Source organism: Vulpes vulpes, chromosome X (assembly GCF_048418805.1).
Source record: "Vulpes vulpes isolate BD-2025 chromosome X, VulVul3, whole genome shotgun sequence".
Lineage (NCBI taxonomy): Eukaryota > Metazoa > Chordata > Mammalia > Carnivora > Canidae > Vulpes > Vulpes vulpes.
Genome location: NC_132796.1, coordinates 119,168,928 through 119,312,499, shown reverse-complemented (window position 1 = coordinate 119,312,499; position 143,572 = coordinate 119,168,928). Strand labels below are relative to the sequence as shown.

The 143,572-nt window shown below is 46.1% G+C and overlaps 3 protein-coding genes and 2 long non-coding RNA genes across 13 annotated transcripts in view; 1 reads left to right on the top strand and 4 right to left on the bottom strand.

The window, feature by feature from the left end:
• Positions 1–2,216, bottom strand: part of LOC112912367 (paraneoplastic antigen-like protein 6B) — a 3,515-nt gene extending 1,299 nt beyond the window's left edge. The window contains exons 1-2 of the mRNA XM_025989071.2: positions 1,916–2,216; positions 1–1,659 (exon numbers count right to left, since the gene is read on the bottom strand). The exon at positions 1–1,659 is cut by the window's left edge and continues 1,299 nt beyond it. Coding sequence (XP_025844856.1) covers positions 109–1,515 — 1,407 coding nt within the window. The 5' untranslated portion in view covers positions 1,516–1,659; positions 1,916–2,216 and the 3' untranslated portion in view covers positions 1–108. The remainder of the gene's footprint in view (positions 1,660–1,915) is intronic.
• Positions 2,217–16,134: 13,918 nt separating this feature from the next.
• On the bottom strand, positions 16,135–33,278 carry LOC140596222 (uncharacterized). 2 transcript variants are annotated; one of them, XR_011998258.1, is made up of 2 exons: positions 33,132–33,278; positions 16,135–17,721 (listed from the first exon to the last, which is right to left on the bottom strand). It is a non-coding gene; the product is annotated as an uncharacterized lncRNA (long non-coding RNA). The 2 variants fall into 2 exon arrangements; XR_011998259.1 differs by having other exon boundaries at positions 33,156–33,278.
• Positions 32,439–36,166, top strand: LOC112912369 (uncharacterized). Its single transcript, XR_011998257.1, has 2 exons — positions 32,439–32,619; positions 33,273–36,166. It is a non-coding gene; the product is annotated as an uncharacterized lncRNA (long non-coding RNA).
• A 6,838-nt stretch (positions 36,167–43,004) lies between these two features.
• LOC140596138 (paraneoplastic antigen Ma6E-like) lies at positions 43,005–45,092 on the bottom strand. Its single transcript, XM_072743531.1, has 2 exons — positions 44,970–45,092; positions 43,005–44,730 (listed from the first exon to the last, which is right to left on the bottom strand). Exons 1-2 carry the CDS (start codon positions 45,090–45,092, stop codon positions 43,096–43,098), a joined length of 1,758 nt encoding a protein of 585 aa, XP_072599632.1. The 3' UTR covers positions 43,005–43,095.
• Positions 45,093–60,580: 15,488 nt separating this feature from the next.
• Positions 60,581–137,409, bottom strand: ZNF185 (zinc finger protein 185 with LIM domain). Of its 8 annotated transcripts, none has more exons than XM_072744465.1 (23): positions 124,776–124,958; positions 110,844–110,922; positions 110,556–110,679; positions 110,124–110,189; positions 108,010–108,048; positions 107,827–107,904; positions 107,395–107,484; positions 106,414–106,500; positions 105,282–105,365; positions 104,929–104,970; positions 103,188–103,271; positions 97,235–97,327; positions 94,684–94,788; positions 93,583–93,681; positions 90,628–90,717; positions 85,319–85,516; positions 75,514–75,711; positions 72,761–72,871; positions 71,594–71,674; positions 66,763–66,834; positions 64,694–64,796; positions 63,857–63,955; positions 60,581–62,898 (listed from the first exon to the last, which is right to left on the bottom strand). In XM_072744465.1, exons 2-22 carry the CDS (start codon positions 110,875–110,877, stop codon positions 63,857–63,859), a joined length of 1,977 nt encoding a protein of 658 aa, XP_072600566.1. In that variant the 5' UTR covers positions 110,878–110,922; positions 124,776–124,958; the 3' UTR covers positions 60,581–62,898. The 8 variants fall into 8 exon arrangements, with proteins under 8 accessions (XP_072600566.1, XP_072600567.1, XP_072600571.1 ...); XM_072744466.1 differs by having other exon boundaries at positions 104,929–104,967; positions 124,776–124,907; XM_072744470.1 differs by lacking the exons at positions 97,235–97,327; positions 124,776–124,958 and adding an exon at positions 137,315–137,409.
• Positions 137,410–143,572: the final 6,163 nt, after the last annotated feature.

The window sequence follows — 143,572 nt, the reverse complement described above, 5'->3', positions numbered from 1 at the left end:
CCTTGGCCCTGCTCCTCATGCGGGGTGAGGTTGCGCCCTGGCATGGCCTCCCCCTGCCTCCAGAACTTGGCTGCCTGAGAGGAGAGGGGGCCCCTGGGCCTTCCGAGCCTATTTGCCTGAGGAGGACTTGGGGAGGCCCAGCCCCCCAGGCCCATCCTCGTTTCCTGACTCGTCTGGGATGGGCTTGAGCCCCTCCTCGAGGGGCTCCCCAGCCTCCCGGTCTCCTGACTGGGTGAGGCCCTCTGGCTCATAGCCAGGACCTCCTGGGCCCGCCCTGGAAGCAGTGCCCATCTGGGCAGGGGTGGGGCCCCCAGGGGCCTCTGAGGGTCGTGCCTGACCTAGGCCTGCAGGGACAGCATCAAGGTCATCAGTGTCCTCCTCCTCCCGCTCCCGTTCCTGCTCCTGCTGCTCCTGCTCCTTCTCGTCCACTTTATCATCCTCTGCCTTAGCGTCGGCTCTGGCATCAGCCTGGGCATGGGCCTGGGCGCCAGCCCCTTCCTCCGCCTGGGCTCTCTCACTCCTGGCTAGACTGGCCTCCCATGCCTCAGACTCCCGAACAAGCCCCAGCATCTCTAGGAAACTTGGAGACCTCCCAACCATTCTCAGCTTCCTCAGAGCTTCATCCAGTGGCTCGGTGAGGTTGGCCCTGGTGAGCACCTGCCTCAGGCGCACGTGGTCAGCTGAGGCTCTGGCCAGGGCCCCCTTCTCAATGGCTTTCTGCAGCAGGACTTCCAGCCTCAACACGAAAGCAGAGAGCCGCTCTCCTGAGTGCTGCTGAGCAGTTAAACACTTCACCCGGAGTGTGGCCTGGGACTCATTGTCTCCAAACACCTGGATCAGGGCCGCCAGGCAGTCCTGCGCGGTTCTGGCAGGGTTCTCGGCCAGGAGTCCGTGCACGAGCTGCAGGGCCGTCCCTCGAAGGCCTTCCATCAGCCGCCTCCTCTTCTCCCTTTCCGAGACCCCCTGCCACACATGTAGCATGTCGGCAGTGTGGTGTAGCCAAGCCTCAAAGGACTCCTCCCCCAGAGCGGGCTGATCCCTCCCGGAAAACACGCCCAGGCGCTGGTACCGCATGGCCTCCACCCAGGGCTGGACTGCCTGACTGACCGATCGGAGCCAGCACACCCTGCGCAGTCCCAGCCCCAGGGCCCCAGCCACACTCTCCACCGTCTGCCCCTGTTGCTCCATGAAGTGGAACACGCGACTGAGGAACTCCTCGCCTGAGCAACGGGGCACAAAAACCACGTTCCAGGGACCCCCAGTGCCCGGGATTTCCCTGGGGACCAACGCATAGTTGACTTCCCGGTCAAGCTCGACTAGGGCCGCGGTGGCATTATCCTCCTCCCGGAACACTTTGCCGAGCACAGTAAAGTGGCCCATGGGCCACAGGGCGGCCTCCAGGGACTCTTGGAGTTCGGCTTCATCGCAGTCCTCTGGGATGCCCAGAATGAGCAGACCCCTTCGAGCGCTGACGCCCATCCACCTGCACCAGTCCTGCAGCATCGTCACCGCCATCCCGCGCAATTTCCGCCTGCGCGGGGCTAAAACCAGGGGCAGGAAACGGTTCCGTAGCAGACCAGGATGGTACTGGGCGGGTGGGGGAGAATGAATTGGGGCGGGAGCCTAGGACTCAGAGAGAACTGCCCAGGTCTCCACAGCCTGTGAATACGAACGGGGCGAGAGCGAGGTTAATGCCGACACCCCCCCTCACACCCCCAGGTGACCCTCCTCCCCCGGGCGGCGCCTCTGCAGCCCAGGCTCCAGCCCCGCCCCGCCTTCCACCGGCCCGCAGGGGCCACGGCCCCCTCCCCAGCCCGTCCCCCTGCCCCCGCGGGCTGCCGCAGTCCCGCTGGGGCGGGCGGAGGGCGGCGGGGTTTCCCGGGGGCCAAGCCCGCACCCTCCCCGGGTCTGGTACCTTCCTCGGGTGGGGGTCCTTCCTGGTGGAGGTCCCCGCGGGAGGCGCGCAGGGGCTGCGCGGAGCGGCGGCCGGGTCGTGCGCGCCTCTTGCCCGGGGCGCTCTCTCACTCCCTCTCTTCCTTCCTCTGCCCGTCCCTCTCTCTGCGCGGCACGTGGGCCGGCGCGCCGGCGCCTGCTCGCCACCACTCTCTGCAGTGCGGACTCGGGGTGGGGGCGCAGTGGCGGCAGAGCGCGGACCCTCCGCGTCGCCCCGGAGATCGCCCGGCCATTGGCGCGCGGGGGTCACGCGGCCGGCCTGTGGCCACCGCCGCGGGCACCCCGGGACCGCGCGTGACGTCACCTGCGGTGACGCCCCCGCCCCCGAGGGGCCGCTGGCACAGGTGGGGACCCTGGGGGTCCGCGACTCGGAGTCCCCGTCCTAGACCCAAAGCCCGTCCACCGCCGCCGGTCCCTCTCGCCCCTCGCAGGACGTGACCTCAGGGCATCAGCCTGGCGAGGGTTCCGCATCCCCGGGTGCCCACGGGAGAGCGGCTGGACAGGCCCGAGACGCGCCTGCCCGCGTTGTGCTCTGGCATGGGTGGGGAACAGGGTGTGTGCGTGCGGGGGGTGCGTTATGGGGGCTTCTTCGCTTGTTTTCCTCCTCCCCCACCTCCAGAACTGGTCCTGTCCCAGCTAGGCGAGAAGCACCTCGTCCACGTGCGGTCACGTGCGGTAAATGCCACATGCGCACAGGCTCATTCACACACTCCACCCCAATGGAGGGTCGGCAGTCCCCACGCTTGCGCAGGGGCCGAGGCCGCGGTGGGTGCACGAAGGGCCAAGGCGCTACCCCAGCGCCAGTGGCCTGTGCTAAACAGGGTGACCCAGAGTCCTGGTTTGCCTGGACTTTTTCCATTTTGACTGTTTCAAGTCCACTGTCTGCAAAAGCTGCTTTCTCTATGTGGAACCCAATACCTTGGGCCTGCCTTTTCCTGATGGTAGTAGGCAGTGTACTGTTCTGCATCCCAAGGGTCCCAGGGGCATCAGAAGGAAGGAAGGAGGGACTGCCCTTCTGACAAAGGATCCAGTGGTCCTGCTTGCTCTGCCAACTACATCCTGGCTGGCCTCCAGTGGGCAGGGCTCTCCCAAGCCACACAAGGAGGAGAGTGTGGTTGATTACCTGATGAGGTTCATTCACCCAACCAGGTCTGAAAATTCACCTTATACTGAGTGTGGCATAGAACTGCCCACTTATATTCCCACTCCACATTGTGACGATGCATTCTGTTAAGGGATATGTTCAAGGGCATGCACCTTATTGTGTATAGGTAGAGTTGAAATTGGATCCTGAATTGGTCCCCATAATTCTGAGTAGGGACGCCTGGGTGGCTCAGCAGTTGAGTGTCTGCCTTTGGCTTGGAACATGATCCCGGGGTCACTTGATGGAGTCCTGCATCGGGCTCCCTGTGTGGAGCCTGCTTCTCCCTCTGCCTATTTCTCCTCCTCTCTCTGTGTGTGTCTCTCATGAATAAATATTTTTTAAAAATCCTTTGAGTAGACTTGGGACTATTTTTCTTCTGGTTGTTTCATTCACATTAGAATTTACTTGTCTTGTTTCTGTCTACTCAAGTCCTTGTGAGGAGGAAAAATCCTCATATTTACTAGACAGAAAATTGGCTCAACCTCAGACTTGTAGGTTTCCTTCTGCTCAATCAATTAGGAAATGGCAAAATTGTCTAAGATTATTTTCTCTAATACTCATGAATTATTTTCCATGGTATATGGAATGAGACTGAGTCAGGGGTGCTTTGAAAGTCTACCATGTGTGTCTTTTTTGCTATTTTGCTTTTTTGCTGTTTTTGCTTAAAAACATTTCATAGGTTACTTAGACTCCATGTCTCTGATAAAACATTTGGTTGCCAAAAGCCAACACCTTTCCTGGAAAGGCAATGAAATAGCATGGTGTTCTGCAAGACTACACACTGGTCCCAGTTTTGCTACTCTGAGGACTTACTCATCTACTCAACTTAGAGAGGCAGAAAGGGAGTCTCAGAGAAGGGATTCAGTAGCCCAAAGTCACACAATGAGTAAATGGCAAAGTTATGAGGCATCATGGGGAGATGCAAAGTACAGCCAAGGCCAAGAGGGTTATCCAGAATTTATCTGGGAAGAGGCAAGTAGAGTCCCAGTCAGGTGCAATGAAGCAGATCTATGGATGTCCTGGATGTCAATAAAGAAGTATTTGGGGACACAAAGGTCGAAGTGATAGATTTCAATATGTTCATTTCGAAAGCTTTTGAACATTTTTTGTGATTGGTGTTAACCTTCACTCTGGTTTTAGGGCCTCCTCAACTCTCTGCTCAAAGGACAATAAAGAATAATATCTCCTCCATTCAAATAGAAGATCTTTGTTTTTTTTTGTTTTTATTTTTATTTATTCCTGAGAGATGCAGAGAGAGAGAGAGAGAGAGAGAGAGAGGCACAGACACAGGCAGAGGGAGAAGCAGGCTCCATGCAGGGCGCCCAACATGGGACTCAATCCTGGGACTCAATCCTGGGACTCCAGGACCACGCCCTGGGCCGAAGGCAGGCGCCAAACCACTGAGCCACCCAGGGATCCCCAAATAGAAGATCTTTGAAGCCAGTAAAAAGATCTTATTTGTTTTTATGTCCCCATTGTCTTGCACAGTAGCTAGCACAAAATCACTAAAATTGAGGAACTGATAAATAAATGTTACTTATAAAAAAAAATAAAAAAAAATAAAAAAAATAAATGTTACTTATAAAGTAGAAGTGTAATAGAGCATAAAGTAGGCCACCTCCACAGCGGGGGGGCCTTCTCCTGGCTTAGGCCCATAGCATCAGGGTTACCTAGATGGCAAACTCCTGAGCCCCACCTCTGGAGAGTCTGTTCTACTGGGTCTGAGACAGACCTGGAAATTTTTTTTTACAAGAACTTCTGGTAAGTAAATACTATAAAAAATTACATTCTGCAATATTTAACATACAAAAAGGCATAAAAAGTACAACCAATACTTCTATACCTAGTACCTAAGACAGAAAACACTGGCAATGAAGTTAACCTCTTGGCATATTCCTTCCCAATAGCCTCCAGCTCTCTGCCCCATAGAGGGAAGCACTGTTCTTCATGTACATTTCTTTGCATTTCCACTGCAAAAAAGGGGGAAAAAAGATATTTAAACAACTGCTACTATTGTGTTCTCATGTTTTAAACTTTATTTTTTTTTATTTTTTTTTTTTAATTTTTTTTTTTTATTTATTTATGAGAGTCACAGAGAGAGAGAGAGAGAGAGAGAGAGAGGCAGAGACACAGGCAGAGGGAGAAGCAGGCTCCATGCACCGGGAGCCCGACGTGGGATTCGATCCCGGGTCTCCAGGATCGCGCCCTGGGCCAAAGGCAGGCGCCAAACCGCTGCACCACCCAGGGATCCCTAAACTTTATAAAAATGGTATCATATTCTCTATATTCATCCATTTAGTTAACTAATCTTTATGTTTGTGAGAATCACCATTTTAATACATCCAAGTTTGGTTCATCAATTTTCAATTCTGTATGATATTTCATTGTGGGAGTGTGTGTGTGTGTACAGAAATGTATTTATTAATTTTCCCATTGACAGATATTTATTTCTCATTTGTAGCTATCACAAATAATGCTGCTCTAAATATTCTTAGAGAGTTCCACTAGGGTATGTACCTAGCAGTGGCATTGCTGGGTCAAAGACTATTTTCAGTTTTAAGATACATTGTCAGTGTTCTCCAGGTTGCTATACCAATTTAAACCTCCATCAATCTCCAAATCATCATCAAAATTTAATATTTTTTAAAGATTTATTTATTTGAGAGACAGAGAAAGAAAAAAAAAATGGCTCAAGTGGGAGGAGGGGCAGAGGGAGAATCCTTGAGCAAATTCCCCGCTCAGTGGGGAGCCTGACACAGGGCTCAATCACAGGACCCTGAGGTCATGACCTGAGCTGAAATCAAGACTTGGCTGCTTAATTGACTGAGCCACCCAGGTGCCCCCACCAACATTTAATATTATGTGGCTTAAATGTTGCCAATTCACAGGGATGTCAATTGTTATTTCGTTGTGCTTTTATTTTGAATCTCTCTGATTATAAATGAGGTTTAATACCTTAGTTAGGGGCCCATTTCTAATTCTTTTTGTTTGAAATTCTTTTTTTAAGATTTTATTTATTATTCATGAGAGACACACAAAGAGAGAGACAGGCAGAGACACAGGCAGAGGGAGAAGCAGGCTCCATGCAGGGAGCCGGATGTGGGACTTGATCCCAGGAATCCAGGATCACGCCCCAGGTCTAAGGCAAGCACTAAATCGCTGAGCCACCCAGGGATCCCTTTGTTTGAAATTCTTAACTAATTTTTCCTATTTCTTTATTGGGAAGTTTTTCCTCTTTTATACTTCATAGAATTTCTTTATTAATCTGGAAACTTTTTCCATTTAAGTTATTTTGGCTGTGTAACCAATTACTCAAAACATACTGGCTTACAACAACCATTTTATTCTGTCTCTTCAGTCTCTTCAAAAAATGGTGCTGGGAAAATGGGACAGCCACGTGCAGAAGACTGAAACTAGACCATTCTCGTACACCATACACAAAGATAAACTCAAAATGGATGAAAGATCTAAATGTGAGACAAGATTCCATCAGAATCCTAGAGGAGAACACAGGCAACACCCTTTTTGAACTTGGCCATAGTAACTTCTTACAACATACATCCATGAAGGCAAGAGAAACGAGCAAAAATGAATTATTGGGACTTCATCAAGATAAAAAGGTTTTGCACAGCAAAAGAAAAATTCAACAAAACTAAAAGACAACCTACAGAATGGGAGAAGATATTTGCAAATGACGTATCAGATAAAGGGCTAGTATACAAGATCTATAAAGAACATATTAAACTCAACAGCAAAGAAACAAACAATCCAATCATGAAACAGGCAAAAGACATGAAAAGAAATTTCAGAGGAAGATATAGACATGGCCAACAAGCACATGAGAAAATGATCTGCAGGGATCCCTGGGTGGTGCAGCGGATTGGCGCCTGCCTTTGGCCCAGGGCGCGATCCTGGAGACCCGGGATCGAATCCCACGTCGGGCTCCCGGTGCATGGAGCCTGCTTCTCTCTCTGCCTATGTCTCTGCCTCTCTCTCTCTCTCTGTGTGTGTGACTATAATAAATAAATTTTTAAAAAAATGATCTGCATTTTCCCTGGCCATCAGGGAAATACAAATCAAAACCACAATGAGATACCACCTCACCCCAGTGAGAATGATGAAAATTAAGATGAATGGATAAAGAAGATGTGGTATATGTATAAAATGGAATATTCCTCAGCCATTAGAAACGAAAAATATCCACCATTTGCTTCAATGTGGATGGAACTGGAGGGTATTATGCTGAGTGGAATAAGTCAATCAGAGGACAAACTTTATATGGTCTCATTCATTTAGTGAATATAAAACATAGTGAAAGGGAATAAAGGGGAAAGGAGAAAAAATGAGTGGGAAATATCAGAAAGGGAGACAGAACATGAGAGACTCCTAACTTTGGGAAACGAACAAGGGGAGGGGGAAAAGGAGGTGGACGGGGGGTGGGGGTGACTGGGTGGTAGACACTGAGGGGGGCACTTGATGGGATGAGCACTGGGTGTTATGCTATATGTTGGCAAACTGAACTCCAATAAAAAAAATAAGACAGGAAACAACAAATGTTTGAGAGGATGTGGAGAAAGGGGAACAAATGTTAAGATGATTTGTTCCAACTCTCTGAATAAAGTCCATGGTTTTTTGATAGGGATTGTATTAAATGTGTACATTGCCCTGGGTAGCATTGACATTTTCACAATATTGGTTCTTTCCGTCCATTAGCATGGAATATTTTTCCATCTCTTTGTGTCTTCCTCAATTTCTTTCAGAAGTGTTCTATAGTTTTTAGGGTATAGATCCTTTACCTCTTTGGTTAGGTTTATTCCTAGGTATCTTACGCATTTCCGTGCAATTGTAAATGGGATTGACTCCTTAATTTCTCTTTCTTCAGTCTCATTGTTAGTGTATAGAAATGATTTCTGGGCATTGATTTTGTATCCTGCCACACTGCCAAATTGCTGTATGAGTTCTAGTAATCTTGGGGTGGAGTCTTTTGGGTTTTTTACATACAGTATCATGTCATCTGCGAAGAGGGAGAGTTTGACTTCTTCTTTGCCAATTTGAATGCCTTTTATTTCTTTTTGTTGTATGATTGCTGAGGCTAGCATTTCTAGTACTCTGTTGAATAGCATTGGTGAGACTGGACATCCCTGTCATGTTCCTGATCTTAGGGGAAAGGCTCCCAGTGTTTCCCCATTGAGAACGATATTTGCTGTGGGCTTTTTGTAGATGGCTTTTAAGACTCTGAGGAATGTTCCCTCGATCCCTAGACTCTGAAGAGTTTAGATCAGGAATGGATGCCGTATTTTGATAAATGCTTACTCTGCATCTATTGAGAGGATCATATGGTTCTTGTTTTTCTCTTGTTGATATGATCAATCACATTGATTGCTTTACCAGTGTTGAACCAGCCTTGCATCCCGGGGATACATCCCACTTGGTCATGGTGAATAATCTTCCTAATGTATTGTTGGATCCAAATGGCTAGTATCTTGTTGAGAATTTTTGCATCTGTGTTCATCAGGGATATTGGTCTAGAAGTCTCCTTTTTGGTGGGATCTTTGTCTGGTTTTGTAATTATGGTGATGCTGGCCTCATAGAATGAGATTGGAAGTATTCCATCACTTTCTGTCCTTCGGAACAGCTTCAGTAGAATAGATATGGTTTCTTCTTTAAACGTTTAATAGAATTCCCCTGGGAAGCCATCTGGACCTGGGCTTCTGTGCCTTGGGAGGTTTTTGATGACTGCTTCAATTTCCTCCCTGGTTATTGGCCTGTTCAGGTTTTCTATTTCTTCCTGTTCCAGTTTTGGTAGTTTGTGGATTTCCAGAAATGCATAAATTTCTTCTAGATTGCCTAATTTATTGGCATAAGCTGCTCGTAATAGGTTTTTAAAATCGTTTGTATTTGCTTGGTATTGGTGGTGATCTCTCCTTTTTCATTCGTGGTTTTATTAATTTGAGTCTTTTCTCTCTTCTTTTTAATAAGGCTGGCTAATGGTTTATCTATATTATTAATTCTTTCAAAGAATCAACTCCTGGTTTTGTTGATCTGTTCCACAGTTCTTCTGGTCTCTATTTCAGGAGTTCTGCTTGAACCTTTATTAACTCTCTTCTTCTGCTGGGTGAAGGTTTTATTTGCTGTTCCGTATCCAGCTCCTTTACATGCAAGGTTAGCTTTTGTATTTGAGTTCTTTCCAGTTTTTAGATACATGCTTGTATGGCATTGTATTTTCCCCTCAGGACTGCTTTTGCTGTATCACTAAGATGTTAAAGGGTTGTGTCTTCATTCTCATTACTGTCCATGAATCTTTTTAATTCTTCTCTAATTTCCTGGTTGACCCTTTCATCTTTTAGCAAGTGGTCCTTAACCTCCACGTGTTTGAGGTCTTTCCAAACTTCTTGTTGTGATTTAGTTCTAATTTCAAGGCATTATGGTCTGGGAATATGCAGGGGACGATCCCAATCTTTTGGTATCAGTTAAGACCTGATTTGTGACCCAGGATGTGGTCTATTCTGGAAAAAGTTCCATGTGCACTTAAGAAGAATGTGTATTCAGTTGCATTTGGATGTAAAGTTCTGTAAATATCTGTGAAATCCATCTGGTCCTGTGTATCATTTAAACCTCTTGTTTCTTTGGAGATGTTGTGCTTGAATATCTATCAATTGCAGGAAGCGCCGTATTCAAGTCTCCAAGTATAAGTGTATTATTATCTAAGTATGTCTTAACTTTGGTTATTAATTGTTTTATAAACTTGGCTGCTCCCACATTTGGGCATGTTAGGTCCTCTTGTTGGATAGACCCTATCATATAGTGTCCCTCTTCATCTCTTACTACAGTCGTTGGGATAAACTTCAATTTATCTGATATGAGGATGGCTATCCCTGCTTTCTTTGGAGGACCATTGAAATGGGAAATGGTAAATTGAACACCAATAAAAAAATAAATTTATTATTAAAAAATAAAATAAAATAAAATAAAATAAAATAAAATAAAATAAAATAAAATAAAATAATAAAATAAATGGGAAATGATTCTCCAACCTTTTTTTTTTCAGGCTGTAAGTGTCCTTACATCTAAAATGAGTCTCTTGTAGACAGCAAATAGATGAGTCTTGCTTTTTTATCCAATCTGAAACCCTGTGCCTTTGATGGGATCAGGAAGCCCATTCACGTTCAGAGTTACTATTGAAAGATATGAATTTAGTGTCATCATGATACCTATTCAGTCCCTGTTTTTGTGGATTGTTTCCTTGGACTTCGTCTATCTTTTACAGAGTCCCCCTTAATATTTCTTGCAGAGCTGGTTTGGTGGTCACATATTCTTCCAGTTTCTGCCTATCTTGGAAGCTCTTTATCTCTCCTTCTATTCTGAATGAGAGTCTTGCTGGATAGAGTATTCTTGGCTGCATGTTCTTCTCATTTAGGACCCTGACTATATCCTTCCAGCCCTTTCTGGCCTGCCAGGTCTCTGTGGAGAGGTCTGCTGTTAACCTAATCCTTCTTCCCATAAAGGTTAGGGATTTCTTGTCTCTTGCTGCTTTAAGGATCTTCTCATTATCTTTGGAATTTGCAAGTTTCACTGTGAAATGTCAGGGTGTCGAACGGTTTTTATTGATTTTAGCGGGATCTATCTCCTGGATCTGAATGCCTGTTTCCCTCCCCAAGTTGGAAGTTCTCAGCTATAATTTGTTCAAATACACTTTCTGGTCCTCTGTCCCTTTCGGTGCCCTCTGGAACCCCAATTAAACATATGTTTTTTTCCTTCTGAGGCTGTCATTTATTTCCCTTAACCTTTCCTTGTGATCTTTTCATTGTTTTTCTATTTTTTCCTCAGTTTACTTCCTTGCCATCAATTTGTCTTCTATGTCACTCACTCATTCTTCTACCCCATTAACCCTCGTTAGGACCTCCAGTTTGGATTGCATCTCATTTAACTGATTTTTAATTTCGGCCTGATTAGATCTAAATTTTGCAGTCAGGAAGTCTCTTGAGTCCTTTATGCTTTTTTCCACAGCCACCAGTAGCTTTATAATTGTGCTTCCTAATTGGCTTTCTGACATCGAATTGTAATCCAAATTCTGTAACTGTGGGAGAGAGTATTGTTTCTCATTCTTTCTTTTGTGATTAGCTCTTCCTTCTAGTCATATTGCCTCATGCAGAGTGGCTAAAAACAAGTTGTACTGGAAAAAGGAAGGAAAAAAGGGAAGAAAAGAAAAGTGGGGGAAACAAACCAAAAACAAAAAAACAAGGAGGGGTATCCTGATTCTATATACTATAAGTCCTTCAACGTCCCCTGGAGCTTTTGAGTGCTTCTCGGTTAAGAACTTGCTCTTGCACCCAAAAGCATAAGATACCTAGGAATAAACCTTACCAAGGAGGTGAAGGATCTATACCCTAAAAACTATAGAACACTTCTGAAAGAAATTGAGGAAGACACAAAGAGATGGAAAAATATTCCATGCTCATGGATTGGCAGAATTAATATTGTGAAAATGTCAGTGTTACCCAGGGCAATTTACACGTTTAATGCAATCCCTATCAAAATACCATGGACTTTCTTCAGAGAGTTAGAACAAATTATTTTAAGATTTGTGTGGAATCAGAAAAGACCCCGAATAGCCAGGGGAATTTTAAAAAAGAAAACCATAGCTGGGGGCATCACAATGCCAGATTTCCGGTTGTACTACAAAGCTGTGGTCATCAAGACAGTGTGGTACTGGCACAAAAATAGACACATAGATCAATGGAACAGAATAAAGAACCCAGAAGTGGACCCTGAAATGTATGGTCATCTAATATTCGATAAAGGAGGAAAGACTATCCATTGGAAGAAAGACAGTCTCTTCAATAAATGGTGTTGGGAAAATTGGTCATCCACATGCAGAAGAATGAAACTGGACCACTCTCTTTCACCATACACAAAGATAAACTCAAAATGGATGAGAGATCTAAATGTGAGACAAGAGTCCATCAAAATCCTAGAGGAGAACACAGGCAACACCCTTTTTGAACTCGGCCACAGTAACTTCTTGCAAGATACATCCACAAAGGCAAAAGAAACAAAAGCAAAAATGAACTATTGGGACTTCATCAAGATAAGAAGCTTTTGCACAGCAAAGGATACAGTCAAAAAAACTAAAAGACAACCTACAGAATGGGAGAGGATATTTGCAAACGACATATCAGATAAAGGGCTAGTTTCCAAAATCTATAAAGAACTTATTAAACTCAACACCAAAGAAACAAACAATCCAATCATGAAATGGGCAAAAGACATGAAGAGAAATCTCACAGAGGAAGACATGGACATGGCCAACATGCACATGAGAAAATGCTCTGCATCACTTGCCATCAGGGAAATACAAATCAAAACCACAATGAGATACCACCTCACACCAGTGAGAATGGGGAAAATTAACAAGGCAGGAAACAACAAATGTTGGAGAGGATGCGGAGAAAAGGGAACCTTCTTACACTGTTGGTGGGAATGTGAACTGGTGCAGCCACTCTGGAAAACTGTGTGGAGGTTCCTCAAAGAGTTAAAAATAGACCTGCCCTACGACCCAGCAATTGCACTGTTGGGGATTTACCCCAAAGATTCAGATGCAACGAAACGTCGGGACACCTGCACCCCGATGTTTCTATCAGCAATGGCCACAATAGCCAAACTGTGGAAGGAGCCTCGGTGTCCATCGAAAGATGAATGGATAAAGAAGATGTGGTTTATGTATACAATGGAATATTACTCAGCGATTAGAAACGACAAATACCCACCATTTGCTTCAACGTGGATGGAACTGGAGGGTATTATGCTGAGTGAAATAAGTCAATCGGAGAAGGACAAGCAGTGTATGTTCTCATTCATTTGGGGAATATAAATAATAGTGAAAGGGAATATAAAGGAAGGGAGAAGAAATGTTGGGAAATATCAGGAAGGGAGACAGAACATAAAGACTCCAAACTCGGGGAAACGAACTAGGGGTGGTGGAAGGGGGGAGGAGGGCGGGTGTTGGAGGGGAATGGGTGACGGGCACTGAGGTGGACACTTGACGGGATGAGCACTGGGTGTTTTTCTGTATGTTGGTAAATTGAACACCAATAAAAATTAATTAAAAAAAAAAAAAAAAGAACTTGCTCTTCCCCTGTCCTTCCAGCTGGTCTTCTGGGGAGGGGCCTGCTGTGCTGATTCTCAGGTGTGTGCACCTGGGGGTGCTGCCCCACCCCCTCCTAGGTGCACAGCTCAGTGGGAGCTGTCTACTCTGAGGCCTCGGCACTCTGACGACCCCGCTCAGTCCCAGGCACAAGGTGACACCAAGAGGAACAACAACACCGGCAGCGGCCAGCTCCCCAGCCCTGGAGTCAGCTCCAGCAGTAACTTCCACAGTCTCCCGTTCCACACTGCCCTGGATGCTCCGGGCTTGGGGGGCACTGATCTGCACAGCTCTGCGCCGCCTAGCAGCAGGAATGTCCTCACTGTCCTGTGTCCTCCCGGCCTCTACCTGTCCCAAGAGGAGTGCCAGATCCTGGGCTGTGTCCCCCAGCGCCTTGGGCTTTGGGGCCTGCACCACTGGAATCATGCTCCCAGGACCTCCCAGCCTCCTTTGCACAGGGCCACCGCCTCAGCTGCTCCTGGGGCTGCGCAGCCCACTCCGTGCAGAGCCACCACCTGAGCCGCCACCTGAGTTGCTCCTGGGGCCCTGCTGGGCGTGCGCTCCAACCCTTTAGGGAGCTCTGCTGAGGTATGTGACACATTCTCCCCAGGGGTGCACTTCCTCTGTTAGCAACCCCGAGAATCTGGGGGCTCCACGGCCCCTCCTGGGATCCTGCCTATGCTCCCTGTGAGCGCCTTTCCGTCGGGGAAGATTGGTAAAGTTACTGCTTTTCTGGGACTGGGCTTTCTTGTCCTGGAGGCTCTTGCCACCCGGCCTTAACCCGGCTCCTCGCAGGGGCCCCTCCCCCTTGGATGCTTTTTTTTTCCCCATCTTCCTACCTTGATAGATGCCCGAACTCCTCTCACTGTAGCATTCCAGCTGTTCTCTCTTTAAATCTCAGGCCGAATTTTTAGGTTTTCAGGATGATTTGAAAGTTATCTAGGTAAGTTGGTGGGGACAGGTGACTTGGATCCTATTCTTCTGCAATCGTGCCCCACCTTCCTGAAAACTTCCTTAAACTGGAGAAGGCAATAGACATCCAACTCCAATTCAAACAAGATGAACCCAAGGGAGGTCCACATCACCGCACATAATATTTAAAATGCCAAAGGTTAAGGATAAAAAGAGAATCTAAAATCAGTAAGAGAAAAACAAAAAGTTACCTATGAGGGAAAACCTATAAGGTATCAGAAGAAACTTTGCAGGCCAGAAGAGAATGGCCTAATAATTTCAAAGTGCTAAAAGGAAAAAGTCTACAATCAAGAATATTCTACCTAGCAAGTTTATCATTCAGATTTGAAAAAAGAGATAAGAAGTTTCCCAGACAAATGAAAAATAAAGGAGTTTATCACCACCTAGCCAGTCTTATGAGAAATGTTAAAGGGACTTAAGTGGAGAAAAAATGGCCATAATTAAGCATAAGAAAATCATTAATAAAAGGATGTAAAATATGACAATATATATGTAAAGCATGGAGGAGGGAGTAAAAGATGGAAAAAGAGAAAGGAAAAATAAAAATAAAGGTTTTTTCTTTCTTAGAAAATGTATTTGAACTTGAATGACCATGAAGCTAATACAGACTGCTACATAGGATATTATATATGAACCTTATGGTAACCACAAACCCAAAACCTATGATAGATATACAATAAAATAAAGAGAAAGAAAGCCAAACATAGCACTATAGAAATTCATCAATCACAAAGAAAAAGAGCAAAAGAAGAAGAAAGGAAGAACTATATAAATAACCAGAAAACAAATAACAAAATGGCGATAAGTATATACCTGTCAGTAATTACTGTAAATGTAAATGGCCTAAACGCTCCAATCAGAAGACACAAAATGATTGAATGGATAAAAAAAACATGACCTATCCATATGCTGCCTACAAGAGGATCACCTTAGACCTACAGACATATACAGAATGAAAGCGAAAGGATGGAAAAACATTCACCATGCAAATGAAACTGAAAAAAAAAAGCCAGGGTAGCAATACTTATATCAAAGAAAATCAACTTTAAAACAGACTATAACAAGACAAAGAAGGACGCTACCCAATGATAAACGGATAAATCTAACAAGTGGATGGAACAATTGTAATTATCAACGCATCCAACACTGGAGCACCTAAATACATAAAGCAAATATTAACAGATATAAAGAGAGAAATTGATGGTAATACAATAGTAGAAGACATTAACACTCAATTTTAATCACTACATAGGTCATCAAAGTGGAAAATCTATAAGGAAAGAATATATTTGAATAACACATTGAAACAGATGGACATAACACATATGTAAAGAACATTTCATCCCAAAACAATAGAACACACTTTCTTTCAAGTGCACAGGGACTATGTTACAGAATAGATCACATATTAGGTCACAAAACTGTCACCAACAAATTTAGGAAGACTGAAATCATACTATGCAACTTTTCTTATCACAACAATATGAAACCAGAAATAAATCACAAGACAAAACTGGAAAAAAAATGCAAACACTTGGGAGACTAAACAACATGATACTAAACAACCAAAGAGTCAACAAAACAATCAAAAAGAAATTTAAAAAATACCAAGACACAAGTGAAAATAAAGTACCAATGGTCCAAAGTCTTTTTTATTTTTTCAAAATCTATTGGACACAGTAAAAGCAGTTCTTTTTTTAAATTTATTTTTTATTGGTGTTCAATTTGCCAACATATAAAATAACACCCAGTCCTCATCCCATCACGTGCCCTCCTCACTGCCCGCCACCCAGTCACCCCAACCCCCGCCCACCTCCCTTTCTACCACCCCCAGTTCGTTTCCCAGAGATAGAAGTCTCTCATGTTCTGTCTCCCTTTCTGATATTTCACGCAAGTTTTTTCTCCTTCCCCCTTTATTCCCTTTCACTATTTTTTATATTCCCCAAATGAATGAGATGATATAATGTTTGTCCTACTCTGATTGACTTGTTTCACTCAGCATAACACCATCCAGTTCCATCCATGTCAAAGCAAATGGTGGGTATTTGTCGTTTCTAATGGCTGAGTAATATTCCATTGTATACATAAACCACATCTTCTTTATCCATTCATCTTTCGATGGACACCGAGGCTCCTTCCACAGTTGGACTATTGTGGACATTGCTGCTAGAAACATCGGGATGCAGGTGTCCCGGCGTTTCACTGCATCTGTATCTTTGGGGTAAATCCCCAGCAGTGCAATTGCTGGGTCATAGGGCAGACCTATTTTTAACTCTTTGAGGAACCTCCCCACAGTTTTCCAGAGTGGCTGCACCAGTTCACATTCCCACCAACAGTGCAAGAGGGTTCCCCTTTCTCCACATCCTCTCCAACATTTGCTGTTTCCTGCCTTGTTAATTTCCCCCATTCTCACTGGTGTGAGGTGGTATCTCATTGTGGTTTTGATTTGTATTTCCCTGATGGCCAGTGATGCAGAGCATTTTCTCATGTGCTTGTTGGCCATGTCTATGTCTTCCTCTGTGAGATTTCTCTTCATGTCTTTTGCCCACTTCATAATTGGATTGTTGGTTTCTTTGCTGTTGAGTTTAATAACTTCTTTATAGATTTTGGATACTAGCCCTTTATCTGATGGGTCATTTGCAAATATCTTCTCCCATTCTGTAGGTTGTCTTTTAGTTTCGTTGACTGTTTCTTTTGCTGTGCAGAAGCTTCTTATTTTGAGGAAGTCCCAATAGTTCATTTTTGCTTTTTTTTCTCTCGCCTTCATGGATGTATCTTGCAAGAAGTTACTGTGGTCAAGTTCAAAAAGGGAGTTGCCTGTGTTCTCCTCTGGGATTTTGATGGAATTTTGTCTCACATTAAGATCTTTCATCCATTTTGAGTTTATCTTTGTGTCTGGTGCAAGAGAGACGTCTAGTTTCATTCTTCTGCATGTGGATGTCCAATTTTCCCAGAACCCTTTATTGAAGAGACTGTCTTTTTTCCAGTGCAGAGTCTTTCCTCCTTTGTTGAATATTAGTAGACCATAAAGTTGAGGGTCCACTTCTGGATTCTCTATTCTGTTCCATTGATCTATGTGTCTGTTTTTGTGCCAGTACCACATTGTCTTGATGACCACAGCTTTGTAGTACAACCTGAAATCTGGCATTGTGATGCCCCTAGCTATGGTTTTCTTTTTTAATAATCCCCTGGCTATTCGAGGTCTTTTCTGATTCCACACAAATCTTAAAATAATTTGTTCCAACTCTCTGAAGAAAGTCCATGGTATTTTGATAGGGATTGCATTAAATGTGTAAATTGCCCTGGTAACATTGACATTTTCTCAATATTAATTCATCCAATCCATGAACATGGAATATTTTTCCATGTCTTTGTGTCTTCCTCAATTTCTTTCAGAAGTGTTCTGTAGTTTTCAGGGTATAGATCCTTTACTTCTTTGGTTAGGGTTATTCCTAGGTATCTTATGAGTAAAAGCAGTTCTTAAAGAGAAGTATATAGGAATACAGACCTAAAAAGAAGGAAAAGCTCAAATAAACAAGCTAGCCATATATCTAAAGGAACTAGAAAAAGAAAAACAATCCCAAGATGAGTACAAGAAAGTAAATAATCTGGATCAGAGCAAAACTAAATGACACAGAGACTAAGAACAATAGAAAAAAATCAATGATTCTTTGTGGAAGGGGAGGTGGGTGGGAGGATGGGGTAGCTGTGTGACAGGCACTGAGGAGGGCACTTGATGGGATGAGCACTGGGTGTTATACTATATGTCGGCAAATTGAATTTAAATTAATAATAATATGTATACAATGGAATATTGCTCAGCCATTAGAAACAACAAATACCCACCATTTGCTTCAACGTGGATAGAACTGGAGGGTATTATGCTGAGTGAAATAAGTCAATTGGAGAAGGACAAACATTATATTGTCTCATTCATTTGGGGAATATAAAAAATAGTGAAAGGGAAAAAAAGAGTGGGAAATATCAGAAAGGGAGACAGAACATGAGAGACTCCTAACTTTGGGAAACAAACTAGGGGTGGTGAAAGGGGAGGTGGGCGAGGGGTGGGGGTGACTGGGTAGCATGCACTCAGGGGGGCACTTGATGGGATGAGCACTGGGTGTTATTTTATATGTTGGCAAATTGAACACCAATACAAAATACATTTATAAAAAATTAATTAATAATTATTTTATAATAAATTATCCATAAAAACTGAAAAGCTAAATAAAATTGACAAACTAGACTCATGATGCAAAAAGGAGAAAGGGTCCAAATAAATACATTCAGAAAAAAGAGAGAAGTAACAACTGACACCAGAGAAAGACAAAGTATTATAAGAGAATACTATGAAAAATTATCTACCGAGAAATTGGACAACTTTGAAGAGATGAATAAATTCTAGAAACACACAATCTCCCAAAACTTGAACCAGGAAAAAATAGAAAATCTAAACAGACTGATTACAAGTAACATAATTTAATCAGTACTCAAAAAACCACCAAAAAAAAAAAAAAAGTCCAGGGTGAGAGAGATTCACAGATGAATTCTACCAAACATTTAAAGAAGAGTTAATACCTATTCTCCTCAAACTATTCCAAAAAATAGAAGAGGAAGGAATCATCCTAGGAGGCCAGCATTACCATGATACCAAAACCAAAGACACCACAAAAAAAGAGAACTACAGGCCAATATCTTGATGAACATAGATGCAAAAATCCTCAATAAAATATCAGCAAACCACATACAATACATTAAAAAGATCATTCACCACAATCAGATGGGATTTATTTCAGGGATGCAAGAGTGGTTCAAAATTTGAAAATCAATGTGATACACATAACAACAAAACCAAGGATAAAAATCACATGATCATCTCAATAGATGCAGAAAAAGCATTTGACAAAATATAGCATCTTTTCATGATAAAAACTCTAAACAAAGTGAAATCAGAAGGAATATATCTCAACATAATAAAGGCCACATATAAAATACCCACAGCTAACATCCTATTCAACAGTGTAAAACTGTGAGCTTCCCTATAAGAACAGAAATAAGACAAGGATGTCCACTCTTACCATTTTTATTCAACATAGTACTAGAAGTCCTAGTCACAGCAATCAGACAAGAAAAAGATATGAGAGGCATCCACATTGGTAAAGAAAAAGCTAATCTATCACTATTTATAGACCACATGATACTATATAGAGAAAATCCTACAGAGTCCACCAAAAATACTATTAGAACTGATAAATGAATTCACTAAAGTTGTAGTATACAAAATTAATACCCAGAAATTGGTAGCATTTCTATATGCTAATAACAAAGTAGCAGAAAGGGAAATTAAGAAAACGATCCCATTTACAACAGCACAGTAAAAAATAAAATACCTAGGAATAAGTCTAACTAAAGAGGTGAAAGACCTGTACTCCAAAAACTATAAAACAGTGATGAAAGAAATTGAAGATGATATAACAAATGGAAAGATATTCCATGTTTATGGATTAGAAGAATTAATATTGTTAAAATGTCTATGTTATCTAAAGCAATCTACAGATTCAGTGCAATTCCTGTCAAAAATATCAACAGCAGGGATGCCTGGGTTGCTCAGTGGTTAAGCACCTGCCTTCAGCTCAGGACGTGATCCTGGAGTCCCGAGATTGAGTCCCACATCAGGCTCCCTGTATGGAGTCTGATTCTCTCTCTGCCTATGTCATTGCCTCTGTGTGTGTGTATGTCTCTCCTGAATAAATAAACAAAATCTTTAAAATATATACATCAACAGCATTTTTCACAAAACCAAAACAAATAATACTAAAATTTGTATGGAACCACAGAAGACTCTGAATAACCGAAGCAATCCTGAGAAAGAACAAAGCCGGAGGTATCACAATCCCTGATTTCAAGATGTACTACAAAGGTATAGTAATCAAAAGAGTATAATACAGGCATAAAAATGAGACATAGATCACTGGAACAGGACAGAAAGCCCAGAAATAAACCCATACTTATATGGTCAATTAATCTATGACAAAATAAGCAAGAATATGCAATGGGGAAAAGAGTCTCTTCAATAAATGGTACTGGGAAAACTGGACAGCTACACATAAAAGAATGAAATTGGACTACTTTTTAACACCATATGCAAAAACAAAATCAAAATGGATTAAAGACCTAAATGTGAAACCTGCAACCATACAACTCCTAGAAGATTATAGATATGTCTCCTAAGGCAAGGGAAAGAAAAACAAAATTAAACTATTGGGACTTCATCAAAACAAAAAGCTTGCACAGCACAACAAGATAATGTACTAAGTGGGGTTAATATCCAAAATACATAAAAAATATAAGGAACTTATACAACTCAATATTCCCTCAAAATAATGCAATTAAAAAACGGCCAGAAGACCCAAGTAGAAATTTTCCAAGGAAGACATACAGATGACCAACAGATGCATGACAAGGTGCTTAACATGAGTATTCATCAGGGAAATGCAAATCAAAACCATAATCACCTTACCACCATATCACCTTACACCTGTCAGAGACAAAAAATGACAAATGTTGGCAAAAATGTGGTAAAAAGGGAACCCTCATGTATTGTTGGTGGAAATGTAAATTGGTGCAATCTCTGTGGAAAACAGTATAGAGGTTCCTTAAATAAAAATACTAAAAATAGAAATACCACAGGATTCAAAAATTCCACTATTGGGTATTTGACCAAAGAAAACAAAAACACTAATTCAAAGAGATATATGCTCCCTTATGTTTACTGCAGAATTATTTACAATAGCCGAGATATAGAACTAACCTGTGTGTGTGTGTGTGTGTGTGTGTGTCCATTAAAAAGGATGAGATTGTGCCATTTGAGACAGGATGGATGGACTTAGGAAGTAGTCTGCTAAGCGAAAGCCAGCTTGAAAAAGACAAATACCAAATGATTCCATGCATAATTGGAATCTTAAAAAAAAATGAATGGATCAAGAAGCTGTGGTCTGTGTATACACTGGGATATTCCTCAGCCATTAGAAACGACAAATACCCACCATTTGCTTCGACATGGATGGAATTGGAGGGTATTATGCTGAGTGAAATAAGTCAATCAGAGAAGGACAAAAATTATATGGTCTCATTCATTTGGGGAATATAAATAATAGTGAAAGGGAATAGAGGGGAAGGGAGAAGAAATGGGTAGGAAATATCAGAAAGGGAGACAGAACATGGAAGACTCCTAAATCTGGGAAACGAACTAGGGGTAGTGGAAGGGGAGGAGGGCAGGGGGTAGGGGTGACTGGGTGGGGAGCACTGAGGGGGGCACTTGACAGGATGAGCACTGGGTGTTATTCTGTATGTTGGCAAATTGAACACCAATAAAAAATAAATTTATTATTGAAAAATAAATAATAAATAAATAAGTTAAAAAGAAAAGAGAAAAAGAAAACAAATGAATAAACCAACAAAAAGGAGAATCAGACCTCTAAATACAGAGGACAACTGGTCACTAGAGGACAGGGGGTGGGAGAATGGGCAAAATGGGTGAAGGGGAGTGGGAGATACAGGTTTCGTTATGGAATGAATATGTCATGGGACATCTCACACCTGTCAAAATGATGGCTGAGTAATATTTCATTATGTATATATAATGGCTAAAATCAACAACACAAGAAGCAGAGCATACTGGCAAGGATATGGAGGAAAAGGAACCCTTGTGCACTGTTGTTGGGAGTGCAAACTAGTGCAGTCACTCTGGAAAACAATATGAAGGGTCCTCAAGAAGTTAAAAATAGAGCTACCTTACAGTCCAGAAATCCCACTGCTGGGTATTTACCCAAAGAATACAAAAACACTAATTCAAAGGGATACATACACCCCTATGTGTATAGCACCATTATTTACAATTGCCAAATTATAAATGCCAAATTATGGAAGCAGTCCCAGTGTCCATCAGTTAATGCGTGGATAAAGAAAGTGTGATATATATACATAATAAAATATTACTCAGCCATCAAAAATAATGAAAAATTGCCATTTGCAAGGACATGGGTGGAACTAGACCATATAACGCTAAGCAAAATAAATAAGAGAAAGACAAATAGTCTATGATTTCGCTCATATGTGAAATTTAAGGAACAAAACAAACGAGCATAGGGGAAAAAGAGAGAGAGAGAAACCAAGAAACAGCCTCTTAACTACAGAGAACAAACTGATGTTACCAGAGGGAAGGTGGTGGGGGGAATGGGTGAGATAGGTGATGGAGATTAAGGAGTACACTTGTGATGAGCACTGGGTGATGTATGGAAGTTTCAATCACTCTGCTGTACACCTGAAACTAATATAACACTCTATAACTGGAATTTAAATAAAAACTTAAGAAAAATAAAAATCCCAAAACCAAAAAAAAAAATGTTATGGAAATAAAAGGCACAGTGTAAGGAATATATTCAATGATACTATAATAATGATGCAACGGGACAGATGGTAGCTACTCTTGTGGTGAGCATAGCATAATGTATAAACTTGTCAGATCACTAGGTTGTACACCCGAAATTTACCTTACATGTGTGTCAACTATGCTCAAAAAATGCTTAAAATTATCATTACTAATTGGTTGCTTTCAAATTCATAAAATTGATAAAAAAAGAGCACTAAACAAAGTACAAATAGAAGTAAATATTAGTCTCTATGCCTTTCCCACTTCCCTTGAGCCTTACACATAGCCATGGGCTATCTAAGTCACCCTGACCTCCAGGCAGTCTCTGTGTCCATTTATATAGGATCCTGCCATGCACAACCATTTCATGTTCCCTGGAATTGTTGTGTATCACTGTGATGATAGACACCTTCCAGCTCCAAGACTCAGCTAAAGTGCCATTAATTAAGACTTTAATAATATGGTCCCTAGAGCAAGACTTTTCCCTGGAGTGCTTCCTAAAAGAGTGAGGACCCTGTAACTCTATTTACTGCTGTCTTCCTTTGTGTATCTCACAAAATACTCACAGAGGAGTAAAGACTGATCTGACACCTCACCTTCCCCTTCACTCTCTCTTGCAATTCCTCAGTCACAGGGAGATCCCCCAAATGAAAATCTTAGATCTGTGGATTGAAGCATGTTGTTGGTTGCCTCTCCAAGATTCCTGAGTCTTCTATGACCATCTAATCTTTAACACTAGCTTATTATGTGTATATGGAAGTTGTGGCTGACACTTGAAAAGTTAGACTTGGTACTGTATGGGCCTTGTATATCTGCTTTAACAAATTACCACAAACTGGGTTGTATAAAACAAATTTATTCTACCACAGTTCTGGTGGACAGAAGTCTAAAATTAGTATTACTGGGATGAGTCAACATTGGCAAGTCTAAGCTCTGGAGGCTCTAGAGGAGGATCCTTCCTTGTCTCTTTCAGCATATGTTGGCTGCCAGCATTCATTGGCTTCTGTTTACAATACTCCAATCTTGAAGGTATTTTCTAATCTCTCTCTATTCCTTTTTTAAAAATATCGTATTTATTTATTCATGAGAGACACAGAAAGAGGCAGAGACACAGGGAGAGGGAGAAGCAGGCTCCCTGTGGGGATCCCGATGCAGAACTGGATCCTGGGACCCAAGGATCATGACCTGAGCCAAAGACAGACGCTCAACCACTGAGCCACCCAGGTGATCCTCTCTCTACTCCTTCACATCACTTTCTCCCTCCCCTCTCCGGTGTGTGTGTGTGTGTGTGTGTGTGTGTGTGTAAAAGAGAGAGAGAGAGAAAGAGAGAGAGAGAGAGAGAGAGAGAGAGAGAGAGATATGCCTCTCTCTTATAAGGACAGCTGTGATTGGATTTAAGGCCCCCCTGGATAACCCACGATAATCTTTCCATCTCAAAATACTTAATCATACCTGCAAAATCCTTTTTTCAAAAAAAAGGTGATATATACAAGTTCCAGGAATTTGAACCTGCTATCTTTTGAGGTCTTTATTCAGCCTGCTACAGGTTCCAAATTCATGCACTTGCTCGGGTCCAACCCACTAGGCCCACCACTCTTCTCCTGATATTTTTCTTGGAAAGTTCCCACAGATAATTGTCTAATAAATCCACACAATCAAAGTCTTGTGTTTCTGGTTGAAAAATTACTGTTGACTTTTATATACCTCTCTAATCTGGGAGCTTACAATATTTGACTCCAGCTTGGTAGGGAAATGATGATTTCTACAGATGTCAGAGAGTCCTGCATAGGAGTGGGCTCAGGTTTTTCACATGCTTATTAGTGGCACACTTGCAAGTCAAAAAAGCTTCTCTCTTATTCACGTAGATCATGTCACATAACATCATCTCAATGTCATTCTTGATATAATTTATGCAGGAGTGAAAATGGAGAGGAGGAAAGCACATAAAGGAGACAAAGCCAAACCCTGCCATCTTCACCTCTGTATATATTCTGTCTACAGTTTTCATAGTTACATACCAAGCAATAACAACTTTTGAGGAGAATACTGAAGTTCAGGAAAGGATCAAATAGATTCTTTTGCTTTTTATTCAACTGTACCATTCGATGTCTACAACACTGAATAAATGTTTTGTTTGTCCAAGTTACAAAAAAGATAAATATATATGACTTACCATTCAAGAGGGAAAACAAGACACCAAATAGTACTTAATAGAATGATCCCACTTAAATAAAATAAAACCAAATTGTATTATGTATACGTTTATATGTATAAATGTTAAGGGATTCTGGAAGGATTCTCACTGAGAGATTGATGGTGCACACCTTTTCTGGAGGGAAGGGAATGGGAGTGGGAGTGTATATATATCTTCAATATGCCTCTTGTTTTAATTCCTTACCATTAAAATATAGTCAGGGAACATGGTGGTTGATTTTATGTGTCAAATTGACTTAGAAATACTGCCCAGCTGCACGGCTCTGGGAGCAGCTCGGAGGCGCTCACGTAGCGGCTCCGCAGAGAGGGGGCTGCGTGGCCGGGAACGCGAATCCAACAGCGCAGACCGGGAGCACTGGGCGCCGGGGACACAGCCCAGGATCCAGCCTCCCCCCAGGACAGGCAGAGGCCAGGATGGGCCAGGACAGCAAGGACGCTCCTGCCCCGAGCTGAGCAGATCAGCGGACCCGCCCCGGAGCCTCCAGGCCCTGCAGACGGAGAGCACCGGAGCTACTGGGGGGGCTGAATCCAGGTTTCCAGAGCTGCCGCCCCTGCCACTGTGGCTGTTCATCCTGGGGCCTCACGGGGTAAACAACCCCCACTGAGCCCTGCACCAGGCAGGGGCAGAGTAGCTCCCCCAAGTGCTAACACCTGAAAATCAGCACAGCAGGCCCCTCCCCCAGAAGACCAGCGACAGGGACCAGTTCCAGGGGAAGTCAAGGGACTTAAAGTATACAGAATCAGAAGATACTCCCACGTGGTTTTTTTTCTCTTTTTGATTTCTGATTGCTTCCCCCACCCCCTTTTTTTCACCTTTCTCTTTTTTTCTTTTTCTTTTTTCCTTTTTTTCTTCCTTTTTTTCTTTTGTCTTTTTCTCTTTTCTTTCCTTCTCTCTCTCTCTTTTTCTCCGTTTCCCAATACAACTTGTTTTTGGCCACTCTGCACTGAGCAAAATGACTAGAAGGAAAACCTCACCTCAAAAGAAAGAATCAGAAACACTCCTCTCTCCCACAGAGTTACAAAATCTGGACTACAATTCAATGTCAGAAAGCCAATTCAGAAGCACTATTATAAAGCGACTGGTGGCTCTAGAAAAAAGCATAAAGGACTCAAGAGACTTCATGACTGCAGAATTTAGAGCCAAGCAGGCAGAAATTAAAAATCAATTGAATGAGATGCAATCCAAACTAGACGTCCTAACAATGAGGGTTAACAAGGTGGAAGAACGAGTGAGTGACATAGAAGACAAGTTGATGGCAAAGAGGGAAACTGAGGAAAAAAGAGACAGACAATTAAAAGACCATGAAGACAGATGAAGGGAAATAAACAACAGCCTGAGGAAGAAGAACTTACGTTTAATTGGGGCTCCTGAGGGCGCAGAAAGGGCCAGAGGGCTAGAATATATATTTGAACAAATCCTAGCTGAAAACTTTCCTAAAATGGGAAGGGAAACAGGCATTCAGATCCAGGAAATAGAGAGATCCCCCCCTAAAATCAATAAAAACCGTTCAACACCTTGACATTTAATAGTGAAGCTTGCAAATTCCAAAGATAAGAAGATCCTTAAAGCAGCAAGAGAAAAAAAGTCCCTGACTTTTATGGGGAGGAATATCAGGGTAACAGCAGACCTCTCCACAGAGACCTGGCAGGCCAGAAAGGGCTGGCAGGATATATTCAGGGTCCTAAATGAGAAGAACATGCAACCAAGAATACTTTATCCAGCAAGGCTCTCATTCAAAATGGAAGGAGAGATAAAGAGCTTCCAAGACAGGCAGGAACTGAGAGAATATGTGACCTCCAAACCAGTTCTGCAAGAAATTTTAAGGGGGACTCTTCAAATTCCCCTTTAAGAAGAAGTTCAGCAGAACAATCCACAAAAACAAGGACTGAATAGATATCATGATGACACTAAACTCATATCTGTCAATAGTAACTCTGAACGTGAACGGGCTTAATGACCCCATCAAAAGGCGCAGGGTTTCAGACTGGATAGAAAAGCAGGACCCATCTATTTGCTGTCTACAAGAGACTCATTTTAGACAGAACGACACCGACTACAACCTGAAAATAAAAGGTTGGAGAACCATTTACCATTCAAATGGTCCTCAAAAGAAAGCAGGGGTAGCCATCCTTATATCAGATAAACTAAAATTTACCCCGAAGACTGTAGTGAGAGATGAAGAGGGACACTATCTCATACTCAAAGGATCTATCCAACAAGAGGACTTAACAATCCTCAATATATATGCCCCGAATGTGGGAGCTGCCAAATATTTAAACCAATTAATAACCAAAGTGAATAAATACTTAGATAATAACACACTTACACTTGGTGACTTCAATCTAGCTCTTTCTACCCTCGATAGGTTTTCTAAGCACAACATCTCCAAAGAAACGAGAGCTTTAAATGATACACTGGACCAGATGGATTTCACAGATATCTACAGAACTTTACATCCAAACTCAACTGAATACACATTCTTCTCAAGTGCACATGGAACTGTCTCCAGAATAGACCACATACTGGGTCACAAATCGGGTCGGAACCGATACCAAAAGATCGGGATAGTCCCCTGTATATTCTCAGACCACAATGCCTTGAAATTAGAACTAAATCACAACAAGAAGTTTGGAAGGACCTCAAACACGTGGAGGTTAAGGACCATCCTGCTAAAAGATGAAAGGGTCAACCAGGAAATTAAGGAAGAATTAAAGGATTCATGGAAACTAATTAGAATGAAGATACAACCGTTCAAAATCTTTGGGATGCAGCAAAAGCAGTCCTGAGGGGGAAATACATCGCAATACAAGCATCCATTCAAAAACTGGAAAGAACTCAAATACAAAAGCTCACCTTACACATAAAGGAGCTAGAGAAAAAACAGCAAATGGACCCCACACCCAGCAGAAGAAGAGAGTTAATTAAAATTCGAGCAGAACTCAATGAAATCGAGACCAAAAGAACTGTGGAACAGATCAAAAGAACCAGGAGTTGGTTCTTTGAAAGAATTAGTAAGATAGATAAACCATTAGCCAACCTTATTAAAAAGAAGAGAGAGAAGACTCAAATTAATAAAATCAAGAATGAGAAAGGAGAGATCACTACCAACACCAAGGAAATACAAACGATTTTAAAAACATGTTATGAACAGCTATATGCCAATAAATTAGGCAATCTAGAAGAAATGGACGCATTCCTGGAAAGCCACAGACTACCAAAACTGGAGCAGGAAGAAATAGAAAACCTGAACAGGCCAATAACCAGGGAGGAAATTGAAGCAGTCATCAAAAACCTCCCAAGACACAAGAATCCAGGGCCAGATGGCTTCCCAGGGGAATTCTATCAAACGTTTAAAGAAGAAACCATACCTATTCTACTAAAGCTGTTTGGAAAGATAGAAAGAGATGGAGTACTTCAAAACTCGTCCTATGAGGCCAGCATCACCTTAATTCTGAAACTAGACAAAGACCCCACCAAAAAGGAGAATTACAGACCAATATCCCTGATGAACATGGATGCAAAAATTCTCAACAAGATACTAGCCATAGGATCCAACAACACATTAAGAAAATCATTCACCATGACCAAGTAGGATTTATCCCCGGGACACAAGGCTGGTTCAACACTTGTAAAACAATCAATGTGATTCATCATATCAGCAAGAGAAAAACCAAGAACCATATGATCCTCTTATTAGATGCAGAGAAAGCATTTGACAAAATACAGCATGCATTCCTCATCAAAACCCTTCAGAGTGTAGGGATAGAGGGAACATTCCTCAACATCTTAAAAGCCATCTACGAAAAGCCCACAGCAAATATCATTCTCAATGGGGAAGCACTGGGAGCCTTTCCCCTAAGATCAGGAACAAGACAGGATGTCCACTTTCACCACTGCTATTCAACATAGTACTGGAAGTCCTCGCCTCAGCAATCAGACAACAAAAAGACATTAAATGCATTCAAATTGGCAAAGAAGAAATCAAACTCTCCCTCTTTGCCAATGACATGATACTCTACATAGAAAACCCGAAAGTCTCCACCCCAAGATTGCTAGAACTCATACAGCAATTTGGTAGCATGGCAGGATACAAAATCAGTGCCCAGAAATCAATGGCATTTCTATACACTAACAATGAGACTGAAGAAAGAGAAATTAAGGAGTCAATCCCATTTACAATTGCACCCAAAAGCATAAGATAACTAGGAATAAACCTAACCAAAGAGGTAAAGGATCTATACCCTAAAAACTATAGAACACTTCTGAAAGAAATTGAGGAAGACACAAAGAGATGGAAAAATATTCCATGCTCATGGATTGGCAGAATTAATATTGTGAAAATGTCAATGTTACCCAGGGCAATTTACACGTTTAATGCAATCCCTATCAAAATACCATGGACTCTCTTCAGAGAGTTAGAACAAATTATTTTAAGATTTGTGTGGAATCAGAAGACCCCGAATAGCCAGGGGAATTTTAAAAAAGAAAACCATAGCTGGGGGCATCACAATGCCAGATTTCAGGTTGTACTACAAAGCTGTGGTCATCAAGACAGTGTGGTACTGGCACAAAAACAGACACATAGATCAATGGAACAGAATAGAGAACCCCGAAGTGGACCCTGAACTTTATGGTCAACTAATATTCGATAAAGGACGAAAGACTATCCATTGGAAGAAAGACAGTCTCTTCAATAAATGGTGTTGGGAAAATTGGACATCCACATGCAGAAGAATGAAACTGGACCACTCTCTTTCACCATACACAAAGATAAACTCAAAATGGATAAAGATCTAAATGTGAGACAAGATTCCATCAAAATCATAGAGGAGAACACAGGCAACACCCTTTTTGAACTTGGCCACAGTAATTTCTTGCAAGATACATCCACAAAGGCAAAAGAAACAAAAGCAAAAATGAACTATTGGGACTTCATCAAGAGAAGAAGCTTTTGCACAGCAAAGGATACAGTCAACAAAACTAAAAGACAACCTACAGAATGGGAGAAGATATTTGCAAATGACATATCAGATAAAGGACTAGTTTCCAAAATATATAAAGAACTTATTAAACTCAACACCAAAGAAACAAACAATCCAATTATGAAATGGGCAAAAGACATGAAGAGAAATCTCACAGAGGAAGACATGGACATGGCCAACAGGCACATGAGAAAATGCTCCGCATCACTTGCCATCAGGGAAATACAAATCAAAACCACAATGAGATACCACCTCACACCAGTGAGAATGGGGAAAATTAACAAGGCAGGGAACCACAAATGTTGGAGAGGATGTGGAGAAAAGGGAACCCTCTTACACTGTTGGTGGGAATGTGAACTGGTGCAGCCACTCTGGAAAACTGTGTGGAGGTTCCTCAAAGAGTTAAAAATAGACCTGCCCTACGACCCAGCAATTGCACTGTTGGGGATTTACCCCAAAGATTCAGATGCAATGAAAGGCCGGGACACATGCACCCCGATGTTTCTAGCAGCAATGTCCACAATAGCCACACTGTGGAAGTTGCCTCGGGGTCCATCCAAAGATGAATGGATAAAGAAGATGTGGTCTATGTATACAATGGAATATTACTCAGCCATTAGAAACGACAAATACCCACCATTTGCTTCAATGTGGATGAAACTGGAGGATATTATGCTGAGTGGACTAAGTCAATCGGAGAAGGACAAACAGTGTATGTTCTCATTCCTTTGGGGAATATAAATAATAATGAAAGGGAATATAAGGGAAGGGAGAAGAAATGTGTGGGAAATATCAGGAAGGGAGACAGAACATAAAGACTCCTAACTCTGGGAAAAGAACTAGGGCTGGTGGAAGGGGAGGAGGGCGGAGGGTGGGGGTAATGGGTGACGGGCACTGAGGGGGACACTTGACGGGATGAGCACTGAGTGTTTTTCTGTATGTTGGTAAATTGAACACCAATAAAAATTAATTTATTAAAAAATAAATAAATAAATAAATAAATAAATAAATAAATAAATAAAATCTTTAAAGAGGTACCTTGTGTGGCTCAGTAGGTTAAGCATCTGACTCTTGGTCTCAGCTCAGGTCTTGAGCTTAAGGTCTTGATCTCAAGCCCCACATTATTATTAAAAAATAATAATAATTAAAAATAAATAAAATCTTAAAAAAGAAAAATAAAAAGAAATCCTGCCCAGTTTATTGGTGAAACAGCTATAGAAATGCTGCTGTGAAGATATTTTTATGTACGATTCACATTAAATTAGTGGACTTTGAATAAAGCAGATTATTCTCCATAATCTGAGTGGACCACATCCAAATGGTTGAAGGCTTTAAGAGAGAAGACTGAGGTTCCTCAAAGAAGAAAATTTTCTCTAAACTGCTTTTAAGACTTCAGCTGCAACATTTACATTTCCTGGGTCTCCACCTTCACCACTTCTAAATGTATTATTTAGCAATTACCCTAAGTTTTACAGATTTCTGCTGTCAGTATAAACAAGAGAAATAATGGAAATGAAACAATCATTTGTATTACTGTGATGTAGTGCCTGGTACATTGAGTATTATCACAACTCAGCAAATGCCACTTGTTATTAACAATGTTATTTATTTTGTGCTAAGAAAGCAGTACGAAACAATTGAAGGTTTTTGAGCAGGGAAATAACATAATCTGATCTGTTTTTAAAAAATAATTCTGGCTGCTATATGAGGAATGCATAATAAGGAGGCAAAGTGGATGCAAGATCAATTTAGGAAGCTATTGCATTAACATATGGAAGTTATGGTCATAATTTGGACTAGGATGATGGTAGAAGAAATGAGGATAAGTGGTAGGGTAACATACGACCAACAAATGCTCCTATAGAGAACAAGAAAATCACATTAAAATATCACTCATATTTACACCACAAAAAATAAATAATTACATGGCATGATTGAGGTTTAGCCGAGGCTAAGGTGGTAGCATATTGCAATATATAAATAAATCAAATAAATGCTTTTTAAAAGATTTATTTATTTATTTGAGAAAGAGGGGGGGCTCAAGCAGGAGGGGCAGGATGAGGGAGAGAGAACCTGAAGCAGATTCCTCACTGACCAATGCATGTCTGATGACACCAAGATCACAACCCAAGCTGAGACCAAGAGGTGGATGCTAAACTGACTGCACGACCTAGGCACCCTTCAAATCAACACTTTTTATACCTTACACTTACAAACTGTTATATGTCAATTACATTTAAATTAAAATGAGTCTTTAAAAATAACTGTAATGTAGGATAGTGGCATGAATGCGGACTTACCTGCATGGTGGATTCATGGGTGTGTAGTTTTCCATTAATCTTTTAAGTGTTGTGATATATATATATATATATATATATATATATATATATATATATATAATTTCTTTTGTATATGTGCTATATTTAACCATAAAAACATTGTTTATTTTGGGGGGAGGGGCTCCGAGCAGCCGTCGCCTCGCCCGGGGGAGCGGCCTTCCGCCCGGTGCCGCCCTGGCGGCCAGGAAGAGCTAGTGCCCCTGAGCGCCCGGCCCGCCGCGGCCTGGGGGCGGGGGGCGGCGCGGCCGGCTGGTGCCTGAGTGGCCCTCGGGCGGCCGGCGGTGCCTGGTGCCCCGAGCCCCGCCGGGAGCGTGGCCGCCGCTGCGCTCGGGGCCCTGGGCCTTGCCCGAGCTCTCGTCGCGGTCAGGCGGCCCAGAGGCCTTGCTTGACTCTCCTCTGGGCCGCGCGCCCCTCGCAGCCATCCCGGGGGCCCGGTGAGGTAGGTTCCGGCCGTGAGGCGGGCCCGCAGGCTGGGATCGGGGCTCCTGCGGCCGCCGCCGCGGCATGCTCCCTGAGCCGGACACCCCGCCCGTGGGCGACCCCGCGGTCTCTGCCCGAGCTCGTGCGCCCCGCTTCTCAGGCTCTGGGCGTCTCGGGTGCCCAGGCCTCCCAGGGTCAGCCGTCGCCACGCGGCGGGCTGCTTGTCGGTGGCCCGCGGGCGGCCAGGGCTAGAGCGCTCGGGCAGTGCCTTTGCCGCAGGGGCTCCGGCCGGAGGGCGCGGCGTTTCGGCGACCCTCTGTGGTCACACGGGCCAGGAGGACGCGAGCCCGAAGCCGAGCGCCGCGCGAGCCGAAGGAAGGGAAAGGGGACTTCTCATTGGGGAATGACAAAGGTCCCCCCAGGGACTGGGGCCCCGCGCTCGCGGACGGAGAGCTGGGGAAGACTGGGGTGTGAGCACACCCGCCATACGTTCTAAGTGCGATCCCGCTAGTGTTGGGGGGAAGGCCTCACGTTAGAAAAGAAGTTCTTGTAGACCTCTCACGGGGCCGCCGCGGGGCAGCGAAGAGACTGCATTTCCTAGACTAAACCCTGGAGCATCACTGGAGGCTGTTTGAGGGACCATCTTTCCAGGGCAGTTCATCCCGAAGGAAGCACCTGAAATGGATAAAAGTTGCGGTTTTGTTACTTCTCATGAGTTTGTGTGTCTCAAATGAAAACTATGAAATTAATCTAGAGTAGGACATTTGTAAGGACATGGAATGGCACTGGGCATCCAGGAGGACCTGTAAGGAATAACTGAGGAATATCAGAAACACCAGTAGAGAAACCTTTTAAATTTCTTCAACCGGGAGAAAAAGTGAGTATTGTTTCAAATTAAGGAAAATCTACAGTGGAGAGAAATTGAATAAAGTCACAAATTTTAAAAATCTGCTATTTAACATCCTAATGTAAATTTAGAATGACAGATGAAAGATCAAATCTTTAAAAGTATTTTTAAATGTGGTAAAATATTTTTTAAACTTTTGGGCCAGGATTCTGAAACTTGGTAACTCCAAAATATGGAAAAGCTTCAGTGAAAAATATTCGACTCTTGAGAATATACCAGATATACACAAGGAAGATGCTCTGAGAGTGGAAAAGTGCCACCAGGAAATTTTTACATACTTACATTTTACCTTGGTAAACATAAGTTGAAGCTCAGTCTTTGATGATGCTATATTGAATGTAATAAATGTTAGATTTCTTCACATGAACAATAGTACCTACTAACTTTCTTGTTCACCTAAAGATACTATACAGCTATTTTGGAATGCCAGCTGTCAGGACATTGCAATGTCAGGATAGCTTAGAATCTTTATCCAGGTGGATGGACTGCCACCCAGTGAACACTGCTTACAGAGCACCATGAGCACCTTTTTTTTTTTTTTTTTTTTTTTTTTTGGCAGTGATGTAAAATCAGGTCCTTTTGGAAGGGGAGAAACCACACTGCATCTCTGCTACACAGGATTACTCTGCCTATGCCCTTGAGGCTTTTATACTCCCTTCTCAAGCAGTATTTTGCACGTAGACTTATCTCACTTGGGTTTGTTCTTGTGGACGTATCTTGCCTCTCTCCTGCTGTCTCTTTCTCTGTTGAGTTAGGGAGAGTATGCAGGTATTCCCATTATTCCTGACTGGTGCTGCTATATGTGTCAAGAAAGAGGAGAATGGGGTTCTGAAAACAGACTGTCCATATCTTGCAGGAGCGACAGCTAGGTAGCACTTTGATAGTGGTGGTTCTCTGAGTTCTTAAGATCTTCATCTCTAGGCTAGCACTTCCAACATGAGCCTTTATCCCTTTTGACCCACTCCCCCCCCTTCCGTACAAATGCTGGTGCCTTTGGGGGCTTTAAGCTAGTCTTTTTGTTTTGCTTTTATTTTTTTTCCAATCCGGCAAGGCTTTTCCCTTTCCTTCTCCTGTTGGTTGTTTGAAACCAAATTCAGTATGAATAAGAGAGGGAAATATACAACATTGAATTTGGAGGAGAAGATGAAGGTTCTCAGCAGGATTGAAGCTGGACGATCTCTTAAAAGTGTAATGGATGAATTTGGAATCAGTAAATCAACATTTTATGACATCAAAAAGAATAAGAAATTGATTTTGGACTTTGTACTGAAGCAGGACATGCCATTAGTAGGGGCTGAGAAGAGAAAGAGGACAACAGGAGCCAAATATGGTGATGTGGATGATGCAGTCTACATGTGGTACCAACAGAAACGCTCAGCTGGCATCCCTGTTAGAGGTGTGGAGCTTCAAGCTGCTGCAGAGAGATTCACACAGTGTTTTGGGCGAACAGACTTTAAAGCTAGCACTGGTTGGCTTTTTAGATTTCGAAATAGGCATGCAATTGGGAATCAAAAAGTATGGGGGGAACAAGCCCTAAGTTCGGCTTCAGAAAATGTTGAGCCATTTCGACAAAATCTATACATGCTTATCAAAGAGGAGAAGCTGAGTGTAGCTCAGCTGTACAGTGGGGATGAAACTGACCTCTTTAGGAAGTCAATGCCAGAAAACATTCAGGCAAGCAGAAAAGAGATCTGCCTGCCTGGGAGGAAAATAAACAAAGAACGGTTGTCTGCTCTTTTATGTGCAAATGCAGATGGAACTCATAAATTAAAGTCAATCATTATTGGAAAATCAAAGCTGCCCAAAAGTGTGAAAGAGGACACAAGTACATTACCTGTGATATATAAACCTAGTAAGGATGTTTGGTTCACCAGAGAATTGTTTTCAGAATGGTTCTTTCAAAACTTTGTTCCTGAGGTCAGGCATTTTCAACTTAATGTTTTAGGATTCCATGAAGAGGATGTCAGGGCCACGTTACTTCTGGATAGTTCTCCAGTTCACCCCTCCACCAAATCACTAACCAGTGAGGATGGGCGGATAAAATGCATGTTCTTTCCCCATAATACTTCAACCTTGATTCAACCAATGCATCAAGGCGTGATCTTGAGCTGCAAACGACTTTATAGGTGGAAGCAACTTGAAGAGAGTCTTGTAATTTTTGAAGAAAGTGATGATGAGCAAGATAGAAGACAAAAAGGAGTTTCCAAGATTAAAATCTACAACATAAAAAGTGCAGTTTTTAACTGGGCAAAGAGTTGGGATGAAGTAAAACAAATAACCATAGCAAATGCATGGGAAAATCTTCTTTACAAAAAGGAACCTGAATATGATCTTCAGGGCTTAGAAGATGGAGATTATAGAGAAATCCTTGAGAAATGTGGGGAGTTGGAAAGCACATTGGCCGATGACAGGGTGTGGATTAATGGGGATGATGAAGAAAAGGGTAGCTCCCCAAAGCCAAAAAGTGGAATTACAAAGGAAGTTATTCAGAAAGGAGGAGGAGATGAAGAACAGACTGCTGAATTTCAATTATCTGCTGTAAGAGAGAGGTTGGACTACCTACTTGACTTCGTTGATGCCACACCTGAGTTTCAAAGGTTCCATTTCACACTGAAAGAGATGCAACAAGAAATAATAAAAAAACAGTTCCAGAGTAGAATCCATTCTAGAATTGGTAGTTTTTTGAAACCCAGGCCTTGTATTGCCAAGGATTCCTTCAATATGCCTTCAACTCCTAGTAATTAGATCTTGTGTTTAAAGATTTGTATGGTTGTATGATGCAGACCTGTTGTGAATTGTCATGGTTTTTATCAACTTATTTCACTTTGCATAGCACTGCCCACTTATATATTGTTTATAAAACATAAAATTTTAAAATATTTTTTCTTTAAAGTATAAAAACATTCATTAATCCATTTTTGTTTCTATTATAGACAAAGATCTGAATGATGAAGAGTTATTGTCCCAGATTATCTTAGGTGTAATGGATGTGGGAATAGCATTACATTATATTTTATTCAGGCCATTAACAGGAAGCCATATGCTGATATATAAAATAAAAAGATCTGGTTGGTTTTCAGTTTTAAAAAAAAAACATTGTTTATTTTTAATTGAAGTATAATTTTCATGTGATACTATATTAGTTCTAGGTGTACAACATTTTGATTCAACAATTCAATACATTACACAGTGATCACCATAAGTGTAGTTACCATCTGTCACCATACAATGTTATTACCATTTTATTGGCTATATTTGCAGTGCTGTACTTTTTTTTAAGATTTTACTTATTTGAGAGAGAGAGAGAGAGAGAAAGATAGAAAGACAGAGCACAAGCAAAGGAGGGGTAGAGGGAGAGGAAGAAGTAGACTCCCTCCAAAGTGAGGAGCCAGACACAGGGCTCGATCCCAGGAATCTAGGATCATGACCTGAACCGAAGGCAGACACTTAACTGAGCCACCCAGGTTTCCAGTATGCTGTACTTTTTATCCCCATGATTTATTTGTTTTATAAGTGGAATTTCATACCTCTTTATCCCCTTCAAAGCAATCTTGGGAAAGAACAGCAAAGCTGGAGGTATCACCATTCCAAATTTCAAACTATACTATGAAGCCTTAGTAATCATAACAGCATGGTGCTAGTACAAAGACAGATGCATAGATCACTGGAACAGAAAAGAGAGTCCAGTAATAAACCCATATTTATATGACAAATTAATCTATGACAAAGGAGGATGAATATACAATGGTGAAAAGACAGTCCCTTCAATAAATGGTGCTAGGAAAACTGGATGGCTATATGCAATAGAATATAATTGGATCATTTTCTAACACCATACACAAAAATTAACTCAAAATGGATTAAAGCCCTAAATGTAAGACCTGAAACCACAAAAATCCTAAAATAAAACATAGGGAGCAAATTCTAGGACATTGGCAACAGCAATATTTTTCTGGATCTGCCTCTTCAGGCAAGGGATAGAAAAGCAAAAATAAACAATTGGGACTACATCAAAATAATAGGCTTTTGCACAATGAAGGAAACCACCAACAAAACTTTAAAAAAACCCTACTGAATGGGAGAAGATATCTGCAAATCATATATCAAATAGTTAACATCCAAAACTATATAAAGAACTCATACAACTCAATAGAAAACCAAACAATCTGATTTTAAAATGAGCAGAGGACCTGGTCATTTTCTCCAAAGAAGACATACAAATAGCCAACAGACAAATGAAAAAATATTCAATGTTATTAATCATCAGGGAGATGCATATCAAAATGTTACTTTAAGTAGTAAAAACAAAAAAAAAAACATGACAAAAAAGATCAGTTTAAAGCTGTTGGAGAGCTACTGAAGTTATCAAAACTTAAGGGACCAACATACAGGAGAGGAGAGCCATGGAAAGGTGAAGTGACAGTTTGCAACTTTTTCCCCTGAAGCATTTGCCAATTCTGGGTGCAGAGCAAGAGGCTGAGAACACAGGCTTCACTCAGGTAGATGACCACAGCTGAGAACCAAAAAAACAATAGAATTCTCAGCAGTCTCACTAGGCTAGAGAGACAAAATTGGAGACTTAAAAGGCTAAGATCTTGTTAAGTATTTATCTAAATTCTAGTTAGCTAACATACAGTGCAATATTAGTTTCAAATGTACAATATAGTGATTCAACACTTCCATACAACACCCGGTACTCATCACAAGTGCACTCCTTAATCCCCATCACCTATTTCACCCATCTCCCCACCCACCTCTCCTCTGGTGACCAGTAATTTGTTTTCCATAGTTAGGAGTCTGTTTCTTGGTCTCTCTTTCTCTCTCTTTCCCCTATGATCAATTGTTTTGCTTCTTCAATTTCACATACTATTGAAATCATATGGTGTTTATCTCTCTGACTTATTTCACGTAGCATAATACACTCTAGCTCCATCCACATCATTGGAAATGGCAATATTTCATTCTTTTTGATGGCTGAGTAATATTTCATCATATATATGTGACACATCTTCTTTATCCATTCATCTATTGATGGACACTTGGGCTGTTTCCATAATCTGGCTATTGTAGATAATGCTGCTACTATAAATACAGGGATGTGTGTATTCCTTTGAATTAGCATTTTTGTTTTCTTTGGTTAATACCTAGTAGTGCAATTGCTGGATCATAGGGTTAAAAAAATCCAATACTGCAATGAGAAGATAGAGGCAGGTGACTGAGTCTGTCACACTGCAGAATTTCCCCATCAAGATCTCTGCTGAATTCTAAGGTTGTGTGCAATAAGAAGCCAAGGAGCTAAGCAGAAACCCTTTATAAGACAGAGTAGTTATTTACTGTGTCTCATGGTAAGAAAAATAAATAAAAGGCATTCATTATTGGAAAAGAAGTTAAACTGTCTTTATCTGTAGACAACATTTCTATGTAGGAAATATCAGAATTGACCAAAAATAGCTATTTGAAATAATAAGTAAAGTTTAAAGTTTAAACACAAGGAGGGAGGGACTGGAACGTAATATGAGGCAAGTCTGGGGGGTTGGAGATGCTTCTTATCTTGATTGTGATGATGGTTTCATGGGTATATACATATCTCACCATTTGTCAAATTGTCTAATTGTTAAGTCTGTGCATCTGAAATATACCTCAATAAATTCAGTTAGATAAAAAGATCATGTGAAAAATAGGAGAGGTCTGACCCTTTGAAACCTAGAGGATACAATGTATGAAGGTCCTGAAGAGGTTAGAAAATGATCACAGTGGGTTGAGGATCTGTGTTCAGAGAGTGTGATGATTGAATCATTGATTCTCAAGGTGAGGTAGTTATAGGAGATGACAAAGCCTGGGGTGTGACAGTGGGAGAGAGTGGCTTAGGTCAAGGTCACTTTTGTGCTCATTGCATACTCTGTTCTTTCTGCCAGAGCATGACCTCCCTCACCTTTTGACAACTCCTACTCATTCTTCAGGTTTCACCATTTATGTTTCTTCACCAAAGGTGCCTCACCTGCCCTCATCTAACTTAGGTCCATCTCTAACACACTCTTGTATCCTTTGTAAGAAATTAACACAGTGATTACATATGCATTTGTATATTAAGCATTGATTGTACTTAAGCAATTCAAGGTATTATAACAGCAGGGACTACAATCATCTGAAGCAAGGCATAGCTGTTCAGTATTCATAGAATTTGTGGCAGAATATTACAGGGAATTTTGTCTATTTCTACAGGATTTTAGCCCAAATGTGAGGACAGGAGGCCCTACGTCCCTGCAGTCTCCAGTCTCAGTGTAAACACAACACGATGCTTGGTATGTGAATTAGCCTAAGATAGTCTCTGTGTATTGGCTTCTAGTTTTTTTTAATTACTTCACTGCCGGCTGAGACTTGACAGCTCAAAAGCCCACTGGTGCCAAATTCTAATTTTTACCCATTTAATTATTTTAGAAATAGTCCAAACAAGCAGATTTGTAGTTGATTAGGGCCTGCCTGCTTTGCATATTCCAGGATACCTTACCTCACATCTGCTATCCATTGATAAGGTGGAGGCTTGTGATTTTAAGACCCCAAACCACAGTTGCCCTTCAGAATTCTCTGATTCCAAAGACTTTGTGTCATCACCAAGACACTTATGCCTCCTCTGTGATCCCCTCTGCTTTGGAAGTTACCATAACTTCTTCCCTTTCTGGGTGGTGGCCCTCTAGACCACCCATAAGCTTCTGGATGGTCTCATGCTATGAAGCGTGTGCAACCTTGTCCAAGTGCAACCCAGTAAAGCTTGTGTGTGAATGCCTCTCGTAGTAACATGTTTTCCTTTTTCAATCCCCCAAATCCCTCAAATGAACCCCCGATAGTGCTGAATTTACTAAAAGATGGCAAATCCACTTCAGTACCCTCCTAGTAAGTCTAATTGTGAGAAGATCACATATTTCCAATGTAATTTTTAAAGGGAATTTTTAGAAAGAAAGAGTGTGTTGGTATTTCTCCTACTTTTTCCACGAAGGAAGAGAAGGAGGGGTTCTCTCTACCCCTTCCCAATCAAATGTGTCATTTTGGGTCCTCCAGAAAGCCAAAATGGTGTTAGAAGTGCAAAACATTTACTGATAAAGATAAAGGGGAGAGGGCACATGAGACAGCAGGAACAGCCTTAGAATCATAGTGAAGGTCTCACACCTGTGGAAGAAAAGGGAGATGTAAAAAGGACTGGAAGAAAGAACCTGAGACTGTGGTGATACTTAGAGAAAGTGTTTCTGGCCCAACTGGGAGATCTGGTGCAAAGACAAATTCATTCCTGAAGTGGACACAAGCCCTACCTTCACAAGAGAAAGAGTGGCCTCAACATGTACTTTTTTTTTTAGAGAGAGAGAGAAAGCACCCACTCATGGGGTGGAAGGAGGGGCAGAGAGAGAGGGGGGGGAGAGAATGTCAAGCAGGTTCCATGCCCAGGGGAAAGTCAGAGTGGGGATCAATCCCACAACCCAAGATCATGACCTGAGCCAAAATCAGTATCAGAGAGGGTGACAGAACATGAGAGACACCTAACTCTGGGAAACGAACAAGGGGTAGTGGAAGGGGAGGTGGGCAGGGGGTGGGGGTGAGTGGGTGACAGGCACTGAGGGGGGCACTTGGCGAGATGAGCACTAGGTGATATGCTATATATTGGCAAATTGAACTCCAATAATAATTTTAAAAAGGAGTCCAAGGCTTAACCCACTGAGCCCCCTGCGTTCCCCCAACATTTGCTTATTTTTTCAAAGGTTTTATTTATCCATCTTATAAAGAGAGTGCAAGAAGATGGGGGGAGGGGAACAGAGGGGGAGGGAGAGAGAATCTCAAGCAAACTCCACGCTGAGCACAGAGCCCCACTGGGGGCTCAATTCTACCACCAGGAGATCCCAACCTGAGGTTAAACCAAGAGCCCAATACTTAACAAAATGAGCCACCCAGGCATCCTGCAACATCTGCTTTTATGTTTCATTGTTTCAGTACCTAAGGCACTGGAACTACGAGTTGGTGAAGTTTGGGGTACTAAGTATAGAGTCATTCAGACTGGAAAAACAAATGGAGATATGATGGGTACCCCCCCCCCCCATATCCTTCAGAATTTAAGAGCAGCTCTAATCTCCACGATCCCTCTTGTGACACTGTTTTTTTTTTTTAATTTTTTTTATTTATCTATGATAGTCATACAGAGAGAGAGAGGCAGAGACACAGGCGGAGGGAGAAGCAGGCTCCATGCACCGGGAGCCCGACGTGGGATTCGATCCCGGGTCTCCAGGATCGCGCCCTGGGCCAAAGGCAGGCGCCAAACCGCTGCGCCACCCAGGGATCCCTGTGACACTGTTTGTAATTCACTTTCTTGCCTGTCTCTGTAGGGCGGGGAGGAGCAGTAGCATAGACTTTCACATGGCTTTTAACAATGTTATGGTTTCTCAAAACAAAAATAGCACCCCACCACCACCATTAAACTTGCTTTGGATATCGAGACTGATGACACAACAAGAGGCCGAAAAGGGGGTTCATTACTTACATAATTGAGGAGCCCCTTTCGGCTCCTAGCGGCACCCAGCTCGCTCCCTCTCTCCCGCCTCCGCCGGGACTGCGGCGATGGTCCACACAGGGTGAGAGGGGCCTGCTGCAACCCCACGGTCGCTGGCACCACCACAGCTCACCAGGCCAGCGGGGTTCAGGGCAGCCAGAGCCCCAGGCAGCCCCAGACGGACGGTCCGGCCCATTTATGATCCTCGCGCGCCATCTAGCGGCCAGAACCAGCACGGCAGCAGGAGAAGCTACACCGAGGCTGTTCTAGTCCCGGGCGGCCATTTCGCTTGAGGAAGGTCGCATTTCCCGATAGGCACTGCGATCTGAGCTCCGCGGTGCAGGAAATGGCGGTAGGCGCAGGCGCAACACAAGCTTCAGCGAGCGAGCCCCCGCCGCGCAGGCGCGAAGAATATTCAGCGCGCTCACCCTGCCGCGCAGGCGCACAGAAGACGGTGTCGTGCGCAAATCAGGAGCGCCTGCGCGAAAATCAAGGTGTTTTCGCTCTCCTCCCCAGACCCTTGGAAGACTGGTGGAATCTCACCCTTTTTTCTTCCCAGTCGAGAATCTAATGTTCATCCAGTTTCTTGAAGCCTCTATCACAATAGTTGCAGAGACTGAATATATATGACAAACTGAGGAGCTATTAAATATATACCCAGGACTCCATCCTGCATATCCTTTGTCCTTCATTCAGGGTCTTACCCACTTATTTCCAAGACGTTCAGTTTATGCCCTACAGGCCTAGCGAGCCATTCTGCTCACACAACAGACTTCTGACTGACAAAATGCAGCTTGCACAATCCTTCTGCGTGGTGACAAATCTTGCAAATTAGGCAACCCACATCACCTCTTGAACCTTGCCGTGACTATATGTGAAAGCCAACTCGGTAACAGGCAACTGTTGGCCCCACTCCGACTTCAGTAGACCATTCCCTCGATGAGCCACAGCCAAGACAAGACCTAGCTGAAACATTCAATGAAATTTATTGAAGAGAAAATGTACTGCAACTATTAAAGACAAGGAATGACAACAGAGAGAGGAACGTCTAACTGTCACTAGAGCCCATAGGTCACGGCCCTCCTCCTCTCAGGGACCTCCGTGTCCCCCACCACCACGGTCGTCCTGCCATAGTCTCTGACATACACGGGGGGCCCTTCTTCCACTTGGAACTGCTCACCCGTAGCTGGGGCGGCCTCCCACGCCTCGGCCTCGCGGATGAGCCGCAGCATCCCCAGGAAGCCGGGTGGTCTCCTCTCCAGCCGCATCCTCTTCAGCTTGTTCTGGAGCATCTCGTTGGAGCGAGCCCGCATCAGCACCTGCCTGGCGCGAGCCTGGTCGGCGACGGTGGGATGGATGGCCCCCTTCTCCAGGGCCGACTGCAGCAGGCCTTCCAGGCGCATCACGTAGGCAAACAGAGTCTCCTGGGGCCGCTGGGCGCACGTCAGGAACTTCAGCCGCGCGGTCACGCAGGGATCCTTGTCTCCGAACACCTGCACCATTGCGGCCAGGCAATCCTGCGCGAGCATGTTGGGATTTTCGGCCAGGAGGCCGCACATGAACTCGAGCGCGAGGCCCCCCAAGCTTTCCATCAGCCACCGCCTCCTCTCCCCTTCTGGCACGTGGCGCCACACGAACAGCATGTCGTTGGCGTGCTCCAGCCAGACCTCAAAGGACTCTTGCTCTGGATCTTCCATCCCGGAGAAGGTTCTCAATTCCCCATAGGCCGCGTCTTCTGGCACAGGCTGCCAAGCCTGGCCCCACTGCTGGATCCAGGATCCTCCCTCATCTACGGCTCCTGCAGCTCCTTCCTCCCCTGCAGTGCCCGCCTCCCCTGCTGCTCCTGCCATACTCACAGATCCCGGCACACCTGCGATTCCTGTGTCACCTGCGGCTCCCTCCTCATCAGACACTGCCCCTTCATCTTCTGCCACACCGGCAGCTCCTGCCTCACCGGCAACTCCTGCCTCACCGGCAACTCCTGCCACACCGGCAGCTCCCGCCTCACCGGCAGCTCCTGCCTCACCTCCTGTTCCTGCCACACCTGCAGCTCCCTCTTCACCGAGTACTCCCCCATCTTCTCCTACCAAACTCACAGCTCCTGCATCTTCAGCTCCCTCATCTAACACTATCCCTTCATCTTCAATTCCTGCCTCACCTACAGCTCCTGCCTCGCCTACAGCTCCTTCCACACCTGCAGCTTCTTCCTTCCTTTCACATCCTTTATCACCTGCGGCTCCCACCTCACCTGCTGCTCCTGCCTCACTTGCAGCTCCCACTTCACCTATGGCTTCTTCCTCACCTGCAGCTCCTGCCTCACCTGCAGCTCCTGCCTCACCTGCAGCTTCCTCACCTCCACGCCCTTCCTTACTTGCACCTCCTGCCACACCTGCAGCTCCTGCCTCACCTGTAGCTCCTTCCTCTCCTTCACGCCTGTCCTCACTTGCAGCTCCTGCGACACCTGCAGCCCTTTCTTTACCTACAGCTCCTGCCTCACCTGCCTGGCCAGACCTTGCTTGCCTCTGGTGCTGGGCAGGGAAATTGGGTCTATCGTGTGACTCTAAATCAGGAGCCTGGGGCAGAAAGACCACAAGCCAGGGTCCTCCCTTGCCTGCTGTTTGTCGGGGGATCAAACTTCGGTTTAAATACTGAGCAAACGGGATCCCTGGGTGGCGCAGCGGTTTGGCGCCTGCCTTTGGCCCAGGGCGCTATCCTGGAGACCCGGGATCGAATCCCATGTCGGGCTCCCGGTGCATGGAGCCTGCTTCTCCCTCTGCTTCTCCCTCTGCCTGTGTCTCTGCCTCTCTCTCTCTCTCTCTCTCTCTCTCTCTCTCTGTGACTATCATGAATAAAAATTAAAAAAAAAATACTGAGCAAACTCCACTAAGGCAACCCTGGATCTGAGCTCCTTTCTGAACACTTTGCCCAGCACTTGGTATCTGCCCAGGGGCCACAGGGCAGTCTTTGCAGCATTCTGGAATTCCTCTTCCTCACAGTCATCCGGGATGCCCAGGATGAGCAGGAGATGGTGCGTGCTTTCACTTGCACCACTCATGCAGCATTGCCAGTGCCATCATGAATACCTGGCGGGGGAGAGAGCCCGATTGGACAGGGATGCGCACACTGCCGCAGCCTCTGCAGTGGTGGCCTGTGGATGCAAAGAGGATAGAGGGACATTGGTGCCAGACAGCCCACCCTACCACCCCCCACAGCGACCTGGATCTCCTCCCTGGCCAGTTCACACCCTCCATGACCTGGCTTAGAACCCCCACCATGCACCCCTCACCTCTGCAGTGAGGAGACCTCCTTTTGCCTTGGCCAACACACATGATCTGGCCTACGTCCAAGATCTGGCCACTGCAGCCAGAACCCCACCCACCATCATCTGCAGCCCTGCAGCCAGGAACCCTCCCTTCCTGATCCCCGCAGCTGGGAGCCATCCCGCCCACTCTTACCTAGCACCTGATCCAGAGTGACCCTGGTCTGCCCAAACAACCTTGAAACTGGCCCCTCACCCTCCACATCCTGAGTCAGAGCCCCGCCCTCTCCCACCAGCACCTGCCCCTCTGCAGCTGGAGCCTCCCTCCGCAGCCAGGAGCCCTTCCCAGGTCCCATCCGAGTAAAGGCCTCGGTCTCCTGCTCACTGTCTCTGACTCTGCAGGTGCTGCCTAGTGTGAAAACACTGCCTGCGGGCTGCGGGGCGACTCTGGGGCCTACTTCAAAGCCCTGGAGTGAAAGAATCACAAGAACACACCTCAGCTCTGCAGTCCGGGGCTGCACAGTCCAAAGGGTCTCCCAAGTCCTCGGTGCTAAGGCCACGTGGGCTTCCAGTACTCCCAGAAGCCCCAAGTAGATGAAGGAGAAAGATCTCAGCATCTCTGTGTGGGGCAAACGTATGGATCAGGAGATCATGGGAGGAGGCATCAGTGTTTCCATGGCAATAAGACCTGCTCGGTATGACAAAGCTTCCAAAAGCAACAGGTATACCTATTGGCCGTCCAGCTACAAAATGGGAGTCCATGGGTGCCTCGGTGGCTCAGCCAGTTAAGCATCTGCCTTCAGGTCAGATCATGGTCCCAGAGTCCTAGGATAGAGTCCCACATCAGGCTCCCTGCTCAGCATGGAGTCTAGTCTGCTTTCTGCCCCTTCCCCTGCTTGTGCATTCCATTTCCCTAATTCTCTTTCAAATAAATAAAATATTTTTAAAAAAAGAGAGTCGGGATCCCTGGGTGGCGCAGCGGTTTGGCGCCTGCCTTTGGCCCAGGGCGCGATCCTGGAGACCCGGGATCGAATCCCACATCAGGCTCCCGGTGCATGGAGCCTGCTTCTCCCTCCGCCTGTGTCTCTGCCTCTCTCTCTCTCTCTCTCTGTGACTATCATAAAAAAAAATTAAAAAAAAAAGAGAGAGTCCATGGTTAGCTGGGTGCCAATGTCCCTAGTGCCACTCTACATTCACAAGTCAACCCCATCATGCCGGAAATGTCAGTATCTGACACAGGATAGCTGTTTCTAACTCAAAGGCCTAATTACAACTGCTTATGTTACAAAACCAGCCCTCATTTCTTGGGAAGGGGCTGCAGTGGAGATTGTGAGGTTTGGGATCAAGCAAAGTTGGATTCACCTAGCAGCTGGATGGCCTTGCACAAATTACTGAGCATTTCTGTCCATAATCTGTAAATTGGATTATAAACGCTCTTCTTGCAGCATAGTCATGGAGCTTTACCTCCCACTGGACACATGGTAAACTTTCAGTAATGGCCACAAGGACACAGGAATAAGAAGGATGTGATGAGGCAAGCACTGGTGTGAGTGTTGGAGGCTGGTTGTCGCAGCTAGCTCAGTGGTTCCAAGTCTGAGCCCTGAGGAAAAAGGGTAATATTGGAACTGTTTTCCTGAGAAACACAAAAATTGATTAAGGTGACAGAGTGTGACTCTCTGCTTTTACAGACACCTCCCACTCTCCCACCCCCCCTCTACTAGAAACATTAATTTGATATATTACTTATATAACTATGTATTTTTTAAAGACCTATTGGGAGAATCCATAGATTGGGACAACTAGATATGCATTTGGGGTTTCTACAGATTTCACTCTGTCTATACAGGCCCCATAGTCATGACCAGATCTTTATCCCAGCAATTATTTAAGTCCATGACTAGCCCAGTCCTCTCAGTTCCAAGCCAATTCTCACAGGGAGGATAATAGCCACTGGTATGTGTTTGTCTTTCTCCAGAATTTAGTTAGTTTAGACCTTATTACATCCAAAACTCTCAAGAATCCTTTAAAAATGTGTAACTTTCTTTTAATATCTGATTTTTTGTAGTTGTTACAGTGGGATTAATGATCTGTCATGATCTACATTCTAACCAGAAGCCAGAACAAGCTTATTCCAGACTGTGAAAAAGGTACTTACTGCTCTTGAGACATTTTATTTTTATTTTTAAAAATATTTTATTTATTTATTCTTGAGATACACAGAGAGAGGCAGAGACACAGGCAGAGGGAGAAGCAGGCTCCATGCAGGAAGCCCGATGCAGGACTCAATCCTGGGTCTCCAGGATCACACCCTGGGCCGAAGGCAGATACTCAACCGCTGAGCCACCCAGGTGTCCCTCTTGAGACATTTTAAATAATATCTCTTCTAACACTAGAACTACTTAAGATAGTTGGGGTATCCAGCATGCATGACTTTTTGACACAGAGGGAAGGTGATCTTAATGGATATATAATATACCTGAGGTCCATTCCTGTTGAACTAAGAGTATTAGTAATAGGAGCTTCCTTTTGCTCCCTAGCTATGCTAGTAACAGGTAGACATAAATATGCACCAGATTTATCAATGGAAAAAATATCCATTGACAATTTTTCTGAGATTCATATTAATTTATCACTTAGATGAATGTTAAAAGTCTTCCCTTTTCCATCCCACCCTTCTTATTCTCAGACTTCTCAATTTTTTATGTAGAATGATAGAACAATGACACATTGTAAAGCCAGACTTGGGAACCTGATGTTAGTTCACTATACAAGGTGAAATTGAGTGTTCAATTAACAAATGACTGCTTTCTCTTAAAGCAAAAATGAATTTTGTATCCATATTTATTATCTTAATTGTTCACGGTATTTCTATCAGTCTCTCCTGGATATACTGCATGATTGAACAGCATTACTGCAAGGTACTTATATTCACAAAAAAGGATTTTGTGTTCTGTCCTAGGATCATTTGGGGGAACGTTCTGTGGTGCCATCACAGCTTATATGGAATGCTTTGAGATTGAATATGGGGAAAAATAACAAAAACAACAGAAAGGAATAGGAAAAATAGTGGATAGCAATATAATAACAAGAATAAGTAGATGGTGGGAGCTCAGTATAGTGATATGTATACTCACAGATTACACATGCCAAATAGTATATATAAGCTTCCTAGAGCTAGGAATTCACACCAGCCTCCCAAGAGGAAATGCCTCATGACTGTCCTTTGGGGGTATAAGAAGGCAGCTCATTTTGGTGCTGATGTTGCCTCTGTTGAGACTACTGACAAAAGTGCAGCTCCCCCTGGCTGAGTAAGGCAGAGACATTCCTCCAGACCCCAGACTGCCCTAAGAACATCTGCCATTGTCCCCCACTGGCAGCTGCCATTAGCACATAGAGTGTGCTGCCTAGAGAACAGAAGAATTAAAACCCTTTCTTGATAGTGTTCTTTAATGCACAGAATAAAGTTTGATTAAGTCCAGTTTATCTATTTTTTCCTTGGTTGCTTGTGCTTTTGGTGTCAGTTCTAAGGAACCATTGCCCAATCCAAGGTCACAAAGATTTGTCTGTGTTTTTTTCTGTTTTATAGTTTTAGGACTTACACTGAGGTGTTTGATACATTCTGAGTTAATTTTTGTATAACAGATGAGATAGGAGTTCAAATTAATTATTTTACATGTGGATATCCAGTTGTCTCAGTACCATTTGTTGAAAATACTGTTATTTCTTCGTGGAAGGTCTTGGCACCCTTGTCATAATCAATTGACCATAGATGAATAGCTTTATTTATGTACTCTAAATTCTATTCATATGTCTACCCTTATGCTAATACTATACAATCTTGATGACTGTAGATTTCTATTAAGTTTAGAAGTCAGGAACTGTTGAGAACTCTTTGTTCTTATTTTTCTGTTTTTAAAGCTTTTATTTATTTATTCATGAGAGACAAATAAAGAGAGGCAGAAACACAGGCAGGGAGCAGGACTCGATCCTGGGACCCTGGGATCAAACCCTGAGCCAAAGGCAGACGTTCAACCACTGAGCCACCCAGGTGCCCCTGTTCTTACTTTTCAAGATTATTTTAACTATTACAGGCCCCTTGAAGTTCCATATAAACTTTAAGATTGGCTTCCCCATTTCTGAAAAAAAGCCATTTGGATTTTTATAAGGAATGCATTCAGTCTTTGGATCAATTTGGAGAATACTGTCAATGATATTAAGTCTTTTATGAGCACAGGATGTATTTCCACTTATGCAGGTCTTTAACTTCTTTCAACAATGTTTTATAGATTTCAGAGTTCAGATCTTTCACTTCTTTGATTAAATTTATTACTAAGTTTTTTATTCTTTTGGATACTATTGTAGATGGAAGTGTTTCCTTCAGTTCATTTCCATATTGTTTATTGCTAGTTTATAGAAATGTAACTGATTTTTATATATTTATCTTGTAGCCTACAACTTTGCTGAACTCATATATGAACTCCATTAGTTTCCTTATGTATTCCTTAAGGTTGTCTATATGCAAGATTATGTATTAACAAGTAGAAATGGTTTCATTTCTTCCTTTCCAATCTGGATACATTTTACTTCATTTTATGTCTAATTTCCATGGATAGGGCCTGCAGAGCAATACTGAATGGAAGTGATAAGAACAAACATCCTTGCCTTGTTGCTGATATTGGAGAAAAAGGTTTTCACCATTAAAGTGAAATATGCTGTGGGTTTTTCCTAGAAGTTCCGAAACAAAAGCAAAAATGAATTATTGGGACTTCATCAAGATAAGAACCTTCCGCACAGCAAAAGAAACAGTCAACAAAACTCAACGACAACCTACAGAATGGGAGAAGATATTTGCAAATGACCTATCAGATAAAGGGCTAGTATCCAAGATCTATAAAGAGCTTATTATACTCAACACCCAAGAAGCAAACAATCCAATGATGAAATGGGCAAGAGACATGAACGGAAATTTCACAGAGGAAGACATAGACATGGTCAACAAGCACGTGAGAAAATGCTCTGCATCACTGGCCGTCAGGGAAATATAAATCAAAACCACAATGAGATACCACCTCACACCAGTGAGAATGGGGAAATCAACAAGACCGGAAACAACAAATGTTGGAGAGGATGTGGAGAAAAGGGAACCCTCTTGCACTGTTGGTGGGAATGTGAACTGGTGCAGCCACTCTGGAACACTGTGTGGAGGTTCCTCAAAGAGTTAAAAATAGATCTGCCCTATGACCCAGCAATTGCACTGCTGGGGATTTACCCCAAAGATACAGATGCAGTGAAACGCCGGGATACCTGCACCCCGATGTTTACAGCAGCAATGTCCACAATAGCCAAACTGTGGAAGGAGCCTCGGTGTCCATCGAAAGATGAAAGGATAAAGAAAATGTGGTCTATGTATACGATGGAATATTACTCAGCCTAATATTACTTAGAAACGACAAATATCCACCATTTGCTTCGACGTGGATGGAACTGGAGGGTATTATGCTGAATGAAATAAGTCAATCAGAGTAGGACAAACATGATATGTTCTCATTCATTTGGGGAATATAAAAAATAGTGAAAGGGAATAAAGGGGAAAGGAGAGAAAATGAGTGGGAAATATCAGAGAGGGTGACAGAACATGAGAGACTCCTAACTCTGGGAAATGAACAAGGGGTGGTGGAAGAGGAGGTGGGCGGGGGGTTGGGGGACTGGGTGACGGGCACCGAGGTGGGCACTTGATGGGATGAGCACTAGGTGTTATGCTATATGTTGGCAAATTGAACTCCAATAAAAAGAAATTTTAAAAAAAGAAGATGTGGTCTATATATACAACGGAATATTCCTCAGCCATTAGAAACAACAAATACCCACCATTTTCTTCAACGTGGATGGAACTGGAGGGTATTATGCTGAGTGAAATAAGTCAATCAGAGAAGGACAAACATTATATGGTCTCATTCATTTGGGGAATATAAAAATTAGTGAAGGGGAATAAAGGGAAAGGAGGGAAAATGAGTGAAAATATCAGTGAGGGTGACAAAACATGAGAGACACCTAACTCTGGGAAATGAACAAGGGGTAGTGGAAGGGGAAGTGGGTGGGGGGTTTGGGGTGACTGGGTGATGGGCACTGAGGGGGGCACTTGGTGGGATGAGCACTGGGTATTATGCTATATGTTGGCAAACTGAACTCCAATAAAAAAAATTTTTTTTAAATCAAACTTTTCTTTGGCTGGGCCTGGGAAAGTGCTACCTGAAAAACACTTTCAGTTTTCAGTACCACATGCTTTCTTTCAAGTGCTGCAAAACTGGTGGTTTGACTTGGGCCAAACCCTCTGGCTCCATGTCCTCAGTGGTTGCTATACCCCAGTGTTTTGCTGACATCTACCATGCTCTGGCTGTTGTCTTTCAGGAAGCAGTGCAGTCTATTGATAAATTCGTCATCAGGGTTCCAGGGTTTTACTTCCTCTTCCCAGGCACCTCCATTTCCTGGTATTTGAGCATCATAGTGTAATTGACAGAGTCAGCAAATTCAATGAAGACTGCCTTAGCATTTTCCTCCTTCCTGAACCTCTGAGCAGGAGAAAACATGAGACTATTGCATTCTGCACCCTGGGGCTATACAGGCCCAGGGCACCTGGCACCTCCTTTGCCAGGGCAAAGGCTAAAGAAAGGAAATTTGGAGTTCCCCTTCCTCATAAAATGCCTGACAGATGAGAAAGATGGCTGGAGCTCTCCACAATGCAATGGGTGTGGAAAGTGTGTGACAAGGTGCAGTGTTGCCATGGCTACTGAGAACACATGGACCGTGGATTTCTATCACAAAGTGGTATCATATGGTGAAGTTAAGACCATTGAGAAGCAACAGGTGATGTCACTGGCCTCTAACCAGTGAAGTGTCCTAGTAACCGGGTTGTGAGGGAGGGAGGAGAGATGGGGAATGGGCAGCAAGGATCTAGTGCTGAAAAAACAAGAGCTTATGGTTCAATTGTGTGAAGGCAGAAAAAGGACCTAGAAAGGGTCTAAAGTGTCACACTGCAAGAGATAGACAATTCTTACCCTAGGGGGTGACCTGCCCTGCAGAGAATGTAAATCTTGTCACGCAGCCCCTCCCCTCCTTTGCCAGAGCACAGAAGCCCCTCCCAACATAGGCTCACTTCAGTGTCTCACTTCTAAGGCCCCACTGGCAGTGCAGATTCTGGGATTCCACCAGCACTCAACATGTAATCTGCCCTTTAGTTCTATCCTCAAGAAGGCAGTTTCTGGCCTTGGGGTGAGTACTAATCCACTGGATCTGTCAAAAGTAAAGCAGAAATATCTTGCTATTGTTGTGCCTCACATGCCCCTGCTCAGGCTATACCAATTCTGAGTCTGCAGAGGTGTCCACAACTACTCTGGTGCATGGATACATGAAACTGCTAAACAAGGATCCACTGCTAGAGGAGAAGCAATCCTGCAGTAAGACTATTGCCACACACCACAAAACTGTGACCCCACTGCCAATTCTCACCCCTTTCCATGCCTCACCCCTGCCTTCAAGTACCACCCCCACCGAAACTCAACTTCTGGCCCAAGGGCCCCTACCAAGCACCACCACTTTACAAGCCCTGCCCTATGTGAAGTCGTTTGCACCCACCCAGACCCCATCCCCACCTAAGTGCAAGTCCTGAAGCCAAAGCTGGTGGGGTACCAGACCTGATCTAATGGGATACCACTTCCAGGGGAAACTTACAGCCACCAATCCCTGGGATGCCAGGGAAGATGGCAAGGGTCATTGGTGGGTATCCTCTGGTTGCTCTCTGTGCCCCAGGTCCTATGCCATACCTGATGGAGATGTGTCCAAGACAGAGAACCTGAGCACCAACCACAGCCACCATGTGTCTCTCCTCACTTCTGCCATAGTGCAGACTGGGCTGGGAGCTGGTGGTGGCAGGAAGATGTTCTTGGGTGACAAACCCCCTATGGAGCTGTGCATGGCCTGCTCCCAGCTGCTCTCTTAGAAGTATGGCACATACCTACCTCCTCAAAAGGGGGCTTTTCTTCCTGCCTCCTGCCCCTGTCCCTGTTATGCCTGGAATGACTGTTTGATTCAAACTGAGGGGCAGCTTACATTAAAGAACTGGATCTAGTGTGGCTTTGGATTTGCTCAAAGGGGACCAGCAGACCCATCATGTGCCATGCCAGGCCTAGCAGCCATTGCAGTTCCTGTTGCATGTATCTCTTCTCCCACTGGACAGAAGCCATGCTGTGACAGTCAGCAGTTGCTCTCCCCATTTGAATATTCCAGCTATCATTGCTCCTGGGTACAAAAGTAAAGCCCCACTGGGTTGGCAATAAAGGAAAGCTCTTAGCCCTGTTTATTTTTTATTGTGCTGTATTCTAGGGGATGATGGCAAAAATACAGCTGCTTCCTATATTTCACAGGGTTCATGCCCTCTTCACCAAGAGACAGAAAACTATCAAAAGATTGCATTTTGCCATTATTGTCTTGACTTATTGACCAAGGATTTCTCACCTGGTACCCAAACTCCTTCTGGCTCTTTTATGAAGTACGCTTTTTTCCTTATAGGGAAGACGGAATATTCACCCTGAGACCCACAGGATCCTAAAACACGATTTGGGAAAAGAACATGGGTAGGGCACAGGCAGCATACTGGAAGGTGTGCACAAATCTTGATAAAAATGCTGGTCTGAGTTAGGAGGACTGGAGTGAACTGAGATTTTGCATTTTGCAGTAACTATCGCTTTCAGTACCAAGGTTCTGAAGCCTGTAATTACTTCAGAACCAGAACTTCTGGGGCTTTGCTGACAGAACAGATTTCCTTTGTTTTATTTGGTATTCAAAAGAATAGACTTTTCTATAATGTTTTAACAAAAAATATTTAAAGAAAACAAAATATTGATTCAAAGGTTACCAGGCAAGATATTTGTAGACATTGGGCACCCCAGGTGGCTCAGTGGTTTAGCGCCGCCTTCAGCCCAGGGCCTGATCCTGGAGACTGGGGATCGAGTCCCACTTCGGGCTCCCTGCATGGAGCCTGCTTCTCCCTCTGCCTGTGTCTGTACCTCTCTCTCTCTCTCTCTGTGTCTCTCATGAATAAATAAATAAATAAAATCTTTAAAATATATATATATATTTGCAGACATCACCTCATTCCCTGTAACTGCAGGTGTTTCCTATGTCTGAGAAGGGGAACACAGACCTCAACAAACCTTAACACACTATTGAGAATCTACTGAATCAATCTCCTTCCACTGCCAAGAAAAAGCTGCTACCTGGTATTGTCAGAGAGTCACAGACCCCAGTTGGGACATTTTACCTCAGGGTTCTCATAACACCAGTTCACTGTGACTATGCAGTTACCACTCAGCTGCCGTTATTACTAGTATCACAAGGTATCTCAAACCCATAGCATGGAAAGAGGTTTTCTGGCTCTGTGATCCTGGAAAACAGCAAAAATTAAGAAATACCCCTGAAAACTTACAATGTTGTATTACTTTTAGGTGTAAAACACAATGATTTGCTGTTTGTATATAGTGCAATATGATCCCAATAAAGCAAGTTAACAGCCATTACTACACTTAGTTACACATTTTTTCCTTGTAAGAATTTTTAAGATCTCCCAGCACCTTTCAAAAACACAATATGGTATTAACTATAGTCGCCATGCTGTGCATTACATCCCCAGGAGCTATTTATATGTATGTTTTTGTATATAGGTATGCATATGTAATATTTCCTGCTCCTGATGGTACTGACAAATTAAATTATAAAATCTCTTTGAGGAACTTGGTTTAGAGATAATTAAGTGTTTTTATAATTGAATACTCTTAACATTCTCAGGAATTAATAAAACAGAACTTTGAAAAACTTTAACAACAGTTAACTATGTTTCATATGTAGTAGTCAGTCCTAAATATGGTTTCCAAGATCTTGGGATAACCTATAACCCCAGACTTATGCTAAATTAAGTATGTAAAGTATGTATAATGTGTTTTTGTTAAGAAAAAAGAGTCATTTTACCCTACCATTCTGACTGGTTTCAGAATGGGAAAGATGGAAATGTAGGGTGACACCTGAATGGGTATGAAAAGTAGAATGTTCACAGAAAAGAAATTTTACTTCTAGTGGTCAAAGCTGGCTAAAGTTTCATAGGTTTATTTATGATATTTTTAAAATGAGCTCTAATATTAAACAGTACACTGATGCAAAACTAGTATTTTATTTTCTCTGTTAAAATTGAAATCTGTTCTTACGTTATTGGTCTGCTTTTAATAAGAGTTGGTAAAAGTTTTTCTTTACTTTTTGAATAATCCGCCTAAAAAGCAAAGCTTCTGTCTTATCAGAATGATTTTCTTTGCCTCATGTAGATTTTAATATTCTTAATTACTTGAGAAGTCTTCTTAATAACCTTTACAGATTTATTTATTTAAGGGAGCAGCAGTGGGTGAGGGAGACAGGCAAAGGAGGCAGAGAGAGTCTTACGCAGACTCCATGCTGAGCATGGAGCCTGACTCAGGGCTCTATCTCATGACGCTGAGCTCACCACCTGACCTGAAACAAACAGTGGGACACTTAACTGACTCTGCCATTCAGGCGCCCTGAGAAGTCTTCTTACTTTTATTTATTTATTTTTTAAGACTTTATTTATTCATGAGACACACACACAGAGAGAGAGAGAGAGAGAGAGAGAGGCAGAGACACAGGCAGAGGGAGAAGCAGGCTCCATGCAGGGAGGCCGATGGGGGACTCGATCCCGGGACTCCAGGATCACGCCCTGGGCCAAAGGCAGGCGCCAAACCGTTGAGCCACCCAGGGATCCCAGTCTTCTCACTTTTGAATAAAAACTAAACAAAACAAAACTAAGGTTCTTTATAATGTATCACCTCCTATATTTACTTAAATATTTTGCCACTTTGGTTAGATAGCCAGGTTATGTTTCTCAACTACCCATGGTATTATTTAACCAAGTGTTTAAATTTCCTGGCAACTTTGAACTTTTGCCATCTTAAACTCAAATCCTAAGTGATATATATTCTTGATTTCAAGCTTTCTTTCGGTTTTCCCAGAGTGACCCTGGAAAATCACAGAGGATCTTTCACCTTATAAAAACAGATATGTGAGAGACAATTAGATTTATTTGATACACTGAGTTGCATCAGAAGCTTTGTCAAATCAGAAGAGATGTCTAATCTTCCCTAGGTTAAATTTGCATAGGTAAGATATTATTAATATATATTTAAATGGGTAGGAAATATCAGAAAGGGAGACAGAACATAAAGACTCCTAACTCTGGGAAACGAACTAGGGGTGGTGGAAGGGGAGGAGGGCAGGGGGTGGGGGTGAATGGGTGACGGGCACTGAGGGGGGCACTTGACGGGATGAGCACTGGGTGTTATTCTGTATGTTGGCAAATTGAGCACCAATAAAAAATAAATTAATTATTATTTTTTTAAAAAACCTTGTTCTGAGCAGGTAAAGAAAAACAAATATATATATATATATATATATTTCAGAAATTGTATGAAGTTCCTAGAGATTTGCAAAGCCCTTGCTATCTGTGATATATCCTGGTGCTGCTTTGTACAATATTAAACAATAGTATAGTGTTATCAGTCATCATTTTAGTAATCTTTTAAAATGTTGCATGCCCCAGAAACAACCATATTTCCCTCTCAATTGCATTATTTCTGTAATGAACCCTCATCAGATCTTTAACCATTGCCATGTTAAGTTTTTTGTCATACACAGTTTTTTGTTTTACGCTGAGTTTTCCGTGAAAGCACTTGCTATTAGCTACAAGCCAGAATGCCTCATATGCAAGAAAAAGGGACTTTCTCAAACCCCCATGGAAAAGACTATGGCAGGTGCTCTTAGACATGGGTTTCTGATGGCATGGCTTAAATAACTTTGAGATCCTACCACTAAACTGAGCCATAATTTCCAGAACTCTAATGAAGAAACTGCTGGGTTTATGAAACTGCTAACCCAAGACTGAGCAGGAGAAGAACTGATTACATAGGACTGAATGAATTCATGAAAGATGATTATGGATTTTTTATGGAATATTGCTGATTCTTCAATGTTCTATTTTCTAGCTATAAGGACCTTCTTTGTCATTTCTTTTAAGCTATCTACAACTTGTAACGATTCAAAACTATACTTTTAGAAACAGAAATGAAATACTTATCTTTTCTTCCCTGCCCTATCCCTCCAGAATTTGAGAATTCTTTTTATGCATTTTGTGGCAATACAGTTTTTTGCCTGGATTCAACAAGAACCTGCCCTCCTTGTTAATAGGATGTAATTGGAAACACTGATTATATAACCAGGGCTTTGACTAAAATGTTGTATTTGAGAATGATGCTGATAGAAATAAGATATGACCTGATAATTTTGAGTAACTAAGGTTGAGTTTATGAAACCAATGCTTTAAAAACTCTCTTGGGAAAAATAGTCTGGTGCCTGGCCTACAGAGTTCCCAGCCTTACAAATGAATAAGGAAGCTCACTTCCTGGCATGTCCAGGATCCTGAGGGTATTTGAAGGACGTCAAAAATTTGCCAAAATGTCTTCTTAACACTGGGCCCTACCCATGAATGCTGCTTGCAACCCCAGGAATTCCTGTGAAGAAAGTATTTAAAAACAGAGCATAGTGAGGAGGGCCTGGAATATGGGTCTTTCACAAAAGAGATGGTGTGGTAGAAAACATTCATAGGCAGAGTGTATGTTGCAGAGGCCATTCATGTAGAAGAAATTTAGGTGGAGATAGCATTAATAAGGAAGCCCATCAGGAAAGCAGTGCCAGTCTTTCTCAAGCAGGGGGGGCTTGAGAACGGGGAATCAGTGGCTTACACAATCAATAGAAGGCTGAAGCAGCAAAGATCAAGGAGGCTGCCCTTGGAACATAAGGGAAAAACCCCAATGATTCCAGCTGCCTAAAGGACTGTCATGGGTGATCCGAGGACATTTTCCACGTGTACCCTATTTTTGACATCCCATAGTGTCCATTGGTGCTGCCAGAAAATAAGGGCTTCCAAATCTGGAATAAGTACTTCTCAGAGTACTCGAGTACCTGGAGAACTGAGCCCAGAAGCACTCTAATGATGGATTCTGTGATGCGTATTTCTCAGGATTCTCCCTTATATTGAGGAGAGTAAGTACAAAGAGGCAAGCATGCTGCCTAGTTGCTAAAGCCAATCCAGCATGGCCCACCTCTGACCACTCATCACCCATAATACTCTTCTATCTATATTTTTCTCACAAATGATCAGTAGCAACACTATGCTTCTGTTTAACATAATGTATGCATCCTTCGTATAGGTGACTATGCCCTTATCTTCTCCAAGAAGGGGTGTCAAAAATCCCATTAGACACACTCTCATTATCTGGGGGATGTATGTTCCTTTTCTGGTTCTGTCACAATTACATTTTGATATGCTGTAGTCCACAGACTAAGTTATAAGATTAAGCACCATCCACACAATTTACATGATGATTAACAAATGAGAGAAGGGAAAATTGGGCTAGTAGATTCAAATTTAAAACAAAGCAAAACAAAATATGCATAGCTTCTATAACTTTTACTTCTGCAGCTAATCATGAGGTTATAGTCAGTATTTATAACTTCCTTCCTCAAGCAGTATTTCAAGTTCCCTATGACCTCATTCGTTCCCTATGACCATGGTGGTTGTGATTATCTACCTGGTGGGAGGATAAAAACCTTTGTTCCTGACCAATCTCAGTGCTTAGTGGTCCTGCCTGCATGAGTTACTGTAGTTTTCCATTAACTTATATTATTGGACAAGGGAGCACTAAGAGATACTCTGAGAGGATCAATATCCTAGGTTGCAGACATGGTCCTTCCTGCCCCCACTGTGTAGCAGCAACCCTATTTCCCCTTGATAATGAGGAGCAATCAACGAGCCAGTAACTCTCTTTGTTGGTTCAGTGGTATGAGAGGCCCCAAATTTCCAGGTGGCAGTGTCAACTTCCAATTCAATGGAACCAGTGTTGGTTCCCCGTGAAACTTTTCCTTCCTTGGGACCTTCACAGGGAGATGATATTGTGCAAAGAAGCATCACTAGAAGAATGTGTTACATGGACACCACATAAGGGTCCATGGATGGGGTGCAGATCTATGGGGTTGGAGCAGGAGGAATACAGACTAAGTACTGGGGTCAATCTGCTGGTGGAAACTTAGTATGCAAAGTGATTTTTCAAAATAACACTATTGCATTTTTTTGTGTCATATATTGTCATATACTGTCTGTGTCATATAATGTCACCAAAAGAGAGTCCTAGAAACATCTTGTTAGGAGCTACTGCTGTAGTCCTTGTCTTCTAAAGTAGTAAAATCTCTTCTTTTCCCAATTGTACTCAAGTAAGCAAAATGGTGACTGAGGTTGGGGTGAAAAGTAGCTCCAGGGACACTAGTTCAATAGCTAAGGAACATTGGGTTCCAAGGTCTCTGCTCAGTAGTGGAAGGATTTCTCTAGCATGTCTGCTATCTTTGGACTAACTTTTTGATTACATTTTTTTTGTCCCTGGGCTGGATCAAGACACAGATAGCATGCAAACCGTAGTTTGGATACAAAACTCAGAAGCATGGATCACTTGACAGGCAGTATGACAATTCAACAGGATTCTGTAGCACTGGCCTTAATAAGCAAGATGAAAGTCTTGACTATTGATGCACATCTGGAGGATGGATGAATGTGTGTGTGCGAGTATCTTTGAGAGGAGTGTTTGAGAGATACATATTTAGAATTACTGTCAAAGAAGAGTTGATGGGTGCAGGGGTGTTTAAGTTGAAGGGAGAACCCCATAAGTATCTTCATCTACTTTAGGGATTGGCATATAGGAGAGGGATGATGTATTACCAGTGGGCAATAAAGGGAAACAGATTTTAACTCAACTGAAGAATGCATTTTCTGAAACTGGACCTGTCCAGAGACAGAACAAGTTTGTACAGGGCTGAGCTGGTCATTGCAAGTGTGCAATAAGGACTAGATGGCCATTTGTCTGCAGTGGTAATGAAGGGGAGGATGGACCCAAAAGAATAAAATATTTTTATTAAGATTTGACCTGTCTAGAATTCCACACATCCTGTGCATGCATGATTTCTACATTTTGCTATTTTTTTTCTTTTTAGATTTGATACTTCTTAAAGTATTTATTAGCTTTTGTAAACAATGGCTTCAGGCAATAGGAGAAAATAAATTACATAGCCAAATACACCAACTAATTATACTTAAAAAAAAAAAGGAAACCTTAACATTGACAACATTGACACATGCAATATCTCAACATTTATTATAATTGTGTACATTAATCTGGGTTAAGCAAATGCGATTAAAACACTAGACAATTAAAAAGAAGCAAAAGTATAATGCAACCACCTCTCTTAAGTCTGGAGAATTCTGTGCCTTTTTAGCATGAAAGGTTGTTCTGAATAGAAATCAATATTGATCTTACAAGCTATCAATTTCTTGCATATTGGTTCAAAAACTCCGTTAAAGGCAGAGTGTGTATATTAAAGGTGGAGAAGTCAGCCTATCTTGGACGTCTTTACTCTGTACCCACCAACTGGGTATATACTGACTCAGGGTCAGAACCTCCCATACTAAAGAGCAGCGTTTCTTTCCCTTTTACTCATTCATTTAGCACCTATGTATCAGTGCCTCCCAAGTGACAAGTCCTTTGCTGTAGACAAGGAATACCAGCTCACATTTAGTGTTGGTACATGACATATTGTACCACTCTCCCCCTCCAGAGCAAATCTAATGCACATCTATGCAAATAAATGCAGTGTTCCTCTCTGATCATTTGGTAGGAAGACAAGTCCACTAGCCAATGTGCATAGGACTCAACCTGGAGAGAGATGGAGACACTTTCTAATTAAATCAATAGAAGAGACCCTCATTTTTCATCAGAAAAACATCTCAGGTTGTTTTCCTCTCAAGGACCTTACACAGTGATGCTGGTCCCAAAGGCAGAGGAGCTTAGTTGAACCTGAACAGAGTATTAGCTTATTGCAGGATGGGCCTGCAATCTCTTTAGACTGCCAACAGGTTTCTGTGTTCCAAGTACTTGGGACCGCAGCAGTTGCTGCTATCTTGGGACAGTCTGTAGTGAACAATAAGTTCCTGAAGGACCTGGGCTCAGATCAGCTAGCTTACTGAAACTTTCCCTGGGTTGACAAGCTCTTCTTTGGGAAGGTCTGTGAGTCAAATCTCTACTCAGCAGAGAAATCTGAGTTCAGAAGAGCATCTTAGTTCAGAATTGTTCTCATGGAAAGGGGAGGAGAGGGAAGGCGGGCAGTTGGCATTTGTGGTACTTAATGGGGAGACCTAGGATGCCCAGAGGAGGGGAATGATTTCCTACTTTCCTCTCTTTCTAAGAGTATTCCTCAGGGGACACCTGAGGAGGGCAGTGTTACCTATTAAAATGAGGTAACCTCTACACAGTGCTTGGTACACAGTCAGTGCTAAATCAATGCTTGGTGTTGTGGTTACTGTTACTGAACAGAACATGGGTTCTGGAGAGAGACAGCAATGGTTCCACACAATGCAATGACCATCTTCTGAGCCTCAATATCTTCTTTGGTAAATTGGGGACAAGAATACCCTCTGCCTAAGATTAGTATGAAGATTAATGCCACCACTCTGTGATAATGCCTGATATGTAGTAAGGCCTTAAGAAATATTAGCTGCTTTTCTCCCTTCTGAATCCTGCTAGAGTCTATGCACCCTAAAACTTACTTTAGAAGATTTCTGTGTAATTATTAGGAATTGAGGGAAAAGGTATTAATCCGCAATCAAGATTCAGACACAGATGTCCCTTTGGTCAGTGGCCTCCTAAGAATTTAAACTTAATTGTATAGATTTTCTAATACATGCCCACATGCCTGCAGGAAAAAAAAAATGTCTCAATTATAGTGAAAAGTGAGGAGAAGATAATTAAAATCTGATATAATTAAATCAAAAGCAACTAACTACTTTTAAATGTGTATGGAAAGTTAAATATATATTCATATATATATATATATATTTCAAATAGATAAGCCAAATATTAGCCTATGCCAATCACTAGCATTCAATGTCTGCAATTCACCCACCGGACATCATCAAAAGTCTTCAACTTGGCCCCTCAGAAGCTTTAGGGAATCTCTTGCTTTCAATTCCCAAAGGTACACTTAGAGCTGTGGCCTAGAATGTGGGTTTGCTCTTTGTCCCAAAAGTCAGGACACACTGAAACCCACACTCCTGCCTATCATTCCAGGCCACCTAAACTCATCAGGAGGCCAAGCTGTCTTAGGAAAGCTAAGATTAAATTTTTGTTCAATCCTTTTTTTTTCTTGGGCCTGAAATAAGATCATGGACATAAAGTGCTTTCTAAGCTATAAAAAGCTACACACACAAGTAATTATCATAGCATCATTAAGATACTCTACTGGATGTAAGCAGTTCAACTTGAGAGGGGAAAAACATGAAGAAATCAAATGGGGAGAGAAAAGAGTGAGGGAAGAAGAGCCAGCAACTTGGGGCAACTGGGGACAGCCAAACTTGTCCAGGAGTCATCAGCTTCTTCTCAGCCTGGAAGAGCTAAAAGAAAATAGTAGTAGCCATGAGATTGGAAATACAGATCCAATCCAATAACCAGTCAGAGGTTCTTGGGGTGGTTGATGTCTCCAAGCATTAGGAGTAATAGTCCAGGTTAATATGTCTTCTAGAGAGAATGCAGAACAGGCTTGTAGCTGGTGGATAGCCTGATTGCTACCCATTCCCACTGCCTTCAAGGTAGATATTCTGCTCTGTGCTTCTAGCTGAGGAGGTGTTAAGGAGGAGGGGCTGCCAGGATCTGGAAAGGCAGTGTCTTATAGGCACTGGGACCCATGCAGCTCAGACACTGGGGTCCATTCTGCTGGCATTTAGCATTCAAACCTGTCTTCAGGCAGTGTTGAAAATGCAGTCCAGAGGCTGCCCAAGCAGCCCTTCCTGGTTAGGCCAGCTCCAGGATGACACCATCCCCTCCGACATATGCCCACTTATCCTGGCCTTTACCTGCTGCTGGCCACCTACCTGTATCTTGTTTTACTGAACACCTTGGCTTTTCAGTCCTGATCTGATGCTATATAAGCAATGGTGGAGGTGGTCCAAGGGAATGTAGCAGAGAGCCCTGGATTTGAATTCGAAGTCCTGTGTTGAGATCCTGATTCTGTCATCATCCAGCTAGGTGTTTCCCCAGGCCATTTTCCTTGTTAGGTCTTTATTTGCTTGTCCTCAAATGAGGCTAACAGCATAGGCCTGGCCAGCATCCCAACACAGCTGGAGGGCTCACCTAAGGTGGTGCATGGAAGGTGTTTCTTGAAAGAAAGAGACCATGACCCCTGTAACTTAGAAGCATCTGTGGAGAGGGTCTTTGTGCCACCTAAAACTTCAAAGTCTCATAGGGTTTCCCTAAATATAAAGGTTAAGACAGCAGTATCCTGGGTTGAGACTTGGGGAGAGACCAGGGCACATTTCCTTTCCCTAATAAGTTTCCTTGCTACTTGGCACCCACCTAGAAGAGCTTCTCATAGCATTTTCCGCAGTGGATGGTGTCATGGTGAAGGAAGATCTGATCCAGGAGCTCACCCATTGGTTTACTGCAAATCCCACACTGAAAGAGAAAGCAAGCTAGAAGTCAACACTGAGCTGATGGCACATCCTGGACTTTGAAGCAGATAATAAAAAACAGTAGAAAAGAGAGACAAACTTCAAACAAACAAACAAACACATAAATTGGCAGGCAGGGTGATCACATAGTAGTTAGGAGCCTAGGCTTCAGAAATGGGCCTGGATTTGAGCCCTAAATCCACTACTTATTATCTGGGTGAGCTTGGGCAAGTTACTGAGGCTCTCTGAGCCTCTGTTTCTTCATATATAAAATAGGCACACTGGCAAGTTATCATGAGGGTCTGGTGAGGTAGTCCACATAGGGTACTCAATCTGAGGTCATACATAAAGTAAGTCATTGCTGTCATAGGAGGGCTGTGGGACTTTAATTGTGATGTGTAAGGTCCAAAGAAGGTGATACGAAAATCTAATAAAAAAGGAAGGCTATTACAGGAGTGTAGCTCTGCTGTCCTCATGACTCTTAGACCTGACACTTTAGTGAACACCTAAAGGACAAGAGTGCCCTGGGCTGAGTCTTCTGGTTTCCAGTTTGCAAAGGATGCTGAGCACAGTGGAGAATGATTGCTGGCATCCTCAACCCCCTCTGCTCATTCAGCTCCCAGTCCTGCGAAGGATCTGATGTGGAGCACAATCACACAGAGATCAAGACTTCTTTACACTCTTTGATCCACGAAGCTCCCTAACTCTGGACAATGTTAGCAGCACCACCCTTCTTCCTTACCTTAAAACAATAGTCATGGCAGCAGATGCCAAGATGCTCTAGAGTAATCTTTGGACAGTCTCTTATCTCCTGGTTGCAGTAAGTACAGATCCCTCCACTTGGTCTGTGAGATGAAAAACAAGAATCTTGCAGTCAGGCTGGCATGCAGACTACTGATGTGATGCAGCAGGACCTGGCCTGACACAGCTAGGCCTAGATGCCTAGATTCTCAGGCTCCTATCTTTTTCTGTAGTGTGCAATTAATTGCATATCCCTGGGCTGGACTGGGCCTCAGCCCACTATAGACCCTTATGATATTTCCATAAATTGGTCATGTCTTTACCCTACTCATAATCATATGAGGACCACAGGACCTCCTGGTATGATTTTTATTCCAGACAGCTTGCCTCTCCCTGACCCCTTGCCTAGCATATTGGGGGCACTACTTCCCTCTAGAACAGGAAGACCCATGTCTTCTTCTAAAGGGACATTCCCTTGTATGCCCTATCTGGCCTCCTGTCTTGATCATCCTTCTCTTCAAGCATGAGACCACTAAACCCTGCCTCTTACACCCTATACTCTTGGATCCACTCTGCCCCGTGATACTTCAAGGAAAATCACAAAGACAGTCTGGCTGTAGAAACATGGGACCTCATATTGAAGTTCTACACACTGACTTCTAGGTTGAGTATCTCCCCACTTCGAGGATCCCTGCCTTTTATCCTGAGTCACTCCTGATTTTCCTCCTCAGAGAGAACCTACTAAAAGTGCCTGCCTGCCCTCATCCTTCAGGTGTAAATTGGGAGTGCTTTCTTCCAGAGATTGGGGTATGCTTTTGACAGGAGCTAGAGGTGGTGCTATCAACCTGGAGTCACACAGGCTCCTCCCTTCAAGGGCCCAGAATTACCATGAGTATCTCAGGTTTAGTCCCTTATAATGCCGTTGGCTCAGGGCTCAATCTCTTGACAGTGTTGCTAAAGATTCCGACCTTCATCAAAGCCCTGTTCCCCCCATGTATTTTACCATCATCAGTTTCAGCTCATAGTTAGTCAGATAACACAGTAGAAATATCCCTGACCTAGGAGTAGTCAGGGACGTGGTTTTTTGTCCTGGCTTTTCCACTTTGCAAAGACCCTCTTTAGGTCTTTATTTGCTTGTCCTCAAATGAGGCTAACTCATGAGGGGAGATACTCAACCTAGAAGTCAGCATGTAGAACTTCAACTCACTGTGTAACGTAAGTCACATTATTTATTCCTTCCAGGCTTGTTTCTTCCACTGTGACCTGAGTGAATTGCATCTCTAAGATCTCTTTTTCTTGTGTTTCAAGAATTTTAAAGTAAGACTTCGTGGGATGCCTAGGTGGCTCAGCGGTTGAGTGTCTGCCTTCAGCTCAGGGCATGATCCTGGGGTCCCAGAATTGAATCCCACGTGGGGCTTCCTGCATGGAGCCTGCTTCTCCCTCTCCCTATGTCTCTGCATCTCTCTGTGTGTCTCTCATGAATAAATAAGATCTAAATAAAATAAATAAAATAAAATAAAATAAAATAAAATAAAATAAAATAAGACTTCTTTATCATTAAGACCACCCTATGACCACTGTCATCTAGTGACAGCTTTTGAAACTGCTGAATGGAGCATTCTCTGCACCTTCATTCAATTCCAGTGAATGGCTCTACCTTGGCTTCTTGATGATAGCAACCCACTTTTCTTCTTTTTCCACCCACCACTCTCTTTTGTAGTTTACTTTTTTTTTCTTTCTGGTCATATGTGCAGGTTCATTAAGTGATCATTTATGTTCAAACCCAAGGGCCTCTCCTGCTAACATGAGCTCCCTGGGCTTTCGGACACCACCATTTTGCTTCTCAGTAGCCTTCTGAGTTTGCGCTCTGGTCCTAGGTAGGCTCAAAGGTTGCTACAAGTGTGACCTTCCAATAAGGGAAGCACCATCCAAGCAGTGGTTTGACATATTTGCAAGTGGATCAGAAGCAGCCAATGAGAAGACAAAAGCAAATGGATTTAGTGTGGAAATGTCCCTCAGCTGTTTCTTCTCTGTAGACCTGAGAGCTCCCTGGTAAGATGGTAGACTTACCTCTCAGAGTAGAGAGAGCTGTCACATGCAGGTTTCTTCTCCATGTCACATGAGTCCTCAATGCTTCTAACACTGCAGAGAGTGTGATGGGGAAGAGGTGGGCAGAAGATGGAGCCAGATGACTACCACAGTCATGAGTGGAAATGCTTTGCTAATATTATTAACCTTGTGGCCACAAGCTGGGACATGATTCTGCATGACCCACCATCGTGTGTTATGCTGAATGGCAGGGGAAGCTTTGAACTTCATGACAGGAAAGCATAATTCTCTTGGAGAACACCCCTTGCATGGGGAGCAAAGAATACTCTTATGTTGAGGAAGATGAGAAGAGGGATGGTTATGATTCACTGACCAGTAGGAAGGGATCAGGGCTTTTGTTCCCACATATATATCTGGGGTATAGTGTGACAGTCACCAGGAGACCACTCACAGCAGAAATCAGACATTAGAAATGGGAAGAAATAAAAGAACGAAACATTCTGACGTATTACCTGTGCTTGAGTTACAGAGGGGATTGAAGGGGTTTTTTTTCCTTTTTGCATCTTCATTTTTCAATAATATGACTTTTGATAATAAACACAAATGTTTTTTTTTTTTTTTTAAAAAAAAAAACCCTATTGCCAGGAAAGTGTGAGTAGCTACAAGCCATGGGACACACTTTAGTGATACTGCCATTCTTGCAGGAGCCATGTGGTGGCCCTTAGAGGTAGCCAGAAAAACTGCTGCTCAAAACAACTCTGTGAGGTGGATACTGTCATTAACAAGTGAGGAAACAGACACAAACAGATGGAGGGATGTGCCTAAGGTCACAGATGCTTTGGTGCAGGACTTTTTATAAAAGTGCTGTAGGTAGGAAAAAGAGACGTAGGAGGCCAGCAGTGGCTCGTGGGGTTGGAGCAGTCCGCCAGCTTGGCCTACCACCACCCCACACCTCCACCCCTGAGTCCAGGGCATAGCCGTCTGGCCTGTCCAGGCTGCTAAGGAGGGTGGGAGACCTACAGCGACTGTTTTGCACTTGGGGAGGGAATGTGAAAAGTTGCCTCCTGCCTTTCCAGCTTAAAATCTAGAGTTGGGATGCACCCCTAAAAAGTCACCCCCCCAGCCCTAGTTCATCCCTTCAGAGCCAGGCTGCCAGACATTCCTCCTTCCTCCATCCTGCTTCACAAAGCCTTTGCAAGGAAAATCCCACACCTTCTCAGCTGCTCATTGTCATGCCCACCTCATTTTCAGGAAGTTTCCCTTTTATTTTGCTCCAGCCCAGCTCTCTACAGTCTGGTTACTCTTTTAAAATTATTTTTTTTTAATTTTTATTTATTTGTGATAGTCACACAGAGAGAGAGAGAGAGGCAGAGACACACACAGGCAGAGGGAGAAGCAGGCTCCATGCACCGGGAGCCCGACGTGGGATTCGATCCCGGGTCTCCAGGATCGCGCCCTGGGCCAAAGGCAGGCGCCAAACCGCTGCGCCACCCAGGGATCCCTGGTTACTCTTTTAAAATGGAGATTGGGGCAGCCCCGGTAGCTCAGCGGTTTAGCGCTGCCTTCAGCCCAGAGTGTGATCCTGGAGATCCAGGATCGAGTCCCACGTCAGGCTCCCTGCATGGAGCCTGCTTCTCCCTCTGCCTGTGTCTCTGCCTCTCTCTCTCTGTGACTCTCGTGAATAAATAAATAAAATCTTTTAAAAATAAATACATAAAATAAAATAAAATAAAATAAAATAAAATAAAATAGGGATCCCTGGGTGGCGCAGCGGTTTGGTGCCTGCCTTTGGCCCAGGGCGCGATCCTGGAGACCCGGGATCGAATCCCATATCAGGCTCCCGGTGCATGGAGCCTGCTTCTCCCTCCGCCTGTGTCTCTGCCTCTCTCTCTCTCTCTGTGACTATCATAAATAAAAAAAAAAAATTAAAAAAAAATAAATAAAATAAAATAAAATAAAATGGAGATGGAGATGGACAAGGAAACACAAATCAAAACCACAATGAGAAAAAAAAAACACAATGAGATCCCACCTCACACCAGTGAGAATGGGGAAAATTAACAAGGCAGGAAACCACAAATGTTGGAGAGGATGCGGAGAAAAGGGAACCCTCTTGCACTGTTGGTGGGAATGTGAACTAATGCAGCCACTCTGGAAAACTGTGTGGAGGTTCCTCAAACGGTTAAAAATAGATCTTCCCTACGACCCAGCAATTGCACTGTTGGGGATTTACTCCAAAGATACAGATGCAGTGAAACGCCGGGACACCTGCACCCCGATGTTTCTAGCAGCAATGTCCACAATAGCCACACTGTGGAAGGAGCCTCGGTGTCCATCGACAGATGAATGGATCAAGAAGCTGTGGTCTGTGTATACACTGGGATATTCCTCAGCCATTAGAAACGACAAATACCCACCATTTGCTTCAACGTGGATGGAACTGGAGGGTATTATGCTGAGTGAAGTAAGTCAATCGGAGAAGGACAAACATTATATGGTCTCATTCATTTGGGGAATATAAAAAATAGTGAAAGGGAATAAAGGGGAAAGGATAGAAAATGAGTGGGAAATATCAGTGAGGGTGACAAAACATGAGAGACTCCTAACTCTGGGAAATGAACTAGGGGTGGTAGAAAGGGAGGTGGGCAAGGGGTGGGGGTGACTAGGTGGTGGGCGCTGAGGGGGGCACTTGATGGGATGAGGACTGGGTGTTATTCTATATGTTGGCAAATTGAACACCAATAAAAAATAAATAAATAAAATAAAATAAAATAAAATAAAATAAAATAAAATAAAATGGAGATGGAAAATAAAATAAAATAAAATAAAATAAAATAAAATAGAGATGAGATAGCCTCTCCCCACTTCAGGCAAGAGCCTGGGCTGCATTTCTTTCTCATTTTTTTTGGTCAAACATATGCGTTTTTACATTTTTTCATTAATGGGGGGGTTGACATCTTGAATAGAAATGATAGAAACAAATTAAAGCAGTGGTCGTTTTTGAGTGCACCTTTTTGCCTTTCTCCTCCCTGGGTTCTGAACACTCCTTGGGTGGGCTGTGTGCCTTCCCCCTAAAGACTGCGAGCCTGGAAGATTTCTAGGCTGAGTAACCCCTGCTGTTGCTGCTGCTCCTCGGTGTCATCTTCATCTTCTCTAATCTCACACCTCTCTGGAGCCAAAGCCAGGCCAAGCCAAGGCAGTGCAAAGAGTTGTCCTCCTTGGAGTAGATGCACCACTGGGTGTGTGCATGCTGGTGCATGCTTGAGGTGGCCCAGGATGGCAGCAGGTGCCCTTGTGGGCTGGAGCCCCCCAGGGGTGATTTATTTAACTCATACGATGTGTAAAACTTTTTAATGGGGAGCTAACATTAGAAACTCGATTTCACACACACACACAAAAAAAAAACTCGATTTCACATAAATAAAAAAAAAGAAAAAAACTGCAGCTCAGAGGTTAAGTGACCTGCCTAAGGTCATGCTTAGAGTAAGGAGTGAGCTAGAGTTTCAGCCCAGGTTCTGGTTTTTTTTTTTTTTTTTTTTTCTGAGCGTTAAGCTTATTTCTAAACTTCCTGGGAAGGTAAAGCAAAAGGGAAAATCACTTTAGACTACACAATTGTCCAATAAAGAACATTGCTGCTTTTTTCATAAGATATAACATTTTAACTGAATGTAAAATTCAATTTTAAAATAAATTGTCAGACTGTAAGAATTAAACTTAGCACAGTAGTGAGAATGGGAGAAGAAAAACCAGGAAATAGAGTACAGTCAAGTGACACTCATAGAGGCAAATGCTAGATGGCAAGGAGAGTTCCCTTGCATACATTATTTCTAATCTCAAAACCTCCCTGAAAAAGTCATAGAGACAGAAAATAAATCAATGGTGGCCAGGGGCTGTGGCTGGTGGTGTGGAGGGTTGCTAATGGCTATGGAGTTTCCTTTTGGGGTGATGAAAATGTTCTGGAATTGGATGTGGGTGATGGTTGCAAACATGGTGAATGTACTAAATACCACTGAATTATGCACTTTAAAGAGTGAATTTTATGATATGTGAATTATGTCTCAATGAAGTTATTGACAGAAACTACCCTAAGGAGTTAAAGATGAAGAAACTGAGGCTCAGAAAAATTGAGTATCAAAATGGCCCAACCAATGGGATCAGGCTAGGGCTCAAACTTGACACCCATGGTCATTATATTCTACTTTTCAGTTTTCTGAAAACTGGTTCAGAATCCCCAGAGGCCCAATCCTGAAATAAGGCCAGGGTGCTCCCCTCTGTTACTAAAAATCCTCATCCTAGCAGTGAGATGATATGTCATAAAAAACCATTCCCAGAGGAATCCTGTCCCAGTGTGGATTACTTTTTAACTGAGGTACATGAAGGTATCTTTCCATGTGGCACCAGGAAGCAACCAGATGAAGAGATGATGAGTGAAAAGTGATGCATATATCAGGACCTTCAGTCAAATGTGAGGCACCCTGGCATACTGGAAAGAGCATGGGAGCTTAAGAGAGGAGCCCTGTGCTCTGAAACAGGATGAAAGTCCCTACGGGCCTCACCAGCTCTGTAAAGAGCAATGCTCACAAAATTATACTAAAGAAAACTTGTCTACCAAGAAACAAAGCTAGGCAGAAACAGATGGCATGGGAAATGGGATGTAGAATGAATTAACAATAGAGGGGGAACACAAAGGCACTGACTTAGGTAGAACAGCTTGAAATTCATAAATCATATCTGTGAGCAATTACATCATTCATCCATTCAATAAATGATTATATGGAAACAACTCTGGGCCAAGCCCTGGATGAGGTACTGGGGATTCAGGATCATGGAAGAATCTGGGACTTGCTCTTACCTGCCATAGCATGAAGATGCTGCCTTCCCGGAGGATACCTCACTAGCATTCATGTATTCCTTCACAAAGAGAATCCCTTTGCTGTAGAAGGAACACAGTACAACAGAAAGAGGTATACTGAAAGATTCCAAGGGACTGGGCCTGGCCCAAAAGAGGGGTCCAGGGCTGGAAAGGGTTCCTACCTGGTTTGAAGGAAATGAAGGAGCTAATGGTAAATCCTAGGCGTAGAAATGCTGATGGGCTGTAGCCACTACCAGGCAAGGAAAATGGCAAATAGGAGCTCCTGCACTGCTGAACCCTCCGTAGACTGCGCTGGAATTGAACCTGTGGGTTCAGCTTGCTATGTGCAGATTTGATAACCCTAGAAAAAGCTCCCTGGAGCTAATGTCAGTACATCTTCCTTCTTCATGCAGATCTCTGTGTTGTGGGAAGCTTGTCCTCCACCTCCCCAGGCTACAGTACAGTGAACTTTCCATCCTCCCCTGACTGCATTTTCTTTCCTTTTACCCAGGCCCAAGAGAGCCTCCAAGCTGCAGCCATAGACTTTTGGTCCTTGTCACTCTGTATGAATCTCCACCAACAATCTAATCTCTCCCTTCTCAGTCCTAAATAGGTCCCTGGTGACATTGGAAGTCAGCCTCATGTTGCGTTCACTATGCCCTTGGATTTGGCCTTTACCAAGCTGGCTTGATGTTTTCAGAGGGCCCTCTGATCTCTCTGCACCCCCTCCATCTCACTCAGCCTCCCTGCAGCTAATATTTCAGGAGAAGCACTGGTACACCTCTCCTCACAATGAGTAATGTGAGAGAGACAGACCCTGGCCTCAATGGGCTTTCTCTGGCTTTTCCCATACATATTCCTCAAGAGATATTATCAGCAGGATCCTACAGATGGCAGAGCACTAGAGTGCCACCTTAGCTTCTCATTGCAATAAGGGAAAGGGGATATGATGGGACTCTGTCCAGGCCCACAAACAGGACTTTTTTTTTTAAAGCAGGACGTTATATTGGGGAGGTTTGGGCTACATCATGTGGTCCCTTGACCAGTGAAATTCTGGGAGTCAGTGGTGGCGCCAGAGCTAACATCAGGGAAGTGACATGGGATAAAAATCAAGTCCTTTAGCTAAGATATAGCCCAGAGAACATCTCCCAGGTTGTGTCTTCTTACCTGGTTGAACTGGAGTCTAATTCACTTGGGGAGGCTGGGATGTAAACATGAGGCTGCTCAGTAGAGGCAGTGACACTAACAGTGACCATACAGCTTGACGGGTTTCTCACCCTGAAGGAAGTAAATGGAGGGGTGGACATGTAAACATTGAGAGCTGACATCCTCCATGGTCAAACAGGGTTTTGGGGGCCTACTCCTGAGACTGCCACTTCAAAGAGTTTTAAAATATGCCAATGTTTTTAAACAACTCATGCAAATCACCAAGCTTGTTTTTTACAAGGCTCCTGATATCAGTGGGTAGAACCATTACTTTACAGATAAGAAAATCCAGGCTCAGTGACCCAGGTAACACTGTAAGTCAGTAGCAAGACCTTAGTCTTACAGTATCCTCCTCTATTACAGTCAAAGGCTTTGGCCTGTGAGTCACTTGGTTTGAGGAGAGCATGGGGCAACCAGGGACTTGACAGACACAGTTCAGCTCACCTCTTCGCTAGGTGGGACAGCCCCTTGCTAGAATCAGTTCTACCCCCCATCCTCCAGTGAACTCTCTGGAGAACAGAACACCAAGGGAAAGAGGAACAAATGAATTTAGGCAGCACCAAAGAAGAGACTTGGATGCACCTCATTCTGGAAGGCATCTGCCATGAGCAGAGGCAAGAAACTGACAGGTATGATGGTTTTTCTGAATATCTACCACTTGGCTGCACATACAGCCCTAGGCCTGGAATATGACCTCCTAGCTGGCTCACAAGGTTTTTCTCTGGCCCAGCCCTTACTTGCTCTCACTCTGCCTGTTTCTGGGTTACCAGTCCCATACCAAAAGCTGCCACAGCTGCCCGCTGCAGTTGAGGGGATTCTGTTTAGAACTACCACTGCCCCCTCATCTTGTGCCATCCACTTTACATATACCCACTCTCCAGTGGTCTTGGGAAAGCTCTATGAGCACACACTGTCCTGAACTGTATTTGCTTTCTCTCCAATATATTGCTGCTCAGACCAAGGTCTGGATGGGGCTGCTTCTACCTGGCCCAGGCTCTGTGGCACCACTCCCTTGTTAAAGAATCTAGTGCCCAAGATTTTAACTAGTTTAAGAGTGGGGGGTGGGGAGAACAATCATGATCTTGCCCTTGCCTAGCTCCCCAGTCTCTTCTTCTCATAATTTGTCATATGTACCTGAATCTCTAGCCATACTGACTGATCTGTCTCATACCTTTGTACATAACACCACCTCCTGTGGGAAGCCCTTCTGGAGTACTTGCTCTCTCATCCCAGGCTGGATAAAGTATCCTGTTTCAATGTGCCCAGTCATCCTGTGTCTATTCCTATGTCACCCTATGATATAGGAATGAACCATTGAAACTGTAGGAGGTGGACTGTAGGAGATGGACTGTAACAGGTGGACTGCTCCCTCGGCTCTACCATCCCTCTAATTACTGTGGGCTGAAAGGTTAAAAAAAAAAAATCCCATGAGGATCCTTCTAGGACTGCCATGTGAGCAATGGCAGACCTCCACTAGGAGGGCTCCTATCCCTGGTCAGGTAACATCCCATATCCCTTCCATAGCCTTCTCCTTCTAGTCTACAAGGTCCAGCCCCGGCCCTGCCCACCTGGTCACCTTCCCCCTCCTCACCTTATTTCCTACCCTCCAACCACAAAGCCCTCTTTCAGTCTATAAGCTTATCCTTAACTCCCTTTCCCACTGGTCTCTGTACCTGTGTCTTCCCTTCTTAGCAGAAAAGCTTTCCCCAACCATCCTAGCTTCAACACCCCCTGTCCTGGCTTCTCTCCATCACAGGACCCAGTTTCCTTCTTTTCTGGGCTTATCACAAATGGAGAGGCAACAGATACAGCACAGCGATAAACAGGCTCTGGACTCTGTCCGCTTTCTAATCCCTGTTAGGCCACTGCCTGGCTGAATGACTGTTGGCAACCTATTCAACTTCCCTCTGCTTCAGTTTCTGTTCTGTAGATCTGAGATAATAACAGTACCTCCCCTAGACGGCTGGGATGAGAATGAAGTGAGTATACATAAAGCCTAAGAATAGTGTCTGCACATTTTCAGTACACAGCAAAAGTTCATGGTTATCATTATGATGTTATTGCTATAGTGTTTATTTGTTAGTGCACCATGTGCTCCCTGAGGGGGAGTGGGCAGGGACCTTGCCTTCTTGTTCAATGTGTTTGTGGGTGCTACCTGCAACTGGCTCACATGAGGTACTTATATATTGTGTCTAGGCCCATAGCTCTTGGTTATTTCCAAACTCATGGCCGTCTTGGGGGAAAATCTCCAGAGAGTAAAGGGAGCACCCAAATGTTGCCATACAAGGCCACCCCGGCTGGCAGTGTAGCAGTGGAAGAAGAGTTCATCCAACATCATTTATTTGTGGGGAGCTCCCATCCACACCAGGACACACTTTCCTCAGAGACCTTCCATTTCTGTTAATAGCAAAGCTATTCCATACCCTCTCCTGACCTAGGTTTTCATGCCCCAAATGGCTGCCGTAAAACATGGTACTCTGTGCACTTTTTCTGTTCCAGGCTTGGTCTAACAGATTTGATACTATAGCTCCAAACTGAATCCCACGAAGATCTACCCCTAGGGCATTCATTGCTGGTCACCTTCCCACTACCTCCTAGCCACTCATACTTAAAGAGAGTAACAGGTTTGCCTAACATGTTAGGGTTTGTTCTGGGTGGCGGCCCATGCAAAAAACCCGGGCTGTAGCAGGAGCCCAGCACAGTACAACCCTTACCTGCTGGCCTGGCTGTGCAGTTCCACAAGCTGCTCAGGTCTTCTGGGGCTGCTCTGCAGCTCTGGGGTCCTGGGGGCTTCAGGCTCCTGGGAGGGTGCAGCTGGGTCTTCCTGGCCACTTCTCAGGGATGTGGGCTTTTCCTCCCAGGTCTCTCCCACCTTGGCAGCTACATTCTTCTCTTCAGAATCAGCCAAGATGCTGAAGAAGAGTAAGTATCCTTATGGAGCAAGTGCTTTGGGACCAGTCCTCTCTTACCCACTGCCTGCTGATGTCATAGTGGGCTCCTCTTCCAGAGAATGGCAAGAGAAGAGCCATAGTGGGCTCCTCTTCCAGAGAATGGCAAGAGAAGAGCCCACCATGACCCCCACCCTGGAGACCAATCTTTCTCCTCTTTGGGAGAACCCCAGCACCACTGCTCCCTTCCCACTTGAGAACACATGATGACTTCAATGAAGTTTTAAAAAACAGATTTTTTTCTAGCTAGAAACAGTGGAATTCATGTCTCCCTATTCCCACTGCCATCTTTCTTTCTCCAAGTGTTCCCCATCCCAGTCCCTCTGTCCTGACTAAAAAGCCTCAAGCCATCCTGTCTTCAGCCCAGACCCTGGAAGACTTAACACAGCCAGCCCCACAGGGGCCCAGCTCTCTCGGAAGGAGCTTCCCCCCTAGACTCCCTTGGCAGGCTAGGTGAAGGTGACAAAAGAGAACACTGCCACATGCTCACTGATTTTCAGAGGCTGGTGACCCCACAAATGAGTCACCAAACCCTGAAGACTCCTAATTTGTGATCCTCGTGCGCCATCTGGTGGACAGCACAGGCAAAAGTGCAGCACACTCCATGCCAAGGTCCATTTTGCCCAGGGCAGCCATTTTCCTTATTGATTGTTAACATGTCCCAGTGGGCACTGCAGTCAGAGCTCCAGGCTGCAGGAAATGGTGGCGCATGCCGATGCACACAGGCTCAAATGTGTAGGAGCCCGGCACACGCACAAGCAGGTGCAGACGTATTGTTGTGGCAGCTTTATTTTCACAGTTAGGAGTAATTTGTTCTTTATTGCTAAGTAATCACAGCTATTATTACGAGGCAATAGCATTTTCATGCTCTTTTTACAGATGAACAATTTGGGATGACAGTCCCTTTGTAGCTCATAAATGGCAGTCAAGATGGAATTTCAACCCCCTCCTGGTGCTCAGTCTGACCATATAGCCAGTTCTACACTTTCCATCAAGTGAAGATGAAAGTGGGGTAGAAGCAGAAGCAAAAGTTCATCCCTTTATTTTTATTTTTTAAAAGATTTTATTTATTTATTCATAAGAGACAGAGAGAGAGACAGAGAGACAGAGACACAGAGACACAGGCAGAGGGAGAAGCAGGCTTCATGCAGGGAGCCCGACGTGGGACTCAATCCCAGGTCTCTAGGATCATACCCTGGGCTGAAGGCGGCGCTAAACCGCTGAGCCACCCAGGCTGCCCAAGTTCATCCCTTTAATATCCCATTTAAAATAAACAAAAAGGCCCCTTTCAACCTCGGTTTCCTCGGTTTCCTCCCGGACAACAGCCAAACATTAACAAAGAGCTGTCTACACTCACTCTTGTGACTTCTTCACTCCCTTTTCCTTGTTAACTCTCCCCTGAAGCTACTACTGCTTCCCAATATCCCAAATTATCTGTGCCTAGTGCCACTATGTGGTCCTTTAGGCCCCTCTCCCCACTGGGAGCTCTCCAGAATCTTGGGGATCCCAAAAGCAACCACGTGATGCTGAGAAACCTAATTTGAAATGCTCTGGATATTCTATCCAGGTAGATGAACCTTGGAGACACCCCAAGGGCTGTTTCTTCTTGGTCTATCACTCCAAACTTAGTCTACAGTCTCCATACAATTACTATCAGGACAAAAAAATAGTCTTAAAAGCCACCTCCTCTACAAATTAGCAGGAAGCTTTAGTCTTCACGTTGAGCAGGTAACCTCAATTTGTCCCATCTGCCAGAAACACAACTCTCATAAAAAAATAAAGTGGGGCAACGATGAGAGCCAATGCTTATATAAAACCAGTGAGTTCTGTGTTTCTGTGTTTATAACTGACTCATGGCTGAAAATTTAGAATTAAAGCTATGAGATCTCTTTTCATGTCTGTCTGAATGTTTATATATATATAAATATATGTTATATATGTGTAATATTTTCCTATCTCTGAAAAGTATACCAAGTTCACTTACAGAGCTCCTTATCCTCTATTCCAAATGACTTAGAAATAAATAAGCATTTACACAAATTAAATATTACTAAGACTTTCATAAATTAAACAATTTCTAATACTTTGAATGTAAAAAACCAGTATTCTTATAAAAACTATCCCAAATGTTTTAAAAATTCAAGTTCAAAACCTTTAGCTAGATCTTTGGCAAACAAGACTAGTTTAATAAAGACAGCCATGTCCTGTGAGTAATCAACCTTACATATAATACAAGCACATATTTTTACTTTACTGGAGTATAATCTTACTAAACTTAATGGGTTTACTAGCCAAATAAGCTAGTATTACATCTACTAGATGCTAAGGATTACAAAAATATAAATTAGCTTTTAATCAAACTGAGTCATTATTCTGACAAACTCTATTTCAACAATAATTATGTTTTATAATATGTCAGCTTAAAGACAGTTTCCAAGATCTTTTTGGAAATGTAAAACCTTACATTCATGCTAAATTAAATTAACAGATACTCACTAACTACCTAGATCATTTCTAGGTGAGATAAAATACTGAAACATTAGTTACTAAGCCTAAGTTTAAGTTTATATACTATTTGCTGCTTATTTTTTATAGTACAGAGGGGCTGTAGATAGATTTGCTAAAAAATTCTTCATTTGCCCACACTGAAAAATTATACTATAAAAAAGTATATAACTATAAAATGGTATGAGATATATTCACAAGCTTTACTAGTCTATTGTAAAATGCTGGTATACGAGAAACATTTCAAAATGATCTACCTCTTAGTTTTCTCTGTAAAATAGAAGTTACTAATAGTTAAAATTGTAATCAATGTATAAATGACATTACTAAAAGTAATAATGGCAAAGGAAAACAACTTTGTAAAGTATGCAAGTAAGTTTGTGTTAAGGAAAAGGAATAGTTTTGTCCTAAAATAAAATAACCAGTGGTTTTAAAATTTTTGCAAGATGAAATATGAACGGATATTTTTTTAATTATAAAAGGTTTACAGAAAAGAAATTTTGTTTTTCCTGGTCAAAATTTATTTAAGTTTAGTGAGATTACTTATAATATTTTCAAAAAGAGCTCTAGTATCAAATATTGTAGTGATACAAAACTAAAACTTGGCTTTCTCTCTGTTAAAATAGCAAGATTTTCTTGGGGCACCTGGGTGACTCAGCTTGATAAGCATCAGACTCTTGATTTTAGCTCAGGTCCTGATCTCAGGGTCGTGAGATCAAGCCCCATGTCAGGCTCTGCACTCAGCACGGAGTCTGCTTGGGATTTTTTCTCTCTCCCTTTCCTTCTTCCACTCCTCCCAATAAATAAGTGAAATCTTTAAAAAAATTTTTTTTTCTTGGCTCATTGGCCTTGTCTTAAATAAAAGGCTAATAGTCTTTCTTTTTTCCTCAGTAATCTCTTGTGGAAATTAATAAAGGGAAACTGCACTAAAATGGAGTCAGGAGGCCAGAAGTGGGAGTGCTCATGTCCTACTGTTTCTTCCCACCTTTGAAAAGCAACAGGAAGAAGCCTGTATTTTACTACTCCAGCAGGAGGAAGATTTCTCCTTGCCTGGCAATAGCCAAACCCATGACAGACTGTCACAACTCAGCCAATGAGAAGCCACTACACTTAGAAGTTGCAGTTTATTCCAATGGACTATATATATATATATATATATATATATATATATATATATATATGCCCTCCCACTATGTTTACCTTTCTTCTATTAAAAAAAAAAAAGTAGGGACACCTGGGTAGCTCAGCAGTTGAGTGTCTGCCTTTAGCCCAGAGCATGATCCCGAGATCCCGGGATCGAGTCCTGCATCGGGCTCCCTGCATGGAGCCTGTTTCTCCCTCTGCCTATGTCTCTGCCTCTCTCTCTCTCTCTCTCTCGTTAACAAATAAATTTTAAAAATCTTAAAAAAAAAAAGTGTTCCTCTCCTTTGTTCTCAGTCTTGGTTTTGCTATAGTTTTTGTGTCCCGAATTAAAATTCTCTGCTATTCCCAACTAAACCCATTTTGCTGGTAAAATAACTGCTTATTTTATTTTCAAGGTTAACACTATCTAAAAAGGTAAGTTTTCATGTCTTATCAAACTAATGTCCTATTCTTTATGTTGACATTATCATGTCTTCAATTTTTTTAAAGATCTTATTTATTTATTTGAAAGAGAAAGAAAGCACAAGCAGGCAGAGGGGCAGAGTGAGAGGAAGAAACAGGCTCCCCACTGAGCAGGGAGCTGCACATGGGGCTCCATCCCAGGACCCTGAGATCATGACCTGAGCCAAAGGCAGACACTTAACCCCCAGAGCCGCCCAGGTGCCTCTGTCCTCAATTATTTTTAAAAGGCCTTAATTTTAAAGGAGCTAAGGGTCTTTACAATCATGTTATCTCCTGTTTACTTTAAATTTTTCATCACTTTGATTTAATAGATAGTATTATTTCTCACTATCCCATAATCTTAATCAAATGTTCAAACCTCCTGATAATATTTGACATTTTGCCTTCTCAAAATAAAGTCTGAAATATCTTTTACACCTAAAACTGACTTTGGGATTTCCCAGAGGGACAGTTTATTTGTTTCTTCACTTTTTAACAAGAGAAATGGTAAAACTAATTAGGTTAATTTAATATTGTATAAATTTTATGGGAAGCATTGTCAAATCCAAAAATAATAATAATAATGAGACTTCCCTAAATTAAATTTTAAGGAGTAAAATTTAAACTATATAAATATTTCAGAAATCATATAAAATTCCTAGAGATTTGTTAGTACCTTCAGTGTCCATGATATGCAACATTTCTCAGAGTCCTGATGCTGCATTGCCCAACATCAAACAACAACAGCTCAATGTTACCAGTCGTAATTTCAATCATTTTTAAAATGTAACTTAAATATGTTCTTACTACCATATATCTGTTCTCTCACTAGCTTGAAAACTCCCCTTTTAAAAGGGCCACTAGAAGAGGAGGTGGGCGGGGGGTTGGGGTGACTGGGTGATGGGCACTGAGGGGGGCACTTGGCGGGACAAGCACTGGGTGTTATGCTATATGTTGGCAAATTGAACTCCAATAAAAAGATTAAAAATAAATAAATAAATAAATAAATAAATAAATGGGCCACTAATGTTGCTAAACTTTTGTTAGAACAAGTACACTCACATGGGGGATTTTGGCTCTTTCAACTGACTCAGGAATCCATTTTGTCAGTTAAGTCATCTAAGAAATCCAACAAGGTCTTCCTCTATCTCTCAATTTTGTTGTCCTTATCATTGTTGGTCATCTGAAATGCTAGAGCTAATGAACTCTAAAAATTAAAGCTTGCCAGGGCACCTGACTGGCTCAGTCAGTGGAGCATAAGACTCTTGATCTCGGGGTTGAGAGTTTGAGTCCCATGTTGGGTGGGGAGATTACTTAAAAGTAAAATTTTTAAAAAATTAAAGTTTTGCTAAACTGAAAGAAGAACTCAACCTCCCATGGCCTAAGAGTTTACACTTAGCACTGACTGTCCTCTGATACTCTTCTGCTGGGTTACACCAACTCTCCCCATGTGAAATAATATCTGGCCTACCCAGGAGAAATTTCTATTCTGTATGGGCTCTGTAAAAGTTTAACCTGGTCAATTCAGACATTCTAAAATACAAGGATTTTTCCAATCCTCTGTCCACTCTTCTTACAATTCTGCTGTTACCATTGCCTACATCCCTGCAGTTCTCCCTCTGCCTCCCTCTGCATTTCCTGGAATCTCATACTAATTAAGCCTTGTCCACTAGTAGGTTTGCACTGGCTGGCTTTCCTCCTGGTGCATGCCGAGACTGGGGCTGAGGGACTGTTTGCTACTTTGGACTGTTAGCAGTAGTGCTCCTTAATCTCTTGGCCCACAGATTCCAAATGGCACTCTTCCTGATGAGCCTAATCTACTGAGATGCCATAAGTGGTCATACTTAAAGACTGTAAATAAAAAAGCCAGCCAGTTCTAGAAAGAAGACTGTCTATAGTTTTACCCAGCACACTCCAGGATTTGGACTACTAGGAGGAAGAAAGGAAGGTCACTTGCAGGGTGTTGCTGCACATCTTGGAAATAAAACAGTGTTGCCAGGGCAACTTGTCCAGGTTGGCCTAGGCAGAACTTTCATCTGCAAGCCAGAGCCTTGCCTCAGGTGCCCTTGTCTGACAATTTGTTTGAGTGTGCTGCCTTGGCTTGGTATCTCCACATACTGGGCATTTGCTCTGTTGGCTCCAGGCAGTAAAGTGATATCTTGGAAATAACCTGCCCACAACCTGGGCCAGAAGGGGTCACACACTGCACCTTGGCCCATGAACCACAAAATATGGCTTTCTGACCTAACACTTCCCTTTCCCTCACTGCTCCCTCAAGTCTTAGCAGTTGCCCAATTCTGAGTCCATTATACTTATTTCGTACTTCTGTCTCCATATTCATAGCTAGTAACTGAGTTGGGGCCCCTTCATCTCTTATTTGGTGGGCTGGAACCACTTTGTAGCTCTTTTCCTTGCCTCTACTCTTCCCACTTTCACTCTAAAGCACCACTCTGACCATATCACTCCTCTGCTTAAAACTTTTCTGGCTCTGTATATAAGAATGTAAAATGGTAGAAAACAGCCACTGTGGAAAACAGTAAGGCGGTTCCTCAAAAAATTTAAACATAACAATTACTCTATGATCCAGCAGTTCCACTTCTGGATGTATACCCAAAAGGACTGAAAGCAAGATCTCAAAGAGATATTTGTACACTCATGTTTATTGCAGTATTATTCACAATTACCAAAAGGTGGATGTAGCCCAAGTATCTATTGGCAAATGAATGGATGAACAAAATGCAATGTGTCTACGATATGCAATACTAATCAGCCTTAAAAAGGAAAGACATATTGGCATATGCTACAACATGGATGAACCTTGAAGACATTATGATAAATGAAAGATGCTAGTTACAAAAGGATAAATACTGCATGATTTCACTTCTATGAGGAACCTAGAGTAGTCAAAATTCATAGAGACAGGAAGTAGAATGGTGGATGTCAGGGGGTGGGGAGAAGGGGGTGGGGAGTTACTTCATGGGGATAGAATTTCAATTTTGTAAGACAGGAAGCGTTCTAGAGATTGATCATACAACATGAATGTACTTAATGGCACTGAACTGGACACTTCTAAATGGCTAAGATGCTAATTTTTATGTTCTGTGAATTTTACAACGATTTAAAAAAAAACTTTCCTGACTTCTCCTTGTTCTCTGCACAAAGTCCAAGTCCTTATTAAGGCATAAAGATCTGACTCTGCCCATCTGTGATCATGTGCCTTTTGTCCTTTATTAGACTGATATGGTGTGTTGGTGTCCCTAAGATCACCCCCAGGGTCAGTGATTCACTAGGAGTACTCCCAAGACTCAACATATAGTCATCCTCAAGGCTAAGATTTTATGACCATAAAAGGATGCCAAGCAAAATCAGTGAAAGGAAAAGGCAGTGCTTTCATTCACAGCTCAGGATTATTCGTGGAGACTGGTCACATGGGCATCTTCTGCCTGGCATGTACCAAAATTCCCAACTCCCAGGAGGCAAGCAGAGATTCAGCATAAAGTACACTGTTTGCATTTTTTTTTTTACTGTTTGTACTCTTACCTTATCTCTTATCATTTAGGGAAAGGTTCATATCAGTGTAGAGAACTGTTTATCTTTGCAAGTTCCCAGAGGCACATATTACAAGCAGCCCTTTCTAAAGAGAACAGCCTCAGGTCTGCTAGCTTAACTATTGCCTGTACACCCTCTGCCCAACATCAACTCTTCCACTGCCTTCTCACCATAAACTACAGCCATATCAAACCACAGGGTGCTTCTCAAGCAGGCAACACTGCCATCTATCCTTTAGTACAGGAAATTCCCATTATTCCTGGGCCCCTCCCCTTCACCTTCTCGCAAAGTTCTTCAAGAGGAACATCAAGTTGTCACCTCTGCAAAGCCTTCTGTGATTCAGTGAAGCCAACCAAGTCACATAGTCCTACTCTGCTGCTATCATACTTTACCCATACCTCCTTGAGGTCAAGGACCAAATCTTATTTGTCAGTATCCCTAGTACTTAGTACATGATCTACTAGTCATTAAGTAAAATTTGGTTTAATTACAGATTGTGTGGCTCATTAACTTACAGAAAAAATCAAGTAGCCCGCATTACTCTGCATATGCCTTCCACTGCCCTCCAACCTACATGTGTACTCATCCTTCCCTCCTGTCTCTAAAATAGAGCCATCTCTTTCCTCCCCAAGGCTCTAGAACATACCACCCTAAGCCCTCACCATAAATTCAGTGACACTTCACCTTTGGGTTTGCTCACTCTTTCTTCAAATATCAAACTCTATTTACCCAGAGTGTATTTCCTTCCCTGGGCACATAAGCACACACTTTAGAAATGTATCCCCATAAAAAAAAAAAAAAAAAAAAAAAAAAGAAATGTATCCCCATCATCCTATAACTGATTTATATGGTCACGCACCCAATCTCCATCACTTCCTGGCCAACATTTCAGAAACAGTTGTACTCCTCCACCAACTTCACCACCTCAGTGCCTACTTCTTCAATCAGCTGTAAGCCAACCATAACCCTTCTGCTCCCCTGACCTGCCTCGTGCTTAAGGCAGCCATAAACTCCATTTTAACAAATTTGTGCCTTTTTAAGGGCATATTGGAAAGTTAGTTCAGTCTGCCTTGGTTTCCATGATGGGACTTTTTTCAGGTTCTTCCATTTGTCCAAAACTTTCCTTCTCAATATCCCTTTTCAGGTCCTCTTCTGTTACAAGACCAATCTCTCTCTCTCTCTCTGTCTCTCTCTCTCTCTCTCTCCTCTCTCCATCTCTGACAGGACCATTTTATACACACAAATAACCCCCATCCTACTTGGGATGCCCATCCTGGGAAACCTCCTTTCTGCTCCACATGTCAGGAATTAGCCAAGGTTTCTTACATCTGGGTGCATACATGCATACATATGCTCCTATCATAGGCACTATCCCAGCTATTTGCACCACAGGAAGCCCCTCAACATTGTTTCATATGCAAGGAATCACCATCCTAACTCTACTCATGGGGCAGAAGTTTAAGCATCTGGGTGTGTGAGTGCCAGGCACTGGCATAATCATGGGGTAAAACTGGATCCCACCCAGGGCACCTGTGTGGCTCAGTCAGTTGAGCATCCAACTCTTAGTTTCGGCTCAGGTCATGATCTCATGGATCATGGGATTTTTTTTCTTTTTTTTTTAATAATAAATTTATTTTTTTATTGGTGTTCAATTTGCCAACATACAGAATAACACCCAGCGCTCATCCCGTCAAGTGCCCCCCTCAGTGCCCGTCACCCATTCTGGATCATGGGATTGAGCCCCACATTGGGCTCCACACGCAGTGGAGAGTCTGCTTGGTGATTCTTACCCTTTCCTCTCCTCCACACTCTCTTAAATCAATCAATCAATCAATCAATCAATCATTTAAAACAAAAGTGAGTCCTACCTGGGTCATGGCCCCTGACAATTTCAGCTCAGGCAGGCAAGGGCCCAGAATAGCATTAACCTTACCTGCTGGCCTGGCTGTCGAGTTCCACAAGCTGCTCAGGTCTTCTGGGGCTGCTCTGCAGCTTTGGGGTTCTGGGGGCTTCAGGCTGCTGGGAGAGTGCAGCTGGGTCTCTCTGGCCCCCTCTCAGGGCTGTGGGCTTCTCCTCCCAGGTCTCTGCCACCTTAGCAGCCACATTCTTCTCTTCAGAACCAGCCAAGGTGCTGAGGAAGAGTAAGTATAATTATGGAGCAAGTGCTTTGAGATCAGTCCCTCCTCACCTACCACCTGCTGATGCCACCTCCTGTAGCCATCGTGGGCTCCTCTTCCAGAGGATGAGGAAGAGAAGAGCCCAGTATAGCCCCCACATCAGAAACCAGACTTTCTCCTCTTTGGAAGGATCTCAGCATTACTGCTCCCCCTCCCACTGACAAAAGCAGTCCTCATTCATCCTAGAGAAAGCCTGAACTTCTTATTCTTTTGCCATCCCCTGAATCTGGTGAGGAAGAAGTGTGTTCTCAGCTATCCTACATGTCAAGCTTTATAGGAGATCTTTCTTCCTCCCTGGCCTCATGTCACACCTACACTTGCACAGCATTCTCATCCCCATCCCCATCTGAGGTGGTTCCAAGGGCCCTGTTCTTTTTCCTGGTGCCTTCTCCATGACCTCTATGTGTGATGGCGCTGCTGCTGAGAGGCCTCGAGGATGTTATAGGCCCAATAGGCCAAAGACATTGAGTCAGGTTATTGACAGCATGAGCCTAGCATTCTAGAAAATAAAAATCTGGGGATCCCTGGGTGGCTCGGTGGTTTGGCGCCTCCCTTCAGCTCAGGGTGTGATCCTGGAGACCTGGGATCAATTCCCACATCGGGCTCCTTGCATGGATCCTGTTTCTCCCTCTGCCTGTGTCTCTGCCTCTCTCCCTCTCTCAAAAGAAAAATCTAGTTCACCATCACCTTGATCCTGGCTCAACCTGAACTCAACCCTCTCCACATCAGCAGCATGCCTCCAATCGCTGGTGGGGCTACCCTGAGACAAGAAGATAACACTACCAGTTACCTCTAGCCCTGGGACTCTTTATTCATAGAAGTTAATCCCATAATAGGTATGCTCCCTGCCTTCAAGCTGAAATAACAAGTGAAGCAGTGGCCATGCTTTTGGAGTATGCCCTGGAAGCAATGTGATTATTCAGCCTCAGCCTCAAGTGACATGAACCTAAATGCCCCAGCAGGGATAATAAGCTTATCACCACTTCCAGGTGCCCAGGTAGATCTGCAGACAAGTGGGTGTTGTGCCTCTTTGTGATGCTTCTACCATGATGGTCTGCTGCAAACCAGCCAGATACCAAAAGTGGTCTGCTCAGACAATGCTAGTCCCTTAGCCAGTAGGATATCCTGACACACTCACCTCACCCCTACCTGTGACATACATGTTTGAGCCAAAGACAGATCTAGAAGGCCTAAAGAGCTTGTTTCCTGCCTCTGTAAGCCCTGAACTAGCTTTGCCATGTATTTAACCAGAATCCTGTCCAATCTCCTGTCTTATAGAATTATGGTAACAGAGGTTGTCATCAATTTGTGAATCAAGTCAAGGTTTTCTGCAAAGAGTAATTTAGGCATCTGTTGCAACACAGGGACAAGTGAATGAATAAGGTTCCCTTTCCCTAGGCTTCAAAGCAAATAGGAAATTCCTATTATAGGAGGTATAATCCATGTGACCTATAAAAAGGAAAACTTAGTAAAAGTGTCAGAGGAATCTTACTGAGCAATGTAATACCCAGGAGGCCTTCCATGCCACTGAGGAATTGGCTGAAAGTCAACTGTTTAGAGAGAGACAAAGTAATACTTCTGGCTGTACCTCGATCAAAGATTCAGTAGCCTAATACAGCTACTGCCAATTCTGGACACAGTCACACTCTCCACATGGAAGATAACACCCTCTTCCATTCTTACACTACCTCTAAAAGACTCCTCTGCTGGTTGACAATGGTTGTCCACAGCGAATATACATGCTTAAAATTTATCTGTTCCTCATGCATAAAGAACATCAATGTGGAAAGCCCAGACATGCAACATAACAAAGAGGAAAACAGTCTATGCTTTAGATGCAAAAATACCAAAAGTCTGGTGGGGAGGGGATGAACTATTCTGTGTCTTATTAAAATAAATCAGGCCAACAAAACTGTAAAGGGGTACAGCAGCCAGCTTTCCAGTGTTTTTGAATAGCTCTAGTAGGAGACAATCCTTTGGGGCTGCTTTATTTAGCTTGAAGGTTTTTTTTTTTTTAAATAAAAGGAGAGTTTGACATAGTACTTTGTGCCAGGAAATGTCCTACATGCTTTACACGAAGAAACTCACTTAAACCTTACAACAACCCTGTGTGGTAGGAACTACTATTACCACTATTCTATAGGTAAGAAAATTCCAACAGAGCATAACAGGAAGAAGCTTACCATGTGTGAGTCCATATTGCTTCTATTTTCCTTGCTACTGTGACGTATAGGTTAGAAACTTCTGTTCAGTCCTGCATATAGGCATCCTACAGCTAAGATTGAGAACCATTGTTTACTCAAAACTGTGCATACTTAACTCCATCTCCTCTTGGTTCTCCTTTTAGCTAACTTTCTTGTGCTTATTTTTTTTAATGAAGCTTGAATTCCATTACAAGGGAAGATAGTTCCTTAGGATAACAGTCCACCATATTCTTGGTTTGCTGGCTTTCCTGATAAAGTCACTTTCCTGACCCTAACATTTTGCCTCTCCACATAGTGGCTTATCTTGCAGTAAGCAGAATGAGCCTGGATTTGGTTAGAATAGATGAGAAGATACCCAAGGCCACATAGTGAGTAAGTGAGTTTCCATGTGAGCCCATACACAGGAATACATGTTCTTGATGACCACACGATAGGACTCTTCGTGCACATGTAATGAAGCAAGATCAAGTTAGAATAGGGAAGAGTTCCTCAAGTTTTGGACAGTTTGCTTCACCAGATCTCCTTGCCAACCCCTCTCACCCTTCATCACCCAACTCTTGGGAATTAAGCCATCTTTCTACAGAGCCACAGAGCCCTGCCTTGGCAGATCTGCCAGGCGATCCCTCATGGATGGAGGATCAGCTGCCCTCGTCGTGTGTGCACAGCCCCTGCCCCAGGGCAGCTCTGAGATCAGTGGCCAATGGCCAGAGGCCAGAGACTACCAAGTCGAGGTCACCCTGCCGAACAGGAGCCCCTTTCGGCTCCTAGCGGGCACCCAGCTCGCTCCCTCTCTCCCGCCTCCGCCGGGACTGCGGCGATGGTCCACACAGGGTGAGAGGGGCCTGCTGCAACCCCACGGTCGCTGGCACCACCACAGCTCACCAGGCCAGCGGGGTTCAGGGCAGCCAGAGCCCCAGGCAGCCCCAGACGGACGGTCCGGCCCATTTATAATCCTCGCGCGCCATCTAGCGGCCAGAACCAGCACGGCAGCAGGAGAAGCTACACCGAGGCTGTTCTAGTCCCGGGCGGCCATTTCGCTTGAGGAAGGTCGCATTTCCCGATAGGCACTGCGATCTGAGCTCCGCGGTGCAGGAAATGGCGGTAGGCGCAGGCGCAACACAAGCTTCAGCGAGCGAGCTCCCGCCGCGCAGGCGCGCAGAAGGCGGTATCGCGCTCCACTAGGCGCGCGCCTCTGCGTGTGCCAATCAGAAGCGCATGCGCGAAGCCGACAACGAGTCTCAACCTAGACTGCACATGAAAATAAACTAAGAGCTTTTAAGAAGACATTGATGGCGTAAGCCACCCCAGAACAATTAAATGTAAACCTCTGCATGGGGCTCATGATGCTTTTTTTTAAAAAAAAAACACTTTCCTGGTGATTCTCAAGGGCAGAGTTTTCTCCATTGTCATATTGTGTAAGAAGAAGCCAGATCCTGCCCCAGGTTCGGGGAATATTAGATGACATCATGCAGACAGGGTGCTTTACACGTTAACTAGCTATGAGTTACTGGCTCTGGATCTTGAGAATAAGGTTCAAACAACAAATTTCATAAAATCGGTTTTTTAAAAGTTTTTCCTTAAGATTTTTTTTTAAGAGGCTCTTGCATTGTAACTCAGCTTTGCCACTTGTAAACACTTGGGTAAGTCACTTAATCTCTCAGTTTCCCCAGCTTATTCATTTCATAGGGTTGCTGGAAAGATTGTAAAGCATCCAGCCAAGCACACTATAGGTGTCCATTATAATTTTCACTCTGTTAATTGCCAATGCAATTTGAACCCAAAAAGCCACATAATAGGACCTCATACCTCATAGCTTACAAAAGCCCTGATGCATTCATGGTCCCTGTCACTGGTTAGGCTCTAGCCACTCTATGCTTTGGAACATGCTAGCATGCTCCCACTTTGAGGGTTGTCTGCAGTTCTGTATCTGCTCTCCTTGCTCATCCTCGAATTGATTCCTTCTCCTCTTTACAAGAGCTTGCCTGAGTTACCACACATAAATAGTAGGCCTCCTGACTGCCACCACTCTACTTCAGCACCCTGGCTATTTCTTCCAGAGCACTTTTCTTCCCAGGAGGTACAGATACCTAGGTTCCAGACTTTTCTTCGTCATTCTAATTAGGTGCAAACCTCACAGAATTGTGGGGGAGCACTGTATAAGACACAGTGAGTAGAGGGATTTGCATACATTACATGAACCAAAGTTAAGTGGTTGTTGTCGTTAATGGTATCTGATATTTTTTTAATTATTTTTTTATTGGAGTTCAATTTGCCAACATATAGCATATCACCCAGTCTGGTATTAAAGGCCAATCAACCCCTTCATACCTTGACAAGCCTTCTATTCTACCACTACCCAAGGATCCAAAGTAGTAGCCACCCTCGACAACATACAGTGCCCAGCAAATAGCAGAGTGTTTGGAGTTCTTTGCACATCCTGTTCCCTTTGCTTGAAGGACCTCTATTCACCTTTCAGTATTTGGCTCAAAAGCCACCTACCCTACAAAGCTGTCCTGAGTCTCCCATTTCCCTGCTCCTGCATAATGTATTATTCCAGTCTGGGCCAGGCTATGCTTCCTATCAGCCATATCTGTGTGCCTCCAGCACAGGGCACGTGCCATTTGAGTGATTGCTGACTGAAAGAATGACTGACTTCCTGATTATGGAAGACTTCTTGGATGGTGGCAACAAGGCATAGTAGAAAGCTTTGTGGCCCCAGAGGCAGAGGCCAGAAGATTCTAGCTGGGGCTCTAGCTCTTGCCACATGCTTCCGGCCAGCTCAAAGGCCTTGCTGGCCTCACCTTCCAAGCCAAAGGCTAATGCATACCTGAGCTGCTCAGCACTGTTGCCTGATGCCTTACCCTTTCAGGTGTGCCTCCCTATCCTCCAGGTCTGCTGGACTGTCACTCTTCCAATAAGCTGGTCCAATAGAGGCCAAAGTCACACTGGAGCTGAGGGAGGAAGCACACATGCCCAATAAGGCCTCAGACCAAAGGATACTGGGGGCCCTTCCTAGTTGCCTTCTCACAGGAAAGGAAAGGGGAACCTACATCTGCCAGTAAAGGATGGCCTCTCAGTTGTGCTCTTAGTGTGGTATAGATGCCACTGTGTATGATAACATCTTGTGTCCTGTGGCCTTAGCACCTGAGTTCAAGATCAAGCACTTGGGATTCCTGGGTGGTTCAGCGGTTTAGCACCTGCCTTCGGCCCAGGGCATGATCCTGGAGTCCCAGGATCAAGTCCCACATCAGGCTCCCTGCATGGAGCCTGTTTCTCCCTCTGCCTGTGTCTCTGCCTCTTTCTCTGTGTCTCTCATGAATAAATAAAATAAAATAAAATAAAATAAAATAAAATAAAATAAAATAAAAAAGATCAAGCACTGCCCCTGATCAGCTTGGAGGTCCCTGGGGGACGTCTTATCTTGGTCTTGGGTCCTAGTATCCTTGCCTGACCTACATCTCCTGGGGCTGTGTGGGAGTACAAGAAGATTGTTCCTTACTAAATGCTCCACACACCCAGAGCAAACTAGCCACTCCTACTGGTGAACTGGTAGGTGAAATAGGACAGAAGCCTACTGCATAGGACTGTACAACCCCTTCCCATTGCACCTTAGCACCTCTGGAACCATGTGCCCCTCTCAACCACCTCCCGTGCTGCCTCATAGTGCCGTTGGCTGTCCCTGGGATTCCTACTCCTGACTCCTCCTTTGTGGGTTGGGCTGCAGTCCCTACAGGAGCAACCCTTCCCAAGCTCTGCCTCCCAATGGTGTCCCCTCTGCCACTTCAGCTTGGGTCCTTGTAAGTAGGTGCTGGGATTGCAAGGCTGAGAGTTGGCACCATGTGCATCCTGATTACGCAGGAAAGGGGGAAAACAAGTAGCTGAACAGTCTGTAGAATGATCCAAGCCTGGTCTGGGTTCAGAACTTTGTGTCTGTATGTCCATTCCCTCCCAAAAGGATGTCTTCCATCTCCCAACAGATAATGAGAGCTGAAGGCCTGCTCAAACAAAATGCTCAAGGCACAAGACTCACTTAGATCCCACAGCTGCCTGAGACCGGGGCACTCTGTAGGCTCCCTAGAGGCACACTTCCTGGGTTCAAATCAGCACTTTTCTACCTCCCAGCTATATGACCTTGGACACATCACCTGATTTCTCTGGGCCTCAATCTGGTCATCAGTGAAATGGGGATGATAATTGTGTCTGCCTTGTAAGTGTTCCAAGAAGAGTAAATGAGCTAGTAGACACCAAGTACTTAGAATAATGCCTGAGCCCTAACACGTGCTAAATTGTTCTCGTTATTATTACTGGGGCCTGTGGCCACTTATAGAAGCAGCATCCCTTTGTATTCCATCTGTATCCATCAACTTGATACAGACTGACCGACTGGGCTGCTGTCTTACCCAGTCTTCTCAGGAGTAGGATGCATTCTTTATCTCTCTGTAAATCAGACACACTGATGCTCACAGCATGTTGAGTAGTCACAGTTCATAGAGCACCTCATTGCCTGTGTAAGCTTGCACTTGAGTAGCACACTCACTAAAAACTCCTCATGTTTGTTCCCAAATCTGTTTATCCCCATTGTACTTGCAACCATTGCTACTAAATTCAATTATTAAACTTATAAAAGTGAATGGAAAGGGAGTGGTTGTTTTCTGCACGAGAAATAACATTTTCTGGGGCACCTGGATGGCTCAGTTGGTAGATCACATGACTCTTGATCTCAGGATTGTAAGTTTGAGCCCCACATTGGGTATAGAGATCACTTAAAAATAAAAAATAAGATCTTAAAAAAAGAGACAACATTTTTTTGGAAATATAATAAATGCCAGTTTCTTAAAGATAAATGTCAAAATAAGAATAGGATAAAAGTCATAAAAATCTAGATTATTCTTCAGATTATTCTGTAACACAATTTGATGTTTTTTATGTCATTTTAAAGAAACTGAAAGCAGAGAGCAAAGACTTCATTTATGAAGGTGTGTAAGCAAGAAGGATAATCTGGATCAATATTCAAACATGAAGCAGAAGTCTACAACAGCTTCCAGCAAATTCAGTTAATCTGCACAACTGTGCTGACCGGCACACAGTGAGGCAGGCTTCAGGTTGGGCTCTCAGTCCTCTCCACTAGTGGCAGCTCAAAGAGCCAAGGTCCTAGCCCAGTGGCCTTTCCTTGCCCCTCCCTGAATCACCTGAGAAAGTGGTCCCTGACTCCACCCAGATCCAGAAACTGAGAGCCCAATCAGATGTGCTTCTTTTCTCAGAGGGACCACTGCTTTTCCTCTCACTGAACCACAGAGAACTGTCCAGGGAAGGCTGGTGGGGCAGGAAAAGGAGCTTTGGGGTTTCTGGAAGGGAAAGGAGAAAACAGAGGCGAAGGACCTCCTTCAATTTGTCCTTAGAGCTCAACAAAGAAGAAAGAAGGCACAAATTCATCCATCGTTTGGTCATTCATTTGTGAGTTTGTCCCTTCACTCATTCCCCACACATTCATCCTACCTCCAAGTGCCTGCCCAGGCAGGGGCTGGGCTTCCAGCTACAAGTGGGCCATTGTGCATGCTCTGGAGGATCTTGAGAGCCAGTGGCAGAGGGTAAAAGGAGCAAGATTCAAGCATAGGCAACTCCCATAACTGGAAAGCCCAAGGACAAAGGATGTAGTGGAAGCCACTGGAGAAGCAAACTGTAGACAGAACTATGGGAAATGACCAGTGCTCAGTCCCCAGCAACCCAACCAGTTTTGGCAGCTTGACCCTGGCCTGTCACCAGAGACATGAGAGAATCAATAACTTGGGACCACTTGCCTCCCCCAGGCAGCTTACCCTCCTATCTCAGAGCCAATGTCTGTTCCAGTTATGCCTTCAGATGGGAAGCCAATGGCTCTGGATCCCACATTGTCATCACTTGACTGTGCACTTGACCTGTTATGGGAAGAGAAGCATTTGCTGACTCTGATTAGGTTTTAATCTAATATAACTAAGATGTCCTGAGAACAGGGCTCAAGGACTAGAAGCCCCGGCTCTCAGCTGCCACCCTGTGATGTTCCAACTAAAGCCAACCTGACATCAGCAAGTATTTCTGCTCTTCTTCCAAACTTGATGGACTGGGAGCAAGAGTGGAACCAAAAAAATAGAGCAAAGTGGCAACTCAAGAGGAGGCTGGCACAGTGGAGGGATCAATGGCTGACAGAACAAGGGGCAAGGCATTGGGGGCCATTAATAAACCACAGAGCCCAGACATCCTGGGTCGCCTTCTCTCATTTCCATGGCTGAGTCCCCACTGAAGGTCCAGAACTCCACACTGAGAAAATGGAGGGAGGCAGGCAAGGTTGTGGGCTTTTACCCATTACTGGCTACTAGCATCCCATTTAAGAAATATCTAACTCTCAGCCACTGCTCACCACATCCAGGCTTTCACGGTCTAGCTTGGAGGACAACTCAATGAGATGGTCATAGGATGGCTGGGCACAACCATCCCTTCTGGACTCATCATCCCCCACTGGCTCTGTCTCACATCCTTGCCAGCCTCTAACATGTCTTCCTTTAACCATAAGTCATCCTAGAAGTCCATGTTAGATGTTCTGCTGAAGCTCATGCATCTTTTGGTCACTGACTTCCCCAAACTGCTCACTTGGCAGCCTTGCCAAGGACTGTGAAAGTTGGGCTAAGGGCTGGGGTGGCGGTGGTCTGGCCTGGAGCTTTGTCCAGCTCTGCAACTGACTCCCTGAGGGATCTTGGGAGGGGCCTGCCCCTCTCCAGGCCTCCTGTATTCCTTCATTTATTCTTTCAACAAATATTCACTGAGGACATGTGCTGCCCCAGGCACTGGGGACACAGGGGGGAACTGAGCAGTCCTGGTCCCAGGTCCATCCACGGACCTTAGACCAAGGGCCACATCAGCTCTATGTCCCTGCATTGAGTTACCTTTCAGGATCTGGATTAGGGCCTTTGCGGATCTCCTCACCAACCGAGTCTCTCTTGGCCTCTCTAGGGCTGGGGGCCTCTTTGTCTTTGGAGCCCAGGGAAGAACTATGGAGAAAAGAAATATAAGTTAACCACCCAGTAGCCACCCACACTCAGATGAAGGCAGTTACCTCATCCCTAAATGCCAACTGTCTCCAAGGAACTTAAAACTTGAGATTGCAGGACTGGCCAATTCTCAAAAATCTCATTACTAAAAGCCACTGTTGATTGAGGGTCAGACTCCATTCCCATAATTCTGCATGCATTAACTCTCCACATAAATCCCAATATATGAGTACTATATTTACCCACGTTTACTTTCCAAATAAGTGAATGAAGGCACAGATATCCCAAGCAATTTGCTCCTAGTTCCTCAGGTAACAAGGGGAAGAGTTAGAATTGGAACCCAAACAGTCTGATTTCAGAGTTCTTGACTATAATCTTCCATATATTAAGACTGCTCTGAACCTCCTAATTCAACCTCCCCCTGTTCTCTCTGACCTAGTGGGCCACTCCAGCCTTCTTTCCCCCACCTGTCTGTCATGACTCTGTGACACCATCTCCTACCTTCTTTACCATACCTTCCCAGTCTCTTTCACCCTTTTCTCCTTTTCTGCCTGGTAATTTTGGTGTTCTCAGCATTCCTTTCCATGTGCATGCTCCACTACCTTGCCCACCCCCTCTGCTCCCATGGCATTGACTACCACCCACAAACCAGTGACTTTCTTTTCTTTTTAAATTTATTTTATTTATTCATGAGAGGCAGAGAGAGAGAGAGAGAGAGGCAGAGACACAGGCAGAGGGAGAAGTAGGTTCCATGCAGGGAGCCCAATGCGGGGCTCGATCCCGGGTCTCCAGGATCAGGCCCAGGCCGAAGGCAGCACTAAACCACTAGGCTGCCGGGGGCTGCCCAAGCCAGTGACTTTCGCCTGTTCCCACCTCTCTGTGCTCCTGACCCATACCTCCAATGCCTTTCAGACTGGCCCTCGGGCAGCTCACCCTCAACATGGCTAGAACTGACTGCCATCCCAGACACCTTTAGAGGGCATGACCAGGTAGTTGCTACCTCCACGCTGGGGTCTTTGCTCTGCCTGCTGGCCCTTCTCTCCTTCTTCCCTTGATATTGTACCCTATGTAAACACTGACATGGAATTCCGTTATTTCCCTTTCATCTGTCTGCATATAACATGGAAATTTCTGGGAGAGTCCTAACCTCTCTCCCAAACCTCAACTACAAACCCTCAAATGCCTCCTGGGAATGTGCATTTGGCTATCCACAAGTAAACTCATCATATATTCATTAAAAAATACCAAGTATTTATATCACTCCTCCTTGCCCCTTCATCCTGGTCCCCAGTAGTGTACTGAGTTATGGAGCAAAAGGCGCACAGTAGGAGTCCAGCAGCCTGGGTGAGAGTCTTAAATCTGCCTGTTCTTAACCGTATTACCTTGAGCAAGTTACTTGACCATTTAGGATCTCAGTTTCTGCACCTGTAAAAAGGATATCTGGGGATATCTGCTAGGCTGTTGGGACAGGGAAGGGCTTGGTGAATTCTAGCTTTCCCTCTTTCTTCCTTCCCCAACTTGATTCTCCCACTGGAAAATTGGGGAAGGGCACCCCATGGAATCTCAGTGAGTTGTTGTAGCTTTGCTAGTCCCAGACAAAGTACCAGAAGCCCTGTGGTTTCTGAAGACAGGAGACACAGCAGGGATGTTCATTGGAGGCAACTTGGCTTCCTCCTACCTCTCTTGATAGCACTTTCCTTTTGTTTCTCAGAGATCGGTCAAATTAGGGAAATCAATGAAGCGGCTTCCACTGTTGTCTTATTAAAAACATCATCGCACTGGATGATCCTCAAACATTACAGTAACAAACACTCCCACATTTCTGTTCTGGGCCAAAAGGAACCTACGGAACACTTAGCTGCAGCCCCTGCCCTCCAGGCACTCAGAGTTCTTGGGGAGGACTGATCTATGAATGGACAACTGTGCACAGGTGCCATATGGAAGCCTAGGAGGCTGGAGCTGAGGGCCCAAGGAGGGAGGATATATGAGGGGTAGTGAGTTCAGGCCGCAGAACCCAATCAAGGTAGGGGGCATCTCAGGGTTTTCCCCAGGGGGCTGGCATGACTACTTCTGCCCTTTAGAAATCTCACCCAGATAGAGATGTGGAGTTAAGGGTAGAGAACCCAGGTTCGGGGATCCCTGGGTGGCTCAGTGGTTTAGCATCTGCCTTTGGCCCAGGCGCGATCCTGGAGTCCCGGGATCGAGTCCTACGTCAGGCTCCCGGCATGGGCCTGCTTCTCCCTCCTCCTGTGTCTCTGCCTCTCTCTCTCTGTCTATCATAAATAATCTTTAAAATAAAAAAAATTACTTTAAAAAAGAGAGAGAGAGAGAACCCAGGTTGACCATGTCTCTCGCCAAGCAGCCCATGGGCCTGATCGTTTGCATCCCTTCCCTGCTGACCTCATCTTTAAAATAGTGCAGAAGGAGCCCAGAAGGGCCCCCATACCTCATTCCTTCCAGGTCTGGGGCCATCAGGCGGAGTCCTGCCCCAGGTGTCATGATCTGCAGGCGGACAATCTCCTCACCTCTTGTACTGCAGCTAAGGAAGAGAGCCAGGGAGTTGCTGGTAAGAGAAGCCTCCCTCTTCCCTATCTGTGCCAGGGGTCCAAGGGCATTCTCCTTCAGGAGCCTCCTGGCTAATACAGTGGGATACTCAGACCCATTGCCTTTTTCTTTTCCTCTCGTCTCCTCTTTGGCCATATACTTTCTTGGTGCTACAGCTGAGCATGGGCCACTGACCTCCAGGCCCCAGAGGAAGGAAGAGTGAAACATCCTTTTACCAGTCCCCCACCCATGAGCCTAGACCCCTTCAGTCACAGCAAGGGGCCTTCTGCATAGGAATGGGATCACCCAGCTCCAGTGCCCTCTCTGTCACTACTGCCATGATGCTGCCATTCACTTGCAAAGGTGAGTCCTGGCTGTGGTCCCACTGGAATGTCCAAAGTGGTTATTTGTGAGGCCAGTGCGATTTCTGGGTATATGGACTGATGAGGACTGATGACAAACAAGATACTCTGGAAACCTACAGACCAAATTGGGGTGAGATAGGATATCAGAGACTTGGGGGAAAGAAAGCAAGTGACCAGGTGCCTGTGAGCTGGAGCCCACAGAGGACCAGAAATTCTCAACACTCAGAGGATCCCTGTGAGGATTCCTGTGCTCAGAACCTGGCCCACAAGTGTCCACACATATCCCTCCAAGTCTGATGTGCTTTTTGGTTCTACTTCAGGGTCTGATACCTAGCAGGCTTGTGCCATGGTGATGGCCAGAGCCAGAGAGAATCTAGAGCTTTTTGGCTTTGTGGGAGTACTCTTCATCCCAAACCTCCCCAGGTCCACAGAGTGAGGCCCAAGCCATCCTTTAAGACTCAGCGCACTTATACGAACTCACTCCTTTCTTCAGCTACCTCTGGGCACTAGGCTGGGCACTGGGGCACAGATGAAGATGAGCCCCAGGCCTGCCCTGGTGAAGTCCCCAATCCAGTGGTGGGCAAAATGTGGGCACAGTGGCATGGGTCCTGATTGTACTAAAGCGTAAGACTGTACACAAATCCAGTTCCAAGGACACCTGAGAAGCTTCATGGATATATAGCCTCTGCTGGAGGTGAAGGCAGAGAGATAGCTTTGAGTAAGCCAGAGTAGCTTGGCTGCTCTCCTTGGAAAGTCACCTTGGAGTTGATTCTGACACCTGGCTCCAACCTAAACTAGGAGGCCTTAGAGGACCGAGTTCAGTGGGCTACTTGTCTATGTCCCTTCTGGGACCTGGCTGAGACCTAGCCATTGGAGATGAGGGAAACTGAAGGGCTCTCAGGGACAGGGCGTTTGGTGTATAAGGGCAGCTCTGATTTCTGTCTGTGTCTTCCCATGATAGCAATGATGACAGCATAAAGCACCTGGTTGGGACAGACCCCATTTGGGAACATCACAGGCAAGGAAAACATTCTTCTTCACTGGTGTTTTTTGTTATGTCAGAGAGAAAATAAGAACAAGGTGTCACCCAAGTCTGACCAAGCTAGTGTCTCTTCTTTAATGCCATCCTCCTTCTTTGTCACCCCCTTGAGTAATTCTTTCTTGAAGGCCCAGCTCAAATGGCACCTCTTCCAGGGGGCTATTATGGGTGGTATTGTGTTCCCCTAAAAGATATGCCAAAGCCCTAACCGTACCTGTGAATGTGCCCTTATTTGGAAACAGGGCCATTGCAGATGTCATTAACTTAAGATAAGGTCATACTGGAGAAGAGTGGCTCTTAATCCAATATGACCAGTGCCCTTATAAAGAAGGGACATTTGTACACAGACACATGGAAGGAATATAGCCATGTGAAAACAGGGGCAGAGATTGGAATGATGCATCCATAAACTAAGAACCAACAAGGATCGCCAGCAATACCAGAAGCTAAGAGAACAGCCCAGAACAGATTCTCCCCCCAGAGCCTTTGGAGGGAACATTCAGCCCTGCTGACACCTTGATTTAGAACCCCTGGCTTCCAGAACTGTGTGAGTATAAGTTTCTGTTGTTTAATCCACCCACTTTGAGATAACTTGTTACAGCAGCCCCAGCAAATTCATACAGGGGCCTTCCAGCCTCTTCTCCAGCAACAGCCCACCAGCCTCACCCCCTTACCAGACCTTCAACCACAGACAGCTCTAGTACAATCTAGTTCTCAGCTAGGCTGGGAGCTGCTGGAGATCAGGGGCACTCATCTAATGAGGCCCCAGCTGCCTGTGGCAGTACGTCTTTCGCACCCACAACCGCATTTCCTTCAGAGGCTAGCAAGGTGACAATATTGGTCTCTTCATTTGAAGAAGGCCATGCAGATGAGCAAGCCTATTCATGGGAGCACCCAGGCACTGTACCATATAAAGTACCAAACGACTTTATATGCATTATCCCATTTAGAATCTGAGGCAGCCTCAGGAGGTAGGTATCACTATATTCACTATTATATATATGAGGTAACTGAGGCACCAGGGGTAAAGTGGCTTGCTCAAGGCTAGTATAAGGCCTTGTGCCAGAAGCTGTGCTTTTACTCACTGCTCTCCAGCTTAGTGTTCCATACAGCATGCTGGGCTACAGCCCACAGGCACTGCCATTACTGGGTGAGGCAGAAAGCCAAGGAAGCTTGGCCAGTGCTGTGATGGGGAAGCAGCCAGGCCTGGGGGCCCTTGTGCAGACCAGTCTCTCTGGAAGAGGGTATTTGAATTAGCTCAGTCCACAAGGTGGGTAGAAATTATCCCACAATGAGAGGGTTAAAGACAAGATGAACCCAAGAAATCCAGCCCCACAGTGCATGGAGGCAAGGCCCACGGTTGAACAGGGGGAGTTGGAGGGGTGACAATAGAGATAAGTAGATCAGATGTGGACACTTGGAACTGAAAGGACTTTGGGATGCTAAGTAGGTCTGGTGTCTAATGGAAAGAAAGTGACAGGTGGACAGACCCAAGGACACAGCCTGTGGATGTCCTTGGGTGGCACTCTTTCCGTCACAAACCTTCAGCCCTCCCTGAAGTCCCTGAAGGGTTCGACACCTAAGACAGGGGCTTCCCGCCTGATTGGCTTACTTCATGAGATGAAGAACCTATATCAGACTTGAGTCAAGTGGGGTGGGGCAGGAGCAAACCTAAGGAGCGGGCAGGCTCGGCAGGGTCACGCCTGAGGACAAGGCTGTGATGCTCTCTTGCTCCAGTCTACCATAAACCAGCTTTTTCTGAAGTGCTATATAACCCAGAATTTGGCCGAGCTCTCCTCAACCACTGCTCCCCACGGGGCTGGGCTCCTTCAAGGCCACAGCCAGGCCAAGAATTCTCAAATAACCAGGCAGACCAAAGCTGGGTGTAGGGAACTGATGGTGGCTGCCTCACCTGATCAGCGTAGGACCTGTCTGATGCAGTGGGGTCAGAGAGGAAGGCCACCCAGGACCAGCCAGCAGCTCACCTGGAAGCTGTCTAGGGGGATGGTAGAGATTTTGTGACTGCAGAATCTGAGGGAAGAAACACTATGAGAAGCATTCTAAGCCTCCCTGACCAGCCTGTTCAACACTTCTGATGAGAACGCCTTCCTTCCCGTTGTGGGCTGCCCTGTTGTGGGCTATCTCTGGTGTCTGGAACATTCCATAATCTCGTTCCAGTTCTGCTTTCTGGGGCCTCACAGGCAAGTTTGACCTCAGACTCCTGGCTTCCAAAACTGTAAGACAATATATGTCCATTGTTCGAGCCACCAGTTTGGGGGACTTTGTTCCTGTTGCCCTAGCAAACCATTGCAGCCACCTTGCTATGACAGCCAGATGATGGGTATTAAACATCCAAAGGAATTTTCTGGAATAAATGTTAAAATGACTCTCAAATACATGATATAGCACGACCTAATTCTTCTATGTTCTCTTTTTAAAAACACCTGAGGGACGCCTGGGTGGCTCAGTGGTTGAACGTCAGCCTTTGGCTCAGGGCATCATCCTGGGTTCCTGGGATCAAGTCCTGCATCAGGTTCCCCGTGAGGAGTCTGCTTCTCCCTCTGCCTGTTATTTCTGCCTCTCTCTGTGTGTCTCTCATGAATAAATAAATAAAATCTTTTTTAAAAAATACAGAAAAAAATGATTTAAAAAAACCCATCTGAAACCATTCATTGCTTCCCTCACCTCCCCCCGCACAAAAGACAAATAAGGAGAAATCAGAGATGTGCACTGTTTGGAGATGAATTATGTCCTCTCCAAAACGTATACGTTGCAGACCTAACTAACCCCGGGACCTCAGAGTGTAACCTTATTCGGAAACAGGGTCATTGCAGACGGGATTAGTTAAGATGAGGTTATACTGGAGTGTGGTGGGCCCCTCATCTAAAATGACTGATGTCCTTGTAAGAAGGGGAGATTAGAACACTGACCACACACAGAGGGAAGCGCACGTGAAGAGACACAGGGAGAGATGCCCATCCATAAACCAAGGAGAGGCCTCAGAAGGAACCACCCTGCTTACTCCTTGAACTGAGAGACAATACACTTCTGTCCTTTAAGCCACCCAGTTTGTGGTACTTTGTTACAGCTGCCCTAGCAAACTAAGACAGCCTCCATGCCCTATCAGTGCCCAAGTCCCATCAATGCTGCCTTGTGAAGAGCTCTCAAATATTTCCATTTGTTTAAAAGTTCTCAAGGACAAAAGTTCACACACACAGGGAGGATCAAGAGAGGAAGGCAGTAAAGAAAAGGGGCAGTCCTGCTGCTGGTGCAATGACCTCAGGCTGGCCTCACACTCCTAGCTTCTTCTGAGCAGAGAAGGTCTGCAGCCTTACTGTCCTCCACCAGACTGCGCTAGGGCAGGCAGCCCTATCTTTCTCCCGGCACAGAGGAGGTGGCCCCAAGGGACAAGGGTCACATACAAATGATTGTGAGACTTGAACTGGGGAGGGGAGTAGGGGCTCACAGGGCATTACGAGAGCTGGAACAGTCCCTGAGGTCCCTGAAAGTGACCTGTAAGGACAGGCACTCTGCCCCTCTAGCCTCGGGATCTTCCCAGAGTGCCATGGAAACATACCACTTAGAAGACTTGGATTTGGACACAGCTGCCAGGCTAGGCAGGAGCTTTAGACAGCAGCAACAACAGGGAGGTGGCGCTCTCAACAGAACTTAGCTCAATTCACTGTGAAGTACAGGGAGGTGTTGATTGCTCTCCATTTGCAGACAAGTGAGCACCATTATTTGCCCGGACACTCAGGGCTCAGAAATCAGAACAAATCGGGCCAGTCTGCAGTGAGGTCACCAGTGCTCAGCCTGCCCCTGCCCTGTGACCCCAGTCCCAGACCCTCCCAACTGACTGGCTCCCAGGCCAGAGCCAACTCATGGCACCCACCTGGGTTCCCAGCTCCTTGCAGAGCTGGGCATGCGCTCAATCCAAATGGCCCGAGACACTTTGGCTCCGCCTCCACCCACACTGGCAAAGAAGGCAGCTGTGAGTGGGGCTGGGGACTGCAGAGCCTCCTTCCCCAACAGGAGGCAGAGGACACAGCTGGCAGGTTGACCTTGGACAACTTAGAGCAGAGCTATAAACAAGCCCAAGAACGGCAGGGCTAGGGCTTCAGAGGTTAGGCCTTCTCAGACCCTCTGGTTAGCACATTTTCCTAAGATGTTGTGGCTGTAGTTGCATTCACATGACACAGATGAGCATTAAGCAGACAAGAGTGACATACTGTCTCCCTGGAGGCCAGGCTGTTTTGCTCCTTTCAGCCCCAGGACATCCAGCCAGACAGCTCCTACTGCTTTCTGTGCCCCATCTTGTCACTGGGCACATGGGGACACTGACCCTGAGGCCCTGCAAGGCAATGTCCTGGCAAAGGTTCTACAGTGACAATGACAGTGACAGGGCAAGTCTTGCGACCACCAGAACCAGGCAGAGATGATTGAATAATTACCTGCTTGAGCCAGGAGGGGATCTTGCTAGAGCAGGTGGGTCCTGGCTCTTCTCAGAAGGCCTATCTTCATCCACCACCTCAACCCTTTGGGCAAGAAGAGAAACAGATGCACTGCTTGTCCCTTGTGGCATGCTCAACTGCCCTAGAGCTGGATGCTCCTGAAGGACATTCAGTGGTATCTATGGCTATGGGGTGGCCCAGTCTGGAGGCTCAGGGATTCCAGTTTGGGAGAAGAACAGCATATCAGGTTGAATAGTGTGCCTCCAAAATTCATGTCTGCCTTGAACCTATGATGTGAGCTTATTTGCAAACAGGGTCTTGGCAGATGTGATCAAGTTTAGATTCGGTCAGTCACACTGGAGTAGGGTGAGCCCTAAATCCAATGACCAGTGTCCTTATAAGAGGAGGGAAATTTGGACAGAGACACAGAGAAAAGAAGAAAAGAAGGTCATAAGATGGCAGAGGCAGAGGGAAGCCTGGGTGGCTCAGTTCATGAAGAGTCTGCCTTCGGCTCAGGTCATGATCTCAGGGTCCTGGGATTGAACCCCACATCGGGCTCCTTGGTCAGCCAGGAGCCTACTTCTCCCTCTGCCCTTCCCCCTGCTTGTGCTCTCTCTCTCACTCATTCTTGCTCTCTCTCTCAAATAAATAAATAAAATCTTTAAAAATAGATGACAGAGGCAGAGATTGGAGTGATGTGTCTACAAGCCAAGGAATGCCAAGGGTTGCCTGTGGTCACCAGAAGCTGAGAGAGAAGCCTGCAACAGTTTCTCTCTCAACAGCTTCCAGAAGGACCTAATCCTGCTAACATCTTGATCTTGGATTTATGGCTTCCAGAACTGAGATACAATACATTTCTGGGGTCAATGCCACTGCAGTTTGTGATACTTTGTTACAGCAGCCCCAGGACTGGTTGAACTTAATACAACCAGTAAGAACACACCATTATCTGTCACTTCCTTTGTGCTGCTATTACCCTTTCCTGGCTGGATTCCAGCCTTCAGCTTGCTGTTCCACTTCATGATGGATGTCTTCCTTGTTTACCTCAAGGAATATCCCAAAAATCCTACTTTCCAGTAGTTTCTTTTTTTGCCAGTAGTTTCTTATCTCTGTTCCCCAAATATTCTCCTCTCTCAGAAGATGTTCTGTTTCAACTAATGGTGACACTCCTCCTTGACTCAGCCGGAGTGTCCTAACATCCTGATCATCCTTTGTTGGACCCTGTTCACCCTTTAGGGCCCATCTCCAATGTCACTGTCACCTCCAAGGGGGCCTTGCCAGGCAGAGGCTCCCAAAGACAAACCTTTGGAGCCCAGCCCAATAATCCCTCCTGCCAAGGCATTGTCCAGCCTGTCCCTGGTAGAGTGGGACGGAAGGGAACAAGTCCTTTTTACCCTGGTAGCTATTTTGTTTCAAAACCTCAGAGGCCCTTGGAAACACTATCAGGGGTCAGGGGCAGAGCCCTGTTAGCAAATGGAAGTTTCCAGCCACAAGCTATATTCTATCAGCCAGATCCTGCCTAAACAGACCCAGCTGTTGAGGCCACAAGTGCCACCACAGCCACCTAGTTGCTCTCCTGGCCTCCAGACAGAAGCCGCCAGCCCCTCCTAACTTCCAGTGCCTGGGTATGGTGGCCCCTTCCCACTCTGTGCCTGCTTTCCATGGTGCCCATACTCCACCCCTGCCGGCCCTTCCCTATAACCAGCAAGAGGCTTCCCAGGCTTCCCTTGGTGACACTTACCTCTTCGCAATGAACGGGGCCTGCATCTCTTGAGTAGGGCTGCTGGAAAGGAAGCAGAAAGACAACATGTTGGACAGAACCCACGGACAGGCGACATCACGGCCACTTTGCCTTACAGGGTCCCAGGCTTTTCTCTCATTCCCACTATGTCACTAGTCCTGATGGCCAGAGCCAGACCTCTCTGTCTTGCAGAAGGTGCATGTCCAGATCCCTGAAGGTCCGGCTACGAGGGTTCTCCTAACCAACCCCTCACTTGCCAAAGGGACACTGGAGCACTGAAGAGAAGTGAGCCACACGGTAGCTGAGCTGGCCTAGACAGCAGGCCCTACTGTGTCTCCTGCTCTGCGACTCACCTGGCACTCTTCTTGGCTGCAGACAGAACATACGAGTGCTCCCGGGGAGCCGTCTTCCTCACCACACTGCTTGCAGCCTCTGACCTGCGGTGGCACAGGGAGGGGGCATCTAAAGGCATAAGGCAAGACTCACTCTGCCAGCCCAGCCCAGCAGCTACGGGGCCACCCCAGGGAGGCAAGCACAGGAAGCCAAACGAGCACCTGAGCCCAGAACTATGCAAAGGAAACACAGAGACCAAGGGAAGGGCCGCCCACATTGACAAGGCCCAGCTGTGTGCTAGACACCGCCAATGCATGCTGAGACACTGAATCCTTACAACCCACGAGGGTGGGTGCTTAGTTTCGCCCACAATTTACAGATGAGGAAACTGAGGCATGGGGAGCTTTAGTGACTTTAGAGACCACACACTTAGCCAGTGGCAGAGTGGGCAGTCAATGCCCAGCAGCCTGCCTCCAGTGCTTCTGGCTCTTGCCCTGTACCTCCCAGGCTCAGGAACCTCTGCCCTTTGGATGGCCCATCTGCCAGACCTTCAGCACAGGAGCTCCACGGAGTTCCCTAAGGCACAGAGAGCTCGACAGACATTAGCACTAGGGTCAGGCCAAGCCCATGGGACTTTATTTCCTTAGGGCCCAGCTGCTGCCAAAGCACCTGGGCCTCATTTGGGGGGCGAGGGGCACTGGCACGTCCAGACCCTGGCCCTGCCGCCCAAGCACGCAGGCCCTGCCCAGACTCTATACACACAGCATACACAGAGGGCTCCTTCCCGGGGCCTATTTAGGCCCAATTTGCTTAGAATCCTTTTTAAGAAATTGATATGAAGTCCCGAAGCACCTCCCTCCCTATACTCGGTACATGTAGATTTGAGGCTTTCCCCAGACCCTTATTACCTAGGTTCTGCTCCATAAAGTGTTCCTAAGAGGATCCTGTGAGCTGGCCCAGCACTGACTGGGTGGTTCTGGGACTCAACAAATGACACCTGTTGCTGGCAGCCACATCTCCAGTAAACGGGTCAGCACTGACATTATACATGCTGTGAATTTCATCACCCCAACTGGCACAATTCCCATGTCACCAGTGCACGCAAATCTGGGCCCCTGCCCTACCCATGGGATGCCCAGCGGGCACCGTTACCTCCGTTTCTGCTCATCCGACGAGAAGGGCACCTCCTCCTCTTCAGCAGCCCCAGATGCTGAGCTGCGCCTGACATTGTAGGGTGCCCTGGGGGAGGGGAGAAGGGTGGAGAATGCTGTTGGTCATGGCCCCCCACCCCCTATCTCTGCCCCTGCTCCCTGTCACAGGCTGCCACCCTCGGCAGCTTGGCTTCCTGACTTCAACAATAGCACCTGTTGGGATTGTTGCCTCTGAGCCTTTGCTCATGCTACTTTTTGCTCCTCAAGACCAGCTCTCTTCTCTCTCCTTATTCCAACCCTAACTGTCCCCCAAGACCCAGCTCCAGCCTCTCCCCTTCTCCAAAAGATTTCCCAGCTGCTCCATGTCATTGGATGATTGTGACAAGGGATATAAAGCAATATGAAAATGTGGGACCCCTGGGAATTACAGGCACAACCTGCACCTCTGGCCAGGATCCCCCCTCCCTGGGCACATAATGGGGGGGCTTCTTTGATAGGGCCCAGAAGGGGAGCCCCAAAGGTTTATGTCCAAGGAACAGCTCTGATTTCAGCACAGAATGCCAATAACTGATAGGCTGCCACAGCCATCAGGACACTTAGGGTCATCAGGCTCCAACCCAGCCTAGCCTGAACCCCAGATGGGTGAAGAGGCAGTCCAGGAAACAGAGCCAACCAGCAGCAGCCCCAGAACCATGACCCATGCCCCTTCTCCAGATCCACCGGCCCCTTCCATAAGCTTCTTACAGTGACTGCTTAGCCTCAGATCGGAAGTGCAATGTGTACGGCTGTCCGACTTTCTGGGGTTTGTCACCCTCTTGGTAAGCTCCAGGTCACAGTGGCAACTGGCAGGGATGTCAGGCTGGTGGGACTGGCACTCCAAGGCCACACTCAGAGGCAAGCAAGCAGCTGCCCTCAGCAGGCCTGGTGTTTGGGCTGGTTCTCGGAAGAGAGAACTGAGCTGGGTGTGTGATCGCATACTTACAGCTTCTTGTAATCCTCGGTGGTCATCTTATAGCCAGAGGAGGAGGGGCGGGGTGGTCCAGTAGGTGCTGCTCTCAGCAGACCTGTAGCACTGAAGAGGAAAGGAGTCTTCATGTGTCCACTCTCAGGCTCCCTCTCGCTTCCTAATTTGGCCCAGGGGGCCCAGCAAGCATGTGACTGGTGGCCTTTCCTCTTCTCTCTCCAGCCGCCCAGACACCCAGAACATCTGTGCCATCCTAAGCAGGACCCTCCTGGGAGCTCACTGTACCAGCACTGCTCTCCAGGGCCCTGAGCTCCACAGAAAGACAGCTGCCATCTACCACCCCTCTTGCCCCCACCTGCCGCGACAGGCAGAGTAATCTCTCTGCCATGAGCTTGGCCTAGGCCCTCACATCTGGTGCTTGGCCTAGGCCCTCACCCCATGGACACACACCTTTTTGAAGCTCCATTGGCCTTGGGGAAGTGCTGCTGGGGTTGACAGGAGCTGTCTATGGGCTTGGTGAACACTCCCCTAAAAGAGAGCCCAGAAGAAGTCATCCAGTGAGCTCCCCTGTGCGGAGGTGGGGAGCAGTGTGGGCAGGCATGGGGAAGCGGGCGGGGTCCTGTGGTCACCTACCGGATGATGTAGCCAGTGGGAGCCCTTGCGCTTGGAGACCTGCCAGGGAAAAGAAAGTATGAAGTGAAGCCAGGGTGCCCTACTTTCTCCTGCAGCCAACGATAGCAAAGTGGATTGGCTGGTGGGTGTCCAAGTGCGGTTAGAGTGAGGTGAGCAAGAGTGGCTGGCTACTTCCCAATAGGGGCAGCCACCCCTTCACCCCACAGGGCGTCTCTTCTGCTTTGCCTATCTCTTTCATGCTCCCCAGGAAAGGTACTTATGGCTGATTCTTCCAGGACTCGCTCAATATGGTCCAGGCTCACACTAAGTGCCTAGGAAGGTGTAGTCCATGGCTGAGCATTTGCTGAAGAGGAATCTCCTCCAAATCTCAGCTTTTCCCTGGTCTGCCAGGTCCCAGCAGTCCCTTGAGAAAGAGGGCTTTTGGGATTGCTGACAGTCCTCCAATCCTCTACTCTCAGAACTGCAGACTCCATGGTCAGAGGCCCAGGGCTGAGACATGGCAGGGAACGCCCAAGGCCCCTGACCTGACACCTCTACACAGCCTCCTTTGGGGAGGTTCATGAGAGCCCAAGAGGTAGAACTAAAGCCAGCTGTCCCTCCCTTCCTGCTCCTTGGGACCTCCCTCCTCCAGCTCCTGAGATGCCCACATCACAGTCTTGATCAAAGTTTAGGACCAGAGGGCATGGCTGGAAAACAGACCACAGAGACTGGGCGCCTCCTGCTTGGGACAACTGAGGGGGCCCAGAGGAATGGCTGTGAGTTTGGGGAGCAAGAGCAGGAGATAAAGATTTGGTAGATGGCCCTTCTGTCTAGGAACAGAGGAGTTTAGGGCTGGAGCAGGGGGTGCGGGTAGTGGGTCTAAGGGAACCCTACGTAAGCAGGTGGGAGGGGCATCAGAGAACCCCAGTGTTCTCCATATTGACAGACCCTGTCCTAAATAGGGACAGCCTTCTGGAAGTAGCAAAGTTGCATGAACACTTGGGGTGGGACCTGAGAAAGAAAGGTCACTCTCGCCCCATCTGGCCACACAAAAATTGTTGGCTAAAGTACCTGTGCCTAGGAGAGAATGGGAGCCAAAGTCTTTGTAGACTTTCAGGTCTCCCTGCTGTGGCCCAAGTCACGGTGCCCCAGGATGTGCTTTCCAAATATACCCCCGAACAGAAGCCCAGGGTGAGAACACCACCCAAAGTAAACAAGCTCCTCGCTGGGTAGCTCAGCTTCCAACCATCCTCAGGTCTTCCCCCAACATCACCGGCTGCAGCAAACACAACCCATGATTCACCTTTCTATGTTCATCTCTCCACTCGGGTCATGCTAACATGACAGTTCCCTGAGGAGTGAGCTGTGTCCTCTGTGCCAAGCCCAGGACCTGGCTGGCAGTGGGTGCTGAATCACCAAATGGTGGCGATGGTCAAGTCCACAGTAACCAGAAGCAGCTCCCGGGACTTAGCGATGAACTTGGACCCCTCCCTTCCAGCTGCTGCTACTGCCTCGACCAACACCCGAGAAAGGCCCTGGCCCTGCACTTACTGCCAACTGCCAGCTGTGTAACAAGGCTCAAGCAAATGCCGCACTCCTCGACCCTCTTCTCAGGAGCCTCAGAGCATCCCATGACACCGCTATGCAAAAGTCCTCAAAATAGAGAGGTGATGGCCTGTTCCCTTTGGCCAGCTATCAAAAAGGTCTTCCTGAACTTAGCAGACAGTTGGAACAAACGTGTGAGTCTCCTGTGACATGCTGATTACCAAGTGTACTCAGCCATCAGGGCTATCTATGGGAGAGGGTCACGCGTGACTCTCAAAGCTGCCTGAAGCACCTCAGAGATGTTGTCTCACCCCCTATGGGGGCTTCTCAATGTCCAGTAGACAGCCAGAACCATGGAGGCCCATTAGGCAGTCGGCTTCAAGGTCACACAGCAAGGCCAGGGACCTGAACCCAGCAATTCCTGCATTCCCTTTCCCAAAAGGGTACAGAGCAGAAAAGCCCGTCCTTCCTGTGGATTCGAAATGACTCACTGCAAACCATGACATCTCTTCCAAGCTTGGGCTCCTCCTTATCCCCTGAACACTGCAGTATGAGCCCCACCCACCAGCCATCTGGGCACCACCTCTTACCTGGCCTTCGGGACTTCCCCAGGGGATGAAAAGGATGTGGCACGACTCCGACCAGTGGGCAGCTCTCTGGGGAAAAAGGGTCGCGATGACCCAAAGCAGGTGAGGTGGGGTGTTGTAAGTGCACCTCAATAATTTGGCCCACCATTCCCATCTCACCTTCTCCTTCCCTGGCCTGCCTCCATAGTCCACAGGCACGTGTGTACGTGTGCACTCAGCACCCAGGGCTTTCGCATCCCATGACCTTGGTTGAGGCTGAGCCTCAGCTGGATTGCCTTCCCATGCTCCGCCCGCCCCAGCTGGCCTGTGGCCACATGGCCTGGCAGAGGTCTGAATGGTAGAAGCCCCTGAGCATCCCTGGGTACTGATGGGCCCCTGTGGGTCACAGCCCCACTGCACTGCCTTGTCTCTGGCCTCCCAGCCTCCTGCACTCACAAGGTGTGGCCGTCCGATTCATCCTGCTTGATGATCCAGCTCCTGTCTCCCTTCAGTGTGGTTCGAACCTTCATCTGCCTGAGGACATTCTTGCGTTCCTCCTCACCTGGTGGTAGTGGCTTCCCTGGAGGGGGCAGGGCCAGGCAGCCTCAGAAGGGGCGCTCAGCCCCAGCACCCTGAGGCCTCCCAGTCCTCCCAGTATGTCGCTCTCACTCTGCTGCAGGGCTTGTGGCCTTTGCAGCGCAGGCTACACACCAAGCTTGGGACAAGAGGGAGCCCAGGCCTCACCTTTGGTGCCGCCTCCAAGAGCTGAGATACTCATGGTGCTTGCTCTGCAGATCCCTTCTCAGTTGATTCAGTGGGGCTCCTGGGGGCAAAGGCAAGGACATGGCTCGTCACTTTATACATTTATAATGGCTCACAGGTCAGCATGTGGTCCCTGACACACCAACAAACACCCAGATTGTGCCAAGCCCAGGCATGGGGAAGCAAGAGTTGGTGGAGTTCTGGGTGGTCAGCAGAGGCTAGGGAGTGAGCATGCGCTGGATCTGCCACTGTCAGGCGGTATATCCACCTGTCTGCCCAGAGCTGCTCACCTGAGGAACACGGCCTGGGCTGCCGGGGCTGTCTGTTCAAGAGATAGCTGATAAGGGCAGACCACAAACCCTCCTAGAGACCTCTGATGGTCAGATTCCAGGACCAGGTGACTGTAGGAGGGACAGTGGCAGCCTCCTCCACAGAGCAGACTTCCTAGGGGCCGGCCCTGGTGGACTCAGAGAGAGGGACTAGGGGAAGAGGGGGTACTGAGGGACCGACTGCTTTGGGTTGGACCATCACTCTCACTCTTGAGTAGCTGTCTGACAGGCCTCGGGCTGGTCAGCTAACTTCTCCAGTTAGCCTCAGTGTCGTCATTTGTAAAATGGGATTTTACGAAGTCTGCCCTTCAGGACTGCTATGAAGGCAGAATGCACCAGGGTTCTTGCAAATGTCTGGCACCACCCGGCACAGCAAAGAGCTCAGGGCAGTTGGACAGGAGCCAAGCAGTAGTGACTCTCAACCTGTCCTCGCTGGGAGAGGGGACCGTTGGCGGTCTTCAACCTGAGGGGGTGCAGCTCTGTGTGGCTCAGGGGTTGGTTCCATCTCTGGGGGGGAAAGCCTGGGGTCCCTCTGCCAACTTCTAGCTGTCCTTGGGGACCAGGCGAGCGTGGGGATCTGGTAAGGACCTCCTGCTGTGCTCTGCTTTCTCTTCTTCTCTGTACTCCTGCCCTACTCTCCCTCCCTGCCTCTTCTCTGCCCTTGAGCCATGTGCTTCCCGCCTGTGGCCAGTGAGGGGTGGCCCATCATGGTCAATGAAGGGTCTGGGGCGAGGAAGACAACTCTCCAGGCTGAGACTGGCCCAGCACTTCAGGGAGATGGAAGGTCCATGTGGTGAGTTTAATCCCAGCCCTGGCCTGCCACAGCTGCCCCCCCCTGACCTCAAGAAAAGGGCTGGACATTCAGGCAAGTGGGCACGATGGGAAGGAAGGGCTGTGGCTCTGGCAGCACAGTCCTGAGCTTCCCTTTAGGAGCTGCCACCCTCTGAGCCCCTCCAGGGCCAGGCCCTGCTTCCAGCTTCCCCTTAGGAGCTGCCACCCTCTGAGCCCCTCCAGGGCTAGGCCCTGCTTCCAGCTGGCAAGGCCTGCTCATGTTTCCTTAGAGGTCAGGGGCACACTAAAATAGGTAAGGCAAGGGCCAAGAGCAAACCGAATTTGCCGCATCAGCAAGAGCTGGCTTTCCCATAAACCACACTGAATGAGCAGCCCAGGAGGCCCAAGCCTGCTGCGTGCCAGGAATGGCACCTCATCACAGCGAATGGCAGCCCCACTGCCCAGCCCCTGACCAAAGCTGCCACGTCAGAATTCGACTGAGCAGAACTCATTCCATAGGTGATCCTTGGACCTCACAGGCCCAACTGTCCCATCTCAGCAGCCCATGGAGTAGCCATACTGGGCAGGGCACACAGACAGAGTTGCCACCTGGGATCTTGGCCCTTTGGTCTCCTGGAGCTTTAGACTGACTGTGAGACCTTGGGCAAGTCCCTCACCTTCTCTGAGCCCCAGCTCAGGGCCTCCTACTGCTGAGTCTCGTTCCTTCAGGAACTCATCAGTTTCACCCTGACAAATCTGTTGCTCACATTGCCTGGAAGTTTTCTGCTAAATCAGAACCAAAGAAGTCACCTCCAAAATCAGGACATATGCACACACACACAGAATGACAGAGGCAGAGGGGCCACTGGGAACCCCCTGGCCAAAGGGGCAGGTACACACATAAGAGCCCACAGCAAGGGAGGGTGGAGTTGCCTTAAGTCCCATCTTTACAGCTAAGACCTGAGCGGGAAGACTCAAGGCTTATTGCCCCACATCACCAGGCAAACAGCAGGGCTGATGCTGCATCTCAGAAGTCAAATGTCCTTTTTAGATGGGACAAGAAATCTGGAAGAGTGAGGAAACAGAGTCTTCCCATTGGATTGAAGAAGGTAGCTCTTGGAACAAGGAGCGTTTAAAATGATGAGCCCCAGGGGATCTCTGAGTGGCTCGGCGGTTTAGCGCCTGCCTTTGGCCGAGGGTATGATCCTGGGGTCACGGGATCAGGTCCCACATAGGGCTCTTTGCATGAAGCCTGCTTCTCCCTCTGCCTGTGTCTCTGCCTCTCTCTCTCTCTCTCTCTCTCTCTCTGTGTGTGTGTGTGTGTGTGTGCGTGTGTGTGTCTCCATGAATGAATGGATAAAATCTTAAAAATTATTAAAAAAATAATAATAAAAAATAAAATAAAATGATGAGCCCCAGCCAGACAGGTGGACACATGAGGTTTAAATTCATGTCCCAGCTGCACAGTGGGCTTTTCCCTCCTTCACCACTCCCTCCTCTCCCTGCTCCACACAGCCCTGGACCCCTGCTTTTACCTGTGCCTCATTCCTGCAACTTAGCCCACATCAGCCCTTGCTTCTCACTTAGCTTCTGCTGGATCTCCAGTGTCTCAAAGCCCAGGGGCAAATTCCCAGTCCCCTGACCCAGCTACTTTTCTCACAAATGCCACTCGATGCTGACATTGTGCTCCAAGAAGACCACGTGATTCAACATTCCTGGAAAGTGGCCCTGCCATGGTAATCCCCACGGCTTTGCGTACTCTGCTCCCCACCCCACCAGAATGTACTCCAACCTCTTCTGCTGAGCTAAGCCCTGCCCCTTCCTCAGGGGCCCACTTGTCTTGTCTCTTTCTGCTCCTATTGGGCTCTGCCCTCTTCTGACCTGAGTGCCTTGCACTGTTGATCAAAGTCTTCCCAGACAAGACCTGCTCCCTCTACCAACGTCAAGGCCAGAAGCCAGGCATCCCCCTCACACTTCCAAAACACACCCTGCACTGATTACCTGCACTGGAGGCCACCCCTCCTTGGACCCAGGTCTCTCAGACCCACCATTCCCCCCTTCACCCCCAATCAGGGGATAGCTGGGAAAACCTTCACTACAGACAGGCAGCTCCCATGCACTGCTGGTAGACAGGTCAATGGATGCATCTTTTTGGAAGACAAATCTCTATATGTATTAAAAACTTTAGAGAGGGTAAGACCATTGGTCTTTCAGTTCCCCAATCACAGCATTCTCTCCTAAGGAGACAAATGTGAAAGCAGAAGAAAGTATGCAAGAGGGGAGGCATCCCAGTATTGATACTCAATGGTGAAAATTAGGCAATAATCTAAATTCTTAACAGTCATATTTAAACATATTATGATCCATTATTCAAGCAAATACTATGTAATCATTATAAATGATATTGATATATAGTGCTATTTAACAAGCCTTCATGTATATGGTTTTATTATACAATTAAGTGAAAGCTTAAAAAAAAAAAAAAAAAGATGTGTAGAGGGTGACCTGAGTGGCTCAGTCAGTTAAGTGTTGACTCTTGCTTTTGGCTCAGGTCATGATCTCAAGAGTTGTGACATCAAGCCCTGAGCCAGGCTTCACACTCAGGGCAGAGTCTGCTTGAGATTCTTTATCTCCCTCTCCCTCTGCACCTCCCCACCCCTGCTCTCTGTCTCTATAAATAAATAAATAAATAAATAAATAAATAAATAAATAAATAAATAAATAAATTCTTTTAAAAAGATGTGTAGGATGGTGCCATTTACTTAAAAAATCTATGTACCAAAAAAAAAAAATCTATGTACATTACAATGCACAGGGAAAGAAACATCTGAATGGATAAATACCAAAATATTTTGCTCTTCTGTGTATTCTATTTTTCCTATAATGAATGCGCATTGCCTGTGTGATAAAGACTAAACAAACAGGAGCTTAACCAAATGAAATGGGAGCTGGGGCTGCTTGGAGAGCTAATGATGGATCTCAAAACTTGATGCCAAGTGAGCCATGCCAAGGAAGGACTGGGAAGTGAGGAGCCAACGGATGCAGTTGGGGAATTCTCTTCCCTCTCCCAGGGTAGACATCCAGAGGGCATATGTGCCCTGGGCCTCTTGAGTCCCTCTGTGCTGCTCCGAGCAGACCCTTGCTACCCATGGGCACACACATGACTTCCTCCAGGATCCTGGGTCCTCTTTGCCCACAGCTCCCATGAGAGGGAGAACAGGCACGTGTTTCAGGTGTGTCTCCCACCCCCTACTTCTAATTTTCCTCTTCTTCTTGGCACTTGGGCTTCTTTCAAACCCTCCTTGCCCCCCCGGGCCTGACAGCTCACATCTTTGCTGTTCATCCCTAAGTGGCTTCACATGGCTGTGACATTGTCCCACTATCTGGGCCTCAATCTCCTCATCTGTAAAGTGGTGCCATGCCACCAAGTCCATGACCTACTCACTGGGTCTCCTCCTGGTAGGATACCCCTAAGCCTGAGCACGTGTCACTGCCTAGAATTTGGTGCCAGCTCTTTTCCATCTCATAGTTTGGGTATCCTGATGTTGGTGGGTGTCCTCAACTCCAAAATGGTCTGTGAGAGTGCATTTCTAGTCAGGACAGCCTCTCTGTGTACCTTTTCAGGGTACAGCTCCTGTTCCTACTTTGATATGGAGAAGTCTCCTGGTACTTTAGGAATTGCCATACTGCCCTGCTTAGGGGACTGGCCTGGGCCACCAAAGGAGCAGGTGGCTTATCTGCCACTTTTTATCTTAGCTATGCCTCATAGAACAACTCCTTGTGCCAACTCCAAGCAAGGCCCTACACTCACACTATAGCAGCCTGTCCCAGAGCAGCTCAGGACCAAGTCCAAGTCCTCCTGAGCAGACCAGGCCACCTCAGACACTAGATGGGTGCCTCCAGCCCACTCTCTTGGCTCTTCACACCCTTCTTTCTCCCTCTTCCATTAGCTTGCAGATGTCTCTTGGGGCAGATGGGGGGGCATCCTTAGCAAGAATGAGTGGGGGAGATGGGGACAGGCCCTCCCTAATGGAGATGACCTCCGAATGCACCTTCCTCCCTACTGCCGAAGCCTCTCAAAGGCTTTCCAGCAACTTCCCAGGAAGGGGCCTCCGGCCCTGATTAGATAGAGAGGAGCAAAGAGCCAATGAGGGAGCACAAGGAGCCTGTTTCCCCCAGGCCACAGCGAGCCTGGTGTGGTCAGAGAGTGGAGCTGGAGCTGATGCCAGCAGGAGCTGATGCAGGCAGATTAGCAGGAGGGAGGGAGCCAGGGAGTTGGAAGACAGTGACGCAAATGCTTGGCTGATGCATGAGGAGACAGAGCTGGAGAGAGAAGCAGCAGGAGGAGGGGCGTCCCATCACCCCACAAGGACAGGGCGTGCTCTGCCTCTAAGATTAGAAGACTAATTCAGAGACAATTTTCCAGAATTGTTACCCTGTTGGACTTTCCATGTTTGGCCTGCCCCTTTTCTCAGGCAGGTTTCGCTATCTTTGCCCTTGCAGCTATCTCCTTGCCAAATGACCTCGAGCCTCAGCCCAGGCAGCATCTCCCAGAGGAGCCCTCAAGTCCCACAGCCCCTTGACCAAGGAACATGGCCTGGTCCCATTGTTAGTCATACCGCACTAAAAATGTCTGCATTTTCCACTGGCCTAGAAGGAAAAGGGAACCATAGGAGAAGAAGAAGGTATAGAGGTCAGAGAGCACACACAGCAGGCCTGGAGGGGCATCTACCCTGGTGGCCCTGTCCAGCCCCTGGGTGTCACCCATCCTGGAGCCCTTACTCTAGAGATGCTGCTGCGCCCATGACGGCCTCCTGCCCCCAGGATTGCAATGCCCTCCCCTGACCCCCCAGGCACAGCTGGGACAGGCTGGCTTCCTCCACACAACTGGGGGAACACCAACCAGATGGCAAGGCAGCTGTGCCTGCGAACACAGGCAGCCCAGCCCTTGGTCCCACCCCCAGTCCCTGGGACCCTCGCCTGGGATCTTCCTGCCAAGAGCTTGTGTGAAAGATGGAAAGTCAAGCAAGTGGGTGGCTGGGGAATGGGGAGTGCTGGGTGCCAGGCAAGGGCCTCCTAGGCAAACCAGGATGGAAGAGGAACAAAACACCCTTAGCTTCACACACGAAGGAGCTGCAGCCAAAGTATACAGGTGTTGGGGCTTGTCTGAATGTGTGTGTGCTGGGCGCTGGCCATAGTGAGCAAGCATGAGTGGGCACACCACAGACAGAAGAGCAAGGAGCAGGACTTCTTTCCCAGAGGTGAGTTTTGACAACCTGTACCCAGAGGGCTGAGAGGGAGCCCAGCTATGTTTCCCTTTGTGTACCAACTTCCTGTGCAGGGATCCCCAGTAGGGATCACATGTAGTTCTGTCTTTTGGAACCCAAGCCCACACTTCAACTCTTGGTTGACCCCTTAGGTGTAAGTCAGGGATTGGCTCAGGAAGCAGTGGGATAGGACAAGAGGGCACAACCCAGAGCATGGCCCATACAGTCAAGCCCAGTGACCAAATACGGATGTGGCAAGTGACATATAGATAAAGGCATCAAGGCCTTAGGCCACCCAGTGCATGGGCCCATTGCCAGGCCAACTTCAGCCCATGTTTGAGTAAAACTCTGTCCCTGAACACTTTCATGGGGCTCCAAGGCACGGAGCCCTAACAGAGGCAAAGCCCCAGAATCACTTCAGCAAAAACATGAGTGCTCCCATCTGGGTCATGAGAGAAGAGGTGTAATGAAGAAAAGCCACATGTCTTTCAACAACTTGTTTCTAAGATGGGTAAACCCAGCCAGTTCTGATCCTTCCACTGGGCACTGTCAGGCAGTCTCAGAGAAGACAGCTGGCTTGGCAGAAGGAGACTCCTTGCTCCCATGGAACCTTGGCTCCCCATCATTGGGTGAGGGTGTCAATGACTAAACTAAGGAAAGACAAAACCTGCAAGCAAAATCCCAGCTGTCATACCTGTATCCTCTTGTCCTCCTATAACAGCCTGAGTTGGGCTCTACAACCCCAAGGATCTGGGCTGCCAGGGCCCACATGGCTCCCCAGGCCAGAATCCCTCCATGCTTCCCTTCTGGCACAACTGGTGATGGGGGATTCTGAGCATGGGGAGGATGCCCCTCCTCATTCTTACTGTCAATGTTCCCTTTGGACAAACGGCCATCAGTGGCCCCAGGATGTGGGAAAAGATGCAAAGAAAAGACCCTGGGCCTTAGATCCACTTTCCAGAATGGGCATCTGGGTCCCTTTCGGGTATGTTCCAGGCAAATACCTTTGAGCTTCAAGGTAACAGTCCTCCCTTGCGCATAAATGCCCATGAAAGAGCCCCCTCAAACTTCTTCATTTGGGGGTGGTCTGGGTTACCATGGGAGAGTAACACGAACATAGCCAAAGTCTACCTGCTAGAGAACCCTACCTGCTACCTTTTCCCTCTAAGCAGCAGAAACAGAATCTAAGAAGGGGGTAGGAGACAATGCTTGTTCAGAACACTGTAGAGCCAAGCCAGCTGGGCTCATTGTCTGTCATTTCATGGGTGGGGCACACTCATGGTGTTAGAGATGAGGAGAATTTGGCCAACGCCAAGAAGGTACACATCCATGATGTCTCTTTCAACTCAGGTGCAAATGAAAGAGAACTAGACAAGGAGTCTGAGTCCTAGTTCTGTTAAAACAAGTCACAGGACATGTGACTTACTCTCTGGCTGAATTTGAAGTCCCTAGTCATGGGCGGGGGAAGGCATGAGATTCAGTGCTCCTCACCAGGGCATGGGACCCCATAGTTTTTTCAGAGCACTTCCCTTCTTGTTCTGTCTTCCCTCTAGAACATCCCCTGGGGTCAAAGGCCCAATGTCTCAGGGAGTGCCCAGGCCATGGCTGGCAGGTACTCCACATGCCAGGCTGAGAAAGGCCAGAGAGATGAGTGGAGTGAGGCCGCAGGCAGGATATAGCACAGAGTGTGAAGGGGCTTCAGACACCAAAAGTCAGGGAATGTGACCTCCCCCACCTGCTTTGGTGCCCTCACCCAATCCTTTCTGAAGGCACTTGGCCTAATCTCTAAGTTTAGACCCAGGCTAACAACACCCAGGCCGCCAAGGGCTGGAATGATCAAAGGCCTTATGAAGCAGCCTCCTGAGGCCAGACTTCACAAATGAGGACATTCTGATTCCCACTGTCAGCATCTGGCAAGAGGACAGTACCCAGACAACTTGCTCTTCTCCAGGAGGAGTGGAGCGGGCAGTGCACTGGTGCACCTAGGATTCCCAGGATCCAGAGTCTTGGCAGCACTCCAGGAGTAGGGGGCCCTGCAGAGGCCCACCAGAGAGAGATGGCCGAGCAGCTGAGTCATGTCAGGCCCCCTGCCCGCTCAGCATGGAGCGTCCAGCAGCCCCAGTGGAGCAGAGCACCTTGACTGCACATGATGCTGCAGTGCCAGGAACTCCGGCATGGAGGCTCCTAGGGCAGGAGGAAGGAGGCGCACCACGTGGAAGAAAGAGCTGGAAGAGACTTGGATGACAGAGGGAAAAATGTAATGTGGAAAAAGAATGCGTGTGTGGGGGGAGAGTATTTGTAAATGTGCTTTACAGGTAAATGACTTCTACATGAAAGTCTGGAATTTCACCTTCCCCCAGCCCACCCCCAACATCCCAGAATCTAGACTTCTCGGCGTCAGTGCTGGAGGGCCCAGGGAGGCAGCTGTCTGAGGGTGTGAGGAGGGCCAGCTCTCTCCAGAGGCAGTGGAGAACTCAAGCCCCAGGGGGGCAAGGGAGCCATGGCCGAGGGGCTGGGATTTGTCCTGGCTCTCCTGTGCCCATCTTCTAGTTCTCTCCAGGCTGGATACAAGTGACTGCTTGGGGTGACTGAGCCGTTTCAGGGGTGGCTTAGCCTCAAGGGCCAGCAAGGGCTTCTGGGCAGGGCCTTCTGAGATGCTCTGTGGAGGCCAGGGGTCTGGGCAGGGCTAAGATGATGGGGACAGCAGAGCCCATGAGGCCTCACTGCAAATAGAACCCCTTGCCGGAGCCACCCGTATCAATTATTCCCAGTGTTCCCAGGGCCTCCACTTCCCCTGCGGTGGCATGAGAAGGGACCCTGCAGAACCCTGGGCATTCTTCAGGGTCTGGGCTGGCTCTGCACCCTTGTAGCCTGGGAAGCAAGGTGTTCTGAAGCCCATCCCAGCGGAGCAGAGACGGTATCCCTGTCTGCACACAGACACCTAAAGGGGTTGGAAGGGACTCAGGAGATGTGGGCCCACTCCCATCCAGCTCGACCAATGGCTTCCTCAGGAACAGCCCTGAACCTTCATTGTGACCACCTCCTCAGCCTTTGGCAGAGCAGGCTCGGAGACCAGAAAGTTCCCCCTGCCCCAACTTGCCTCTGACTAACATTGGCCAAAGATTTCCTTTTGTCCTAGTTACAGGTGATCATGAGTAAAGCTCAAGAGGAAAAGAGGTACCTACCCAGCCCCCTCTCCCCAGCCAACACCTCCCACCCGGGCCAACCTCAGACAGGCCTCCTCCCAGATATTTTCTCCCCTCCTATCCGCCCCAGACCTAGTTTCCCGTACTCCACCCTTACCTATCACCACTGTCCCCATTTTTCTATAAGAATATGGAGACTTAGAGAGGAGAAAGCATTTGCCCAAGGCCACATTTTCATGTATTCAACAACCACTTATGGAAAGTTGGCAGCCAGGGTGGGTGCTGGGCCTACAGATAGACAGACAGAAGGCCAGAGCAGCCCTTCCAGGGCACTGCCAGAGTGCTACATTTCCCAAGGAAGTGCCCTCAGCTCAGGCCTCCCCCAGAGAATGAAAGAATGACTTAGGAGTTCACCAGGCAAAAGCGGTGTAACAAATCCTGGGTTTTTGTTTTGTTTTTTTTTAGTCTAAACCAGGCACTGCCTGATGTAAGCATTTTCACTCGTTCTTGTGATTGGAACCCCTTGCCACGTCAAGCTCTCTGGAAAAATGACCTAGTCATCAGAAAATGGTGTGCTGAGCCAACGATCACAGGAACCAGACTAAGGGGTCCAAGGCCAAGACCACCACCAGTGACAACCTGCAGCAGCATGAGGCCTGTCCACCACTGGCCCCAAAGGCCAGGTCTCCTCTCTGTCCCGTGACATGGCCCTGAGGCTCCACAGCCACTTCCACCACCACCACCACCACCACCACCACCAGCTCCACTTCTTGGCTCTCTCTTGAAGTGGGAAGTGAGCAGACTTCCCACGGGAAAGACCTAAATGGTGTTCCTGAAAGTGGCCTCTGGGTCCCTGTAGAATCCCGCACCTCTGGGACATGTGCTTTAGCTGGAGGCTCCTGCCTCCTCACATTAGACTTTGACAATGAGCCTCTTAACTTTTCACTTGCCAGGCCTCTCCACCCAGACCTGTCCCTCCTGCTCTCTCATCCCCACCCTTCTCAGTTCTCACTCACTGCTGTGCCCCAGAGCCCAACACAGGCCAGCAGTCAGAAAACACTCACCAAATGTGCACATGCTCACCTGTGAGCCAAGGGAAACTGGCTCCATTCCTAATCCTCCAATGAGTCTTGAGCGAGTGCCCCTCTGTGCCTCAGTTTCCCTCTTGGAAAAAAGAACTGACACCAGCCCTGCGCACCCCCAACCCCTCCAATGGCCACTCCTCCACGAACGTTACTGTCACTCAAGTGCCGCCATGTCACCTTCCTCCACACCAGGGAATCCAGATGCGGCTTTGAGGGAGTTCTTTGTACCATTCTCACAACTTTTTGGTGAGTTTTAAATCGATCCAAGATAAACGGTTAAAAATGAAAACGGCCAACATTAAAAAAGAAAGCAAATCAGATTTCAGGAGGCATCCAGAAATGATCTACGAATGAAGTGTGCTGTAGCAAATAATTTAACCGTGGGTAGATACCATATGCATCATCAGAACAGACTTGCAGTGATTTTTAAACCATTTTTTGCTAGGTGGGGAGCCCACATTCCTCCCAACCTGGCCCCAACCTCACCCCTGGCCACCATGGCCCCGGAGGAGGACACCACGGTCCTGGCTCAATCTGTGCCCCTGGCTTCAGCCTCCCTTCTGTAGAGGTGACAAAACCGAGGCCTCCGGATGCTATGTGATGTGCTCGGGTTGCACAACTGGACGATGGCTGAGCTGGAGTGTAAACTCAACCTGACCTGTGAGCTGCTCTCTTACCACTGGGCTGTGAAGGCACCTCCCTGTCCCATCACACAGTCTCCCACCCTTCACCTCCCCGCTCCACATCGTGAATCTCCGGCCAGCTCACGGGCCCTCCGAAACAATGATGCCAACCTCTCCTGAGCATCATGCTCAGGCACGTGGGCCTGCCAGGTGCGCTGCCCCAGTCCTGCCATCAGGCAGCTCTGTGCAGCACAGTATAAATGAATGCAGAGTCCTGGGATCCCAGTGGATCCCAACCACAGGAGCCTGGGGCACCGTGGGGGTTGCTGTGCGGAGCTCCGAGTCGTGGCAAACAGCTCTCCTCTCCTCCAGCCACAGTCCTAGCCCACCCTGGGAGGGCCTGGCAGTGGGGGCAACGTCAGAGCCCAGCAAGCAGAAAGCAAGCTGGTGTTATGCATGAGCTGGCACCTTATGGGCTGTGGCTTGAAGCAAGATCCACACCAAAGGGATCAGTCACCCGTGGAGGCTGAGTGAGGAAGGAAGAAGGCAGGCTTCCAGTTCCAGAGTGCACTGAGCCCGGTTTGGGACTTTTCCTGGCATGCGACCGAGGACAGTTCAGGAAGCAGGTGCTGATGATGTCTGCCTGTCCTGCTAGATCTTAGGAGGGCCTGGGATCACCCCTGGGATCACTGCCCTCAGGCAGAGGACTGTCTGAAATCTGGACCCCCATTGAAGAAGTGAGGTGGGGACGTTTCAGTGCTGGTGGTAGCTCCCTACTGAGTGGCCATCCATGTCCCCAGCTAGACTGTCACTCCCTGGGGCAAGGCCTGCATCTGATTTCTCTCCAGACCCCCACGGCCCAGCTCTGGGTAGAACATAGGTTTAGGAAGAACTGGCTTTGATTGCTTGGGAACAAGAGGGAGGCTAGACTCATGCAGCTCCAAAGGATATGTAGACCTTGACCTGGCAGCCGCTGAGCTCCTCCCCTTACTTCCAACCCCTCCTCCTCCAGGAAGCTTTCCCTGATCCTCCCAGTCAGAGCTGCTCCCTTGCTCCAAGCTCCCACAGCCCCTTATGTTTATGCCACTCAGAGCTGCAGCACCTGACATGGTCACGGGCCACCTCTGTCACTGACTTGTGAGTCTCCGAAGGGTGGAGATGAACAGATCTGGAGCACCTGCTGTGTGCTGCTCTGGGTACCTTCCATTAGCTTTCCACAGCTGACTATAGAGCCCTCAGGCAGGCTGGGGCATCTGAAGTCCAGGCCAGGAAGGCACAAGCGCTGGGGCTGACAATCGATGGAAGGAGGGGGAAGGGCAAGTGAGGTGGATCTGCTCCTTCCCATCCTGGGATGGCCCACAGGTAATGGGACAAACAGCACAGGTACCAAGGCCAGCCAGCAAGCTGACCCCTGGCCCATGTATCTATGCCCCGGCTAGATGCTTCTAAGTGGCAAGCAGGGCCTCGGAGCTGGCCTCTGGGCTGCCCCTGATTTTTCAGATGGGGCAGTGGAGGCCTTGGACCGCAGGACCCTCCCCTGCTGCCCTTCCCCCTAGATTTGCCCTGCAGCATTATGTGAGCTGGTGAGCAGGGAACAAGGAATCCAGAGTCCTTCTCCACAGCCCAGGCTTATCAATCAGCCCAGGGCACCCTGCTTCCTGTCCCCAGCCAGGTACCATGACCAGAAATCTGAAGGACCATGAGAGGAAAGCAAGAGTGGGTCCAGGTGCAGGAGGCCTCAAGCACTCCTGGATGGATGGAGTGTGAGGGGCTTTCTCTCAGGGTTCACAGAGCGTGATCCGGAGATGCACAGTGTTCCACAACGTCCAAACTAAGTGCAAACAGCCCAGTGAGAACACAATTCCTACCGCACCTCAGATGTTCCAGAGCCCTGTTGCAGTCACACTGACCTCATCCGAGCCCTGGGTGAGAGGAGGCCCCGTGTGTTATCTCCTTGGACTGATGGAGCTGCCCAGGTGCCCCCACCCCCCGCCGGGCTCACAAGTGGCAGAGCAGTCAGAGATGCTGAGCGTTCAGTCTTCCCGAGGCCAGGTATCACTCTGCCTCTCCAAAGAGGACAAGGCTCTCGGCTCCCCTGCCCCCATCGAAACAATTCAGCCACAGAGCCAGCTTGCTGCAGATCCCGTTGATAACACCCAGTGACACTTGATTCGGCGCCTTCTGTCTGGGGCAGCCACCATTCTGGTAGCCCTCCAGGAGGTTGCCCTGTGCCCAGCACATGCTCATCACAAACAGCCCTCAAGTCCTGTGCTCTGGCCTTCAGGGTGAGCCAGCCTCTGGGTCTCAGTGTTCTTACCTATAAAATGGACACGGTGAGCCAAGCTGATCTGCAGAGCTCTGACTCTTCCCTGCAGTCAATGCTCAGAGCACCCCGGCCCTGGGCAGTCACTAACAATCAAACCCCCCTGTTCCAGACAGGTCGAGGAGGCCAGCCTTTTTTGACTCTCTACCTTCGTCTCTTCGCTCACAGTGCAAACCAGAAAACCAAGTGCACTGCCTCCTTGCTGGAAACCCAACAGGAATGCCTGGAGCCGGGGAGGGTCATGGCAGGGGAAACTGAGGCCCTGAGCTGTCCCTGCCGCCTGCCGGGGCAGGGGCCAGGAGTCCCCCACCCCCACCCCGGCCCAATGCCTCTCGGCCGGGCCGCCCCGACGGCGACTCGACAGCCCTACCTGGCACAGGTGCTCGGCTCGCGGGGCGGGCAGGGGATCAGGCGGGCGCGGGGCGCGGGCTCCCTCAGGTGGACAGCGCCCAGTCGGGCCGGGCCGGGCCGGGCCGGGGCGCGGGCGCGGGGCGGCGGGCGGCGGGTGCAGCCGGGAGCGCACAGGGCGGCGAGAAGGCGCGGACTGGGCTCCACCCGCAGGAGAACAAACAGGTTTTCACCGGCGCCCAGTGCCTCGCCCCTCGCCCCTCCCCTCGGCCGGCCCCCTTCCCCTGCCCTCTCTTGGGGTAGGTAGATGCGCCTGGCACATTCCGCACATTCTCCCGCCAGTGTCCTCGGCCCGCCCGCCCCTTCCCAGCCCCGCCCCGCGGGGCTGCTGGAGAAATCAAGGCCGGGGCTCCCCACGCCGAGCCCAGAGCAGGCTCCAGAAGCCTCTGCCGCGGTGGAAAACTTCCAGGCAAATTCCTTCGGGCGCGCGGCCCTGGGCCGGGAGGTCTCGGCCACATGAAGGGCCCCGGCTGCCTATTGCGCACCCGATGCGATCTGGCCCCTGCTCAGGGCCGATGACTTCTACAGATGCTGCGGGTTCATTCTGTTGAGGACTACTGTTCCTAGATCCATTTTACAGATGAAGATCCCAGACAGAGGCGGGGAGGGGGGCCGGGGGGGCCAGAGGCTGAGATCATACAGGAAGTCCTAGAGGCTGCGAAGGAGGAGAAAAAAGTGAGGGAGCCCGGGCAGCTCACCGAGGGAAGGAGGGAAGTTCTCACCCTGGGAGGCCACACCAGGAGCACCCTGTCAGCAAGCTGGGCCACCTCACAGTTGACACTTGCAGACCCCTTGGGCCAGTGCAGTTTGACAGGTGTCATTCATTCATGCTTTTTGAGGATGTGTGTCATTGAATCATGCTTACTGAGTACCTGCTAGGTGCAAGGCACGAGGGCTACGTACTAGGAAGGAGGGAGCATCAAGGGAAGCCCCCACCCCAGGTGTGGGTCCAGGGAATGCCTCCAATGCGAGGGGCCACCAAGTCAGTCCTACAGAGGCATAGAGTTGGCCAAAAGTTGGCCTATCAAGCTGACAGGATGGAAAGGATGTGTTCTGGCAGTTCCTCCTTCCTCAAGCCCCATCAAGTCTGTATCCCAAATGGCCCTCTGATCCATAGACTTCTGCGCATGCCCACGGCCACCCCCTAGTCCAGGCCTGCTTACCCTGCCTCTCTCTTGCCTTCCTTCCCATCCAGTCTCCACGCAGAAGTCAGTCTCAGGGTTTACATGCTTGCAACTCTTGGATGGCTTCCCATTGCTCTCGGGATAAAAGCCAAATGTCAAGGGGGCCCAAGGATAGGTGGCGCCCACCTCTCTTTGCAGATCAGCCACGTTCCCCTCTTGCCTTCCAAATATATCACGAGTCCTATCTCCTTGGGGCACTTGCTCCTGGCACTCAGACTGCCTACAGTGTCCTTTGTCCCCTTGTCTTAGTTTTTCTCCAAACCTTCACTCAAGTGGCTGTAGATCTTCTGACTGCAGCCCCCCCACCCCCCACCCCCCGCCAGGGATGTGGATTGCTTCCCCAGTTCCATCCTCTGACATTGATCTAGCATAGTGGTCATGACCCTTTATTGTTCTAGATGGTGAGCCCCAGGAGGGCAGAGCCTGTCTGACTCATCCCTGGGGCACGGAGACAACACAAGGGGTCAGAGAGGAATTGCAGAAGGAGGGGCCTGAGGGGTGATTGAAACTCTGGAAGATGTTCTTATTTTCTCTTCCTGGCCTTTGTCAGGTAAGGAGGAGGTGACCCTGTGTCTGTGTGACTATGTGTGGAAGGGTGGGGATGGGGGAATTGTATATCAAGTCTCTTCAGTTCATCTGTCTCTTGCCAGTCAGCATTTTTCTGCTTCCAGTCGGGTGACCAGCATCTAACGCCTTCCCATCCCCCACCTTGGGCTGCTGGTGGCCATGGATTTGGCTTGGCATCCTAACTCCTAAATAACTGGATGACCTAGGGTGTGTCACACCCTCTTTCTGGGCTGCCTTCCCTTTCAAGAACCCCTAGCTTAAAGATGTAGAATGTAGAAGGCATGGTGATGGGTTCGATGGCAGGGTGAGGGAGAGGGTGGCCCTTCCCTCCCAAGACCACCAGTGGGAAAGGGCAAGCTTGATCCAGACCCTTAAGTGTGGGTGCGCCAGCTAGAGAGTACAAGTAGAATGGGGTCCCAGGACACCAATGGCTAGTCAGGGAGGGCAGCCCTGGGGTGGGCTGCCCTGGGGCCTTGTGCTCTTCCTATGTCCCAGGTGATTCAGCCCTTGCCCAGGCCAGATATGCCACAACAGCGCCAGCCTAAGAGACCAGCCTTTCCTCAACTCCTCCCTCCCTCCCAGGCTGCCAGGCCCTGCAGCTGATCTCACCTACAAACGGGTTTGACTCGAATGGTAACTGCCTTGCCCTACCCTGCCCTGCCTTGCCCACCTGTTCACTGCCCCAACAGAACCCCCGACTCCTGCCAGGGCCACCGCCAGCCACCTCAGCCAGGCTTCAAGGCCCAACTTCATCAGCATCTTTTTTGACTGCTTGTTGTCAGACACCCAGGACCAGACACACCAAGTGCTTTCATACCACTGAGCCCCCTGCACAAGGTGTCCCCTTGGTGGTGACCTTCCACTCACTCTCAGCCACAACATTGGCTCCTTCATGAACTTCACCTTGGTCTACAGCTTGAGAGTCAAGACCCTGTGGCTACCCCTGCCTGGCCTGAGCTTGGCCCTGTCCCTCTCTGTTCTCAGCTCAAGCCTCCAACTAGGATGGGCTTGAGAGCAGGGTTAGGCTGGGCTGTTTGGGTAGGCAAAAGGCCTGGAAGGTAGAGGCAGGAGAACGCAGGTGACAACCCCTCTGGAGGGTGTGGGGATCACAGCCCACGAGCAGGGAAGAAGACAAATTCTCTAGGAGAGCAGGTCGAAGTAAGCAGATGAGTAGGGGGTGAGTGGCTGTTTGGAAAGAACTGGCCAGCAGAGCTCCAAAGCTCTCGGGAGGCTCCAGGGCTCAGAACAAAACTCAGGCAAGCCAGTGTAGCCAAAGAGTTCCCAGGCTAGGAAGGGGAGTAATGGGTGGGGCTCCGAAGGCTGTCAGGCTCCAGAACCAACCAGCCCCCCAGCAGAGTGTCCTCATATTGGAGGGGACTGGAGACGATACACTGACACAAACTCTTGCCATTGTACAAGTGGGGAAATAGGCCCAGACGGGGATGGCATCTAGCTGGGGCCGCGCAGCCAGTCTGCGGCAAAACTAGGACTAAAGCTAGGTCTCTAGTTACTCTGCAGGGAGCCCTTGTCCAGGTAGGGTGCTCAGGTTCCCGTGTGGGTAGGGCAGGGTTCCCGTTTGCACCCTAATCCCCTTCTTCCCTCCCTCCTTCCACGATCACTGTGCTGCCTCAGCCTTCTAAGCTCTTCAACCAGTTTCCTCTTGCTGGGTGACTCTGTCAGCTCCAAACAGGGTGGGTTGCTTGGGGGCAGGGGTCCTCAGGTGGGGCTGCACCCACGGCAGCCCCTACAGAGCTCAGAACCTGCAGGGCCAGACCTCTGAATCTGGACCCAACTCTCCAGGTTGCTGGGAACCGGTCCGATCTGTCCGTGAGACCCTGCTGGCCCGGCCTTGCCTTCGGCGGGCGGGGGGGGGGGGTTGTTGGTGGGGAGACCGCCCTGCCCTCAGCCTGCATTCTGAGGGGCTGGTCCCCTTCCCTGGCACGAATGCATACTCTCCCTCACCAAGTGTCCCCTTTGGGCCTCCCATTCCCCACCACACTGCCACACCCTCCACCCACTTAGACACCAGTCAGACCCAGTCCTGGCTTGGAGCAGCTCCCAGTCCCATGGGAAAGCCAAACCAGTTCAGCTCCAAGGGGCAGAATCCATGCCTTGGGGTTTCTTGCTCTGTGGACAGTGGCCCCAATGGGAGCAGGGAAGTCAGGTCATGCAGGCAGGCCTCCGTAGGTCAGGTTGACATCCCTCCCCACCCAGGGTGACTCTCTACTGCCTTTTGGATCTACTATTTTGAATGAGTCCGGGAAACAGTCTGCCATCAGTTCTGGCCTATGTGACCTGATGCCCCAGAACTCAGACTGCTTCTCATCTCTGGCTCTGAGGCAGCCCCAGGCCAGGCCTCCAGAGCACGAGTGCACAAGCTGAGCCAAGGCCTCGCTGGCAGATAATCCCCGCATGCCCTGAAGAATGGCTTTTTGCTGCTGTAAGAATCATCCACAGATCGGAAAAAGAATGTTCTAATTGGAAAACCTCCCCGCCATGGTTTTCCGGAGTTTTAGTACAGTTGGCCGGCAAGGAGGCTCCTGGGATGAGGAGGAAGGGAAGTCATGAGGAGGAGACAGTGGGCTCCCTGCCCAGCGCCCCCTCATCCCCAGGCTCAGCCGCTCTGGGCAAGGGGCCATGCTGAGGGTCCCAGTGACAGGGGAATGTGGAAGCTGTCTGGCCCTGCTGGGAGCCCCTCCCCCAGGCCAGTTCCAAGCCCTGCCCCCTAGAGGCCCCGCTGGCTGCCACAGAAGCAGCCCAGTCTCCCAGGACCCTCTTGAAAGACTAATTCCCACTGGGCATTGTGAGCACTGACCCAGAAGAGAAAAGGCGTGGAAGCTAAAAATAAATAAATAAATAACCTGAGAAGGCCAGAGTCGGTGTTGGGGTGCATGTAGTGCCCCTGACCTGACTGGTGCCCTGCGCTGGGAGACCTGGCAGCAGGGGATACAGGCTGCAAGGGAAGACTGACTTCTGAGCAGCTCGATCTGTCTGGGAGGGATGGGAGCTCTCCCTCAGCGACTCTGCTAAGGCTGGCCTGGCTAAACCCCTGGCCAGTAGAGCTGAGGCCACAGCAGCCTGAGGGCCTGGCTGGGTGCAGGAGTTTCCAACCTGTTCCTTTTGCTTAAGCATGGGCCTTGCACTTGGGAAATGCCCACCTGGGAAGGGAAAGTACAGTGGATCCTTGAAGGCCTTTTACACAGGAGAGCCAGGTTACTGTGATTCATCTCTTTCAGGATGTCTGCTTCTCTAGTAAGGTTTCTTTTCTGGAAACCTTCCTGGGTGCTCAGCTGCTTTGATCTCCTCAAGGGGACCAGCCTTTGAGAGATTGGAGGGAACAGTTCAGAGGCTGTCTCCTCCTCTATCTGAGCAGGATCAAGGGGCCACTGGCCAAAGCCCCCTTTGGTGGAAACCCACATCTTCTCAGCCTAGTGGGAAGGGTCTGGCTCTCATCACAACGGGATCAGAAAAGCCAGGATGTGGGGCATACCTGTCCCCTGTCCATGCCACGTGGGCCCAGTAACCTCTACCGGTACCTTGACCAAATGGCTCTAGGCTCCCCGGCATAGTGTCCTGTGCCCCTGCTCATCCTCCCCAACCTGCCCACTTGTGACCTTGAGGACTGCAGCTCCCTAAGCAGCACTTTTGTCTAGAGCTCTACTAGCCATTACAGTGGCCCCTGGCTGCATGTGGCTATTCAGATTCAAGTATTTGCAATTAAATAAAATCGAGAATTCAACTCCTCAGTCACAATAGCCACATTTCAGGTGCTCAATAGCCACATGTGGCTAACAGCTCCTGTAGAGAAAGTGTTTCCAGCATGGCAGAAAGTTCTATTGTACAGAGCCACTCTAGCTGCTCCGCTTCTACTTAGAGAGAACCTCTCCACTTCCTCCTTAACTGAAATAAGTGTCCCTGCAGCCCAGTTCTGTGGGAGCTCTTCCTTCCCCCACACCCCCTCTACCTCTAGATAGACTAGTCTGCCCTCGGATAAAAAGTTCTCCTGCACGGTTCAGGCCAACGGGCTAACACATCATCCAACATGCAGGCAAGTGTTTGCACCTGGCTCATCCTGATTTCCCACCCAGATCACATGGATGTGCGAAGGTGACTGGGACGTGGAATAATAAAGCGTGTACCTCCAGCATCCATGCCTGTGGACCATTCATCACCCCCTTTCAGGCCTCCCAGGTCTTTGACCTTGACATCTCTGAAGGTCCTGTCAATTCCACTGCAGCCACTTCTTCAAACAGGCACAGTCTCCATCCTGTTGCCTCTGGAATCTTCCACTTTCTGATCCCTACCTCCTGTCTTTCTAACAGGCTTGTTGCTCGACTTTCAATGACAGATAGCAATGACTACGGGTCACGGATACCTCCCATCTGTTTGCTCCTTTACTTTTTTCCCCATCTGTTAGCCTTTTCCTCTGTTCACTTCTCTCCCTATACAGCTCAGAGACAATGGCCCAGCACTTTGACGACTCTCTTGTCAACATCTGAATATCCTTTACTGCACTGTCCAATTCAGACAAATGTAAACATTTGCTTTCTTCATGCCTTCCTGAAGGCAATGATGGTGCTGGCACAGGTCACACAAATCTGCAGAATAGTATCAATATAAATTTCTGGATCCTACCACTTGTCACAGTCACAAGGACTCCCCTCTTTGTAATTATCCCATTGTCTCTTTCATCATTTGGAGCATTCGCATCAGCATTTAAAGATAAAAGAAGAATCTCACTTAACCCACTCCCACCCCCAGTTGTGTCCCTTTTCTCTGTTCTACTGAGCAAAACTATGAAAGAGGTATCTACACTCACTGTCTCTACTTCTCCAACTGTCTCATAAACCCATTTCCATTAGGATTTCAAACGTAACACTCCCTTAAAGCGTTGTCAAGGCTACAAATGATCTTCATGTTGTCAGACCCAGTACTCACATCTCTGTCCTTGCTTAACCTCTTAGCCATAGTTGATCACGCCTTCATTCTGGAAAATCATGATGCTCATGGCCTCCCTGGCACTCCACTTATCTGGTGGCATTAAAGATTAGGAGCACAGGCTCTGGAACTAGACTGTCTGGGTGCAAATCATGGCTGTGCCAATTAACAGCAGTGAGACCTTAGGCAGATTATTTGCCCTCTCTGGGTTTCCATTTGTAACCTGTACAAGAGATATGAGAATACCCACATCTGCCTCCTGGGGTTACTGGAAAGATTACATAGAAAGTACTAAGAATAGAGCCCATTACATGGAGAGATGCTCAATGAAATCATATGGCCATGCACAGGATTTAGGACATGCTACCCCAAAACACAGCGCCTTGGTATATTGAATATTTTAAGATGAAAGAGTTTGAGAAAACAGCAGAAGCAAGCTTTCCCACCTTCTCCCTCTCCTCCCCACCATTCTTCCACTGAAGCAGATCTTAAGACCCTCATGTGAGAGGTACCCTCCCTATACCCTGGGGAAAAGAACATCCAAGGGGCAGGGGAACACCAAGAAGAACGTGAACAAACAGGCCTTGCTAAGTTCCCCCCAGTTTACTACACTTAGCTCAAACCCTTTATCCTATGCTATCTTTTGACAACTTTCCATTCTTCACCAAACCTAGAGTGAAAACACTCAGGTTTAATCATTTCTTTGGGTACTCACTTCCTTAGGAGGGCTCCCGTGTCACATGAAACTTATATTAAATAAATGTGTATGTTTCTCTCTTATTAATCTGTACATGCCAGTCTGTTTCAAACCCAACCAAAGACCCTAAGAGAGTCCAGGAAACCTGTCTGTTCTTGGCGTTCTCCCTGAGCACGTCTGCCTACTTCTATTGCCACCACCATGCAGTCCAAGCCAGTGTCCTTCCTCACTTCCTCCATGTCTCCCAGCTTCCACCCTTGCCCTGTGGCATCTACTCTCCACAAGTCAGCCAGAGCCATGGCCCTCTAGGCTCTCAGTCTGAGTGATAAGGTAACCCCATTCACCCAGCTGGTTAAGCTGGAAAGTGGGGTTCCCTTTGAGACTCCTCTTTTCCTTCTGCCATTCCAAGACCCATTTAAGTATCTCTTCCTGGGCTGCCCTTCTGCCCCAGCACTCACTACTCTGCAAAGTCGCTGTCTCCTGTCTTCCTTCCTCCTTGATGTGATAGGAAACTCATCTCCTGCTTGCCCACTGACCCAAACACCTGGTACAGTGTCTGATGCGTACACCAGAAATCTCTGCCAAATGAATGAAGGAAGCGATAAAGGTTCATTTCAAATGCAGTGTATCATCAAGGTGGCATTTCCTATCAGTGGATAAAAATTGTATCATTCAATAGATGATGTTGGAACAACTGGCCATGTGGAAAAACAAGCTGGATTTCCTACCTCGCTCTCCCCACTGAAATAAACTCCAGATGGCTCAGAAATTTAACGTAAAAAAATTGAAACCATAAAAGTACTAGAAGGAATCCTGGGGTGTGGACGGCCTTTCTAAGTATGTCATGAAAACCAGAAATCATAAAAGAAAAGACAGAAATTGAAAACTTCTGTATGGCAAAACCCACTGGAACAGTCATTAGACAAATGACAAATGAGGAAGAGTTATTTGCTATTTGTACCACACAAGACAGGGAAAGGCTTAATCTTCCTAGAATAAAAAAGGGCTCCTTTGAAATCAAGCAAGAGGAATACAAGCGGCAAAGAAGGGAGCAAACCATTCACAAAAGAGGTTCATTAACATATGAAGGAAATGCAAATGAAGTCAGAAATTCCAATCCTTCCCTCAGATACGAAAAAGGGAAAATGGGGTATGGGAAACTGGTCCCTATCAGGACCTAGGGGCCCTAGGGCTGAGAGGATTCATTGCTGCAACCTTTTAGGAATGGCCATCTAGAAATATCTAACAAAATGAACAATGGAGACTTCCTTTGACCCAGCAATACTAACATTTAAAAATTCCTTTTATTATCTAATATATAAAATGGTAATATGTAAATTATATGAAATGTGATGCTGATAAACATCTACCCACTAGCCAGCATCATTATCTATGCCTTCTGCCCTCAATCCTGGTACTAACGATGACCTATCCTGGCTAAAAATGAAAGGCCAACTGCTTGAGCTCTTGATCCCATCTCCTACCACCCACTCAGGAACATCCCACTAGCATTTCGCCTTTGCTCTTGGGTCATCAATTATTTCCTTCTGGCTGGATCATTCAGATCAGTATGCAAGCATGCTATAATTTTTCCCACCATAAAAAAAGCAATTTCTTAGGGCACCTGGGAGACTCAATGGTTGAGGTCTGCCTTCAGCTCAGGTCATGATCCTGGGGTCCTGCAGAAGCCTGCTTCTCTCTCTGCTTATGTCTCTGCCTCTCTCTCTGTATCTCTCATGAATAAATAAAGTCTTTTTTTTTTTTAAGTTTTTTTCTTGATCGCATCTTTCTTTTCAGCTACTCTCCATTTATTGCCTTTCTCCCCTTCTTAGTAAGAATCCTGGAGAGAAGCCTCCACAGTCCCTGTGCCTGATTCCCTTCTATCTCACTCCCAGCACTGAACAGAGGTGGCTTTTGTCAAAGCTACCAGTGCTTCCCACGTTGCTAAATCAAATGGTTTTCATTTTTTAAAAGATTTTATTTATTTTTTTATTCATGAGAGACACACACACACACACAGAGAGAGAGAGAGAGAGAGAGAGAGAGAGGCAGAGACACAGGCAGAGGGAGAAGCAGGCTTCGTGCAGGAAGCCCAATGCAGGACCCGATCCTGGGACTCTGGGATCAGGCCCTGAGCTGAAGGGAAACGCTCAACCGCTGAGCCACCCAGGCGTTCCAATCCAATGGTTTGTAATTCTCATTTTACCAGACAAGTCAGCAGCATTTGATATAGACACTCTTTCTGTAAACACTTTCTTTTGGCTTCCAGGATACCTTACTCCCCTGGTTTCCCTTCTACCTCATTGGCTCTTTTTAAGTTTCCTTTGACGTCTTTTCATTGCCCCTACCTTGTTCAACTTGACTTTGAAGGGACCCAGAACCGTCATGTCTTTAAAGACCATCTGAAGGCTGGTTACTCCCATATTTACATCTCCAGTTCAGCCTTTCCCCCTGAATTCCAGGTTCCTATATCACAAGACCTATGCAATATCTCTACTTGCATATCTCTTAGGCATTGTACTTGGTGTCCCAAGCCAAACTCCTTATCAGTCTTTCCTTCCAAACCCACTCTTCTCACAGCTATCCCCACAAAGTTGGTGGCAACACTACCCTTCTCGTGGCTTGGGCCGAAAACTTTTTTTTTTTAATAATAAATTATTTTTTATTGGTGTACAATTTTCCAACATACAGAATAACACCCAGTGCTCATCCTTGGGCCGAAAACCTTGATGTGATCTTTGACTCCTCACTTTCTCTAACCCCTCACATCCAATCCATTAAGAAATCCTTCAGCCCTACCTTCCCAATAGATCCAGAAATCCACTCAATTTTCCCCATCTCTACCACTTGGTAAGTTTCTGGTTGTCCTGATGTTAAGAACAACACTGCTCTAAACATTCTTGTACATATCTGATCACCCAGGCAAGACATTCTGTAGATGAGCAGTTCTCAAGCTTGGGTGGACATCAGAATCCTCTGGAGGGTTTATTAAAACCCAGAGTTCTGGACCTTACCCCCAGAGTTCCTGATTTGGTTTGGGATCCATCTGCATTTCTTTTTTTTTTTTTTTAAGATTTCATTTATTTATTTATGAGAGACGGGGGCGGGCAGAGACACAGGCAGAGGGAGAAGCAGGATTCATGCCAGGAGCCCGACGCGGAACTCAATTCTGGGACCCCAGGATCATGCCCTGAGCCAAAGGCAGGCGTTAATCTGCTGAGCCACCCAGGGATCCCCCCATCTGCATTTGTAACAAGATCCCAGTTGATGCTGATGCTACTAGTTGGAGAAATTACACTTGGAGATCTATAGCTCTAGGGTATATTATACCCAGGGGTGGAAATGGTGGGTCATAGAATAAGTGCATGTTCTACATGACAACAGAACACTGATCTTTATTCCCACCAGCAGTCTGTGAGAATGCCTAGTATTCTATAACCTTGCCAACACTTGATGTTGTCAGATGTGTTAGAATTGCTAAAGTAGTAGACACAAAGTGTCAGCTTTTTGTGGTTTTGAGTTGTATTAGTGGTGTTTATCCTCAGGTGGCAAGTGCATGGGATATGGGGTGGGGGACAAAGTACAAGTATACTTGTAACATTCTTTATAATATTAAGAAACTGGTAACAATCTAGGTTTCTATCACTAGGTACTATCAAAATTTACAACAGGATAATATGTGACTGATCAAGATGATGATTATAGGTCTCTAGTTATGGACATGGAAAATGCCTATAATACATTGTTAAACAAGAGGGCAAAAGGAGTTTACATAAGATACATGACAGCATGTATAGTGTGATTTCATTTCTGTAAAATTGTTCAAAGGAATTGAGAAACACCTCAGAGAACGTTAATACTTGTTATCTTGAGATGAATTTGGGGTTGCTATTACTTATTTTCTTTTTTTTAAATTTTCTGTGATGGTGATTCTTTTTAAGTGTGTATATCTCCTTTTTCTTTAAAAGAGTGATTTTGAAAAAATACATTCTTGTATTTCTGCTTGTATATGACAGAAAGTATCTGGAAGGTTTCACATGAAACTGATCAGAATGGCTGCTTCTAGGCAATGGGTTAGTGTGGGCCGAGTGGGAAGGCACTTTGAATTTTCTCTTTATTCCATTCTGTACTCTTTGATTTTTATGACAGTGTATTACTTTCATAATAAAAAACACTAATAAAAACAAAAAAGAAAAGAGAGCTATTCTTAACACCCAAGCCAACCCTGCCAGCCCCTGCTGCTGCCAGCCCAGCCCAGCCCACCTAGTTCTGCTGAGGCTCCAAAGACTTCACAAGGAACCCACTTAAGTCGTGCCAGACCTCCTCTGGCCAGGGAGCTTTCAAGCTGTGGAGCCAGGGCCAGTCGTTGGGCCGCCCAAGAAAGAGTTTCTCCTGCTTCTGGGTGCTGCCTTGAGCCAAAAGCAATGTGTCACCCCCATAAAGCCTGTGGCTGTAGGCTCCCTCACCCTCTGTGCTGGAAGAAGAGGCCAGCCCCCTAGAGGGCCCAGAGAGAAACCATTAACACAGCCGAGGAGCTGACTGACTGTCAGAGGTGGGCAAGCCCCGATGATGAAAACCTGTTTCTCTAGGAAAGCACTTTTAAGTCTGTAAAGATCAGAGGTAGGAAGAAATAAATTCTACAACATCAGAAAGATGTAGAGATGGTGAACATGAGCTTATCTACAGGACACTTGGATGGCAGAATCAGAAATCTTCCTGAACTGAGAAAGAATTAATTTGACTTAAAATAAACAAAGACTTCACACAGGGACTGATCTACAATGGGACTGTCTACAGTTGTAGTTTCTCAAAAGCCACCAGAAAGGGATGCTTCCTCTTCACCGCAGCCTCTCTGAAGGCTCTGGGTGACTACCACGCCAACACATGTAGCTCAGTCCTTTCATGGAGTGTATCATGTGGTCGTCATGTGGTTTTCCTCTGTCTCCGTCACAGCCCACAAGCTCCAGAAGGCAGAAACCAGCTCTCATTCCTCTCCTGCCTCTTTGTAACAGGCATGGGGCCTAGCACACACTAAGCACTCAGTAAGTATTGTGGTAGTGGAACAGGGTCATCTCCAATGTAAAAATAAAACAAAGGGCCACCTGGGTCACTCACTCAGTTAAGCATCCAACTCTTGATCTTAGTTCAGGTCTTGATCTCAGGAGTTGTGGGTTCAAGACCCATGTTGGGCTCCATGCTGGCTGTGAAGTCTACATAAAAAAAGGAAGAAGAAGGAAAGAAAACAAAGATGCCATTTTGCAAATGCCCATGTTTCAAAATCCAAGGTAGACAGTCATAGCTGGATACCTCCAGCATCACTGCCCAATATGCTATGGTCCAGTACACCCATCAAGCAGGTATCACAGGGGCTTGGCTCAAAATGCTGGGGTCTAGATCAAGACAGCTTCCCTGGACAAATTCCTCTCCAGGGAGTGGCTTGGAGGTGGTGATACTCTTGAATATATACTTTCTCCCTAATAAAACAGCCATATAAAACAATAACTGAAATCTAGTGATGGGACTTCATGGTGCTTCTCCCCCCCACCTCCACTGGCCTTTAGCTGTCCTTCCATGATTGTATTTGGCCACTCTTAACATTTGTGTGAGGATAATATTTGTTCACAAGCAGGAGCCCAGTAAATACTTGGTGTATTTTTAAAATAGGTTCAATTGTGCTTTTTAAAGCTCTTTTAAACTGTAAAGTATCAAAACTGTATCAGACTGTATGAAGTCACCCAGAAGGTGCTCCCTGAGATCCATCCCTTGTCCTCTCCCCGTGATACAGGACAGAGGGAAATGAATCCAGGGGCAAGTTTCATGTGGCCACGCATATGTTTTGAATGCCTACTTTGGGCCAGGCCCTGGTCCCAGTTGATGCAAAAGTTCCTAGGAGGCTTAAAATGTCACTGAGTCCTGGGGCAAGACTAGCCACTAGAATGTGATGGGAGCCAGTGGGGAGAGGACAGAGAGATGTTTGGGGAAATTGGAAAGAGATGGTGCTAGGAAGAGGAGCATGGAGGGGAGCCTGAATGTGACAGAGATCATGCCCATTTAGAGCCTCAGACCTCAAGGAAGGATGAGACAGAGGTAGAAGGTGACTTCAGGTCACAGGTCTTAGCCCCTGGCTGTGCCCACAGAGGACATGGGTTGCTCTGTCACCATTTGCAAAAAGAGAGAAAGAAGGAGGGAGGGAGACAGAGAAGGAAGGAGGAATCTCCTCTCGGGGAAATGCGCACCACCATCTGATCAAGGCTCTTTGCAGCTCATTCCCTACGTGTAAAAGTTGGACTCAAAGGCAGTTTTTTTTCAAGGTGAATAAATCTTTATTCATTTACTATATTTCCCCAGGGAAAAAGACAGGGCAGGGAGAGGGCCAGTATCTGCTTCAAAATAATAGAAGGAAGAAAAAAAATAATAGAAGAGATCATCTTCAATGTCATAAACCAACCTCAATGGGGGTTGGGTGAAGAAGAGGCCTCCTGCCCCATAAGCTTGGGAAAGAGAGGAAGGGATCAGGAAAATGGTACAGGCAGGGTGCCTCCCAATGTGGCCAGGACTCCACAGAAAGTTAAGTAAATGTGGCCTCACATTCAAATTCTATTAGCTCATCTGTGGCCACTTTGATCCAGGTTTCTTGCACCAGCAGAAACTTTCATATATGACTATGATATATTTTTATCTCCCCTTTCCCTGGCTGCCATTCCCAGGTTCAACAGGGGAGTCCCCCACTAGCCCTCTCCTTCTTCAGTTTAGAGGGGTTAAAGTGTTGTTAGGCCTATGCACAAAGAGGACGTTTGTTGCTCATTAGAACATGGAATGGGCTTAACCCTGAGGGAGTTTGGGCTACAAATGAGAAAGAGAGAGGGTGCCTACTTGCTTCAGTTATTTGGACTAATCTTTTACTTGGGAATCAGATGTATTCATGTGAAATAATTGAGAAAGGGAATGGGGTAGGAATTTAATCTTCAGGACCACAGTTCTGAGGGGAATGTAATGAAAATGGCTTGAGAGATAGTGAGACTGAAGGGCCCATGTGACAGCCAAGTGGAGAAGAGGAGCTGGCAGTAGGATATCATGGGGCTGTGGCTCAAGAAGACTGTCCAGAGTGGAGGCCAAGTGTGGTGGGTTAGAGGCAATTTCCAGTGACCTCCGTGGAGGCCACAGAGGACGTGGCAGCATGGTAATGTATGGTATGTATGGTATGGCTGTATGGTAATGGCTGAGTGCATGTAGAATGATAAGAAAGGTCAGGGAGGAGCCCTGACCAGCTCCACCAAAAGTTCCCTATGAGGAAGGAGCCTGGGAAGAAAAGGTCAGAGATCAGGCATCAGGAGTCACATTTGCCAAGACACATCCTATTGCAAGGAACAGAAACTCCTAACCTCCACTTCCATTAGCTCCATTAGCCAGTACATGCAGAACCAGGTTGGGCGTGTTTGTGGGAGCTGCACTAGTCATACCAATAGTGATACTAATATTTATTGAGCGGTTACTATGTGCTAGACACAATGCTAAGTGCCTCTGTTACTAGATGTCCTGGGAAAATCCTCTTGAGGGCCTCAGCTTCCCTTTTTCTGCCACTTTATAAGGAGACTTTTTTCCTTTGGTCAAAATTAAATTATTGGAATTGTGTGGGCTTTAAATAGAAGAGAGGCTGATGCAACTTGCTGCTTATGTCAGAGTTTAAACATTTGTGCAGAAAGCCACGTTTGAAAGAAAGCATGTGATTGGCTTTTAGCAGGATATTTCTAGAGAGATCAGAGGATGACTTGCATTTGGGAAGCCCAATCTTAACCATCTGGCTGCTTGCAAGGAGAGAGAACTACACAAGATCCAGATGAGGGCACTGAAGCTCAGAGTATTGAGGTCATTTGCCCATGGCCACTCTGCTCAGGAGTGGGTGAGCCTTGAGAGCAATCCAAGGTACCCAGGGCCCTTCAGAAAAATATCTCTACTGGGTCCCACTAACTTTCCCCAGGAGACTCAGCTGCCTGGCTCTGAAAGCCCTACAAGGGACTGTACACACACATGGATGCATACCTCTGTGTTTGTGTGTGTGGGTGACAAGAGACTTCATATTTTACAGATTCTACTCCCTCTGTCAGACTGAAGGTCAAAGTTTATCCTGAGAGCAACCTTTCTGAAGGTGCAGGGCAGGAACGGCAGGGACAACCTTTGAAATATACACAGGTCCAGGCTCTATCGTCAGAGCTCCAAAGTCTTTGAGATGAGGTCTATTCACATTTTTAACAAATGTCCTGAGACTCAGGTGTACTCCAAAGATTGAAGACTGTGGCTCCTGAGTAAGGCATCGGGGTGGGGTAGGGAGTTTCAGGAGAGTAATGCAGGGGTGGGGCTGGAGCAGCTGTAGGGCCTGGAACCTTCATCAATCCGGTTTGTCAGCCTTGGGTCTTGGGGCATAAAGGTGTCAAGGATACCAAGGATATGAAGGTAATTGAAGGATGTTACTTGAAATGCAGTTCATTAGAAAGTTTGACTATTGGTGTGTTATTGTTCTCAAATTGAATTTCATTAATCATTTACATCATTTCATTATAATTTACATTAATATGAGTTGACCCTGCAAGACTTGGTTTGCAATTGCAGGATAATCTAGAAGTTTCAAACAAACTACAAATTCATAGGGAAAAAATGTAACACAGAAAGGGCCAAGTAGTCCTATAACCTTTTAAAAATTGCAATTAGGGATCCCTGGGTGGCGCAGCGGTTTGGCGCCTGCCTTTGGCCCAGGGCGCGATCCTGGAGACCCGGGATCGAATCCCACGTCAGGCTCCCGGGGCATGGAGCCTGCTTCTCCCTCTGCCTGTGTCTCTGCCTCTCTCTCTCTCTCTCTGTATGACTATTATAAATAAATAATAAAAAAAAATTAAAAAAAAAAATTACAATTAAAAGTCTTCTATCCCATAATGGTTGATGTTACATGCCAACCTGACTAGGCTACCTTCCCCAGTTACTCAATCAAACACTCTTCTAGGTGTTGCTGTGAAGGCATTTTATTGATGTGATTAAAGCCATAATCAATTGACTTTAGGGAGATTACATTGGATAATCTGGGTGGGCCTGATTGAATCCATTAAAGGTCTTAAGAGCAGAGCTGGAACTCTCTGGCGGGAGCTGAAGCTGTCATTTCCAGGAGGCCTGCCCTTCTTCACAGCCTGTCCTACGGATTTCAGGCTTCCTACTCAGCCCCTGCCATGATGTAAACCAATTCCTGCTAATAAATCTCTTATATAGCTAGTACTGATTCTGTTTCTTTGGTTGAACCCTGACTGATACACTTCCCCTTAAATTTTTTATGTAGTATTTTCCATATTAAAATATTCAAAATATTTTCAACTTTCCATTATGATTTTTGACCTACAGTTATTTAGAGGTATATTGCTTAATTTCCAAATATGCCAAGATTTTCCAGCTATGTTTTTATTATCAATGTGTACCTAATTTGTATTGTTATCAGAGGGTACATTCTATATGGTTTCAATCCTGTTCCCTGTAAGTATCTTTTGTTTTTCATTCATTTCCTTAAACATAGTAAATGTAATTCTTTTATAGTACGTGTCTGATAAGGAACGGTGTCACAGGTGAGCCAGGGAAAGTGACTGACAGCTGAACTGTGGAGCTAGCATCTCCCTGTGGAGCTAGGACATGTTACTAGGGGATCGGTATTCCCCACCCATCAGTTATTTACATGCTATCTTCACTAATTTTTGCCATACCGAAGTACCACATAATTATGGACTTAAAATGTGTTATTTCAATTCACTAAGTCATTTTTTTATAACAATTTTCTTTCTTTTTTTTAATTTTTATTTATTTATGATAGTCACAGAGAGAGAGAGAGAGAGAGAGAGAGGCAGAGACATAGGCAGAGGGAGAAGCAGGCTCCATGCACCGGGAGCCCGACGTGGGATTCGATCCTGGGTCTCCAGGATCGCGCCCTGGGCCAAAGGCAGGCGCTAAACCGCTGCGCCACCCAGGGATCCCTCACTAAGTCATTAAAACTCATATATATTTACATAAAAGGCAAACTTTACATTGCTATTGCAAATAGAAAATTAGTCATTTGTCATAAATAGAAGGTAAACCATAAAAAGAAACATTATAATAAAAAGAGAAAAATATGACACATTATCTAAAATACTGTGGTTTTGTGAATGCTTTAAGGCTAAGGCCTGCCCTCTTGCTGTGAAAATGGAAGATTTACCAAGTATTAGAGGACTTAATGAAATGCTAGCACCACAGGAGAAGGATGAACTTTCCAATAAACTTTATAATACGATATTAAAAGCACTTTTCTTGTCATTTTGCAATCATCATTGCAAAATTCATCAATGGATGCTGAATATAAGAGGAGAAGGCAGGTTTTGTTTAAATTATTTGCATGAGGGTAAATGTAACCATACAGGGGAGAACTTGGCTATCACTTTGACTGGATGATCAAAATGAACATCATCTAGATGATACTTTTACAAGGACACAGCATCACTTCACTGGATACTTGTTTTTGTTTTTGTTTTTGTTTGTTTGCTTGTTTTTGTTTTATTTATTTATTTTATTTTTTATTATTTATTTATTTATTTATTTATTTATTTTGCTTGTTTTTGTTTTAATTTTTTTTATTGGAGTTCAATTTACCAACATATAGCATAATGCCCAGTGCTCATCCCGCCAAGTGCTCCCCTCAGTGCCCATCACCCAGTCATCCCACCCCCCCACCCACCTCCCCTCCCAGTACCCCTTGTTCATTTCCCAGAGTTAGGTGTCTCTCATGTTTTGTCACCCTCACTGATATTTTCACTCATATTCTCTCCTTTCCCTTTATTCTCATTGGGTACTTGTGTGGAAAAAAATGTCCAGGGATCTTGTTGCATATCATACAAAAAATTAGTTCCAGGCAGATGGCAGATTGAAATATGACAGGTAAAACAACAAATATTTTATGTATGTATGTATGTATGTATGTATGTATGTAGGCTTCATGCCCAGCAGGCAGCCCAGTGTGGGGCTTGAACTTATCATGCTGAGATCAAGACCTGAGCTGATATCAAGTGTCAGATGCTCAACCTCAACCAACTGAACCACCCAGGCACCCCAAACAACAAATCCTTTAAAAGTAAAACAGGAGATGGGTGGGGAGATGGGGCAATTGGGTGATGGGCATTAAGGAGGGTACTTGAAGTGATGAGCATTAGATGTTGTATGCAACTGATGAATCACTGAATTCTACCTCTGAAACTAAAAAAACCAAAGATGTTAGTATAAAGATGGTTGAAAGAAAGAAAGAAAGAAAGAAAGAAAGAAAGAAAGAAAGAAAGAAAGAAAGAGGGACGCCTGGGTGGCTCAGTGGTTGAG

What these genes read in the sequence shown, in the direction of transcription:
- LOC140596138 (XM_072743531.1), bottom strand. Translation starts at nt 45,092, where the DNA reads ATGAGTGGTGCAAGTGAAAGCACGCACCATCTCCTGCTCATCCTGGGC. An exon ending in GGCCCCTGGGCAGATACCAA is followed by an intron (nt 44,731 to 44,969) that starts GTGCTGGGCAAA and finishes CCTGGGCCAAAG; the next exon opens with GCAGGCGCCAAACCGCTGCG.
- ZNF185 (XM_072744465.1), bottom strand. Translation starts at nt 110,877, where the DNA reads ATGAGTATCTCAGCTCTTGGAGGCGGCACCAAAG. An exon ending in TCTTGGAGGCGGCACCAAAG is followed by an intron (nt 110,680 to 110,843) that starts GTGAGGCCTGGG and finishes TGCCCCCTCCAG; the next exon opens with GGAAGCCACTACCACCAGGT. An exon ending in TTAGACTCCAGTTCAACCAG is followed by an intron (nt 71,675 to 72,760) that starts GTAAGAAGACAC and finishes TTCCTTCTACAG; the next exon opens with CAAAGGGATTCTCTTTGTGA.